This window comes from Cyrtonyx montezumae, unplaced genomic scaffold (assembly GCF_038088225.1).
Source record: "Cyrtonyx montezumae isolate F1298 unplaced genomic scaffold, pur_monq_1.0 scaffold_8, whole genome shotgun sequence".
NCBI classification, from domain to species: Eukaryota; Metazoa; Chordata; class Aves; order Galliformes; family Odontophoridae; genus Cyrtonyx; species Cyrtonyx montezumae.
Window position 1 is genome coordinate 103,818,000 of NW_027072089.1, and position 143,606 is coordinate 103,961,605.

Below are 143,606 nucleotides of genomic sequence, written 5' to 3' on the forward strand. Positions count from 1 at the left end.
TCAAGGACAAACATGTTAAGCTGACTGGAGTCACAAACACTTTCAGAGATTTCCAGCCCTCGCCGACTCTGTTGTGGATGCTGGGTGCCATCATGTAAGCCTGCAAATCAAACTCACTTTGCTCATTCAGAAGGGCTATTGCAAACCTCTTCTCATTATTTAAGAGTCACGTTGTGTAGCCAGAACTCGTGAGCAGAATTTTCATTCTGAGGAGTTATATTTTAACCACGTGCCCAGTTCTTACTGTCTCGACAATGACCAGAGGGTATTGTTAAGCAGAGCTGCAAGTCAAAATGGGCTGCGTTTATCTCCTCACTTTGTCTTTCTCAATATAACATCGGAAGATAAGGAACACTCTTTGATCACGTAATCTCCGTCTCCTGAGTGGTGGCCACAAAGGATAAGAGTGCATTGAACAGAAGTTCTAATGGGTGGCAGGGCACATGGTCACAGTTTCAAGGAAGGAGGAAATTAAAAAAGAAAGCGAAAACCCAAAACATGGGGGAAACTGGAAAGGAAGGAAAAGAGCCAGTGTAAAAACTGCAAACATCTTCAGCAGAGCGGAAACGTAAGACAAACAGAAGTATTTGTGGATGGGAATTGGCATGCGCTCGCTTTAGCTCCATCCTCTCCTACTTAAAGACAATTTATTGAGAAAATCACAGTAACGGGGATCAAATTACTGGGACAAGGTTCATCTCTGTGGTACATGGCACATGGTGCAGAGAGCTCTTGGCTCCTAGTGCTGCTATCATGTGAATGTTAAATAAAAACAGGATTGGGAGGAGTGGCAGGAGGTTGTGCGACTGCAGCAATGGTGGCAAGGCTGGCTGCAGCAGTGTGGGCTGCAACATGCTGCAGCAATGGCTGTGCCTGTTCTCACACCACTTTTCTCACACTGTGCTGGCCACCTCTTGTCCCCCCATGTCCCCAGGATGCCCAACAAGCCACAGCTGCCCTCAGGTTTTTTGAAAGACTTGTGATTTTCTAGGCTGAGTTGCCATCCAAATGGTAAGTAATAAACACTTTAATAATTCATAGCCAGTCAGCAATACCTTAAATAATTGAACGAACAATTTGTCATCTTTCCTTGTGATGGAAGATGCTGGCTGAGAAGCAACTGCAAACAGCTTCGTGTCCACCTCACCCCTCCCCCAAGAGCGTGCTCTGCCCCAGTGTGGTCAGCAACCTTCTGCCATCTGTTGCTCAGCACACTCACAGCTTTGCTGCTGGAGCCATCCTCCTTCTCACCAGCCTCAGTGATGAAACCCTGATGTCCCAGCTCCCTCACAGCCACCTGGCTCCAGTGACAGATTTCACCTCTGCAGGCCAAGCAGACCCAGACACCTCTGCTCCTACCTTGAGACCTGAGGGGTGGAGGCAGCCTGGAGGAGTTCTGGTGAGCCAGGTGGCCTTTCATTCCCACACTGCCCAACAAGTCCCAGCATGATGGATCTTATCTTCCAAAGGCACGGAGAAGTCCTCAGAGCAATGCTCAGTTCAGAGAGACAAATCAGAAGATAAAAACCAAGAGAAGTGCCTTTTAGCTAAGGAATTTGCTAGGTCTAAGTGCATTTTTTCAGCCAAGAGGCGAGCAGTAAGCTGCCTGCTGGGGCTGCAGCTCCATGTGTCCTCATACTCCTCCAACTGTCAGATGTCCCTAGCACGCTTTGAGGGGGACAGCTCGGTCGTGCTGCAGGAAGCTGTCCAGACCAGGGAAGCAGGTGAAACTCCATCAGTGTCCTTCTTGCCCTAAAAACACATCTGTGCCTAATCGGTGTGGCAGAGCACTTTCACAAGCAGCAAAGAGAGACTTAGGAGCTTTACCCATCCCACAAACAGGTGTAAACTTCAAATCACTTTGAAAATTCCCTCTTGCATTAGAAGTCACTTCAGTGCTTTGGAGAATCTGACTCGTGGAAGGAAGGCTCCGTTCCTTTGTTCTCCTCTGTTCCTCTGTTCTGCCCTTTGGTGGCAGTGCAGGCAGCAGGGAGGGCACAGGGAACAGGCCCAGGAGGGTGCCCATCTGTGTCCCCTCAATAATCTCAGAATGTTTTTCAGTGAGATATGAGTGGACACGCCAGGTTAATGTCAGGAAAACTGTCAATTGTTGTACGGGCAGCAAACAGCCTTCTGGGAGATGCAATACATTATTCATCATCTTCCGAAGATCATCGGAAGGTCAGGCTATTTTGGCCTCAAGGTGGATGAGATGTGCACTCAGCCTCACGGGCTAGCTGTGCTCCTGTACCTGAAAGCCAGCGGTGTTACACAAGTTGCCTTCATCGGAAACCTGTACAGCAGAAAAGGCTGCATAGCCACATGGAGCACTCTTGTTGGGACCAATCAGGGTGGGCAGAAACTCTCAGCTGCCACTACTAGATCTGGGAGTCTTCATTTTCCTGACTGCATGATTTCCTAGGGGAGCCCAGTGTTGTTTTTACAGCCATACAGTCAGGCAGCCCCTGGCCAGGGCTTGACCAGTATTTAAAGTATCTTTCAGAGGTGCCTAGCATTCAAGATTAAAAATTTCCAACTTGAAAACCAAAGGTAATTTCCCATTAGGTGGAATCTTTCAGGGTAGTGTGCCAAGCAGCATTGAGACGATAAAAAAATGAATTTAAAAAGATTTTAATTTATCTTATCTGGCATATAGAATGAGAATGACTGAAATAAGTTTAATTCTGGTATTGCTATGACCGTGCAGAAATCCTGCTTGTATCCAGGATATAAAATGCACTCCTTCATACCTCCAGAAACACCACAGTGCTCATTGTCTGCTGTGATGTTGCCTTTATTTGGGCAGTAAAGGAGTCCACATCCAAAGGACTTAAGCTACCTCAGGCTCCCATAGCCAGATTTGCCTCTGACCAAAATGTACAAGCAAATGGAAGCACTAACAAGCAGAAACAGAATCACATAAGCTACTAACTGGCAACGGCAGAGGATAGTGTGTCTTTTTCTTCCTCTTGAGGAACATCTGTAAATCATTGGTGATTTTCTCAAGTGTTTGTTTGAAAAACAGACGATGACACCATGGGTTGGAACTAGAGAGTTCCCTGCAAAGTTTTGCAGTTTTGTTTGCAGTCACTGACTGTAGTTGTCCCGTGCTGTTCCCTGGAGCAACATCAGGAGCTCTGCCATGCTGCCATTCTCTAGCTGTGATGCCATGAGTGGCTACTGTGCTGCACAGGGTCCGTTCCTTGCTCCTTTTATTTCACGTGAAGGCTGCTTTGGACATCCAGCAGTTTTAACCAGGCTCGTGTTTGAGCCATCAATTGGTGAGATTTGTCATGAGCGTCAGCCCACATATGGCCGTTTGGATTTGGTTTGTGAGATGTAAAACATGATGTTGGTTCAGCACTCAACTGGAACATGCGCAGAGCAAACCTGGCCATGACGGAAAATACAACTCACACCACTGCTGGTGAAGGGCATTTGTCTCTTTCCCTCTTGGGAAGTTGGCCAACATTGCTGTGAGGTCACTCTCTCATCTCTGGAAGGTCATGGCAACCTGGAGAAGTCCCTGTTGACTGAAGAAAGATGCCTGCCTTCAGGAAAAGGCTGAAAGGAGAATCTGAGGAAGGAGCAGCTGGTGAACCTCAACCCAGTGCTTGATAAAACTATGAAGCAAGTCCTGAGGGATGCTGTTTCCTAGTCATGGAAGACAGGAGAATGGCTGGGAACAGCCATCACGGATTCTCCAAGCACAAGATATGCAGGACCAGCCCTCTGCTCTTACAGTGGAGCAAGTGACCAATCTGAAGGGGAGAGGAGGTAGTGGATGTAGCTCTCCTCATCTTCAGCAAGGCTTCCACCATAGTCTCTGTCTCCCATAGCTTCCCTATAGCCACACCAAGGTGGTATGGGCTGCATGGAGGGACTACAAGTTGAGTGAGGAACCAGCTGGATGCTCAGGCTCCAGAGGGAGTTGTCAGGGTTCATCAACAGCCAGTTATGAGTAGTGAACCCAGAACTAATTTATACTGCCATCACCAACAACCAGCACAATAGTAGATAACATATCTTCAGCATGTTTGCAGACAGTATCAAACCAGGAGGAGGTAATCTCCATGGAGGGAGATTTCCCAAACTGCTTTTCTGAAGGACCTGGTCAGGCTGGAGAAATGAGACAGTTAGGACCTCCATAGCAGATTTGCAGAACAGCCCTTGTAGCCTTTTTCTGTCTACTCCCAGTGTAGCAGCTGCTCTTCCAGAATTTACAAGGAACAAACATTTTTTAGCTGGCTTGCTCCTAAACACTTAGCAAGAGCCAGAGGAGCAAAACATGCCATTTATGGAGCGAGGAGCTGAATGCCATGACTGGCCCCAGGACAGTGTGAGGGCAGGAAGGTGAATGCCTAGGGCTGAAGCAACTCTTGGTCTCATCACCTTGGTATGGGCTTTATGAAAGGATCGAGAAAGCTGCTAGTGGCCACAGTTTAGCTGGAATTTGGCCTGGAGTGAAGACAAGAAAGAAGGAAAAGAAGAGGAAGAAAAAAGAACTCACATCAAAGCTTTTCTTTCAGGGTCAATTTACACCTTCCCATAGTCCCTTGGCTGTGTCAATCTAGCAGCTGGCTGCTGCAGAAGGAGGGGCTGCTCACCTCTAGCACCCCACACCTGCCTGCCCAGTCCTGCTCTCTGCTGCCTGAAGTGTGTGGCCATGGGCAGCAAAAGTAGGAGCCGAAGGAAGGAGCACAATGAGACCCTCTCCAAAGCAGTGAGCTGCCAGATGGGCTTGGACACCTCCTGTCACCTTCTGCCAAAGGGATGGGAGGAGAAAGAACCTGACGGGGCTGTCTCACAGCAAAATGAAGTCCTGCAATTGAGAGGGCACGAGACCAAAGTTCCCCAACCCACATACCCAGCATGGAGGGACTACTAATCAACTACTTATTCTTACTTAAACCAAAGCAGCAAAGCACACAGCTCAGATCATCTTTCTGCTTTGCGGACCACAACCCAGAAGACTATTTCCCTATCACCTTAGAGCAGACCTTCAAAAGTTTCCTGGAGCAGCCTCCAAGGCACTTATGTTTGATTATTTCTAGTTGCGCTGTGCAGTCCATCATGTCTCGAGGCCACAGGACAAAAGCCAGGAGTCCTACAGAGCAGCCACTGCTCAGTGTCTTGGGTGTCTTCCCCGCTGATACACAGCAGAGATTGGCAACTAATCTATATATAGTACAGCACCGCAGCCCAGACACAATGGCAGCATTCAGCATGCATACATGATGATGTCAGCAATGGATGTTTAATTGCATCATGGGAAGTGAGGGGAGAAAAGAATTGGAAGAAAAAAAAGAAAGGGGGCCCCTTGCCCCTCCACTTTACATAATTTCCTTCGCCGCCAGATGGGAACGCATGGGAATGCCGCCCCACATCTCAGCAGCTCCCTTCCCTAAGCCTGGCACGGCCACATCTGTTTCCCCGATTTCCTACGCTTCTGATCTCCTTCACCTGCCCTGCACCCCACCATCTTGGGAGAGCTTCCTGAGATGCTGTGGCCGCATTTGATTTGGTTTCCTGAGCCTCGCTCCCTCCTTCCTTGTTTTTCTTTCTCCACTTGTGGCAGCATCCAGGGACTGCTGGCCCTGAAGGGCTGAGGAAGGGAAGGGTCTGCACTGCAGGGACCATGCGAGCTGCTTTTATTTCAGCAAACAGACTCTGTAGCACAAGACAGTGGCTTAGGCAAGGAGCAGTGGCTTACACTCCCATCTGAGGCCTGCAGCACCAGCTAGATCCTTGTGTGTAGGGTTGTATACATTGGAGCCAGTGCTGGCTAGTGACAGCAATTGCAATATACAGACTAGCACAGGAGTTAGTTTCCAGATAAGGGCACTGCAACAGCACCTCTGCATTTCTCTCTCAGTTCACACCTCTGCAAAGTCAGTGCCTCACGGACCACACGCGGCACAAAGTCACCTGAGGCCACGTTCCACTTTCTCGGGGTCCTGGCAGGCTGGTGTTCCTGGAGCGGCACCTGTGGCCCCACAGGAGCAGTGGACCCCAGGAGGCAGGGATGTGTAGCAGCAGGCTGCAGCCGGCCTGCATCAGGAGACGTGCACTTTCCTCATCGGGGCTGCTACCGAGGAGCCGCGGTGCCGGCAGCCGGCTCGGGGAACAGCTGCCTGCTCCCCGCGTTTACACAGCTGCGTGGAAGCATTATCAGCTGACAGGTCCTCTCCCTGCAGCAGCCGTGTGTGCTGCCTTGTGGCTCAACGTGAGGAAATGGATCTGTGGACGTGGAGGGAAGCACGGACAGGGCTGGCTCACGGGCCATGGTCGGGTTGGCTGCAGGGGTGAGATGACAAGAGTTGGACTCAAAGATCCTTACAGGTGCCTTCCGACTCGAGATATCCCATGATTCTATGACTCCATTAGCTTGTAGAGATGGCATCTACCGTCTACCTCTAGCCGCAAAAAAACCTGCATTTCTTGTCCTGCAGAGTGTGTTCACTAGACTTGTATCCTCTGCTAAGCTTTCCTAAAGGGATTTGGTCGGACATCTTTCTGAGGGCGAGTTGCAGTGCCTTTTTCATGCCACTCCAGCATCGATTTTCATATGTGTTTTATAAAGTCCAACATCCAGTCACTTCCAGACCTGGATTCAGACCTTTCCTCATGGCAAGCATCCCCTTTGGAAACCATTATGAGATTAGGTGAGAACATCTTCTGGCCTCCAGCCCATTCCGGAGAACAAAGGCTGTGGGTTGTGCCCTCAGCATCAGCGACTGCAGACAATGCAGGTACTTGGTCCAACAAAGGATCTGGTGGAGCAGAGAGAGTCGAGGGGTCTTGAATTGGGCACTCATTTCTGAGGTAGTTATCGGGAGAAAGAGGTGCTAAAAGTCCTTGTGGGGTAAATCCCACCTAGTAAGTGCAAATACCTGATTTTCGGCTGAAAAGGAAGAAGTAATGAATCAGAAAGCACAGAAAAAAGAAACTACCCTCATACGAAGTTGCATACTCACCAACAGATCTAGAGGTTCGACTTGCACAGGTGTACAGGGGGAGGCCACCTCTGATCCCTTCTGGATCCCACCAGATCCCCATGAGCACATCTTTAAACTCCAGGTGACCCCACTGGAGGGGAGATGGATGGGCAGTAGAGGGGGCTTGAATTAATGTGTTACTTGAGCCAGTTCTCCTGATTTATACCACAGGGACAACACTCAGCACTGCTTTGCTCCCCAACCCTCCTCGAGACCCAGCATAGCATGCAGGAAGCTCGGCAACGCATGCAGAGAGCTGAACTCAACTACTGTACTTACTAATGGATCCAATGACAGATATATGGCTGAGCCAGAGTCAGTGTGCAAGAGCAGGCATGGCAAATGTGGAATCTGAGGCAAATTTAGCAGTTTATGTTCTTGGGAGGAAAAAATGAGGAAAGGGGGAAAAAGCACAAATCAGCGCTAAAGTGGCACAGTTGTCCGTGGAGTGCAGTCGTGGTGAAAGACAAAAAAAAAAAAAAAGATAGATGGATATTCCTCAGAGTGTAATGAATAAATCACTAACAGTGAATTAAGAAACAACAGCAAAACCTTCATCTTATATTTATTTGGGACTATTTGACAAAAGAGAAATTCCCAAAGGTAAAGGTGACATCAAAGTCTTGCTGAAGCTTTTATCATGGTGAGATCTGGAGAGATATTGCCCAGGTCCTTATGTGCAGAGCAGTCATGATGCCATGAGCTCACTGCCGTTTGTTCACCATTATGTGTGCATGCTAAGGGATGTGCACCAGGTCCTCAGCCTCATCAGCTCTCAACCACACTGAGCTTTGAGCTCACACACTGCCATCGTGCTCAGCTCAGGGGAGGAAAGCTGTCTGGCTGATGGGCCACTGCACACAGGTGGTGCAGGGGAGAGCTACTCGTGTGTGTTTGCCTCTAAAACTACGGTAAAATAACCCCAAACTCACAGTCACTGTACCTGGTTCTACTTAACAAAGCTTTTAACCTCCAGACCCCGGACTTTTCCAGCTGTACTGATGTTGGCAGAACACCTCTCTGTTCATCCTGTCGTGCTCCTGGCAGAAAGCAGGTGCTTTCCTTCAAGCAAACGAAGTTTCCGAGTACAGGAGGTGGAAAGCACAACCCAGCCCCTGCAGCAGATGCCAGACAGCTGATCAGGTGCAGCCCTCCTCCTCAGCATCCTACTTTCCTCTGCGATAAAAGGGGAAAAAAGGAAAAAAAAAAAAGTATTTCCAATGCAGAGTTCAGCTGCAGTGGCTGGGGAGTCATTCAAACATTGCCAAGTAATGATGTTCCGAAAAAGTGTCAGTTGGGCCAAAAATTCAGAGCTATCCTGAGGAGAAGTGAGTTTCTCAGGAGACCTGCCTAAGCCCAGCTCCTCACGTGGTTGGGACACTTTAATATTTCAACACAGATGTGATGTGGTCGTGGTACAGCTGTGGTTTCACCGCAGTGGAAGCAATGGGCTCGTCCTGTGGACATGCTACACCGTCTCAAATTGAGACCAGCAGCGGTGTGTGAGATGGGAACAAAGGAAAGATGAGAGAAACGGGTGTGAAAATTTTGGGAGAGAGGGGAATAAATGTGAGAAAACTCCACAGAACAACACAAAGGAGAAGGCACAGAATGCCGAGAAACACCTCAGCCACCCGCGGAAGCAGTGAGATTTCATTTATTTGGTGCAGAGGAACAATGGCCGCTAACCAGGATAGACATTGTTCTTTTGTTTTTGGAAACAAAAAGCATATATGTGCAGCACGAGCTTCCCAGGGAAAGATCACCCAATCAAGTTCTCATCCTGCTGTCTGCGAGGAACCCGCGATCTCACACCTCACCCATAGCCCTCGTGCTGCTACTCGCCCGGTGTTGTTGGCTTAGAAAATGAGTGAGGTACATCACTCTGCCTGCAGAGAGCCGAGGAACTGACAGATGAAGGTAGTGCACTGAGCAGCACTGAGTCACTGCACTGAGCAGAACAGTGCTCAGCACTGCACTGCGTGCTCCAGCAGCTGCTGCTGCAAAACTGAGTGCAGGAGTGGTGTGTCCTGTCAGCTTTATTCTGGGGTTCTTTGTAAGGAAAACAGAAATCCCCTCAAAATCAGCAGAAACCTCAGAATGCTGCATTCCCTCCAGGGGGGTGGAGGGAGAAGGACAGAGGTACTTGGACATAGCAAGATGGAGGTGCTCCAGCCTGAGAACAACTGTCAGGGAATATGGACCCATCAGAGTGACAGTGTTACTGTGCTTGGGGATGTGCATCCGGGAGCTTCTGCCTGGTTCAAGTACTTCTGAATGCAGAAGATAAGCGTTCCAACCAACCTTATGAGGAAAGGCTGAGAGGCTGTTTCTGCTCAGCCTTGAGAAAAGAAGACTTGGAGGGGATCTGATCCATGTCTATAAATACCTAAGGAGCAGGAGGCAAAGGAACAGGGCTGGACTCTTCTCAGCAGTGTGTGGTGATAGGATGAGGAGAAATGGACAGAAACTGAAGCACAGGAAGTTCACAGTGCAGTGATGGAGCACTGGCACAGCTGCACAGAGAGGTGGTGGATTCTTCTCTGCAGATGTTCAAGACCTGCCTGGACGCCTACGTGTGCAACCTGGGCTAGGAAGCTGCTTTGGCAGGGGGTTGGACTCCATGATCTCTAGAGGTCCCTTCCAACCCCTACAGTTCTGTGGTTCTGTGAATGGGGAGGCACGCAGAAAGCATTCTCTGGGAACTAAAACAGCCTAACCAGCTCCTTGGAGTTGTGATTCCACACCACTGCTTCCTCTGGAGAAAGACAGCTCCATAACACCATAGACCTCCACCATGGCCACAGTGCAGATCTGAGTTGGGACTCAGTTGTTTTTTACCCTCTGCAAGTCAGAGCTGTGATGGGCTTCACCAGCACTCTCTGATGTGAACACATGGATGTGTAATACAGAGAACACAGCCCATTGAGCCCAAACTTTTACCAGTACATCACACCCATTCCCAGCTGCACGCACTGCTGAGGGCTGTGACAGCCGTTTGTGTGACTCCATGCACACGAGCAGCCCTGTGGACTTCTCCAGTGATACCTCCAGACCGTGTCACCAGGACGCGGTGCTGAGGAGCTTGGGCAACAAGCTTTTGCATGGGAGCACAGATCCTCGCTGCTGCCTTCCGTACTGTCAGCAGGGGATAAAAGACGCTTTTTTTGTGTGTGGAGAGTTTCGCTGAGCACCCAAATATTTGTGCGCTCGAGGCCTGACCAGAGCAGCAGAACCACTCGGTACGTTCTAACAGCACCATTTCCCTTTCCCTACTTCTTACCCATCACCACCACTCCGCACGCGTTCGCTGTGAGCGCGTTGTGCTTTCCCCACACACGCAGGCCCCCCCCTCCACGCTGCCCGCACCCCGCACGCTCGGGCCGCCGCAGAGAGGGAAGCGAAGAGAACCGAGAGGTTCGAGGGGACGGAGGCGAATCGCTGCCAATTTCTCCGCGTCGGAGGAAGGGCAGCGCCCGCCCCCGGCCCGACGCTTTCAAAGAGCGGCCCCGGCGCCGCATCTCCGAGCGAAACGGGGAAGAGAGCGGCTCGAAGCGCGTGCAGAAAGGGTGGGGGTGGGGGGGCGGATGGGGGCAGGTCGAGCGAGAGGAGGGCGAATGTTTCCTGCCGCCGCCCCCCGGCCGCCCCCCGGGGCCGGGCGGAAGTCAGCCCGCGCCGTCGGAGCTTAAAAGGCTCCCGCACGCCGCGCCTCCCCAGTGCCGCGGCCGCAGCCGAGGCGGGCCCAGCGCTGCCCCGCGCCCCTCGCAGCCCGGGCCGGGCGGCACGGCCCGCACCTCCCCGCAGCGATGGCTCTGCCCGGATCCCGCGCCGCACGGGACGCCGCCGCATCGGTGAGTGATGGCCGCGATTCGGCCGGGCTGGGCGGTGGGCTGAGGGCTGCTGGGGGGGGGGGCAGGGCGGTGTGGAGGTCGCCGCGTCGCTCCCCTCCTCCTCCTTCGGTTTTTCTGTTAATTTTGTTTTCTCAATAAAACACCACGCGAGGAGGCGCGATGACAAAGGAAATGTGATCCCGGGCGCTGCAGGGGCTCGGAGCGAGGAAGAACCGGAGAGGAGGAGGAGGAGGGGGCGATCGCGGCGCTCTCGGATAGCATTGCACAGCAGCTCCAATTTGTGCGAGTGAATATAATCCACCCTCCATGAATAATACAGGGCGGCCGGCGGGGACCTGCCGCCGTTCCTCTGCGCCGGGCACCGCGTGCGGGGAGCCTAGCTCGCCGGGAGGGAGGGACGGAGCGTCCGGGGCTCCGACCCCGGAGCCGCTTTCCCCCCCACACCCCCGCGGCGTCCCCCCCCACACCCCCGCGTGCCGCCGCGTGGGTCTCCGCCGCGGGCTGGGCGCCGCCCCCAGCCCCGGTCAGGCGGCGTCGGAGGGGGGGTTGGGGTCGGGTAGTTTCGGTGGCTCGATGCCTCTCCTAGAGTTGCTCTGCTCCGCACAAGCAGAGGTGGGGGAGTGGTGCGGGGGGGGGTGGGGGGGTGGAACTGAAACGAAATTTCCCTTTTTCCCCCGCCAAGCACAGGTTTAAAGGAAAAGAGGACACCACGCAACGCCCCGCGAAGAGAGAGAGCACCGGGAGGTAAAGCTGCGCCGCCGCCGTCCGGCACACAAGCGACCCGCGCAGCCCCGCACGGACGGAGCCGCTCCCCGCGCCGGGGGGCCCCGGGCCGCCGAGCCCATGCGCTGGGCACCGGGAGGAGGACGCGCGCCCGCAGCACGCCGTGAGCCCGCGGCCCCGAGGGGGAGATGAGAGCACGGCGCTCGGAACGGAGCGCTCCGGGCACCAGCACCGTTCGTCTCACGCCGCGGGGAGCGGGCGCCGGGCGCTGAGCGCCGCGACACCGAAGCGCGGCCGGGCCGGGCGGCGGCCCCGGCTCCCGCAGCGCCGGATCGATGACGCCGCGTGCACGGAGCCGGCCCCGCGCTCCCGCCGGGCGGAGCGCCTGAGCGATGCCCGCGAGCCGTCGCTGACCCCCATCCCCCCTCTCCCCGCTCCGCTCTGAGCGCCGCTCTCTCCGCGCCGCCGCTGCCCGTCCGGGCGGGGCCGCGCCGCCCTCTTCTCTTCCCCCCCCCCCCCTCCCCCCCGCCAATGGCTTCGTTCCCGGAGGCCGACTTCCAGGTGTGCCCGCTGTGCAAGGAGATGTGCGGCTCGCCCGCCCCGCTCTCCTCCAACTCGTCCACCTCGTCGTCATCCTCGCAGACCTCGGGCTCCTCGGGGGGCGGCGGCTCGTCGTGCGGGGGCGCGGCGCGGCGGCTGCACGTCCTGCCCTGCCTGCACGCCTTCTGCCGCCAGTGCCTGGAGGCGCGCCGGCACCCCGCCGCGGGGGACGCGCTCAAGCTGCGCTGCCCCATCTGCGACCAGAAGGTGGTGATCTCGGAGCCCTCGGGCATGGACGCGCTGCCCTCCTCCAACTTCCTCCTCAGCAACCTGCTGGACGTCGTGGTGGTGGCGGCCGCCGCCGACGAGCAGAAGAACGGCCGCGCTGCCGGCTCCGGGCCCGCCGCCGGCTCCGGCGCGGGGGGCGGCGGCGCCAACAATCGCCACCACGGCCGCCCTCCGCCGCACCGCGCCGCCGCCGCCGCCGCCGCGTCCTCCTCGCCCGCCGCCGGCTCCGCCGCGCCCTCCTCCGCCTCCTCGTCCTCCTCGTCGGGCGGCGGCCCGGCGGCGCTGCTGCTGCGGCGGCCGCACAGCCGGCAGGGCGAGCCGCGCTGCAGCTCCTGCGACGAGGGCAACGCGGCCAGCTCGCGCTGCCTGGACTGCCAGGAGCACCTGTGCGACAACTGCGTGCGGGCGCACCAGCGCGTCCGCCTCACCAAGGACCATTTCATCGAGCGCTTCGCCGCCGGCCCCGCCGCCGCCTCGGCCGGCCCTGCCGCACCGCTCGCCCTCAGTCCGCCCTACCCCGCCTCGCCCTACAACATCCTCTCCGTGTTCCCCGAGCGGGCCAGCTACTGCCAGCACCACGACGACGAGGTGAGCGAGCGCGGGGAGGGGAAGGCTGCGGGCTGTATGCGGGGACTGCTATGCGGGGCGTGCTGCGCGCCCGAGAGGGGAGTCTGGTCAGTAGGATAGCTGCGTGAGGAGGAGAGCGGCCGTTTTTGGAGCCGGAAAGTTGTGGGAAGCGCTCGCCGGTCGGGTAGCTGCGGCGGCCACGCACGCGTTGCGGTGGCCGTGCTGGCAGAGCGTTCCCCCGCGCGGTCCCATGCGCTGGTTCGCCCGAGGGCACTGCCGCGCAGCGAGTGTTGTGAGTTTCGTTGGGACGTGGCTTCTCGCTGGGGTAATTTGAGACTTGGTTTTCTTCGGAAAGTGGGAAATGGCTGTTCGCTGTCCCGCACGTCTGGTCTGGGAGGTCCGGACAGGGCATTTTGCTGGAACTTTCCGCGCCTTTAGCCCTAAAAGCAGCGTCCTTTCGGCAGAGAACGGGCTGGGGCAGCCGCACAGCTTTCTGTGGGACGCCCGCGGTTATCTAACCTGGGGAAACGTGGTGATGCGCTCCGTTTGCACGGGCACTGCCCAACTCCTCCGATGTTGTGCATCCTCGAACTTTCTGGAAAGTCAGGAGGAGCTTTTCCTCTTAAGAGTTGTTAGTGGCCAAGGAGAGAAAGTAAGTGATCAGCAGATGCTGAGTTGCCTACCACTCGTGAAAAGGAGCAGCTGGGCCAGGAGCCCCACGATGTTTCGTTGTGGACTTGTGGAAAGCTTAAAAACCTAGACGTTCTGTGGGCTAAAGTCTGGGCTAAAGTGCACAGCTTCCCTAGAAGTTGAAGATATCTAAAGGAGACTCTAGACTTCTTAAAGAAAAGAAAAAGAAAAGAAAGCTAGCTTGTTTTTATGTGGCCAACGCTTTCTATTTTCAAAAGCGTGCTTGGAGAAAAGAGGTACGTGTCTCTTAGGATTGGTCTTGGATGTCCTTGTGTCCCATAGACCGAGAAATTGTTTTAAAACAAGTGAGCGCTTTCAAGCCTTCAGACCCTGTTGAGAAAAGCTTTTATTCTGCAAATTAATGATCCGCTGCTGTTCTTGATTGGTGAGTTTTGGTGGTTCCTTAATGTGGGTGCGCTTGATTAGTGTTTGCAAGTATTTATTATTAACTTGAGGGGAAACATTTGGGTGAGAATATGACTGTAGAGAACAGTTCGTGCTGTAAATCTTTCTTGGTGTTGCTGAAAGTGTGGGACAAGATGTACAATTTTTGAGAAAGAATGGCTGCAAAACAGTGAGGGTTATTGCTTGTTTAATTCGAAGAATGCTATTTACAGCCTCATAAAAGGCATGATAATAGAAAGGCAGCCTTCCAGGAGAGTACTTAAGTGATACCCTAAACGCACTATTAGACAGCCAAACAAAGTGAAGTCTAACCTAAAATGCGCGCTTGGAATGGCAGCTTGAGACTTTAAGTCCTTGTAGTTACTAATTGTGGCTCACACTCAGGGAGCAACTGGAGAAGCTGGCGTCGGAGCGGCATGTTTCGTCACAGTGCAGTGTCCCGCTGGTAAGTTTAGGCACAGGCAGTGTCATGTGCAAGCTTATAGAGCAGTCATTCTTGGCTGTGGGGGTCCGCTTCCTTAGGATGCATCCTCCTCACCCTATGTGAGATAAGTTGTGAAGAAGTTGACCTTGATACTGCTGTTTCTCTTGGCCAGAGCAGCTTTTTCCCTTATCTTCCTCCTCTCAATGTGACCTTCCAACATCACTGTTGCTTACCACCTTTTGGTTTTAGTTGTGTCTGGTCTTTTTCCAAGTTATGTGTAGTTTCCTCCTACCACATCCCCATTTTGGGATGCCTGCAAGTGAAATGGGGAAACAGCACTGTAGATGGCTGCTTCCTGGTTGTTCCAACTCTCAGAGCTAGACAACAGACATTTGTGGGACAAGATCAATATAGTTGTTTATCCTATCGGTGTATAAAAATGAGCATTTTGACTCTTTAGTGGGATATCAGGAGTGATCTCTGGCTTGATTGTGCTCCTGTCTGAGCTGTTGACCTATTGCTCTTTGCAGTCACTGGCAGTTTGGCAGAATCACAAAATTGTAGGGGTTGGAAGGGACCTCTGGAGATGGAGTCCAACCCCCCTGCCAAAGCAGGCTCCCTAGACCAAGGGTTGCACAGAGATTGACTTACTGTAAGAGCAGTATTACAGAAAATGTAACTCTAGCCACCAGTTTTAGGGTGGATAGTTCTACAAATACTATGGTGATGCACGGAAGGAAAGGAAGTAAACTGTGTTCCTGCAAAGAAGCAAAAGCCAAACTTTCTATCTTTGTCATAGAGTTGTTGTTGAAACCCAGCCTAGTTGCTTATTGTTTGGAAACCTCCCTGTCTGGTATAAAATGCTTTTGGGACAGCATGGAAAAGACTTTATTTCAGTTGGATGTTACAAAGCATTCTACAAAGGTAGCAATACTTGTGCAGTGACTCTGGAGGCTTCTTCCATGTGACCATGTTTGTTGCGTGCATAGACTTCCCAGTGTTGCAGTGGTGATAGAAGCCAGCAGAACTTCACCTTGAAGATCCTGCTTTAGTCTAATCCGTAAGTGAATCAAATATGCTGACTCTTGTCAGCATGCCTGATTGTCTCATGCCTTGGAATGAAAGGTCACCTCTTTCTTATGTTGTCGATAAGACTACAAGCTGAATTAGATGCTTAGAAAATATTGGGATTGCTGTGGAATTGTTGAGGTGAAACTACCTAGATTCAAAGGACTTCATTGCTGCAGAGAGCAGAAACAGAAGTCAAAAGTCTCAAGTTGAATAACGTGGGGGTTTCCTTGGTATTGCTTGGTAATACAAAACAGTGGTGGTTGGTCCATCAGAGTGCTTCACTAGCAGACTTCCAATGCTTGGGAGGGAAAGTGCAGAGCTGCCAGATCCAGTCAACTTAATGGTCTGTGACCCCATAGTGTTCATATTGCTTTACAAGTTCCAGTTTGGAAGTGGTTTAGAGACCGCATGGTGAAACACTGTAGCCATGGCTTACTTCCACTTCAAGAAAGAAAAGGAGGAAAATAATGTCAAAATCCTTTGGGCATGCTTTTCTTTCCTTTTGCTTGCATCAGTTACAGCTTTGGGTCAGGTTCTTTAATGATCAGCTTAATTCACAAACTCATTAGTGGTTTCTTATCGGATCAGTGATTTGAAATAGTTTCATGGGGATATCTGTGCACTTGAGCAAGGCTGGCTGAGATTAGATAGCTATTTTGAATTCTAGAGTTGCATATATTCCTAATTTGACCCTTTAGATTACCAGGAGAAATTACATTTATTGCCTTACACACTGTAAAATGTAGATAATTTTCGGAAGTTTGTATGGCTAGAAGGAGGAATTCAAACTGCCGGTGCAGCTGAAAGGTACTAGTCCTGGCTCATTGAATTTACACCTTAGCTCTTCTCAGCAGCTCTGGTAGCACAACAGGAGCAAGCTGTCTTAATGTTTCATGGCTGCTCAAGGGAGGGCACCTGTCCTGTTCTCACCGGACTTGGTTGTATGCGTTCGGCAGATGACTCCATGAGCTGATTTAACCAAATAATGAGGTAAATAAACAATTCTTTCTTCAAGTAGTGTTAGTGTACATTTATGTGAATCACAGGACCTTGGCTAGAACTGAATTTTTGTAAGGGAAAAGGAAGAAGAGTTTCTAGGGAGGAAGAGTAGGCTGGATGTGGTTCCCTTCTCTGGTCTGCCATCACGGCCAAATGCTGAGCTTTCTGTATGGCAGTCTCTATGTTGCTCGCCCTCACCCACCAGTTGTAATGTGTAATAGTTCACAATAGTGCAGCTGCTACGGCTGCTTTAGCATTATAGGAGAACTTGCATATCAAGAGAATCTAGATGTAGTGTCCAGTGTATATATAAGAAATTGTGCAGGGTCTTAACCTGCCTTGTCTCTTCAGATATCAAATACATGTGCAAGCATCCAATCTTAAGATGATATTTTGGATTTCTTGGATGACACTTGTTTTCCTGTTGAGTTTTTATCCCCAGTGAAGAAAATGCAATACTCTTGAGTTAATCAATTCGTATATGGTCTATATAATGTGGACTTGATACCTTCTTAAATTACTCTGCCTTGCTTTCCTTCAAGTTGCACTTTCTCTCAGCAAGTGTTTAACTCCTGGCTCTTCACTGTATGAAAGATTATTCTTAAGCTGTTATAAGAGGATGTTAACTTTACTGGTTGTGAAACAGGACTTAGAATACCATTCTATATGGAATCAAACTCTGTCCTCTTTTGCTCTACTCTGGTATAGCAGACATTCAAATCTCCTCAACATTTAGGAAAAAAAAATACAGTGAAGCTTTTCCTGGTGATAATCTGATATCATTATACTCCTGGCCTAATTAAATACAACTTCAGACAGTTTCCAGTGAGTAAACTGGAAGAAATAAAAATGCCTTGTCTGTCAAAGGGCGTTTCATGGACCATTTTTACTTGGAAAAAACTTTTCAGAAATCAACAATATGAGTTCAGTAGAAGCTTGCATGCAGACTGCTGCATACTGAAAGAAAGAAAACTCCCTTAACTTCACTTTTACACTTGGAGACTTCATTGTTTCAGTAATTGGGGGAGGTCTGGCTGAGTTTTATATCATTTTAGAAAATGAGTCTTGTAGTACCATGTGTGGAATTTATCATTTCAACTGTCTTTAGAGCACGTAAACATGAGCACATAAACATGCCTGCTAGATCACGCTTCCTTAGAGGAAAACTACCTAGTTCCTCTGTTTTAAAGTTAAGAAGGTACCGTTCCTCTTTCAGTACCATCTTGACCCTGTCCCTTCCTAGTTTTCCTACCATGATCCCTTCCCTTCCTGCAGAGCTGTTGGTGTCTTTCCATCAGATGAAGAATCATGTGTTGAGAGCACAGAGGCTATATTAACAATACACTGAATCTGAGAGTAATGTTACCAGAGAGAAGAATTCGTAGAAGAGGTTTGTCTTTACCTGAATCCATTTTCAACAGACAAGTTAAAAATATAATCTTGGATTGTAAAGATCATGATTTTGTATTGCATAATTTTTAGAAATGCATTTACATTGTCATTAATTAATTAATGTCCCTGATTCCAAACCTCTCAGGGTGTATGTCCTTGTTTGACATGTTTTTGTATGATGTGGACCTGTGCAGCCTTCCTCCTATTGGAAGGCTGTGAGGCTGTGATGAGTATTTTCCTCTCACCTAATGAATTGTTTGTGCATCCCAAGTCAACATCAGAATTCACAGGGTTGGAGCAAAGGTGTAGTACAGAACCAGTGTCACTATGGCTGTCTTCTAAGCTTCTTTACAGTACAGTATCATTTACAGCTGTTTTAGCTCTTTTCATTTTCTTATCCCTCCCACTTTAACAAGTGTCAGGCATGTGACTGACATGGCAGTAGCCCTTCTTTCCTGAATTTGAGTCTAAGCTCCTTTTTCTTTTTTTTACCAGTCCTCAACAAAATAACGGTTAATGATAGTTTCTGTAGCTGATAAATCTCATTCATGTATTATGAATGCTGAACAGCTTTGAATGCTCTCGTTCTTCAGAATGAAAAGGAGTGTAGTACCCACAGATGAGGCTTGTTAATGTGTTCTGTGTTCTGCTGTGCTGCATTTTATCTGTGTGTACAGTACTCACGTGTGATAAGAATTCATTTGTAATTGCGTGTTCAGCAGCAAGAAATGAGAGCTCCACTGCTGTTTCACTTGAATGTATAGCATGCATTTCCAAAACCTCAGGGGGTGAGCAGTGGTAGGATGATGTCCTGTCAGCAGCTTTCCTACTTATGTAGGTGATTATTTTTTTTTTTAATTGAGGACGCTAAGTCTTTGCGTGGAGACTTTAAATGAGAAACTTCTCGTTTAATTATTCTGCTTACTTAGCACCAGTGGAACACAGTTGTGCTAACTTGGAGAAAAGGGCATATGTTCCAGCGGTAGGTATGCATCCTGAGGCAGTCTTGTATCGCTAGCAGTGGCTGAAAGTCACTTTCCAGTGTTGAATATTGAAAGTCTGGGGGCTAGTGAGGTATGCCTTTGTGGTCAAAATAATCGGTATTGACCAAGCAAATAAGAAAGATCTTACTTATGGTTGAAATTAACATTTTAATACAGGTAAAGGCTTCTGTCTTCCTGTAGAAGCATCAGTAGTTAAGTCTTGTGTCAGTGGCTGTGGTATAGTCCTCATTAGCTAAGGTGACACAGGTAACCACTAGTGCTGGTCTCCCTGCCATTGACTGTCAGATAGCAACTGCTGCCCTTGGATCTCTGTACTCTGGGGGGAGGAGAGGAGTGCATCCTTTTCAGTGAGCGAAAGGTAATAGCTAAACTTGAGTTGCATCATCTTCCCTTTAATGTTGATTTCCATGCATAAGCAAAATATTCAAGGGCATTTTGTCAAGTTTGCTAAGCCTTGTCTCTTTCTAGTTGTTTGCTGGTATTATGTACTCATCTCTACCACACATTCTGTGGATGGGCAATGCTATAAATCACCATATACTGTAAATGTTGCCTTTCCCTAGGTAAGGTGCTGTAAATCTATGTAACGACTAAATGACATGCTCAGATGGGGTAAAATGCTACCTGGGACTTCTCATTTGGAAATCAATCTTCGGTGGAGCTATCAGATGTTTTTTACAGCTTGTTGCTGTATTTTCCCCTTGTCCCATGCTGTCTTGGGTTTGGTTTGTATACTTCAATATCCACTGCCCAGAGTGGCAGGCCTGTGTGGAAGACAAAAGGCAAACTGCTTTTGAAGGAAAAATGTCAGCTATCAAACTTGAAATCACCCTCTTTACCCTTCGTTTCAGTGATTCTTATTATGCATGCCATTCATACTGTAGGTTAATTGACTTAAACTTTTGTAAGCAAAGCTTGAAAGCAGTCTGCATCCTAGATGCCTTGAAGCTTTGTAATCCAACCTGGAGCTGCACCAAGGAGCTATAGGATGCTGTAGATCTCCAGTAGGAGGGCTGGTAGTATGTGGGTAGTGAATAGTTAGCCAGAACTAGTTGGTACTGGTCCTGACACCTGACAAGGTTACTACTTCTGTTCTGTAACCTTGACGAGTGTCATGTTGGGTGGTTGAAGGGGTAAGATAAATATCAGAAAGTTTCTAGTTTTTTTCTGTTGCTGTTTCTTTGTTGTTCAGAAGTCAGCTACAAAACTCAAAAAAATGCTTTGTGTGCATGTGAGAAGGGCAGTCCATTACTTTGAGAAAATAAAAAAGGTTCACATCCCGTCGTCTCTTTTTTCCTTTAAAAAGGCATGCTGGTAAAGGGTTAAACCCCCCCTCCCGCCCCCACTGCTATATATGGTGTGCCCAAAGGCGCTGGAGATTTAATACATTGAAGTTGGAGCGTGAAGGGGGTCTGCGGGCTGCTAGACAAAGTCACTCAAATTTCAGGAATACTTGATCCATACAAGGATGTTACTTGAGAAAGGCATGACTTCTCTGGAAGAAACTGGTTGCCAAATGAGCCAGCTGAGTGTGTCCCTGAGCACAAAGTTTCTCTGGCGACATAAGCAAACTGAAAACCAGTGTTCTTTAATTGATGACTGATAACTAACACAACTGAAGTTACTGTGAGAACTATCTCTCTGCCAACAACAATGCCTATCTGTAGGGGTAATGAAAATCGTGCTTCTCGCTGAAGTGTTCTCAGGCTTTGGGAACTGTTATGCAGATAACTAAATTCTCTATTGAGTTATACTTGAATTAACTGAATAAAAGGCTGAACAAATGGCAGATATCATCCCCTGCACACAGTTATCACTGTAGAAACAGCTGCAGTGTGACAAAGGTATCCCAGCACATTGCATTTGATGTTAACTTGTGCTAAAGGGCTTTGGGTGTGTGGAGAAACACTTCCTTAGAGAGAAGGGGCTACTTATTTATTAAAAACATAACTTTTTGAAGCAGAACGAGAGATATCAGTCAGCATTCTGGAATAGCTAGGTTATTCTCTGAGAGAATTAAATGACAACAAAAGAGTTGCAAGAAAAGAGATCATAACTACTAGAACAGTGGGATCCCAGTCTTCCCAGTGCTGTTCATGCTCAATGCAACAGCAACTGGGAATGAACTGTACCTGTTTCCTTTCCCCTCCCCCCTTTGGAGTACTGTGGAAGTAAATAGGGCTTGGTATTAGCTCAAGATTACAAGTGGTGCTGAGTGACCATTTCCAAAGAGATAGTAGCATGGCCTCCCATGGAGTAAAATCTACTGCTTTCTCAGTTGTGGACAATGTGTGCATTAATTGACAGTACTGTTTCATGGTAGCTCCTGCTTTCAGCATCACCTGTTTTCTCAAGGAGTCTGAGCCTCTTAGCAGATCAGAAATAACATCTGACCCTTGAGCTTTCTGTTGCTGAAGCATGACTCCTTTACTTGAATTACACTGTATGGCTGTAGGTGGTGGAATGGCTAGTACAGAGGTTAGTTAGTGGGCAGTCTGAGCAGGCTGCTGTGAATAGAAACAGCCTGGAGGGTCTTGAGCTGATTTTCTGCATATCTGGCATGCTGCTGGAAGGCCATCCACTCCAAACCTCAAGCCACTTGAGATGTGGTTTTGTCAGTAAGAAGCTGCATACAAATTTGATATACTTGCTGAATATGTTTTGGAGAGTTGTCACTTGTCAAAATAAACATGATTTGTGTTCACGTTGTTGCCTTTCTAGCAAAAAGGATGTTATCTCATCTTTGTATCTTGTCAAGTAGTAGTTCACTACGTACCTCTGAATCTGAACTATTACTCTGAGAAGTAGCAGTTGAGTCAAGCCAGTGTAAGGAAACATACCTGCTCTAGTAAGTTACGTCTTCGTGCCAAGAGTAGAAAACCTCAATCATGTGGGCTTGCAAGGAAGGCAGAGAGCAGCCCCTCTTTGGGGAGATTGCTGCAATCTTAGGCAAAACAAGGTGACTGAATTATTGGGGTTGGTTGGCACAGCACATAGTCAACTAATGACTGTAGCCCCATACGTTTCTCCTTACTTAGTTCTCGTTAACTTTTCTTAGTTAAAAGATAAAACAGTTTCCACCAAAGCAATTGCCAGCTTAACAGTTATCAGTTTTGCCATCTTCTGTTATTGTCCTTAAAACAGCTGTTTTTTTTACAAATAATAATTTATGAAGACTTGAGGAGTAGCTGGGTTTGCTTAAGCTTGTAGTGTCATTGTATATATTGTTGAGCATGGATAAGATCCAAAGGCTTTTCTTTTACTTGACTGCTTCCGTATCAGTTCTTTCATTACTTTTTTTATGTCTCTGAGCCAGTGAAGTGAGTTCAAGTAATATATAATTACTGACAAGTTTACTGGTGTTCCTGTCTTACTTTCTTGTCAGTAATGCCAAACAACTTCCTACATTGAGAGTAGAAATAGGAGAATTGTAGCCTTGTAAGTGCAAGTGTTGACATTTTGTACTGGAACATAAATTCACCTTGAACCATTCTTCTGCGTAGTGGGTTCATTCTGAAATATCAGCCCTTATATACCATGTACTGATGACATTTCATCTATCTACAGAAAGGACAATTTTTTTAGTTGTTTAACAACTTAATAGCTTCATTTTTGTTGTAAAAACAGTCCCTGTTTAGCGTCTCTGTAGATAGTTTGCATTCAGCAAAGAAGGTTGCTGAGAAGCTCAAGCTGATGAAGCCACTCAGCAGTGTGGAGTCTGGGCAGAAGCTGCATTCATTGCAGAGATGCAATGAGATGGGGTTTGGTATGCAGTTAAACCAAGAAACAGGCAGTTCTCTCATTTGGCACAGGTATCTCTCATGATCTAAATCACTGTTTCCTCTGCTTCAGCCACCTCCTGTCGGTCTGTATATTCTATATCTGACCTCTATGCCAAAAAGCAGCAGTGTGAACTGACTCAAACCTAGACATAAAGAAGCAAATGGCAGGCTGACTGAACACTGGACAACGGATGTAAGAAAACACCAGCTCAAAGTGTGATACAGAAGCAGGACAAAAAGTACCACCCAAAGTTCCTTGTCTCTTGCCCACATTTGCTGTCTTTGCCTTCTTCCAGAAATTCCTTTCTCTTCCACAAACGTAGCCACCCAAACACTGAAACTGAATTAAGGGATGCAGATGCTTTAAGCAATTATTTTTATTCAAAGGCTGTGATTTGCTTTTCTTTGTAAAGCGTTCTTGTGACTTAGTATTTCTTATTTCTAGTTCTGGTCATTGTCTAAATATGGTACACACATTCACTTCTATTTAGTGATATGCTTTTGTGAATTTGCCTTGATTTTATGTATTATCAGTATACTTACATAAATAAAACTTTGTAGTATTTAGGAGTATTTGGCTAGCAGAGTAAGATTCTTATTTTCCTTAAATGAAAGGTACATTTGATAGTTAATCTAAGAGTAATATAATGAGACAGTGTCCTGACAGAATTGTTCAGTCTTCAATGTGGATGTTCCAGGAGAGAATAACAGAAAGCTGTGCAATATACAGTTACAGAATAAATGGCTCACATGGTGTTCTTTCTAGTTAATTTGTGTACTAAATGAGCATGGGAAAACCTAAAGTGTGCCTTCCTCCTTAATACCTATTTTCAACCGTAATAGCAAAAACATGGTCTCAACAGAATGCCATCTTCTATGTGAAATTTTATCTTCTAGAAGAAACAGCATTTTCATCTGTTTTTACTTTGAAGATTAAATTCCTTGTAATGTCCTCAAAAGTGGAAATACAAAAGGAAACATTTCTCATAAGCTAGGGGGGGTAGATTAGAAAAAGGAAGTGTTTTATGTAAAAACAAACACCAAAACAAAGAATGAGTGTAGTGATACTTCCCAGCTGAGATGACTGTGCTATCCAAATATGCTATCAGCAGCTGAGAGAGATTCAGTGAAATGCTATGCTGTCTTGGAAATGTTTACTCTTCCAGGTATTCTCTGGCATGAGAAAGAATGGTTACTGTCCTCCAGAAATGAATGTACATTTATATGTAGCTTACCTTAGAATGAAAATGTGCTGTACAAGTGAGGATGTACATGTTACAGTTCTGCTCTGGTTGTTGGTTGTTGGTTCGGGGAAGTTTTGTGAGTTTTGACCAACTAGTTTATTCCCTGCTTTGAGGAGAAAATAAAAATCTCATTCTAAATTGTGGCTTATGGTCTTTGTAAGGAAATTCTAGGGTGGATAGGTGTAACTTTTTAAGTTGCCACCTCTATTTGGGGATTCTTGTGTTAGAAATACTGTCAATTTTTCTCTTGGCTTGTGCAGCATAGACTGGACTTGACTGACAGCTATATAGCCTCATAGAAGGGGAAATACTCAAGGAGGCTTTCACAGCTGTAGATCTAGTTACTTGTTCTGGGTGCATATATTCTAGTGAAGCAGCTCATGCATTTTGGGTGATACTGTGTAAAAAGATAGAAAATAGTACACACTTGATGTAAGAAAGGAAAATCCTTTCTTCAGAGACCTATCTAACCTGGGCAAACTGCTGCCGACAGCTCACCAAGAGTGAATGGCTGTTGGTGTATTGTACTTCCTACTAAACCAGCCAGAGTCAGAATATCGTGGTGTGGGTTGTTTTTCCCCATTTATGTATCTGTTTCTCTCTGAACAGGGAATAAATTCTTGCCAAATATGTATGGCATATCCTTTTTTTACTTCTTATTAGATAAGTCTAAATGCTTTTGGAAAGGAAGGTCTTCATAAATCGAAGTTTAAACAAATAAAAATAATAAAAAAGAACCAAAACTAACAAAGGAATTCTCAAAATACTCAACTCTCATGTGGTCAAAGAAGCTACTTCTTGAAGTAAGCAGAGTTGTTTCATGTTTGATCCCATATGGAGTTACGGAGAGAAACCATTCCTTGAGTGCTTTTGTTAAATAAAGCTGTTGCCATGAATTAAGCAACACTGCCCTGGAATGTTTCTGATCATGGTCTTGCAGAGCTTGTGACCTTTGCACTGAACATGTGAACTGAAACTTCATCTTCCAGTGTTCAATAACCATGTTAAAAATTCAGAGGTGAGGCAGTCTTGGGATTTCCTTAGGCTAGCTTAAATTCTGAGTGAAATTTAAGTACTGATTTATGCCGTTCCTTTTTTGTAACTAAGTCAAAAATGGAAAAGCTAAAATCTGAATTCTTTAAAACTGAGAATTCTTTGTCAAGTTAAAACTGCCACGACAACCTGTTAATTTAACAGCAGCTACTAAAACATCAAATATTGCCACCTTGTCTAGAAGCAAGCATCCAATTACTATAAACATGGGCATTTGCAGCAATACACTACTACTGATACTTAAAAATTACTTAAATTGGATAGCCTCTTCAGGCATTACATCCCATTCTTGGTTAACTGCAGTGAGGGAGAAGAGCAGTTGAGAATCTGCATCCTCCTCTTCTGTCACAGCCTTATGTAGCTGGATTTCCTGCCCTGCTAGAATGCAACCATTTTTATTTTTCTTGTTTGCCGTATAGAAACACTGCTCTCTTAGTTATCTTTGCCTTCAACTTTTACAAATAAGATATTTTCTCGTGTGTTGGTATTTTGAGATTACTTCGAGTAATTGGGTGGCCATGTTGTCAAAGTCTTAATTTTGTATGGAAATATTATTCATTTACTAATCTTACCCTGGAATAAAAGGACAAGGGAGTGGAACTTGGTTCTAGCAACTCAACTTTCTGACCTACCTCTGTGTGCATCTCTTAAAAACATAGGGCTAAGACAGACTTGTGTTCTTTCTAAAATTAGATGACCAAATAACTTTGGCAGTAGTATTGGCATTTGGGAGTAATGATGTCTAGCACAAGGGGATTCGTTCTTTATTTTCCCTAAAAAGGAATTGACATAGTATTTCCCACTGTTGTTTCCAGTAAAGAATGTTGATCAATTCTTTATTGTTTGAAGCTGGAGAAAGAGGGTCACGTTCTAATTATATTTCTGATAATGTTTTCAGTGAAGCTGGCTTGAATTTCTAAATACGATACATCTCCAGTATTGCCTGTGTTGTGTGAGATTATTATTTATCCCTAATTCATGAACACTTCCCACGTAAGAGTGAAGTTGCACTTTTACCCCAATTATTTGATCGTTGTTAAGCAGCCTTGTCTCTTACCATATGCGTATTGTGTTACGCTGATAGAAGTGTTTGGCTGTGGTGAAAATCCTTAAAAACGCATAGAGAAGGCTGACTTTGGGCCAGTCTTATCAAAACTGAAACCAGCCTTGAGGATCATCCAATGCTTATTCTTAGTTGGATTGGCTTGTTAGGACTGAGTGCTGGGAATGCTTTGCACTTGACAAAGTGAGGAAGTCTGACTGACATGCCACTTCTCTGAGGACTTATTTACACATAACTAACTAACTGGTGCAGAGCAATAACACTCATATCCCAGTGTTTTTGTGCTGTAATATCAGTTACTGCAATCCTCACTTCATAAAGAAAGTTTTAGAGGGATGGAGAAATTTAAGAAAGAGACAAGGTGCTAAGCAGAGAACATGAGAAGACATCAGTAGTAGAGTGGGACTGTCAGGTTGCTAAACATCCTGACTTCTGTATTAGCAAATGGAATTAATTTCATGATGAGCTCTATGACGGGGTCAGTGGTGGGTATGTATTTGCAGCATCTGTTCAGAAATCACATCTCAAAGCCCTCTCCCAAATGTATTCAGTCTCCCTACTCTCCCACCCACATCGAGTCTGGAACTTAGGGGTGGGAGGTCATGGTGGAGAAATGGCTTTGCTCTGTTGTATTGCTATTGTATATAGTTAACAAAGATGAGATAGGAATAACTCCATGTTTCTGTTTTGTTAGTGAACTTTCAGGGCTAACTTCGTGTTGGGATCTCTTCAGCTTTATAGAGCAGAACCTCAATAACTGGCCTGAGAGAGAGCAAGGATGAGCCTGGTTTTCTCTTCAGTAGGGGGTGAGGGTCTAGGCTGCCAGACTGTGTTCCAGTGGCCCTTATTTGATGTCACTATATTTTATATCTTGGGTTAAAAAAAAAAAAAAGATCTTGTATCACTACAGTACAAGCTAGAAAAGAAGTTGGCCACTAATACTGTAGCCATATAAAATATAGTTTCACTGTGCAAGTTTACAGATTTCAGAGTAAGGAAACAACAAAGAGTATAAGTTAATAAATTTTTACAAAGCCTTTCCTCACATCTTGACTTTCTGTAAATACTCAGTAGTGTTCTTTGTGAATCTTTAGGAGTAAATTTTAGGAGTAAAAAGCTTTAGGAGTAAATTTCATTCTTAAATGGCAAAAGTCATCTGCCAGTCCCCAAGGTCCCTAAAATGCTTGCGGTTTTTGATAGCGAAAAGGCATGATACCATGCTTTGTTTAGATAAACTGTTTATTGTGTATTTCCCAGCATCTTTAATATTGCTGAGATAATAATTCTATATAAGCAGTATTAATTTTAAAATGGAGTCTTGTTGAAGAGAGGATTGGCAAATACGATGCTTAAAAAGTAGTTCCCTGACAATGTTTTTGTAGTGGAAAATTCTTGAGGATAAAATCTTTACTGAATTATTCTAGGTCGTTTTTGTTGGGCAAAAATACCACAGAAACCGACAGGATTGCTTGCAGCTATTATGATGGCTAACAATTCTGAGAAGAACAAAAACCTACCTTAAGATTTTTTTTCAGTCTTTTCTGACAGAGCTTAAGAGTTTTTTAACATCTCAAAACATGTTTGACCTCCCCACCCTTAAGCCATTTTGACACTCTTTACCGTTGCATTTCAACAGGAAAGAAAGATCCTTTTTATAGCCAAATGGCTTCCTCTTCTCTTCTCCCTCTTTTTCCTTCCACCCCCCACTCCTGAGTGCCTTCCAGTGTTCAGGCTTCAGCTGCTGCCTCAATAGTGGCTGCATCTGTCTTGTTTAGATGGTCCTAAGGAAAAGCAGCACAGAATGTGACCCCAGAGGGTCAATAGGAAGATATGTTTCTTTTTATATTTGAAAGTAAGCCGTGTACTTACTTCTGCCTACTTCCCTGAACTGTTTTAAACCAGTCTTACTTAGGGCTGCAAAGTATGCCTTCTCTTCCCTCCCTCCACAAAATACTCACTGCAAAACAATTAACTGAGTGGTGGTGTTCACAGGGCTGTTTCCTCTTCTACTACTTCCAATTTGATGAAATAAACTCTTTTTATAGGCACTGTCTTTGAGACAACCATTGGGGAAAGCTTCATAGAGGAGAGTGGGATAGAATTTGAAAGTGTAGAATACTTGCACTAGCAGTAGTGCTTGTACCTGTATTAAAAAGGACAAGATTTGAGGTCCGAGTTCTGCTTGTTTTATGGGAATTGTGGAGTAAGAAAGGCCGTGAGTGTCAAAAAAGTTAAAGTGGGGATATGATATAGGGCAACATAGTTACCTGTTTCTTCCTTTCTGTATTTTTTTTTTTCAGGATGAAGGCTGGGGCAGTAATGAACTGGCTTTCAGGAATGGGATTATAATCTTGGGGTTTGCAGGGGCTCTGTTTTTACGCTGTAATAAACGGAGGCTCAGTCGGCAACATAGTTTGATCCTGTTAAAATTCAGCTGTAGCTGAAATGTATTTCTTGGGAGAGCATCTTCTTACCTAAAAAGAAGGTAAATAGAAGGCGATTAGTTATAACAACTCATGGTTAGCTTGGCCCTTCTGAGCATTTGATTAGTGGTCATTTATTAGTCATGGAATAAGAGCAAAGCATTTAGGATTAGGGGATGCAGCTAATTAGTGTTGTCACTGAGTTGCTGCATAATAGCTTTGGTGCTCTAAATTTTTGGGAAAGCACTGCTTATGGGGAGAGTCTCTTCTGGATTTCATTTCTGCATTTCCTCTAGTAAGTGCTTGAACTTTGGAATCTACTTTTCATGCTTTTGTGTGGGGAGGCGTAGTAAAATGGATGTTTGCACTGAACTCAGCACATGTGCCAAGCTTCAGATAGCAATTATTTGTCTCTTTAACATCCTTGTATTTGGCTTGTTGAACCAGCCGTACAGGGCTATCCAATGTATTGGCACACTAGGTGCAACATGTCACCTGGTCAGCTCACAGGTGCTTTACCTTTCATCAGCCATATGTGTCTGAAAAACAGCTTGTGATTCTGCGCACACATGTAACCTAACCTCACTCTCAGGCTTCTTTCTTCAGCTTGCTTTTGTCAACAGACTCCCAACACTTGACCAGGAAGTGTTTACAGAGGCAGCCTCTCTTAACACGTGGTGCAGAATTTGTTGTAAATTAGTAGCTTGGGCCTGAACATAAAAAGAATGTTTTCAACATGTGAATAGGGAATCAGATTCAGAAACAGTATATTTAATAAAGGAGTGCGTATCCTCTTGGCTTGGAAGAAATAAATTTCAACTTTATTCACCACTTTGATGAGTGACCTAGTATGTGATGCTCAGCAGTGCAGAGGTCACCAACTGGAGTAGGCTGTGCCTGTGGAACTGGGGGGATTCAAGTGCTGGGTTTGGTCAGAACCAGGAGAGCGAAAATATAATAGGATTGGGTAGAAGGGTGTAGATTAAAATGTTGAATACATTACAATGCCTAGCCTTGGCTTTCATTTTCAATTTAGTAAAATGTGAGGTTTTTTGAGTGTGATTTACCAAGATTGCAGGCACCCTGTGCTCCATGCCCCTCAGCTATGTGCACAGCTCCTGTTCTGGGGGTGGGAGGAAGCGCTCAGCATCCTGGCTGCTAGGGAAGCAGGCCCGCAGGGTAAGCGTGCCCTCTGCACACAAGTGTGCTGGCACTAATGGTGGCCTGTGTTGGAAAGCACTAGTCATTGAAGGCTGAGGTTTGGCATCCCCAGGCTGACCTGAAACCCTCAGTTCCTCAAAATGGAGGCTGTTTGCTGATTGCCTTTGTATCAGCAGTGCTGCTGGAGGGCGTTCCCTCCCCACCGCTTGGCTCCTTCGGGCTGTGGTTGTGTAGTGGCCAGAGCGAAGTGCATGCTGCGGGGAGGAGGGGTGGGCCGGCCCCTCTTCCTCCTCGGCTGGCTGCTCACACACTGACACTGCTTCAGGTGCAAAAGACCGTGTTCCCTGTTAACTCCCCAGCAAGCCACACCACTGAGCTGACTTTGTGAACAGCTTTTCGATTCAGGGTAGTTTTCGGCCCATCGGTTCTCCAATGGCACCAAGATGATGCTGAGGCTCAGGTGAGGGAGTTTACAAAGAGCTGAAAGACTGCAAATGGAGGTGGTTGTTCCTTAATAGGAGGGTCGTGACATGAAGCAGTTGTGAAACCTCAGCTATATATTGCAAGCTTAAACCTGTGGGGCCATGCTGTGTGCAGCATCATGGAGTAGAAAACGCTTCTTGTATAAAGCTCACTTCTTCTGCCTGCTTCCCCATGACAGCCCTAGGACCTTGCAACACTGATGTTGCTAGAGGGGAGAAACAGGGTGGGATTGGGATAATTATCGGGGGATGAGAATCTCTCAGGATTGCACTGTATCTAACCACAATACATAACTGTTCCTCAGAATAAACCTTGAACCACGTGCACCTTCACATGCAGAGCTCTGCCTGCAGTGAAATTGCTTAGCCTCTTCCACATTAAACATAGTTAACACAAGAGCAGTCTTTATCCAGGAGCAACATTGGTCACAGCATGAGCTGAACACTGTGTTACAACTGAAATCTGTAATGGTGGGTCTTCCCCCATTACTGTTTACTGTGGCCTCCTATAAATACTGTCTTATAATGCAGCTATTATCACTTAGACGTGTTAAGTTGTGGTTCTTTGTCTTGCAGATTTGATGCTTGTGTCTGGCACCACAGCTTTTCACCTGCCTACTAATTCAACACTAGTTTTGCTTTCTGATTCAGACTTTAATGAACAAATGTAACCTTGGGGGTAAGGGAAGAATATTCATGTACAGTGTAACTGAAACTTCTGTTCACTGTAAGGGTCTTTTGACCTGCTTATTAGTGGGGGCATTGTTCTGGTAAGCCATTCCAGGACCCATCCTGCCAGTCTTCTGCACAGGATTAATCATTTCCTCTTGACCTCCTGCTCTCTTTTCCTAACATGTTGCATTGATCAGAATCCTTAACTCGCAAGTTTGCTCCTGTTTTTTAAAAATGGGAGGAAAGGGGGGGGGGGGGGAGGGGAAGGAATGCAAAGAAATTAGATATAATGTCTGCTGTTAACATTCTCAGTAAGGTTTTTTTTTTCTTTTCCTTCTTGACTCCTCCCTTCTTCCCCCAAGAAAAGAAATCCCTTCCTGGTCTGTATTAGCTCCAGATCTCAAGCATCTTGAGTGCCTGTTTCACTGGAGTTACTTTGTTTAAGCGTGCAGCTTCCTGCAAGATCAGTTTTGCTTCTAAAGGTCACAGTTAAGCTTTACCTAACAGGGGCTTTCTGCTACTGATCTACCAGATTAGAGCACTGTATTCAACTTTTCCATCATAGGTAAGGCAGCATCAGTAATACTGCATATAACTTTTTTTTGTCAGTAGGGAAAGGTATTAATGAGGTCATATAGGGTACCTCCTAAGAGAACTCCATGTTTGTTTTTGCTGACATATGTTAGACCTTTAAGGGAGCTGTTGACTTTTAGATACAAGAGTCTGCTGCCAGCCAGCCTTGATTATGTCAGGAAGGAATACTTTGTTCACATCATCCAAGGATCCTTTGGATGTCTCCACTACTGCCTGTTACTGGTGGCTGAATCAGACTTCCCCGGAGCAATCTCTTTAGGGTTCAAACTTCACTTCCAGCATAGAGGGTTGTTTTGACTCACTGTCCAAAGTGTTAATGGCAGCCCTCAGGAGGGAACTAGGTTGAGAAAAGCCAATCAGGTTGAAACAAAGGCCTGCTTCTCATCAAACCTTTCTGAGCAGCTGTAGCCTTCCAGATAGTTTCTACTCTTAGCTCTTGAGGTGAAGGTCTCGCCTCTGCTTTTCTCTAAGCGAGAGAGGTGAGGTAGGATTTAGCATTTCCTGGATGTAAATCACTTAACTTGTGCTGTTTCTGTGAATAACTATGCCAGCTGATAAGTTGCTTTTTATGTTCGTGGTCTTGCAGATCAGAGGAGTACTAGGTGCCAGAGCCACTCCCAGGAGCGCTTTGTGCTGCTCTCTGCTGGCTGGCGGTTGGTTCAGCCTTGGTCACCTCGTCTTCACTAGGGGAATGGCTCTAGAAAGCTGGTTCATGGAACATGCAAACCTGAGCACACATTTCTGAATGTTAGAAAGGACAGTGCTAGAAGTAGATTGTGAGCTTAAAGTAACTTGATGTGGTTTTCCTATCAAAAACGGACTGGTCTTTGCTCTTAATGAAACTGGAACTCTGATGGAGCAAGAGGGGCTTTCAGCTATGCCCAAGACTTTGCATTAAATAGTTGTTTTTGGCTGCTGTTGGCCACCACACCCAAATGTGCAGGCTATTGTCCCTGACTTCTGCTGCCTGTTGTTCTGCTGCTGCCTGTCTCCAGCATGTGGCTCTAGTGATAAGAAGCATGGTAATGAAGAGGAATATGCAATTGCAGAAAAGGGACCTCTGGTCTAACTCCTCATGCAGGCTGGTCGTCCTTCTTCCTGTGCTCCCTGAAAGAGACTACAAGGTCCCCTACTGTAATTAGATGATACTGAGCAGACTGCTTCAGTTGAGGAGTGCATGGGGATAAGTGCATGACATTGTCCTTCTCATGTATAATCTCCATTGACTGTATTGGCAGTCATTATGGTCATCAGTCAATCTAAGAATATACTGCTAGCTTCTACGTGTTTTCGGGTTCAACTTGTGCATGGATATTCATAGATAATCTTCATCCTTGACGGGATGTTTGAGAAGAATCAATGTATTAGTTAATCTCTGGTAATTCCTCGTAAATGCTTTTGTTTTTGTTTTTTAGGGTGTCTTCTACTGTAGACTTAAGCACTGGTAGTGTTTCATTCAGAGATGAGACTGGAGGTCCAATGGAAATTTTTCTAATATAAGCAGAGAAAGTATTTTTCACATAGCAGCCAGGAGAGGGCTAGTCAGTCGATGACCGTACTGTCACATCTATATTGTGCTCTGTTTAAGAGCAAATTACTTGTCTGTAGTGCTGGTGAGTATTAAGCTGCTGCTTAGAGGGTAAAATCTATAGCTTAATTAGTGGAATGACCATCTCAGGAGGCCAAATAGCTATCCAAATAGATGGATTCCACATTTTTGAGGCAGAAGCTATATGTTTGGTACTCACTTTCAGAATTCCAGTTCTAGAAATATCCTCAATTACCCAGTCCTAAAAAATACCGTCGTTCAATCGCCTCTTTCTGTGTGAAACCATGACTGCAATTGGAAAGCTAGAAACGTAGACAAAGAGGTACATGTAAAAGAGTTACTTTTTCTATTTTAGCATGTCTTGCACCTATTTCATGACCCTATGGCGAAGGCAGCCCAGCAACAGCCGTAAGAGTTAATTCTCATTTTAAGTTGTAGCTTGTGCAAAATGCAAGCCTTGGCCTTTTCCTCTTAAGGAAAGCTGTAGTGGCAGAACCTGTCCTCCCTGTAGGAAATTGTGGGCACATGTGGGCTGCTCAGAGTGAATGCAACTCGTAAATGGTAGTTAGAACTGATTTTGAGCTTGTGCTGAGCATTCTGGTTTAGCCACGTTGTCGCAAGGAAAACTGATCTGGCCTTTCTTTGAAAGGTCTTGATGCAGTCTTGAAGCATCTATGGCAGAAAGCATCTGGCTTGTTCTTCAGTGCTGCTGCAGCTGAGTACCTGCAGAAAAGTTTAAAAGACCAAACAGTTCATCTGTAGCTCTTTAATTGGCCAACTGGCTGAGCTGTGCAGTTCCTGGTCCCTGAGAAGTCACTGTTATTGTCTTCCCTTGTTCTGCTTCAGGTAGTGTTTGTTACTAATCCAGACTTGAGTGTGTTTTCACTGCTTTGAGCATTACAGCAGTAGGCTCTTTGGAGAGGGGTCTCATTTCCTATGGTGAGTCTGTGTTCAGGGCTTTTGTTACTTTCTACTGGCTGAATTTGAACCCTTCCTAGAGGTTGACCTGCCCATCCCTAATCAGTAAGGTACTTAAGAGTGATGTGCATTTCCCCATTGGTGGTGAAAATACTGATTGTAAGAACAGCAAGAGCATGGTTTTTTTCACTCACCATCAACGGCTGATTTCAGTTCTCAGAAAATGCTTTTCCTTCCTTGCACTCCTGCCCATGTGGCTCAGTCTGCCTAAGGCACTGCTGTGGCTCTTGGTGTCTCTGGGAAGAGCTGGCAGTGGTTAATCCGCTAGCACTGGGGCACAGGGTGGGGAGAGGGGGCTCTTCTGTTTGGACAACTTGCTGCTCCCTGAAACAGAGGAGCGCAGTGGCTTTTACTTTTTTTACAGCCATGACAATAAGGTATCTGCTTGGGTGACCATTTAATACTAAATGAATTGATGGAAAATGCTTTAAAAATATGCACACTTATTAAATACACAGGAATCTCTTAACAGCTGATCACAAACAAGCTGGTGTGTTATGTGTGTGTGTGCTCAGCTGCTAATGGAGAATCAGTTACGCTTTTCAAGTACACCTTGGATGCATCAGAAAGCACTTTGATACCTGTGCTGCTCTTTGCCATGCAGCAATAAAACCAACCCCTTTCTAGGAACTTGAAAGCAGCCAGACCAGAACTCTGTATATGAAGCTTGGCATTCAGCAGGGCTGTGCATAAGAACTGGGCTGGGAATTAGTGCCAGAGGGCAGCAGTAGATACAATATTCTGGAGACTAGAGAAAGAAAAAAAGCAAAGGGCAGTTTACTGCATTTTGTCTTTGCTACCTTAACTGCGTTAAATGAAGTGTTTAGATTGTTCCATCTGAGGAATCATGACCTCTTTTCTCAAATATATTGCTTAAAAATACATAGATTTAAAAAAAAGGTCTTTCCAGCACAATTTCTGAACTGAAATCATTCAAGAAAATAAATACAATATTCTAGTGTTCTCTGAGAACATAATGAATATATTCTAAATTTCTCTTGTTTTAAATTTCTTCTAAATCTCCCTACTAAAGGAATAGAAGAAGTTACTTGAATTATTCAAATGCTTGAGTCTCTTTTCTTTACTGTTCAGTAATTTCATATTCACTAACTGCACTTACAGCTTAGCAGGGTAAACTTCATTTGGAGGGACTGAAAGGTTAGTTTAATCTCTTGCCTCTAAGACCTAAACTCCTTTCCACCCCCACCCCTCTCAAGGATAATATTCCAGTGTGCCAGATTGCCCATATTGCCACCAGAAAATTGCTTGGGCCACTTCTTAAAAAAAATCAAAGGTCAACTCCATGCCTTGGTGGCAGCTGGGAAACTAATGATTTAATGCTGCTTTGACCTTTGGCTTCCTAGTCCGTTGGAGTCTGACCCAATGTTTTAATTTTCCAATACTGCTGGGCAGTTGGCTTTTGTCTGTTTCCAGATGTAACTTGCATATTGAGGCCCGTTACCAAAGTGAGAACAAAACAACAAAACATCTCAGCCTGAAAAGGGAGGGAGAAAGAACACCACCTAAGTTCTTTTAAAATACAAAATACAGCTGTCCAGTGACTTGACACGAGCAATGTCAGGTTTGTCATAACAAAGTGTGAAATGCTTTAAGTCTAGATGCAAACGTTGGACAACTGTTCACAGTTGTTTTTTTTTTTTTAACTCCAGTCTCTGAGATGCCACTTCTTTCAGGTCTGTAAAAGGTAACTAAGGAAAACCAGTAGCTCTTTCCTATTATGCTGCTAAATCTTTTCGAACCAATGTATTTTCTTGTATTTTCCTCGCGGAAGAAGAGTCGATAATGTTTGATCTGATACCAGGAAATGTGAGAAACATAACCAATTGGTTCATGAAAATGTGCCTGCTAGCTGTCGATGGGGGAAAGAGAAGTGTAAATTGAGATATGGAAGGCAGTGATGACCTCAGTGCAATTAGGAATTTCCTTTTTTCCCTCTAATTCACTGTGGGGTTTGATCAAGGATCAGTGCTTTGTCATGGACTGTAGGTGTATGGGCAATTGAATTACATTTCTTTATAGCCATTGCACTAGGTACCGTTTGAATTTGCTATTAATGGTGTGATAATGCTGGGGGAAGTACCCTGAGGTGACTGGTCTTTCCTTAATGAAAAGGCTGTTGATTGTTTGGAAAGATTCTCTCTGGTGCATATGGAAATTCCTCTTTGCCCAAAAGCCAGTCTCTTGTTTTGTCTGCCCGTTCTGCCCATCAGCTACCAATTGGATTTGATTCTTGCCTAAGTAAGCTACAGTGCAGCTTTCAAAGGTCAGTTCATACCCAGCGTGTGAGAGGTTAGTTTTGCAGAGCAGATGGGCTCCTAAAACTTTTATGGTCTCCAGTCAAATCACCTCAAGCTGTAATCTCATTAAATCCTAAGTGAATCAGTGGTCTGGTTATTACTTGAAAGGGGAGTTGCAGGAAGCGATGTTCCTGAAGCAGTAGGTCTGTCTTGGTACTAAGCTACCAGAGGTACATGCCTGTGTGTGGCTCTTGAAGTTGCTCCATTAGTTTGATTGCGGTGAAGGTGGTATGCAGGGGGCAGCCAGCTAACGTTTTAAATGGTAGGGGACTGAGGTAGAGCTGCAGCTTTCCCAGAAACCCCTATCACGGGGAAATGTTTGCTTACAGAGTTTAATTCTCCCCAGCAGTTTTGATCACACACACCCATTATGTTATCCCAGTAAGTCATTCATGTCTTAAAACAAATAAACCTAATAACTGACTAATGAATGCTGAGAGAGTGATGTTAATCAGCATACAGTTGCTGAAATAACCGTATGAGGACACCACTCAAAAAAGCTTCGTTGCCTTTGGGAGTTCCTTTGCCAGATTTGAGATAAACAGATGAATGGGCTAAAGCAGAGGAAGACAGGTAGCTTCGACCCAGGCAGACTTCATTCAGTAGGTTAATTCTGTTCTATTCTCCTGCTTGGAAATGTGGTTAAACATGTTCTTTTGCCTGGATTGCAGAAAATCTTTGGCTGTCCAAAATCCTATCTATGACCTCATCAAACTTTAGCAGGCAGGGAACATGTAGAGCTAGCTTCACAGTACCTAAAAAATAAAATTAGTTAACTTGTTTTATCTTGTGTTTTACAGATAGCTGCGTTTGTCAAAACTTATACCTGGCTCTAGAGCACAGTGTGTGTATGTGGGAATATTCATAAAGACTTCCTGCTGATTGTGCTGTGATAGTATTTACAAAAAAAGCAAATTCTCCTGCGCTGCCTACCTGGGCAAACCACACTTTGTGTAAATGCAACGTGGAAAGACATACTCAAAATGCAAATGTCTGCTGGTGCTTGTCAGAAATACTGTATTTTTAATGCGGGTGCCCATGCTTCATTTCATACATCTTTGCTCTGCAGAAAAGATTTCTTCCTTAACAGTGTGTTCTATAACAAGGCCATGCCATTTCCATCATGAAAGTTGCTTTTTCATAGACTGCTACATCTGTTTTTCCCAGACTCGAGCAAGGAGCTGAGTGTCTTAGCTCTCCTTTCTCCCCACTGTTCTTCCTTAAGGTGTCCCATCAGACACTCCTGCCTAGTTATGCTGCTGTAGGTTTTCTTCTGTCTTTACCGTTGACTGCTGAACAAACCTGTATGTGCTTTTATCCCAATTTAAAGCTCAAACAAGGATGCAGCGGATGTTTAGATGAGGTCAATGTGCCTGCACAGTATAAAAGCAGATTAAAGCTAAAAAGTGTTAGAAGAAACAGCTGATGCTGTTGAGAAGGCCCAGTATTTTCACTGAAGGTTTGTAATTATTAGAAATGTAAAATGCTCTCAGATTCTTAAAAAGAGCCTGTGATGTATATTGCTGAACTGTGCAAGGGTGGCATGAAACTGGTTTAAGTTTGATTAAAAGCCAAAAGTATAATGCTCTATAGCAAATCATTTGGCAGTGTGAACGTACTACAAGCTTGACCTATGGGATCCCCGTGGAATGGGTTAAAAGTAGTGTGAATCAAAGCTTAAACCTTGACTAGGATGGAGGGTTGTCCTTAGTCTTCTCAAACAGAACCTACTTTTCTGTAACAGCATCTATGACACAGTGACAAAGTATAATTAGTTGCTCATTTTAAGTTCTTCAAATCTGCTGTGCAGTTTGAGGGAATATTCTGCTCACCTTCAGTTGATAATTGTTTTGTTACCTCTTTCCTCTTCGCCCAGATTCAAAAGCTTTCTTAAATCCTTCCATGAGGAAAACGGCTCATAGTAGGACGCTTAAAAAAACAAAAACAAATTGCAGTACTTACTTTCTGCTCTCCTGTCATGGTGCTATCTCTTGGCCTTAACAGAACAAACAAAAACAAACAGAGAAACTTGAAGAGGGGGGAGGGTAACCAAACCATAGGGTTTGAATTTGTTTGTTCCTGTATTTCATCAGTTTGGAAAGAAGAGTGGGGCAGTTACGTGATTAATGTATAGTATTGAGACTTCTGAGGACTTGCGTGTGCTGTGTCACTGGAGAGACAGCTAGGGGTGTATAAAGACATACTTCAATCCTTGCCTTAAAATCTTCAGAAAGAAATATACATGTCTGATTCTATGTTAACAGCTTGTAAACAAAGGTTTATCTGTTCTTACTGTTCTTTAATGATAGAGATAAAATTATTCAGAGTAAACACATCTGCCTTCTAGGAACAGATCTCCTTATTCTTAGATCTGTTTTTTTCTTTTATGATTTACAGTGCCTTTTTGGCAGCAACTGCAGAGCTGTGTCATAATATGATAGATGGACAAGAACTTACTCATTCACTCACAAGGGATTAAAGAGTAACCTGCGGTAATGTTTGTTATATGATTATTGAAATGCCCTGTGGCTGTTAAGACAGCTAGGCCTTCCAAAACAAACATCAGATAGTAGAGTTCATTTGGAAGTAACAGTGCGCTTGCACCCAAAGGATAACACTTTCATAAGACATGACTGTGTAATCCTCTTTAAAATTGAGCAGAATTGTAGCAAGCGTATTAATCTGATAAATTTGCTTTTGGCATTCTACCATTAGCAGTGAAGCTTTGATCCTCATCTTCAGCGTCATTTCTCTGGATGAGATGCTCAGACATACACACCAAATTGTGTGCTGAGAGCAAATAATGATTATTTTGACATGGATGGTACAATAAGATGGTATTATCTGAGAAACCCTGATATGATATGTATATAATATGTTGTTAGAAGCTACTGCCTGGCTCTGGGTCTTAACCACTTTTTTCCCTTCTTTTAGTGCAGTCCAAATTTGGCTTTGCCTAATTAAGCTTCCTCATTTATGAGGAATCCCAAGCAAAACCTCAACATGTTGTAATTTTCTTCCTGCTCTGAAACATGTGTACTTAAGCTAGTAAAGTTTTTACACTTGTGTATTTTCGGTGTGCAAGCATTTGAGAGGATGATGGTATAGAAAAAGATGAAAATTTTTTTGAAGTTTTTTCCTAAATGTTTGTGTTAGCCATTTGGGGTTTCAGCAAAGAAAAACAAGTTTCTTCAAAGATCTTATCCGATACAGACTTCTTATGTGGCTGTATAGTTATAAAAGCAGCAACTGGGACAATGCAAGAGGAGCAGAGAAGGTAAAGAACAGAAGAGAGGGGCAATTCAGTGCTGCCTTTGTGCTTTCAAAAAGAACTGTTGCACATAATCAGTAACTGAAAACATTGCAGTATAAAACACTTGGAGTGGGTTTATATGTCACTTTTCCCAGACAAGTCTTGCCTGTATTTCCTAATAAAAGGCTGTAGTTAGCCATATTTGCTTTGACCTGAGTTTGATGTGCATATGGCATTTGGTGGTAACTGGACTTGTTTAATAGGCATGGATTGTTTCACAATTAAAGAAAAAAGATTAGCAGCTCCTGCTGTGGGTGTTCAGTACCGACGTAGTTCTTGTTGCAGCTTTAAAGACAGAAGAACTGAGAGGCAGAAGTGGGAGGAGTAGCCAAATTGGTGTTCTCTATCAGACAATCCAGCCTGCAGTAGCAGACAGTGCCTAATGCTGAGGGGAGAAGGATAGCACTTCCCTGTGTCCATCTCAGAACGTGTGCGCACTTGGCCAACCAGGCCATTTCTCACTTGGAATGTGATACACAGGAGGAATTCTTCCCTAATATCCCAGGTGATCAGCTTATGCCCTAAAGCATGAATTGATATTGCTGTTTTTACTGAGCTTAGTTGTCAAAGGGTCACATTAAAGTCCTGTTTCTAAATTTAAACCAATGGAGGTTTTTTGTTTGTTTGTTTTTTATATGCAAGCCTTACCACAAGACATCATTGCAAGCAGCCAGTAATTGCAATCTCTGATACTAGCTTGCTTAACACTAAGCAAATCTGTTGGTGAGTTGACAGGGGAAAATGGGGAAGGGACAGTGTCTTGGACAGGTATGTGTACTGAGACAGCCTACAAGGCTGTTACTTAAACTAATATTAGCCGTCTAGTAGTGATGGTGTTAGCCAAATTGCTTAGTTCTCCTAAAGGTATATTAGCAGTTGTCTTTGTTAAAAGGCTTTGAGGTTAGTTAACCTAAAACTTGATATTCTTTCTCCCTCCAAGTTAACACAAATCTTTTTTTAAGAGGTACAAAGAAACGCTTTTTTAATTTTGTAGAAATTACATTATGTTACTAAAATTAATTTAAACAAACCTGAACAAAGACATCTCCCTCAAACAGTGTTTTCTTTCAAACATGAAGTAAAAATGAGCTTAGATTTTTTTTTAAACTAAAGCAGTTATCATATATAAATGTATTTTATCTCTGAAATTTGTTACTTTTGATCAGTATTTTGTACTAGCTGTGGCTCTGTTCTTGTGTTTGTTATTGCCACATAAGCAAGGACGAACAACTAGACTATAAATAGGAGAATCATAGAATGAATTAGTTTGGAAGGGAACTTTAAAATCACCTAGTTCTAATTTCCCCTGCTATGGGTAGGGTTGAACCTACTAGATCAGGCTGCCCAGGGCCCCATCCAACCTGGCCTTGAATGCCTCCAAGTGGCTGCTCTGAGCAGTCTGTGCCAGTGTCTCATCAACCTTTGAGTAAATAATTTCTTCCTAGCATCTTGTTTAACTCTCTCCTATTTTAGTTCAAAGCCACCTTCCTCTTGGTCCCCCTCCTGTTTATAATCTCCCTTTAAGTACTGAAGGGCTGCAATGAGGTCTCCCTGTAGCCTTTTCTTCAGATGGTGCAAGCCCAGCTTCTTCAGCCTTTCTTCAGGAAAGAGATACTCCAGACCTGGATGCAGTACTCCATGTGAAACCTCACAAGAGCCGAGCCGAGCAAGATGATCACCTTCCTTTCTCTGTTGGCCACCCCTCTGTTGATGCAGCCCAGTATCCTGTTGGCCTTCTGGGCTGCAAGCACACACTGCTGGCTTATGTCCAGCTTTTCATCACCAGGACTCCCCAACTCCTTGGCAGGGCTACTCTTAATGAGCTCTTCCAGTCTGTACATGATCCCTGGTCCAATTATAGTATCTTGTGGTTGGCCTTGTTGAACTTCATTAGGTTCACATGGACCCACTTTTCAGGCCTCTCCAAGGTCCCTCTGTATGGCATCCCTTCTTTCTGTTGCATCAGCCGCTTAGATTGGTGTCATCAGCAAACTTGCTGAGGGCACACTTGACCCCACTCTCTGTGTCATTGATAAAGATGTTGAATAGCATTGGTTTCAAGATGGATACGGAGGAGACGATGCTTATGACCAGCCTCTATCTACACATAGAGTCACTGACCATGACCTTCTGGCTGTGACCATCCAACCTATTAGGCTAAACGTTCAGCTGTTGATGGGAGTTCATGGTTGCTTAGTTTTCTAGTATTTGTTTAGCTGCTGTGTTCTGTCTTAGAGATTAAATTCATGTAATGATGAAGCAGTTGGTTTTCTCAGATATGCGCTTCAATATTCTTTCTTGCAGTGAGTATTAAATGCTGCAGCTGCAGCATTATGGTGTAAAAGGGTAAGCAGAAAATTCATGCTCTAAACATTTTTCCAAACCAGTATACCTAGTACTCACTGCTTGTTTAAAAACAAACCCTGCACAGTAACACTGGTGTGGGACCTGTATGCCTATACATACATATAAACTGCAAATACAAGGTTTCTCTGGATAAATGTGTTCTTTCTCCTCAGTCAAGTTTTTCCTCCCTAACAATTAAGCATTATGAATTTAAGATGTCTAGCCTGGTAGGTTCTCTGCCCTCCCAGTGAAGCCCACTAAAAATATTAATAGGAATCTGCTGCATAAATAGGACTTATTTCACCAAAGAAATTTCTTAGGGAGCAGTGGTTTGACTACAGGCTTGCTCTATAAGAAAATTGAACCTACAAAAGCCCTGTTTGTGCTGGGATCAGGAAACTGCTCTGGCAAGCTGCACAGTCCTTCAGCTTAAGATGTGTTCCACAACTGGCTTGTCTTCTACACGAGAGTTAGCTTGCCCTTGAAGGAAAGCTGGGAACTCTGGAGTAGTTTTATTTCCCATTCTCCTTCCCACACCCCCATCAAATCAAAGTTTTGTAGATATTTGTTTGCAAAGCATATGATAGCAGCCTTGCATATGAAGGTCAACGCTTGCCAAGGGGCAGAATGAAAATAGTGTTCTCTGCAAGGCTGTAGGGATAGGGTAAAACTGGGGAATAGAGCTGTTGAGATGAGGCCTCTAGCTCTTATTAGTTGTAGGTGAGGGAGCGTACTTCAGGCATACCTTGACACCTATTTCTAATTCTTCTTGGAAGAGAATTTGAAAAGCTCTAATGTTGAGCTGTGCGTGAAAGGAAAAAGTGTGTTAAAGGTGTTTGTAGGGATATTTAAATTAGTTGAATTTCTCTAAAACAAGCAGACATACAAGCTCCATATGTGTGATAGCAAAGCAGCAATTGTCAATCCTTTACAGAGTCACTGCAACGGTGGGCAAGCTTTGTCTAGACACCCGGGCTTTTAGAGAGCTGAAGAGTCAGGCAAGCTCTGTGAATGACTTGCAGTGACTTATGATAGTGGCTTGGACAAAACTTGGCTTGACAGTGGAACTGGGTCCTGACCCGCTCCAGTATCTGCTTCCACAGCAGGCTATTAACTTGCTTTCTTGAACTGTTGAATATTTAGATCCGCCCACTGTCCCCTTTGCCAAGACCACCCTGCTGCTACTCGTGTCATGCAGATTTGGCATACAAGCTGCATTTAAACAGCTAATGAGTTGCATGCTGAAGCACAGGCTGGTCTCCCCTATTGAAAGCTCTAAAAGACCTGACTTATCACTGGCTGCATAATCTACTAGCTAATGATACTATTGCATCTGCCTGTAGACGGGCTCCTTTACTTGCCTTTGTGCTGAAGGAGATGCTTTGACTTTTATGTGGACTTACAGATGGTTCATTGTGAAAATCATACCTGTACCTCATCAATATTATAATTAGAAGAATATTTAGTCTTAATTTGGAAAAAAAAAAAAAGAGAAATCAGTTTATAAGGTGGACATGAAATATTCTATCAATAACCAGTCTATGAGTAACTTGAGGCAGTATGATAGATTGATGGGCCCAGTTAACTGCACCCAAGAACCTTAAGAAAGCTAGCTGATAAGTTGTTAACCTTAAATTCCAGGTAAGTGGTGTAGGGCTTTCTCTGTGTTTGGAGCAGATGCACAGCAGGTGGAGGTGCTGCTGGGATACATGGCATCCTCCAGTATCAGGTCTCTGGGTTGCTGTAACCAGCAGCTACAGTCTGCATGGATCTCTAGTTATAAGACTGCAATCCAAAACAGATTAAATTCTGTAGTACACTAGAGCTACCAAAATCTTTAAACTAGCTCTGCCTGTGATGTCTTCACATCTCTTAGGCGCAGTTTACAAACTTTGTTGCACCATTACTGAGGATGTGGCCTTCAAAGTGGATCTTGCTTGTCACAGAATTAGTAAATACTGTTTTCCTCCACTAAAAGGACCTAGGTGTCTTTGCTCCACTACCACCTAATGCTAGTGTATTTTCTGACCTTGATTAGTGGAACTACACATCTTCCAAAAAGTGTTTGATTTTTAATTGAGGTGGTCTGACTGACCAGCACTGGGACATTACTGTTCTCTAAAATTTTTTGTGACCCCACAGCAGGACTGGAGAAGGCGAAAAGTCATGAATTGTAGAGGTGGCACATTCATCTGTTTTAAAATCCCGTTTTAACAGTTTTAATTCTTGTTAATAGTGTCTCCTTAGAACTTGAGATGAACACTACCTAGCCAGATTCAAGATGCAGATTTCCAGCTGTGAGGCTGGTTAAATATGGAACTGAACTATGTGGCTTAGATAGCTTAGGTATCTTAAATAAATAATATAATAATCATAGAATCACCAAAGCTGGAAAAGACCTCCAAGGTCATCTAGTCCAACTGTCTACCTACCACCAGTCTTGCCCTCTAAACCATGTCCCTTAGTACAACATCTTGGACACCTCCAGGGACAGTAACTCAACAACTTACTGGGGCAGCCCATTCCAGCATCTGACCTCTCTGACCACAGAAATGTTTTATAATTTCCAACCTGGACCTCACCCGGTGCAATTTGAGGCCATTTCCTCTCTTCCTATCGCTGTTATCTGGAAGATGAAGCTGACCCCCACCTCGCCACAGCCTCCTTTCAGGCAGCTGTAGAGAGCGATCAGGTCTCCCCTGAGCCTCATCACCATACTGAACAATCCCAGCTCCCTCAGCTGCTCCCCATCAGACTTGTGCTTCAGACCCCTCCCAGCTCCATTGCCCTTCTCTTGGATATGCTCCATGCCCTCAATGTCCTTGTAGTGAGGATCCCAAAACTGAACACAGCACTCAAGGCGTGGCCTCACCAATGTCGAGTACAGAGGGGTAGATCGCCTGATTGAATAAAGTATTTTTTTAACTCTTTATGTTTGCAAAGGTCCCTGGATATCTTAACTGAGATGGGAGGGAAGTAAAGGAGAGGGACAAAGGAGGTGCAAGACTTCCTCTTGCAGTGGTGCCAGCAACCAGGTCAGTTTAGTTGTAGGGTGAAATCACAGCCATGAGCATAGGTTCCACATTAGGAGCAGTGCTGGTTAGATGGGTACTCTCATTTCCTCCTTATGTGTTGGGTCAGGAGAGCTATGTGAGTATTTGTTGATTAATTATTAATTTGTTCCTTAGCTGGTACTCACAGAAGTTTTTAAAGCATCTGTGGAAGTTTATGATCCAAATACGAGACATTAAATATGTGTCATACAGCTTACTTGTATCTTCAGTACTTGTATGCGGTATTTAAATTTTAAGAGTTACCTGGAGAAGTGTTAAGTGCTTTTTCTTATCAAGGTATGAAACAAGTTAATAATCACATGGTAGTTCTCACAGGTTGCCATTAAAGTGGAAGCTAAGGACCAGGTTCTTACAGAGTAGAAGCAATCCAAAAAAGACCCCCAGCAAACCACCACCACCACCAACAACCCGAAAAACCATAACTTTTTCTGCTTAAACTCCACAACAGTTATCTACATCAGACTCTGACCCAATTGCATTTATATGCTGTTTAAAATATATTGCTGCATAAATGATGCAGGGAAGCAGCTTCCCCCCCCCCCCAGTCTTCTGAAAGAACAACAATAACAGAAACAAAAAACAGTGCTGGAAGAGAAGGACTGACATTCATTGGAAAATGATTTTGTACTAAATCCATAATGCCCTGAGCCTCACACGCAGCCTAACAAAGCCACCGGTGTTTGAGTTGCTGACAAGGGAATGAAATAATAAAACACCTTTAGTAATGGAAAATTTCAGACTGACTATACTGTGTGTGATTTTTCTGTCATAAACTCAAAGTACGTTAATGCACAAATGCCAGACTGAGGTTTTTCCAAAGGGGAAAACCAAGAGGCTGCAGTTAGTTTGTAAAAGTTTGTTGTTGTTAAAGGTTACAGGGCAGCGTTCAGGGCATCAGACTTCATCTGTATTTTAAAATGTGGCCTTATGCATTGCTGCCTTGTACAATGGCTTAAGGCTGCAGGCTTAAATAAAACGTGGTCATGACACTGAAACGTCGTGACACAAAGCAAAATGCTGGAACAGATTCCACGAGCTTTATTGATAACTATGTGCATACATGCTCTTAAGCGTGCTCTGATGTGAGAGTAATCAAGCGTTTGTGAGCCAGGAAATGCAGGTTAAGGATAAACCCCATCAAACTGCTGGTTTTGCTGAATTTCCTTCTGTCTTGGTTGCCTACTACATTCCATTGCTTTTGTCTGCCCTTGGTATTTGGGAAATTTTGGTGAGGGCTGGAAGGTGGAGGGGGGGTTGGAGGGGGGAGGACGCTGGAAGCTGGTCAGCGAGGAGAGGAGCTCTGGTGTGGGAATTGTGGAGTGGGGTCAGGGTTTAACTTCAGCGGCCATTCATCAGATGATGATTGATTGCTGTGCAGTCCCGGGGGACGTTTAACAACATCTCCGCCCATCCCCCTGCCCCCTTTGAAAGCAGATGGACCAAAAAATGGGGAGAGCGACACCCAGGAATTCCTGCTGTTGTAAAATGTTTTTACGGTGCACTGTACAGCCTTTCCTGAAGCAATCACATTTATGGCCTTGCTGTTGTATTTCTTGGGCTGCTGTGGCTGTAAAAGATGAATAGCCCTGTAATATGGTTCACTGATTCTGTTTAAATTGAAGTAGGCTCCCTTTATTGTTTTGTGTCTAAAATTGTATGCCACCAATTCAGGAAATATTTCCTGTTTGGGAAATAATCAACCCATAGCTGATTTATTTTAAAATAAATCACTTCTAACTATCTCTGAAACTGTTCTGCTCTCACTTCTGACTTTTATCTCTTCATTTGATTTTGATGGAAACTCTAAGGTGATACTTAGTGAAACAAAACAGTTATTTAAAAAATACACTCAACTCAAAGATCTTTTCTTACTGGAAATAATTTTGCCAAAAGGAATGTTGAAAAGGGTTAAATGATAAAATGTTTTCTTTTTTTTCCTCTTAAAACCATTGTAGGGTTTTTTTTCTGTATTTGTATGATGCTAAGAAAAAAACAACCCTGCAATATTGTTCAAAACACATCTACTGCTGGTATCTTCTGATTTCTGTTTCCTTCCTATCAGAACACTCGTGCGAGGAAAAATAAAGCGTTTGGAGGTTTTGTTCAAAAAAACTGCTGGGAAATAGTGAAACAGGCCAATAGCTAGATTAGTTGGTGGATACTTTTACTTAGCATTGTCTCCTCCTCTTCAGAAGAAGGGGGGCAGCTTTAAGACCTTTTTTTTTCCTTTTTCTTGAAAGTAGTTTGTTAGACTGTGTACCGTAAGCCTCTCTTTTCCAGAGGACTTAGCCTTGCTCTTTCCTTCCACTCCCCACCTCCCACTGCAGCTCAAGACAGGGCTTGTTGTTCTTAAGGCAGTGATATGGGCATAGAAGGAGCAGTATGTTGCTGTATTAACGGCACAACTGAAATTCAGGGTGGCCTTTCCTTGTTGCTAAGATTAGCAGAAGAGGGAGGCCCTGCCAGCTTTTAGGTGCCCTGCAAATGCATCACATCCGAATAGAGAGCAGACCCTTGTGTTGTCCTTGTTCAAAAAATAAGAAATCAATGTATTGTTGGTGTGAAGATTTTTTTGGATTGGGTGGCCGGGTTGTTATGGTAGTCGGTGTGGTGGTGGTTGGTTGGTTGTTGCTTCTCTTCTCCCCTTCAACATAGCAGGCATGGAAACTTCACCTAACAGTACCTGACCTTTGAGGCCATGACCTAGGGACTGGGATGTGAAAAGGCTGGAGCGTAATAAATGGCCAGCTGTGGATACAAGCACAGAGGAGCTGGATGCTGCGCTCCCATCTCAGTCAGTCTGACTGGCACAGATCTCCCCTACCCCCCTGCACAGCTGGGTACTTCCCAGTTCAAACCCTGGGAGGGCGGCCTGCTGCGGGCCCCACTGCTTGGTAAAGCCAGAGTACATCCTGGGGGGTGCTCCTGTTTTTCTTTTCTCAATTAGTCAGCATGCCCAGAAGGGAGTTTCTAGGTGGTTCCCTCATCTGGAAGCTGTCCCACTCTCCCTCGCAGTTTACTTTTGGTGACCAGCTCCCTTCCCTACCGAGTGCAGAAGTGATACTATGCATTTTTGTTTTCTTGTGTGTGTATTTAAGATAACTATTAAATAGCAACAATGTAGTGTAACGATAGAGATCTGTCCATTGCTGCTTATTCACCTTCTCTTTGCCCAAGCCTGTTAACTCTTTTTGCTCTCAAATTTAAATCTAGGTGATTTTCACAGCCCTCTATTTACCTAAGGAATGAATGGGAGGCTTTATAGATGCCTTAATAGCATTTACCCCAAATACTTGCCACCCACATCCTACATAATCTGCACATTTTTGAAATGAAATTACAGCTCTTGTCTCTCTCCATTCTAAATTGAGCGGGATTTTCTACCATATTTTGTTGCGTGGCAAGAGGCAACTGAACAGCTTCAATTTAGTTTCCCTTTGGCTCAGGCCACCAGATGACCCTTGCCTGCAGATGCTGTAGTGTCACAGCAGGAACGAACTGGTAACAGGGCAGTTCCGTGGCATTCAGTTTTTGCTTCTGGTATTGACTATTTTGGAGGACTAACAACAGATTTAACTTGCTTCTAGACTTCTGTTCATATGGTCACCATTTTCCTTTCAGCTGCTCTGCTTGATTGAGGCCCTAAATCCCTCCTGTATGTTTTTAAAGTATATCGGATTCATATGACTTAACTTGATACCCTCCCTTGGTTTTCATTTTCTCTCAACTTCTCAGTTGCTTATGTGGAGCCATTCAGCAACATGTAATAAACATTCCCTGTAATTTCAAGAGCAAAATTACAGAACTGCATGGGCACATGAACGTTGCCTACAGATTTAGACAACCACAGTGTAAAGATGAGGAACATTGAAACTAAGGGAGATAATGTATATTGGAAAATGGATTTCAGAAAGACAGCGTCTACATTCTTAAAGAAGAGTAAGAATCTGATGAGGATAGCGCTTGAAAGGTTAGGATTAGAACAGACGCAAAACAACCTGTTCCAACTTCCCTTCAGCAAAACTTAACTTGAAAGAAAGGGGTTTTATTAAAATTTAATGAGCACAAACACATACATTCCTTTGAGAAATTAATCCATACACCACTTCAGCTGTTGCACTTACAGGAGAGCTTAAAATAGCGCTTCATGCAATGCAGGAAATCTGAAGGAATCACCTGTCCTCCCTGTCCCCCCTTCCTCTGCGGGAGAAGGGAAATGGGGACTGCATGCACCATATCACAAACGTTTAGCTGGACCCGGGAGTGTGGTTGGGTGACAGCTGTGAGGAGACAGGCGTATCAAATACTTCCCCAGCCTTTGTTCTGCTCTTGCTGCTTTCTCCGAGGTAGAATTTAAAAAGCTGGTGATGGAAAAATTATTTGTACTCCGCAATGGCAGGCAGGGCTTTGTGGTGGTTTTCCTGACTCTTCTATGGTAAGCTAGGTTTTTCTAACACTGCTCTAAAAAAATCGTGTATGTTGCTAGGAGTGAAACCGAACGTGGAATTTCTTGTTTAGTGGTTTTGTACTCCTTCACTTACATCTTTGAAAACAACACAGCTCATCTGTTTTCTTCTAAGAAAGCATAATTCTGTGGAAAATACTATTTTTGTGTGCTACCTCCCTCTACTGGATGGAATGGAAATAGTTGTGACTGATGAATGGATCCTGCTTTCTAGGCTAATGTCTTGTTGCATGAGACATCCATTGTGAGTTGGGAAGTACTTTTTAAGTGCTTTGTGAAGAGAATAGGCTTTAGTTGTTACTCAGAGTTCTCTGTCAAACTGAAACACTGTGATGGACATGCTGCTGTCTTGTCTTGCTCTGCATCTCAAGTATTTCCAGATATTACCAGCATGGGAACACTGTGGCATAGAAAAGGGTTTTGGTTTTTTTGCTTCGCTGTTGGGAGTTGACAGAGAGGGGTTCTGCCTAATACTGTGCTGTCCTGAGTAAGCTTAGAGGGTTTACATGTTTTGAGGAAACAGGATGGTTCTCAGAATGCATAATGGTTTTCCATTCCTGGGGCATGGGGATGTTCTCCAGCACAGTCACTATTAAATAACCCATTTCATGGAACGTGGTCTGGTGTATGCAGGAAAAGTCTTCGTCTGAAATTTACCGTGGATGACATCTCCAATCCATAAGTGTTGGCAGATGGCTTCCGTTCTTAAGAGGAGCTGATGTGGGCATTCTTCCTAGTATTGTATTTCAAAGAAAACAGTGACACTTCTATCTAACTTCTAGAGCACAATTTGGACCTTACTGAGAAGGAAGGTTTGCTTTTCCTCTGAGGAGAAAGTATTGTGAAGTCTTCGCAGAGTACTACTGCCTGCAGCCAGCTCCTTTTTTTGTTATCCATTAATTTTTTTGTTGGTTTTTTTGTCCATTCTCGCATTTCTTTTTCCCTCCTCAGTTTTCCATCAGATGGTAATGCAGGCTTTTCTCTTCTAGGTACTGCATTTCTACTGTGATACCTGCTCTGTCCCCATATGTCGTGAATGTACCATGGGGCGACATGTGGGTCACAGTTTTATCTACCTCCAAGATGCCCTCCAGGACTCCAGGACGCTTACCATCCAGCTCCTGGCAGATGCTCAGCAAGGACGACAGGCTATTCAGGTAAGATACTCATAACTCAAGTACTTTTTATTTTTTATTTCTTTTCTACCCCTCACAGCTTGTCTGGTACAGGGCAGGGTGTCAGGCAAAAAACTCTCTGCTGCTTCTGTCAGCTTTCTCACCCCTTCTGTTCTCCAAGATCTGACAGAAGTGGCTGTGTAGCTGAAAACAAAGTGCTGTTAAGATTTTTGCATTCCTGCAGCATAGTCCTGTCATGTAAATAATATATATGAAGCTGTGTCCAAGTGCAGTTGAGCTTGGAGCATTTTGAGCAAAGTTCTGATCTTGGACAGCAGTGCCAAGCAGGTTTCTGTTTCTACAGCTGAGACTTCTATTCTCAGATGTCTTTTAAGTCTGTGCAGCATCTACACTGTAATTACTTATAGGTCTGGTTGTGTCTTCAGCGTTGCCACCACACGTAAAATGCTAGTTATCTGTTTGGATTGGCGTGGATCTTCTAATCTGCTTATGCAAAGGATCAAAGTTACCTCCATACAAGGATTGCTCTGCCTACACAGGTGCATACTGCTGCTGCCTATTGCATTGTACCTCAGCTACTTCACAGCACACATATAAATACTAAGTGAGATCTGGAAGGAAGGTAATGAAGTTTTTCCTTCTGTAGAAGGAAAATCAGCATAGAAAATTAATTTACAAGGGTATGTTGGTAGTTACCTTCTGCTGAGTAGGATCTAGTAGTGACTATTACGATTTTAGCAGTAGCTTTCCCTTTATAAAGAGGCTTTGGACAGGGAAGACATAGTACAAAGCTACTCTCTCTGTACTACTATGGTCTAGTTTTGTCAGCCTCAAATGCTTAGAGCTGGATACTCAACATGTCTGTGTTAGATTTAACCAATCAGATTTTATTTTTTGTAGTTAAACACTGACAAAAGTAATCTTTCTCAATTGAATGTGCTTTTCTCTCAAATATGTGGTCTGTGAAAAGAGCTGTCCCCTCATCATTTCTAATTGATGACTATTTTAAATTTTCTTGTTAAGTCTGTTAAATGTCATCCTTTGAAGGGGTGGTCACAATCAGCAGCGATGTCTGCAAACTGTTTTCTTGCAGTGGTACAGAATTTCTGCGTACTCTAGGCATGTTTTAAGGTGTAGAGTTTGCGTGTCTCAGAGACTGGCTGTTTTGGAGTTTGGAATCCCTCTCTGTGATGTGACAACTTCCTGCCTCTGAATCTGACAGCTATAACTGTTTTTTAAGGTGAGCTTTTTAAGCTGGAAAAGGAGCAGCTAATTTTCCTCTCCTGGTGTCTTTGCACCTGTGGAAGGAATAAAGTATTGAGATGGTATAGACACTAAATTATTTTACATACCTCCCTTTGGCTTATGATGTTGTTACATATGTCAGAATATAACACCAACATTTTGGAGCTGGACAGCCATTTTAAAACCTCATGTTAACCCCAAACCCTGCAAAACAGCTTCCAAGGTGTGTTCTAAATAAAGTTATAAAGCTCTTCATCAGTATCCATACAGAAACATTTAATATGGCCCCAGCATGAGCAAGAATGAAGGGATTATTCTAGTCTTGAGAACCTCAGTAGTGCAGTGTTATGAATTTCTCTAGTGTCTGTTAGTAATTGAATTACTGGTTTTGGCCTTTAGGGCTCTTAATCATGGAACTGGTATGGATAAATCATCTCAATAGTGACTGTCTTTTGGAGTAGAAACCAGAATAATAACATAATGTTGAGTATCACTGTATTAGTACTGCATGCATGCTTTCATGCTTGCTTGCTCCTGGGTTTGCTATGGTCGTTTTTCCTTCCCCTGTTCTCTTTTGGTTTTTCTGTTGGAGGCTCCTGCTCTTGTGAAGAGTTGACTACGTAATGATGGACAGACAGGATGTGGGTGGCCTGGCAGCATTCATGTAACTTAAACAAATAGCTCTATTGAATTTTATTGGTCCAATTTCACCCTGGTTCAGCTACTACCCACCCACGAGAAGAGGGAAGTGCATCTGGGATGTTAGTGAGAAAAAAATGTGTAAAATGAAGGAGGATTTTCAAGAACTGACTTTCATCAGGACCTTTTAATCTAGACCACTCTACAGAAAAGAGTTGGTGAGCAAGCAGATCTGTGATAAAACTGAGGAGTTAGTAGTCTTTGTTTGTGTATGTGGAAATGGGGAATACTATAGCTCGGGGCAGCTACTGCCTGAGTGTCATCAGCAACAAGAAGAAGAAACACGGCAGTTAAAAAAAAGGCTCTTGAGTCAAAGGTTGATGCAGTTAGTCTGCTACACACGGAAATTCTTATACAGCAGAGTGTGTGTTGGAACAACAGGGCTGTAAAGATGTGTGTTTATCCTAGGGAGGAGACAGCATGCCAGCATGCATTTGGGACAAACTCTGAAGAAACTATACTGAAATAAAATAAATGGCTTGAGTGCTTTTTTTAAAGTTGGAAGCAGTCTAGAGAACCAAATGCCAATACAGGCTGCAGTATGAGGAATATAGACTTGAGCTCTAAGGCGATTGGAAAGTAAGATGGTGCATTAACACTTCTCCATGCAACTTTTCACACTTCTGTAATAGTAACCTTCTTAATAGGCTAGGGAGGGGATACCTCGACATGAAAACTTGAGGATGAGTGAGGAAGGGTAGCTAAGAGTAAAGGGAAAGCGGTGGGCTCTGAAGGGCCTTACAGGAGAGAGGAAATCAAACAGTGAGTCATTTGGATGGAGAATATCTGGTTAACCGAAGCCGAAGGCTTTTAGGAATAAATGTTTATTTAAACTCTTCCTGTGGCTTTGGGAGAAAGATTGTTTTTTTCGCTGTGATAATTGCCATACATTAAAATACGTTTCAGGAGTGACAGACCAGATGAGGAGGTAAATTAAGATGCTGAAAAGTACAAACCTCACTCCTCAAAGGATTTGGACTCCTCTAAACAAATAGTAAGCCTAGCAATATGAGGCTTCTTGATCAATATTCTTGATTATACAGCGATGGAGAGCTTCTGTTCACCAGTGCTGCTTTGGTCGTGGCCTGAATCACGCATTTCTAAGACTGTCCCTAACATAAGGACTTGCACTTGTGTAACTGAGTGGTGAACTGGTCAGGCTAAAGAGACAACATCTCTGTGGGATTGCTTTTTTTGGCTGAACCAGTTCCCTAGGCTGGCTCACTGCAGTCTTAGAGGGACTGATGGTGCCAGGCAGTGGAACAGAAACACGCAGTTTTGTTGCTTGTAGGACCTCTTTCTGAACAGACTTATCTCATTAGGAAGCTGTCCTTTTTTGCTCAGATACTTTCACATTTTCAGTGCCTTGAAGTGATCACACGAGGATCTGACTAAAAGCTGAAGTTAATGAGTTGGAGTGAGACAGAACTGTTGCCTCTTGATAGTGGCAGCTTGTACTGCTGGCTTGTTTGTACCTTATGAAAGTGCACACTTAGCTGTCTTCTTTAAATTTTTTTTTCCAAGGAGTGGGCCACAAACTGGACATAAATCTGTTACGATGAAAGATATATGGCATCTTCAAAATGTCATGTTCTTAAAATACATCTATACGTGTGTAATTGTATATATGTATGTATGTGTATGTAATCTAATGCACTTGGATAACAGTAAAGCAGTGAGCGATTGCTCTCGTTTGGGGTTAATTTGCAGGTGAAAGTGTTAAAATACAGACTGATCTATGTAGGTCTGTTGTGTCGTTCCCTCCCCCTTTTTTTTTTAATAAAAGGGTTTTAATCTGAGCCTATATCTGTGTTCTCTGGGTGGGGTATTTGGCAGTGCTGTAATTGAAACATGGAAGCCTGCCGAGAGACTTGTCATTAGTTGAACATGGGAGAAGCAGCTTATCAAAGGCTTAAGCTTTGGTGGTAAGGAGGGCCATCCATTAAGGCAGTGCCCCTTTTCTCATAGAAATTGTGAGGGGTGTTGTTATGAAGCAGATGAGTTGGACCTTGAACACCATTCATGCTAGAGAAGGCTGGAGGGAGGTGTAGCTGAGCAATTTTTCTCCAGTGGAGGAAGCTGCTAAGTGGTCCTGAGCCTCTGTGCCCTTCAGTGTGAGCTTCCCTGTGGGTTTCAGTATGGGATCTGTGCTTTTGGGAGGTCAGTCCCTGAGAAGGGTGGCTCTGCTGTGCTGCAAGGCATCCTGGTGTTATCAAACTAAGCTCAAAGACCCTTGGTGCATGGCTTTAAAGCCAGGCTTGCTGTTTGGAGAGCCCAAACTGAAACCTAGTAAACAAAAATGGAAGTTCAGTGAATTGCACTTTTCTAACAGTGGAGACAAGAGGAAATAGTATTCAACATTACAAATGATCAGATAAGCCCTTAATGTAAATCATAGAATTCATATCAAGTGAGCGTACTGAATTTTTTTTGGCACTTCTTTCTTTAGATACTTCTGCTTTGTGACTTGCTATAATGAGTTCCTTAGCTTAATATAAAAGCAGATAGTTACTGGGGAAGATGTCACTGTCCATACTACTGCTTTACCTTAAAGTTTAGTCAAAAAACGCTGTTCTGCCACACATGCCAAAGGGATTTTGTTTGTCTGACAAGAGCTAACCTCTCATTTAGCCCTCCCTGTGCCAAAGCACTGTTAAATTCTTAAACCACCAGAAGTGAGAATATTTCAGCTTGTTTCCCGTGTTTAGGCTGACCTTTTAAATTGACACAGCTACTGTGGTCTGTGCAGTATCCACACCAATATTGCAATCACTGAGACTATTGATCCTAATATTCATACTGTACCTATACTTTGTAAAACGTTTGTGGTTTATTTCTCTAGTAGAGGAACTGTAGGAAGCTTATATGATGGAGAAAACTGGCTGTCATGGCTGAGTTGCTCTGAAGTTGCTCTGAAGCGAGTAATTGGAAGAATCCTGAGAAACCAGCCCTCTATCATTTTAACACAACAGAAAACAAACAATGTGTATGGGTGGAACACCTTCAGAATGTTGTGGAGAGGGCTAACCTGAGATGCAGAAAGTTCATTTAATTTACTTCTAAAGTCTAGAGAGGGTTTGCCTGGGAATATGTTTCTCAAAGGTTTTTCCCCTGTCCCCCCTTGATATCCATTAAGAAGGTAAGCTGATTGATGCTCCATGGTACACTCAAGCAGCCTTTGCTCTCATGGTGCATTCCACACAGTACTGTGGTGTACAGCAGTGTGCTCAAACAAATAGTACACTGAACGGAGCTGTTTCAACCTAATATTCTGCCTCTGCATTTGGAATAACAGGCTCTTACGTTTGAGACCTAAGTTGGCCTTTTTCATTAACTGTGTTATGTAGATATAATTGTGGACATACTCATTTAATTTGGGTAGCAGACTACAGAAACCACACAATACTACCAGCATCTTTACAGCAGCTCTACTTTTATTTGTAGTCCATCTTTCCCCTTGAGTGTTGCACTTTTCTGACCATAATTTTCATTAATAACAACTGGCACTAATGAAATGAAGTAGTGAAAATGCACTTAAATATTTCATAGGCACATTATAATTAAGCCAGGATGTTTTTTGGTTAACTGAAGGTTCAAGTTGATAATGCCCATTAGAAGATGGGAAATCTGGAAAACTGATGAAAATTGAAAGTGACAAGTCCTGCTTTGGGTCCCTCCATAGTCAGCCCGGGTATCGAGGAACAAAACCAAATATTCACACTGCTTTGTTACTTCTGGCTCTTACAGTCAGCTCTTTACTTTGTGTTACAGCTTCAGTTGCTGTGTCAGAACCACCGTAGCACGATAATTACTGTGAGTTTGATGCAGTAACTATAAGCAGCTACAAAAAAAGCCTGCAGAGGTGTCCTGAGGAACACTGGGAGTCCAATACAACCTCACTTCTCACCTTTTACTCAGAAGTAGCTGGAGCATATAGGAACTAGCCAGGCATGTCTGGGTCATGTTCTTACCCTGGAAAGAAATGTTGCAATTGGCATTTTGTTGGCAGGCACTGACACCCTGGCCGCCAGTGACAGTTCACATGTTTATGCAGAGCTAGAGCTAATAAGCTGTAAAATGTTGTATGACTTAGTAGGTGTAACTACCTTAAGGCTTCAACAGACTGTCTTTCAGTTTGTATAAAATGCCCAGAGACCATGAGACTTAGTAATCTTCATTACATACTTTGCACTCTGAGAGTTCGGATAATGCTGCATGCTGTAGTCCTCTTCTGCTAATGTGTTTGTGTTGATATGTTGCTTTTTTGAGTGCATATGTAGAGAAGAACAAGGAATTCTGAAGTGGGCTGGTAACTGTAGCTAGTGATAGATGTCTGCTGAACTTAATTGCATTCCATCATGAGAAAACACTTGTTTGCCCCATGGAAGCTTTGATTTGCAGGGTTTCCATTTGTTGTGGCTCTCATCAAGAGCACACACTTCATTACTTAAATTTAACTATGGCCGAGTACTGGTTTCAGTCCTGAAGTTGGTAAGATACATTACAAAGTCCTTTCATTTTTGGCATCCCAAGGTACTGGTGACATCCATAATAGAATGAAGAGTGTCTTGTCTTGTCTTCTGGCTCCTGGATAGTCATGAATGCATAGGTACAAGCTGCAAATCGACAAGTACACCTGCCAAAAGCAAGAGCCACAATAGTTGCTACTGGATTGGTGATGGATAACTGAATCATATGGTCTTCCTAAATGGAGCCCTTGTCTCCAGTTTCTCAAGCAAGTGAGCTAGCTAACCATTTCATTCACAAGCATGGGAATGACGAAGCTAGAATTTGACTGTGTTGAATGGTGCCTTTCTTTAAAAGGATTTGTGGTAAAGAAACCATGTAGTGCCTGACCAGAACAAGGAATGCTGCTTCTCAACATTGTTCCAGACAAACTGACTTCTTGGAGGACAACTTCTGTGCAGGAAACACCTGCTGAACAACAGCAAATTTATAGTGGCAGAGCTGTGATACCCTACAGTAATTGGAAAGTACACGAGACTTTCATGCTCCCAGAAGTTGTCCTTTAAACCCCTGTACTGGTGCGTGGTACGGTGAAGTCATAAGCTCTGTTCAGTAGATTTATTTAAAAAATTTATACATACATATATGCCGGTATTTAGACTCTGCTGTATGAAGTGGGTGAAGGTGTGGTAAAATCTGAGAAGCGTTACTTTATGCCTTTTCCTAAAGATGTTGTTAAATGTAAGTAAGCTCTTACAGGTTTGGTTGAGCCCTAAGTGTGTTATTTTTCCCTCCAGTTGAGTATTGAGCAGGCCCAGGCTGTGGCAGAGCAAGTTGAGATGAAAGCGAAGGTGGTACAGTCTGAAGTCAAAGCAGTGACTACTAGACATAAGAAGGCCTTGGAAGAGCGAGAGTGCGAGCTGCTCTGGAAGGTATGCAACTAACACTTGTGCTTGGTACATTTCATATTGGAAACACTCTTTAACTTGTACGCTAAGCAGAAACACCGCCACTTATTGTGAACTCCGTTGTTTTTAAGGGAGCGGGTTGCTGGGTTCTACCTCTAGTTGGTTTTCTTTTGAACGTATCTTTTAGCCTTAGGATTAAGCATTTTTATGGTTAGGGAATGCTGTGTCCTCAGCCACACAAGTAAGGTCTGTGCTCCCCCTGCTGGCTCAGCAGCAATGCATCACATCTGTAGTACTGAGGCACGAGATGTCAAGGGATAGTGCCATCCTTTAGCATCCATTTAGCAATTACTTCTCCCCTGCCTCCTCCTGTTCTGGTTGAAATTGTAATTCTCTGATGTACCTGTTGCCAGCAAAATGAACATTTTATTGGTAAGGGTAATTTCAGGGAACTATGCTAGCTAAGTGAGATTAATCTTCTAAAGGAGATGTTTGTGTTTATGTTGTTTTCTTAGTACTGACATTTTTATAAAAATTAAAGTTTCTATACTTCCAAGGCTGCTTTTCTGAGCTACTTGCATTGAGAGAAGTGAGTTCACTTTCCACTCCAGGCCTTCTCCAGGTAGCTTGACAACCTTTTCTTTTGAGTTATTATTATATATAGTACAGGAGAAGTAAGATCTGTTCCTAAGCTGTTTGTATCTCAAGAGGCTGAGTATGTGCATTTTAAAGGAACGCCTGAGAGCAAGTTCTCTTTGGGTTATAAAACATTTTAAGAAGGAAAAGTAGTTCTTGTTAGCACACTCCGTGGTGCTGTGTGAAATCATTCTAAGGAAGCTGAATGTATATTAAAAGTATCTTGTGAGGAGTGCTAGTGAGTTATTGTGTGTAACAAAGCTAACTAAGGTCCAGAAAGTACCAGTGATTGGTAGTCCTTTGGAAACCGGTGATCTTAATGAGCTCTACTGGAAGAAGCTTCTCTATTTTTTTCAGAAGCAGTCTTGTTTAAAAAGAAAAAAAAAAGCCATTATGCTTTATATGAAATGACATTCTTCTACGTCTGTTAGCTAGTCAGTGTTTAACCAGGGACTCTTCAGAAAGTGAGTAGTCCCTCACTGAAATACACTGGTGGTATTGTTCTGCAGTCAAGTATTCAGACATGTGGAAATACATTTTTCACAACAAAGCAATTACATGTTTCATTAATTTTGCAAGCAAAGTGTAGTTGCTAAAGGATCCATAGTGATTTTTCACAAGTAAAGACAAATGCAGTCACATAAAAACAAGCAAACAAATGCCAAACAAACAAACAAACAAGAAAAACCTGAAAGCAAACAAAAACAACCAACCATTTTTGCTTGAACTACAATTACCCAAGAAAGGACTGGCAGCTGCCATCTCTGTCTGTGTCTTTTGAAGTAGCATTATATGGCATCCTATTTTAAAGCAGTAGTTTAGTGTGGCTGCTGGTATTTGTAAGAAAATATTAAATTGATTGGACCATAAAAATCACAGGAGATATCTGGTATTATCCAATCTCACAGAAAAAGTTTGGACAGGCAAGGAGTGAGGAGAGCCTGTATCCATTAGCTGATGCCAACTCTTAGGAGGCTTCTGAAATTGGTCTCTGTTTTCCTTCTATAGCAGCCTTGTCCCCTGCTCTTTTCTGAGAGCTGGCTCTATCTTCTCCAACGTCTTATTTAATAAGATGCACCTTCTGATGATCTGTCAAGTATTCTGCAAGTAGAAGGCAGAACAGCTTTTAAGGAAGCTTTTTATTATTAGCTACTAAAAAAGCAGATCTTTTTTTCAAACAGAATACTGATACATGGAGCAAGAACGTATGATTTTTAACTGAAGGACTGGAGAAAATAATCATCTGAATTTGGATAAATGAATTGCTTTTTCTCATTTCTGCTACTCTGCCTCATGGTTTCTAAAGACTTATTGGACAGTTCTTGTTCTCAGCCCATTCCATGTCAGCATGCTACAACAACTATATGACTGTTTATGTAGAAGTGACGCTGGGACGTGTTTTGGTGTTAAAGGTTGTCTTTCCTGATGTGTTTTTCCCCCCACCCCTCATCCTCTCTCAGGTGGAAAAGATTCGTCAAGTCAAGGCTAAGTCGCTCTACTTGCAAGTTGAAAAGTTACGTCAGAACCTAAATAAGCTGGACAACACTATTAGTGCTGTTCAGCAGGTCCTGGAGGAAGGTCGTACCATAGATATTCTTCTGGCCCGGGACCGCATGCTGGCTCAGGTGCAGGAGCTCAAGAATGTGAGAGGCCTTCTGCAGCCGCAGGAGGACGACAGGATCATGTTCACACCCCCTGACCAGGCGTTGTATATGGCCATTAAATCAATGGGCTTTGTTAGTAGTGGGGCTTTCGCTCCCCTGACCAAAGCCACTGGGGAAGGCCTCAAGCGTGCCCTGCAGGGCAAAGTAGCCTCTTTCACAGTTATAGGCTATGACCATGACGGTGAGCCTCGCCTTTCAGGAGGTGACATGATCTCTGCAGTGGTAATGGGCCCAGATGGAAATCTGTTTGGGGCAGATGTCAGTGATCAGCAGAACGGAACCTACCTGGTCAGCTACCGTCCGCAGCTAGAGGGAGAGCACCTGGTGTCCGTGATGATGTGCAACCAACACATTGAGAACAGCCCCTTCAAAGTTGTGGTGAAATCTGGGCGCAGCTACATAGGTATTGGGCTACCCGGGCTCTCATTTGGCAGTGAAGGAGACAGCGATGGGAAACTCTGCCGCCCCTGGGGGGTTAGTGTAGACAAAGAAGGCTACATCATCGTGGCTGACCGCAGCAATAACCGTATCCAGGTGTTCAAACCATGTGGGACTTTCCATCACAAGTTTGGCACGCTAGGATCCCGGCCTGGCCAGTTCGATCGTCCCGCTGGCGTGGCCTGTGACATCTCTCGCCGGATCGTCGTGGCTGACAAGGACAATCATCGCATCCAGATTTTCACGTTCGAGGGGCAGTTCATTCTGAAGTTTGGGGAGAAAGGAACGAAGAATGGGCAATTCAATTACCCGTGGGATGTGGCTGTCAACGCAGAGGGCAAAATCCTGGTCTCCGACACAAGGAACCATCGCGTTCAGTTGTTTGGGCCCGATGGTGTGTTTCTTAACAAGTACGGCTTTGAAGGGGCACTCTGGAAGCACTTTGATTCCCCCAGAGGTGTGACTTTCAATCACGAGGGCCACTTGGTAGTGACGGACTTCAACAACCATCGCCTGCTGGTCATCCACGCAGATTGCCAGTCAGCACGCTTCCTGGGCTCGGAGGGGAGCGGGAACGGGCAGTTCCTGCGCCCTCAGGGAGTGGCGGTGGATCAAGAGGGGCGCATCATTGTGGCCGATTCCAGGAACCACCGGGTGCAGATATTCGAGTCCAATGGAAGCTTTTTATGCAAGTTCGGCACTCAGGGAAGCGGCTTTGGTCAGATGGACCGTCCTTCAGGTATAGCTGTCACCCCTGATGGCATGATTGTTGTGGTCGACTTTGGAAACAATCGAATTCTCGTCTTCTAATCTGTGTTTGAATTTGGAAGAAACTGTCTCAGGGAAAATCTTCTAAGAGAAAATGAAAAAAAAATACAACGTTGATTCAAACCTACCTCATCTTTAATTTTTTATAGATGAATGTACTTATCTTTTCTGCAGGGAGTGAGCCTGTAAAGTTAAATTCTATCTACCTCATTGTCCTCCCTTCCCTCCCTGGTTTCTCTCCCCCCTCCCCATCCCAACACACTCGCAGTTCAGAACATTTTACCTCTTCCCCTGATGGGGTTTCATGCACAAACATGTGTTGCTGTGCACATTAGGTGGTTTGTGTGGTGAATTCTGTAGGCTAAGCCAAAAAGGCTCTTATATCACTTTTTTTTTTTTTTAATGGAGAAAATGATAGTAGATGTTTGTACAGAACTTGTGTTCCTGACCATACTGCATTTCTGTGGGTGGGGACATGGGAGGGGGGATATTGTTGGGTTTTTTTTGGTTCTTTTTTTTTTTTTTTTGAATTGCTGCTGCAGCAGAGAACTTTTTCCTGTTCTCCTTTTTATACCTCAGTGTGTTTGATTTACTGGTGAGCACAGCGTTTTGTTCCCAGAAGACTTTGAACGTTTTTGTGGAAGTGAGTGGGATTCACTCGCCAGGAAGAGTGAGTTTGCATCTTTTTTGGCATTTCTGTGTATTTTTTTCTGAAACACAGTAATCCAACAGCACAAAGAGAAACTGATGAAAATGCACAATTTATTATTATTATTTTTTTTTTAGTTGAAACCAAACCGTTCATTTTAGTGGCTTAGTACAGTTGTTGTAAAGTTTAGACAAAAAAAGTAATGCTTTCTTTAATGCAACCTGTTTTTGAGGCTTTTTGTTGTTGGCTTAGTTTTTTTAACCCTTTCACCCGAAAGCTAAATTAGTTTAACAAAAAAAAAGGTTAGTTTCTTTTATCAATATGTGCGCCTGATCTGGGTAACAGAGGTTACAGGGGGGCATTGGAACAAGGAAAAATCAACCCTTGGTTTCTGTTCTTGTGGAATGACTAGGTTTTTTCCTTCCTCCCCATGAAGTCTAAGAAAAAAAAAGTTAAGTGGATTTGTTAGAACGGAAGTGGTACCTTTTTCCAAAATTAAGAAATAAGCACAGCTTTGGAGATGCAGGGTGAGTTTTGGAGAATTCACGTCTCTTGTGTTTAGAGGATTGCAATAACATTATCAGTGACAAATAAGACTTTTTTTTTTTTTCATCTTCTGGCTTCCCCAGAGAGCTGGACTGGAGAAGTCCAGAAGCTCAGCTTTAGTTTTTAGTGTGGGGTGAGCCTGTGGCTCCATGTAGTTCTCGCTACAGATCAAAGTGAAAAGCTACGAGTTCCAGCCTAAGGCAAACTGCATCAAGATGATCTTTTTTTTCTTTTTCTTTTCTTTTTTTTTCTTTTCCAGGGCAGTACCAAAGAATTCTGTGTAAAATAACCGAATATGATCCTTAAAAGCTTGGAGACAAGGGGGAAATGAGCCCTTTCAGGGATATAAAAATTTCTTTTTTTGAGAAACAGAAACTTTCTGGGAGAATAGAGATCATTCTTAATGGACTATGGACTTTGAGTCACTTGGAAGTTCTAGTTTTATTGTTTTATATTTTCCAGTTCCCATTTGGCTGTTAGTCCAGGTATGCTTTTTCTCTTTATGAGACTCTCTGTATGAGTTGTCTCTTTACCCTCTGGATGAGGCATTTAGTGGCAGTGATTAAAGTACAGAACGAGGCTTTTCTGTCACTCATTGATGGAAAGATTATCCAGTCTTTGCCACAGAAATGCTTTGGGATTTACATTACTGCTTGCAAGGAAAGATCTCTGATACCTAAGTACTGTCACTATCCGAAGTCTGAAGGGCCTTAACCAGCCTGAGGAAAGGGTTCACCCCACTTCCAGTTACCATGCATAAAAGTGTCCTGAGATTGAAAGGCTTTTTACAGATTCGTGAGAAATCACAAGGTGCACTTTCCTTCTTGCTGCTTTTTCCCTCTAAGGAGTGTTTGACTTTCTGAGTCTTGTAGAAATCCTGATTTGTTGCGTACAGGCATCCTTCACATAAAGGAGGCTTAAACTAAAGGACCAGAAAGAAACAGACAGATTCAATGAGATGGCAAAACCTCATTTAAAAGAAGGGTAAGGAAAAACACCTAAATTAAATAAAGTAACTGTGCTGCCTTTCAGCCAAAGCCTCGAGGAAGCAAACTCTTCAAAGCAGTGTGTTTCAGCTGGGCTTAATCTTAGGATAGCATGGTTTAAAAATAGTCTTCAAAAGGATAATCTTTTATACAGATGTCTGTCATTAAACTTGTGTGGCCACTCAACATATGGGTATGAGAGAAACCTAATTTACCTTCAGCTTCAAGTTCTACTTGTGTCCATGCCTTCCTCCTTGGGGGTGGCCAACATTTGTGGCAGATGTCCTTGTTTGTTTTGTATTATTCAGTCCGAGAATTATTTGAAGTTTGGGCTGTGAAAATGAATACCCTGCAAGATCCAGATACCAAAGAAAAAAGTTGATTTATAAAGCTTTAATACTTAGTTTGCAGTGTCCTTGTGTTTATCCTGTCATGTCTTAATAAAAAGCCAGGTCTGTTAATATCTTGACCTGAGTGGCTGTCAGTGTTTAGAGCATTCTAGAAATGCTCTTGTGCTTTAATGCTTGTTGGGTTCCCCCCTTCTCTGGGGCTGGGAGAAGGGAATTGTTTTCCAGGCATTAAAAAAAAAAAAAAAAAAAGTAAAAAAGGCCGTGTGTGTGTGTGTTCACCCTTGTGTTGAACAGGAGGAGCATTCTTGCCTCTCTTCGGCCTGCACTGTGTAGAAGGTGACCGTAGAGTTGCCCTCTGCTATTTTGTATGGAGCCATTGCACAAACCACAGTCCAGCTCCCTCAGGAAGAGGAGTGGCTTCAACTTCCTAAGTTGCTGTCTGCTTAATCAGTGGGTTTGCTTACAAACAAAACCATTAGGCCTCACGTGTTGAGGAGCCTTTTTGTTTGTTTGTTTTAAAAACACTACTGTTTAGCTACCCAGAATAATTCCAAATCTTTGTCATGGTGCTAAGCACGCTTGGTCTCATTGAAAAGCAGTAGTGTAGCTTATAAAATGGAGTGTTTTATATGCAATGAAAATAAGCAACGGTAATACACAAGTTCAATGCCAACAGCAGATGCCCCGTATGAGCTTTTAAAAAGTAATATATAATTAATTAACGAGACTCAAACCTTGCTTTTTTTCCTTGCATGTTCTTGGGCTGTGTGTGTTCTGAGGTTTAGGCCTCAGTATCGTAACACACACGGCGAAAGGGTATGGGGGGAGAAAGAGAAAACAAGGCTTTGATGCTGGATTGCAAACCAAACTAGCCGAAGAAATCTTCTGAACCAGTGGAGGTGTGGAGAAGGCCAAGCTTGTGCCTCTTTCTCTTAGGTCTAACGAATGAGATCTAGGCCTATGGAGTAGATCTCCCAGTGGAATCCCACCTTGCCAGGTGAAACCGGTGGCTCTCGGTAAACTTGCTTGACAATGTTATCAGCAGTCAGTAGGGCTGCTCCAGGGTCGGTCTGTGTAGCAATCTTGTTCCTTCCCAGTTAAGCAGCGCCAAGCTGAAGCAGATAGAGTACTTGATAATGCGGGTCCTTCATATAGTTCACTCCTTTCGTTTAATACCTTTTAAACAGCTTAAAGGAAGCCCGTAACTATTAAGTGAGCAAAGGAGGACAACACCTGAGAAACTGATGCATATTGGGGCCAGACATAACTAAGGTGAGGGAAGGAAGAACAGGACGCTTGGGTGAAGCGTTCCCTTGGAATTGCAGGAAAATGGGCCCCGTCTGTTTTGTTGCAGCGAAACCAAAATCATTTCTGATGAGTGCAGGTTGATAGGCTTATCTGGCCATATCTTTGATCCTAATCTTTCTTTATTCAGTTCTGGTTTAAAAGAAATTGTGCCAAAGTGTTTTGTTTATTATTTTTTTTAAAGGAGTGTAAGCCAAACGGTGCCAAAAGGTAAGAGGTATTTAAAATAGAGATATTTAGACACAGTTTGGAACTGTATAAAAATGAACACTGGTACTTGTGTTAGACAAATATTGTACCTTTTGGTCTTCGAGTCCTCGGGAGTTTGAAACCCAGTTTGATGTGGTACAAAATGCACAACGAGAGATGCCACTATCTTTTTTCTTGAAGTTCTACCTCACTTTGCAGAAGTTAATCATCATCTACCTCAGTGTAGCATCAGACAGGTTTGAGAAATAGCTGAGAAATCTGCCTTGGGAAAGGATGCATCCTGCCTTTTGGGCAGGCGTTGAATCGAAACAGAAACAGATGATAGTGCATACAATATGATGACTTCTTGCTCTTGTTGGTGTTTTTCTGCCTGCCCGTGGAAATACTAAGCTGCCCTTGCTAGAGGATCTGTAAACGAAACCAAAGGTTCATATACTCTGGCAAAACAGGACTGAGATACCTGAAACACTTGAGTTTGTTCTGTTTTTCACTACTCAGTATGGAGACTTCGTTCAGTATTATGACACTACTGGCTGACATACTCCTTGTCCATTTGCAGTGTTCTTACGTCTAAAGACCTTTAGGTCTTCTCTCTACAAGAGAAACTTTTATGCACACCTCCAACTATGTCCTGTTCCTGTTTGTAAAGACTGATGTTACGATTGCTGTAAGCGCAATGCTGTACCAAATGCTCAAAGGGAATGAGATACTGATTTTTTTCTTAAGACTTGGTGATGATATTAGTAGGTTTCTTGACACAATGGGATTTTTTCCACCATGACAAAGCAACCAAGTTCCTGATCCTGGAGGGCAATTTCAGTTCAGATATTGTCAGGAGAGGCAGTTGAAAACCAGTATGTTGGGTTCTTACGCAACTTTAATAGTGACATGCAGCATGCCCCTTGCTTTACCTGTGGAGTGAAGGTGCAGAAGCACATTTTCAGATCACTGTATTGGAAGATCTCTTTTCTTCCCCCACTCACGTGGGGGCTGGAGGGGTGGGAGGCGACAGAAGCGGGTACGGAAACTCCCCAGTATTGATGGGCTGTGTTGGGTTTGGTAAATGTGATGGTGGAAAACGTACATTGATGTCTCTAAGTGATCTTACGGGTTGACAAGCCAGAGTGGCATCTTTTCCATCATTGTTTAACCAATAATGGTTCTAAAAATGCTTTGTGTACCTGCATGGTCTTAGACCTTCTATTAATGATTGTATCAACTTACAAACTCAGGTAGATATAATTTTTTAAGCTCTTTTCATAGAGCCTTACTGACTGAATGTTAAGTGTCTGTGTAGTGACGTAGCTGAGTAACTTCCTTTTGAGCTACCAGACTAGTTAAAAAAAAAATAAAGTCCTTTTATAGGTTTGTAGAGAGTCCTTTACAGGCAGCGTAGTATTTTTTTTTCCTTCTGAGGGAGAGATGTCAGTTTCTGGGTTTTGTTTTTAGTTTCTTCTCTAAAACGACCGAAAAGTTTTTAACTAGGTTGTAAGGCGTGGTTAGTCACCGGCGTTGGTGGGGGGTTCTTACTGTATGTGACCTGTTGTGCTGTGTGTCACCTGTCACGTGCTGCCTGCCTTGCTCCGCTAGAAATGGGAAGCCCAGAATGATATGGAGGTCTCTCGCTTGGAGCTCATGTGTGACAGATTGCATTTTCTCTCCTCGTTTAACTGACTGTAGGGTGCAGCCCCATCTGATGAAACTTCATTACTGGTGTGTAACGTTGCCTGGACGCAGGCTTCTGTTGGGGTCTGGAATGGGTTTGTCAGCCCTTGGATGTTGGGCATCTTGAGACAATTGGGTTTGTAGTTTCCTGTTCTGCTGCAGTTGTTTTCCTTCTACTTTAGTGATTAATCATGCTGCTCTCCTAATAATAATACAAATGTCTCAGCAGGACAGACAGTGCTTGGCTTTTAATGAGCTGCTCAGAGCTTTTATATCTAACGGATAATGAAACAGGCTGTGACAAGAACCTCTGTGCTCCAAACAGGGCATCACATTTCTACTCGGACCAAGGGCAGCGTTTTGGGATGTGGGGCGTTGAGTACTGCGGCATGGAAAGCGTGGCAGGTTACGTGCACACTTTTACGTAGGATAAGTGAGCGAAACGTTAGAACTTTTTGTGTTAATGGAGGCTTCTGAATGTATCTCTGTGGTCCATAGGGAAGGCTGAAGGATGTAGCAAGGAGATGATGTATCAGCTACTGGCAGCCTTAAAACAAAGTCAGTGTCTCTCTGGACTTTAAAATGTTCCTATGCAGTTTATTTTATTTTTGTTTAATCAAATAAATGTGAGGTTTTTTTTCATGGCAAATCTGTGTGTGTTTTTCTGTATCAATCAGTAAAGTCTCTTAAAAAGAAGTAAGCGAGCAGTGTCCTGGCCGTGGGCCTGCCTGCCTGCAGCTGGTCGTGCTGCTGCCGTGCTCCTGAGATAACTACCGCCAACCTGAACTGGAGGAGGAATGCGAGGTGCTATGGAGAGGCGTAAGCCAACGATGTCCTTCTCTCGCGGTGGGGTCGGGGTCCCGCGTGGGGACTGCTGGGCACGGTCGCTCCCTTGGGCCGCTCTTCCCGCCCACCCAGAGGTGCAGCCGTTGTCCCTTAGCGGGGCTGGACGGCGCTGAGAGCTCCGTGCTGGGGGGGGACGCGGGCTGCAGCCCCGGCCGGGTCAGTGCTGCATGCCTGCGGGCGTCGCGCTGCGGTTTTGCATGTGAATGCACCGCATTCCTTGGGGGGCTGGGAAGGGCCGGGAAGAATCCTCTCCATTGAGGACGCGGGACCACACAGCGAGCGGCTCGGACCTTTCTGTGCTGAATCGGGCAATCTGCTTTGACGTGAACCATGCACCGCCACTGGGCCCCCTCCCCCTTTATAAAAGGTGATACTGATGCACGCAGACTGCTCCCTATTACCTGGGGACAGGGTCGGTGTCACTCCTACACCGACAGATGCGGCAGACCCGTTGGCTCAGCACTCCGACGGCCTCACGAAGACCCAGGGCTGCCCACTATTACCCAGAGATGCACGTAGCCACGCTGCACCTTGTGTAACAGAATTATACAGTGCCATTTCCAGCAGCTGTGGCTTTTTTTTTCCTCGTTCAACATCTTGGGGGCAAATGTGGAGCAGCCGAGCGCAGCCAGCTCACATGCACATTCCTATGAGCAGGACTTTCAGGCTCCCCCTCCCCAGCAGCCACACGGCTCCGGGACCTTCCCTGGGAGGGAGCTGGTGTGTGCGCCCCAGGGGCTGGAGGCAAAGTACAGTGCCCTCAGCGAGCACACCACGAGATGAGATAAGGTGAGAGCTCAGAAGGGCTGAAACAGCACAAACCAGGCAAGAGAAGTAAAACGGCTACGTGCCATGCTGAGCTCTGGTTTACTTCCCTCTGGGTTAAGGCCTAAGGTTGGATGCCGACACTCTTACTGTGGAAAAGGTGGGAGAAAAAAACCCATCAGAAATACAGAAATGCGCACTGGTTGCGGGACTGGGTACAAATTCCCCTTCGTGCTCAGGCTCTGTCATACCCATACCTTTGAGCCTTCCCATGGTATACATCCACCACTGCACCCAGACTGCACAACTGCTGCGTCAGCAGAACTACAGCTAAACAGCGTTTCCCTCACACCCACTGCCCTGCCATCTCATCCCAGGGGGCAGAGATTACAGTTATTTAACCACACCCTTGGCCACATTAAAGGCCATTCGTGTTTCAAATGGATCCCAACCTCTGCTCCCTGATGAACCTTTAACCAGAAGACAGGAATGGAGACATTTGTTTTATTAAAAATTTACATAAAGGGACACACTCCAGCAATCCGGGTATGCAGATGTCCAAGGTTAAAAAAATATACAAAATCCCCAGCCCTCCCAGGAAGGGCAGCAGCGAGCTCAACAGACCCTCACTTCCTCTGCACAGCGGTGAAAGTTGGCATCTGAATGGGCTGGAGTGAGTGGACAGGCTGGAAAACAGGCTTCTTCCGCATGTCCGAGAGCGTCTTCACAGAAGGGAGAAGCTGGTTTCTCTTGATGATCTGCAATGCCAGCTGAGTGTTACCTGCAATTGAAAAAAGCAGTAACAGCTCTGTCATGAGAGCAGCGATTCCTGAGTGCTTCATTAAAGTTTTGTTTTCAGAAGAGAAGTGCCTCTCTGTTGCCACTTAGAGAACAAAATGTCTCTGTAGCCCCTTTTGGTTATACTTAAAGAGGGGTGAGAGGTAAACCTGACTGGGTGCGCTCTTCTGCTTCTTTGTTACAGAAGGAAACATTTCCAGAACTCCAACTTGGAAACATCTTTGTAAGGAGAACTTTGTCAGCCTCAGTTCAGAAAGGAATGCTGAAGTCCCCTGCAACCCTGTGATGTGAGACACCTGGGGGAACCCGAAAGAGGGAACCGAGGGCACTGAGTCAGCTCACACTGCACAAGTGCAAGAATTCCTGCTTCCTATTACACAGATTATTTTTTTTTTAATGTTTCCAAGGAAAGGATGGATTTAGAGAGCTATCAAAGATTTCAGCTCAGAAGATGCATGGTTAGGAAGTCAATGGCATGTAAGAGCAGGAAGGTTCTGCAGGCTGAGCAGCAGGAACTGCCAGCCAAGTACCAACATCCCTGCCTTCTGCCAAAGCACAAACTGTTATGAAGCCAAAAAACAATCACAAACAGAAGAAAACCCCACGTGTTGGTAAGCAATTGCTCCGCGGAGACGAGGGTACAGATCCACGGGTAGATCTGTGGCAGTGTACAATGGAGACAGCACCTGAAGGGTCTGCCAGAATCCTGGCAAAACTGCTGTCAGCTCTGCTCCTCCTCATAAACCCCAAATCTGGGCAGACAGAACGTTTTATAATGTTATGGATGTGTTCTACAGTTTTGCCCATGTTAGTTGTAAGGAGAGATAATAAAAACACCAAAAGTTGCATGTAACGCTGCAGCTTACACATTTGGTTAGTGGTCTTAATGTCAGGAAAAGAATAAAGTTCTTTACCATTCTGTAGCTCCAGGTACACAGCCAGCAGGATGGCCTCCGGAGGGATCTCCTTGGGGTGGATCAGTGAAGCAGCCTTATTGAAAAAGAAGAGGGGGGAGAAGGGCTTCAGAGAAAGGCCCAGCTCCAAGTGCCCCGTGAGCAGACCCTGCCCATCACCTTGCCTAAACAAAACTCAATGCAAGATTTTTCCAACTAACATGCTCTGTTTGGTTTATTCCTGTAAGGAGAGACTGAAAGGTTGCCTGCCTTGCAAGATTGCATTGTGCTAATTGGTGGCACCATCTGCTGTACGCTTCTGTCAATATGAGTGTCAATCTTAGGCCAACCTGCAGCTTCCTGCTGAGAGGTGAAGGTAACCTCCTCCACTGCTCTGAAGCTCAGAATACAAAGATAACAAGGATCACCATAAGCTTTCCATATACTAATATTTTTCACCTGCAAACTTAACGATGCTGTCTTCTACGCAGACACCACATCTGACATCCTACTCTCTGATGTCTGCACTGGCACACCCCTTATTTCAGCTGGCTTGTGGGTACGTCCCTGTGCTCCCTCCGAGGCAAGTCCTGAGCTAAGCTTCAGAACAGCACACCCAGCAGCCCCTAAACTCCTCCCTACACATGGATTCAAAGCCCTTGAGAAATTTCTTCTCTAGAATACAACAGTCACATTAAACCATGAAACAAAACCTTAGGAAAAGTGAAACGGCTTCCTTGTATTCTGCAGTTCTGACATAATCTAGGAAAAAAAACAGTACTGAACTGTTCACACAAGTTTATGTTACTTATAGATTAGTTCATGAGGGCAGCTACCATCTCAGCCAAGTCAACAGATACACCCAAGCTATGAAACCATCAGGATTTGCTATGACCTGAATGGCAGTTTGAAGGAAGCACATCTGTCCCTCAGGCCACCTCGAGGTGCCATACCTGATGGAGACACTTCCGAGCTTTGTCATATTCACTCCGCAAGCAGTAAGCACTCCCAAGGTTAAAAAGCATCATTGTTCGTGCAGATGTGACTGAGCTGGGATAACACTGGGGGGTCTGCTTGCCAGCTGCAAGTAAAATCAATCTTTATTATTAAGACTTTTATCCCGAGCCACCCGCATTAGTTCCTTTACTCTGCTGAATATGCTGGCTGGTACTTACAGGGCTCCATCGCCTCATTCTCTCCTTTGTCAGACCCTAAAAAAAAAAGAAAGCCATAAAATGTATCATTTTCTGTCAATTTTTTCAAGATCATTACAAAAATTGTCACAGATCAGCAGATACAAATTTGCTTCTTCTTTCATGGTCTGACATTGAAAAGGAAAACATCATTCTGCTCTAGAGTAGAAGGGAGCAGTGAAGTTCAACTGCCACACATTACTGAGATAGAGTTGTACTCTTAACCATACAGATGGGCCCTTGACATATCTGTCTGCTCCAGAACACGAGTACTAGTACCAACTGGTATGAGTACTACCAGCCGAGCAGCCCCAAATAATCTACTGTCTTGAAATAAGGTGTCTTCATCATCATTGTATTTACATAAAAGTTACAGCTGGAAGACAAGTGATAGCACAACTGGTTCCAATCAAGTGTGGATTCATTAACCTTGATCCTGTTCATTTGAAGAGACCCCGAGGGAAACATCGGTGACGTTCTCAGGGTTCAAGTGAGTGATGGCATCAGATATTCGGTCAAGAGAGATGAGAGCTTCTGCTGCATATAAGTGCCCAAGAAACCTACAACAGCAAGGAGTCAGGTGTAAGTGTCAGCATGACAGCCCTCAAAGTTCACTACTCACTTAACATAACTGAACCGAATTCAGACTGAAAAGTACTACTTAATACCCATACATAAAGTTGCCTGCTTCTAAAATATTGCCATAATGCTCCATTCTGACACGTGCTGTTTAGACTTTAGTGCTGTGAAAAATTCCAAACCTAAGTAATGAGAGCCAATTCTTACTCAGGAACTACAGTCTGGACAGACCCTCACAGAGCAACAGAACTGTAGGGGTTGGAAGGGACCTCTAGAGATCATCAAGTCCAACCCCCTGCCAAAGCAGCTCCCTAGACCACAATGCTTGGGCTTGGCTTTACTTCCAGGAATAAAAAAAATAAATGCTTACATGAACACCCGTTGGATACCAAGACACCTACAATTAATAACACCATTACTACAGACGTGAGAAGCTTCAGCTCAGAGCTCTCCAGCAAAAAGAAGAACAATGATGCCAGACTTACTTCAGAGACCCTGACAGCTTTGGTTGCTGGAGAAGCTTATCCGCATGGTTCAGTGCCATAAGGTTATCTCCCAGAGCCAGAGCCACGTAAGCACTACAGGCAAGTATTGAGCACCTGGAGGAAAAAGAAAGGGAAAAGGCAAAGGAGGAAAAAGAAAGGGAAAAGGCAAAAAGTGTTAAATATTCTGTGCTTTCAAGTGCAGCTGTGAAATTTCTTCTTTAACAAATGTCTAGCAAATCTAGATAAAGACACACTAGCATTACTTACACAGAGTACAAAAAGAACTGGAAACAGAAGCAAAGAGTACACAGTCCATTACTACATTTTTAGTATGACCTAAGTAATTCTAGAGATTTACTTTCATTTTTCACACAGCAACATTTCAGATTTGATTTACACACGATAAAAGCAATAAAAACTATTTCTGTTATTATATGAAGACGTCAAATAAATGCTTACATACAAATGTGTGCCTACATATATGCTTTAAAAGCCATACAGCACCACTACATTAATATTTAGTTCTCAGTTGAAGTTACTGTACATTCAAGGGAAAATATTTGGAATTACTGAATTACTACATGTACCTAAAAATACCAAAACCAAAATAATCACTAGATAGTAACTAGTGCTCTCTGTAAATTAGCAACAACAATAAAAAAAAAAAGCCATGAAAAAGATTTTGTTAGGTTTAGTACATTTTATTCTAAAAGTGGGTATTCTAAAAATACCTGAAGGGAATAAAGCTGTCCACTAGCATAAAATACGAAGACCTCAGCTTATCAGTGTCAGTCCAGAAACTAAACTCCAGTTTGATTTCACAAAAACATGACAGCTTTTAAGTGATAAAGAAATAAATTGTAAGCCTTCAATATCATCCTCACATAAAAGTGTGAAGTCAGGGAGCTGGTCTTTATCTATGGCCTCAATCATGTTCTCTGAAGCAGGAGATACAAACATTGTATTCCACCATGTAACTCAAGAATCACCACTGTATGCCAGCAAGACTGTGCCCATTCATAGAATCATTATGGTTGGAAAAGATCTCTAAGGTCACCTTGTCTAACTACTAACCCACCCCCACCTGCCCACTGACCACATCCCTCAGTGCCACATCCACATGGTTCCAGGGACGGTGACTGCACCACCTCCCTGTGCAGCCTGTGCCACTGCCTCATCACTCCTCTAAGAAATTCCCCCTCATATCCAACCTGAACCTCCCCAGGCGTGACTTGAGGCCATCCCCTCTCATCCTATCGCTGTTAGCAGGGAGAAGAGGCCAACCCCATCTCACCACAGCCTCCTCTCAGGCAGCTGTAGAGAGCAATCAGGTCTCCCCTGAGCCTTCTCTTCTCCAGTCTGAACAATCCCAGCTCCCTCAGTTAAATTATAACGTAGTTCACTCCTGGTTTTTTACAACATCTGTATGCAGGAAGACAATAATACTGCAGAGAATTCTGCACTTCCAGCTCTGTGTAGCACTGAGAGCTGTAATCCTCTGCCAGGAGTCTGATTTCAGATGTGGCATTTTGTGGCTGTCACAGGCTTCCTTGTTTCCAAAGAGCACAAAACCCGACAATCTGTGCAACAAAAATTACTCCCATTTTCCACCCTCATGTAACAGTGCCACATCGGGATGCCTCCATTCAGCCAAGCTTCCTGTTGCACTGGCTGGCCCTGCTTCCCTGGCACTGCCACAGCACTGCAAGGCAGGGGTAGCCCCGTCCTGGGGCACAGCCCCCTCTCTGCTGGGCCCCATTCTGCTCCCGGTCCTCTCGCCCCACTCCCAGCCCAGGGCAGCCTGCCCTGCTGCCTGGAGGTGGCTGCTACCCGCCGACCTTCTGGCAACTGTCAAGCCCACTTTGAGTCCTGCAGTAAGTCATGTAATTCGTGGCAGGGCCTGGGGTGCCTTTATTCCTCGTTCCCAGGAGGCATGCTCCTTAATTATGCACAAGCAGGGAAAGAAACTTCTCCAGTGTTTCTCCCTACCCCCCACTTCCTCTTAGCGTGCCCAGATGTCACATCAAATCTGAACATATACAAAAGCTTTCAAGAAAGAGGGGAAAGCTTCCCCAGCTCAAGTCCCAAACCTAAAATATTTCTGAAAGGTTGTGACTGTGGGGAAGGGGGGGATCCCAAAATAATGGCCTGCCTCTAAGCAGTCTCTTTCTTCTCTGCCCCAAGGAAGCCTAACTTAAACAAGCAGAGATGCTGTCCCACCAGCCAAGTACTGCTGCTCCCACCCGTACAGGCAATACAGATCTTCTGCTCACCACAACTTCTAAACTGTTTTTATTTTTGAAAGTCTATACTTCAGAAAGAGCCCGCTCTGGCCATACAACAATAAGCTCACCAAGCTGGAAACCTACCCCTCTGCTCTAAGGGCTCCTCCCCATCTAATCCCTTTAAGATCTCTTCAGCAACAGCCATCTAAAGAGGAAAACATTCAACGTTTTTCTCCTCGCAACACTGTCCTTGCGCGCTCGGACTCATTGTTGAAGCAGACAAACCGAACAGAACACTCAGGAGATCTGACAGCTAATCAGAGCAGAAGAATTGCACCACAAGGGAAAAGACAAACTAGTTTTTCACCCCAGTCAGGATTCTGACAAAACTCTGCAGGTCGTCTTTAAGCTCTGGAGACTTCCAGCATTACTGAGCCCCTGCATTCCCTAAATAAAACTGCCTTTGCACTAGGAAAAAGAAAAATGTTTTTTTAAACCGCCAGATTATGTCAAACAACCTCTTGTGTAGGTCTAGGCAACAAGATTTGTCAGCCCACACTGGCTGCAAGTTTACAGAACCTGAGCGATACATTCAGCTGAGCTCATTTTGCAGGGCAGGGGCAAAGCAGAGATCACCCAGTCCTTCCCAGCTTACCAGGAAGACATAAAAATGGCCTCTGTCAACCATTTAGGGAACATCACCGATCTGAAATAATTTCAAATAGCTAATTAAGCCCAGTGGTGGATATATACCGTGTGTTTCTTTGTTGTGTTGTTTCAATGCTAACAACACAAACTGAAACGAGAAGTACGGAATGTAGATGGTGCTTTCTGTAGATGGAGCAGACCAAACTCTTCCTTCATCGCTACTTTTGAAGGGGTAAGTTATTATGTTCACATTCACCCAAAGCTGAGGATTCACAGTCTGTTACCACCCATCTCACTTTTACAAGAAAATACACAAGAGTCTCCAAGTCATGGTCTACCACAACTCCATGTGCTCCCCAGTAGCACTGGGTAGTTCTGGTCCACTGACACATACTAGAGGCTGGAAGCAAAGCTTCTCAGAGAATGAGCCAAACTAACAAGACACTCTGAAGGAAATTCTGGAGTTTCTCCTTCTCTCTGTAGTCTTAGCAACATTTGGTGTCCTCAGACTTCTGCTTGTTAACTTTAAAACCTTACTATTGAAGTACTGCCAACTATGAGAAAAACCTGTTCAACCAATTTGTACACAACTACCAAACAATACACGTGACACTGAAAAGTTCTTCAGAGGACGTTTGTAAAAACTAGTTAAACTCTCATTAGGACGTACAAAATCATGTTAAAAAACTGAAATATTTAAGTTCCCCACGTCAATACCAGAAACAATGGAGATGTTTCAATCCAGTGACTGTCAGCAGAAGGGAAAAACTGAAGTGTGCAGATACCAATTCCTCAGGACAATCCTTGCCAACATTCAGTACTTTAACCTTCCCCAAATGGACAAGGATTTCAGCTCCCTCACTCAGCTCCTCAGTGAGCAAAGCTCAAGTAACTTACTCTTGCACCACTTCAGAATAAATAATAAAGCTCTCGGTTATGCTTCCTCACAGATTACTGTGAAATTGCCTTGAAATGACCCCAAGAAGTTTTCCTAAACACAATGCAGTAAAGGTTGAGCTGGCCATTATAAAACACAGGTTACGTGTGGTTAGGCTGGAACAGTGTTTACCCAAGAATTTAAGTGGGAAATTACTGTACACTGTGTCCACAGTGGAAACTTAAAACGGACTTTTTTAACAGTTGGTGCAAGTATTATAATAAGGGATTTGCAACAAGTTAGCAGCCTCCTCTAACAATTAACATCATTAGCTACGACAGTTTTATTGGGGAAAAGTGGTCCCAGATAACACCATACTCATGTGAATACATGGGAGTTGCTCTACTCAGAAGGCACTTAGACTGATGAACAAACAGCACAAGGATCTTTGGGAACACAAGAACATCACAGTCAAGTTTTACTTCTGTTCTTCTGTGGTACGGAAGACAAATGGGAGGACAAAGGTGATCTCGCTATTCTGTGTGAACTGTGGATTTGTTGTAGTGGAAAAGCTAACTGCCAAAAGGGATTTCTCTGTTTTGCCATCACTGTCTCATATGTAATATCATCTGTACCAAGTGACATAACAAAGAACATCAGCTTAAATGTCAAAAATTAAATCATATATTGGATGTTTGCATTACTACAATGCTAAGAAATTTAAGGCTCAGAGGTGCAATCAAAGCAAAGTCAAACACATTAGCTTAGATTTATGTTGCCTAATTAGCACTGTAATATGTTGGCACCTTCACATTTGTCTTTAAACTTTAACATACTTAGTGCAAACTTCCTTGCTCTAAGTATCCCTTTTGAAAAGAGAAATCAAAACCAATACAGAGAGAAAGAACATATGAGATTTGACAAGCAACGTATTTCTAGCAAGTTTTCATTACAGATAATAGAAAAACTGTTTAGAACCAAAACATATACAGGCTTATAAACAACATAAAAGCTGCCATTACTATTCATTAACTGGGATGGTGTTAAAGTTATTTGTAGAGCATTTATTATTGTAATAGCTAAGTACCATAAAAGTGATAACAGTTAAATTTATTAAAAAAATAATAAAGCAAGACTTGTAAAACATGATGGGAGGAAGGAAAAAAAGAAACTGATGGACAAGGTAATTATTGAAGATTGTGTTTCTAGTCCAGATGAGAACTGAGTAGAGAAGATAAAAAAAACATCAAAACAAGCATCATCATACATAAGCCCTACTCTAAACAAGACTGTGGCCCTCATCTGAAGTAAACATGCATACTAATCATAGAAACAACATAGTCACCAGCTGGATTATTGTAGTAGATCTTAGTTAAACCTATCTTCAACAGAGTGTGCATTTTTGTTTAATATCATCGTCACTAACTACAACAAAACGTCAGATTTTGATTCAGCTTCTTTGTGAACACTGCTCTATTTGAAATCCAGCAAGAATGTAACAGTGCCAGCTGACTTCCAAACCAGGCCTTAAGAGGTAAAGGTACCATACCACAACTTCCTTCTCATCCACCAATCATGAAAGCCATTGTCAGGTTTTTAGTCTTGTAATTTACAGGTACCAACTCCAGAAACACAGCAAAGTTTAAGAGGGGGGTTGTTTAGTTGTGAATTTGTGAGCATTTTCTTATTTACTTGCCTTAGATTTTCTAATTCCTGTTTCTTCAAAGGCGAAGAAGGTGGAGCTGCAATGAATTTATCCCCTTCATGACTTTTATTGCTAGAATAAAAACAATATATTAATTATAAGCAGTGACTATAAATCATTTAAAATTTTCAGTACGATATGCATCAGTATTTACTCACTCCATTTAAAAAGACTGCAAAAAACTCTATCACCAAGAAATCATGGATATGAAGCTAAGCAAAAACTGAGGCTCTTACTCTACCCATTCTGTTAGGGAAGGAAGAATGGGGGCATTTGCTGGGAAGGATGTGACTGACAGACCAAACAAACCATGCCACTTTCCACAGCCTAAAGCTATTTTTGAAGTTCCATGTGGTATAAGAAATTTAAACTCCAGAGATGCAGAAAAATCTCTGCATTTGTGGCCTCTTTTCATTCAGCCAGTAAGAAAATCAGCAGGGCAGCTATTCCCAGTAATTACATACATATTTTATAAAAGATAAAACCTATGATGTGCTACAGCCTTTATTAGACTTACAGCTACCCTTTAGTTTTATTATGTCAAAACGACTGCCTTGCAATCTCTCTAAAAACAAGCAAACAAAAAAAAACCCCTCACTCTTTTTTAAATCATTGGCAACTTCACTCCTCAGAAAGTGGAAAGAAAACCTCCTTCCAAATGTAGAGATGGGAAAAGAAGTCAACAGCAGCACCTTGGCAGAGAAACATTGTAGTTTACAAAGAGATAAAGAAAAAATTTGAATTGAAACTAAGCTGTGTCCATGTACCAAGCACAGAACTTTTCCACTTAGCACTGCTGTAGTGCAGATACCTCATGACTTTGCCAGAAAGAATATTTTAAAATACCTGTAACCACTGAAAGTATTCGCAGTTTTCCTGCAAATAACAAAGGAAATGCCCAAGAGCAGCCCATTCAATTAGTGGGATTTGCTTCAAAATCACCCTGCTCAATTAGCGTGATTTTCTTCAAATGCCCTCTATCTTTTACTGCTCTCTCACAGAGGGTCCCTTGTCAGAGGGAACAAATCCTGTTAGAGCCTTTCAGAATGCAACACGCAAATTCAAGAACAGCCGGCCTAGTTCCTGGGCATTCTGAAGAGAGCTATGATCATGGAGATATCAGAGATTTTTTATGCTGAAGAAGCATCTAGTTTTAGCAGAAGGTATTAAAGGTCTTTCCTGTACAGGGCATGATTCCCTTTCCTCACCCCTACAGAAACAAAGTGAAGCAAAACAAGCAGTAGGCCTCAGCTGAGTAAGGGCTGCCATTTTGTTTTCATCGCTGCCCCTCATGGGGCCCCATAAACTTAATTTGAACTCTCACTTAAATCAGAGGAGCATCATCCCAGTAGGCTGCATACAGCTCACCAGGGGAAGTTGGGCAGCTCACGATGCCCACCCCTGACAAACAACACTAACAAAAAAAAAAAGCAACAAGCAAACAAAGAACAAATCAGCCCAGGCCCACAGAAGCAGCCCGGATTTATAGATCATTTGATCACTTGACAGGAAGGACTGTCCTTGAGAAGAAAGGGTTACAGGGCTGATGGATGCCAAACCTTATCGCAGGCAAATCTTTATAATTGAGCTGCTAGTCATCTATATATTGAATTGTATATGGCACACGTGTACACACACAAAATCACTGTAATGTGAAACTTCACTTATAATTAGAGAAATATCAATAGGCACTGCAGGGATGTGTGGGAAAACAAAACGTTTCCAGCACAGACAAAAAAAAAAAAAAAAAGATGGGCAGTGATAAAAAAAAAAGTGTCATTCATTAGAGTGGTTTCATGACAGGAATCAACTCTGATTTTTGTTCTTAAATTAGCATACTAGCAGTTAAAACAACAGGCAGCTCAACTACTTCCTTAAGTACCTCAACTGCTAAGAGAGTTTATACATGCTATCTCTTCTGCTGGCCAAAACAGGTCAGGTGGCAGGCAAAGGCTGCCAGCCTGAAGTTACTTTGGCAAAAAGAAAGGTTTATTGGCAATTCAAAGCATAATATTCTGATTACCTGCATGCTTCACTGCTTTCATTATTTTCTGTATTTCCCACCAGCTGATTATTAGTTTTAGAACCATTTTCCTGCTTTGGCTCCTGCTGGTCTTCTGGAAGTAACAGCAAGGCATTTCTTAGACAAATGGCTGCAAACTCCATGCTGGCTACAGGTATTGCTGAGGACTGCCCATCACTGGAAGAAACAAAGTTAGCTGGTGAGTACCAATCCTATTAACTTGGAAAGGAAAAGCAGAGATCCAGAGAGACCTGGATGCAAGTCAAATTAACTAGAGTCTACCTGCAATTTTCTAGAGTGGATTAACAAAAAATACGTATTTTAATGTGAGAGAAAGGGGGCTGATTTAGCTGTCTGGAAACACAAGTTTCAGTTAGATAAGTAAATTTCAAGCTTTAAGGGCTCTCTTAGTTACAACGAGCGCACAATTAAGCCCTCTGGTGGCCGCTAGAGGGGAGGCACTCAAATGATTAAGTAGGACTTGAGCTTTTAAAAACACATCTCTCCTGCTACACGAGTACTCCAAAACGAACAGTTATTCCATGACAGCTTTGAAGACTCCTGATAAACAAATACGCATTCTTAACAAAGCTATGATAACATAATAAAGGCCCATGGAAAACATACTTACTTATAAACAACATTCTGTATGGACTGGGATGCTAGGACTATCTTACGGTGGTAGCCTTGACCTACTATAGATTGCACAATCCCCTTTTTGCTGGGAAGACCTTTAGTCTCTTGCTCTGAGGTCTGGAAAGAAAAAAAAAAAGAAAAAAATAAAGTAAAGGAAGACTAAAATATCAAGGCTGTTGAATTGTTGAGAGCCTTGCAAGACAAGTGAGAACTGTTAGTCTTCAAATCCAGCTATAATGTAAATGTTAATGGTTTGTACGAGTATAGTTTTAAGTTTAAGTATCATGAAGGATCAGATCCCTTCTATTGTTTTTCTGTTGCACAGGGATTTTACTGCTCACGCTGCTCTCACAGATCCCTTCCAACAGCTTGTCTGATAGCCCACTGACCTAGTTTCTCCTTTGTTTGGAAAGCAGAGAACAATGAATCAAGTCACATTAAAAGAACTGCTAGGTTATCAAGAAAATAATTTATATGGTCTGCCAAATAGAAGATATAATGACAATTCGGATGCTATCTTGTCTCCTGCTTACATAGAATTCAAGATGTTCTCTGACAAACTGATCTCCAGGTGTTCTGAGGGGAACACAAAGCTGAACTACAATGAATGCACAGATACACAATTCACTTGTTAAAAGTACAGTTGAGTATGCAGCCATTCTGGAGATCAAACTTAATGCATACTAATTATCAGTCCCAAGACTGATAAATCTGCACTGTATTCACTAACATTAACAACAAGAGCCAGCCCACCACCATAAGCCATTTTAACAACTTTGTTGATAATAACAGTTAGTGAAGAAAAAAAATTATGCTATCTTTCACCTATCCCTTATAAACTAGAATACTAAAGCAAATGTGAATTTGCTTTAGTGAAATTACTTTTCTGTATGATGTTCAGGACATCAATATTAATGCATAGTGAGAAATCAAGGAAAATAATTGCATGAGGAGTTAAAAGGTCAAATTAAACACATTTGATTTCATGGCTTCACTTGTCTTGTTACAAGTCTGTTACCATTTAAAAACACTTCCCTTTTGACTTTAACGTTAGCAGTGTTCATTCTCCCTCAATAAGATTATGAATTCAGGCAACACCAAGCTACATTTGAGACCCATGTTTATACTCCCTGGCATCCCCACACAACATTACCCACAGTGCAGTGACGGAGCAGTGGCACAGCTGCACAGAGAGGTGGTGGAGTCTCCTTCTCTGGAGACGTTCCAGACCCACCTGGACACCTACCTGTGCAACCTGGGCTAGGGAGCTGCTTTGGCAGGGGTTGGACTCCATGATCTCTGGAGGTCCCTTCCAACCCCTACAGTTCTGTGTTTCCATGATTACAACTGTGGGAGGAAGAAAGCCAAGCTTCTGGAACCTGACATGAATGACTGGCTTTAGCTGGTTTGCAATAAATGAAGAAGTGCACCATTAACTGTCTTTCTTTCCCTTTCCCAGACTTCTCAACACTGTCCTTGTAAACAGGATCCTAGCTCTGTTTTTTCTGTGCCACAAAATCTATGCTCAGCAAGCCTACCATGTCCATTCTTCCACTAAAGGTGATCGGTGGTACACTCTTTGTTATCAATAAGGTAGGCACAAAAACTGGAAAAATCACTGTGAAGAAAGCTGTCCTTCCTGCAGTCACTCTGTTAAAACTAAGCACCCAGAACTATGGGATAACAGCAAACACATACATGAGGGCTGCTCCAAAAGTAATGCCTCCTGCTTTATTATGTTGGCCTGCGTCAGAGGTGGATGTTGGTGGTATGGCAGTAGAGGCTGAAGCTTCCCACCAATATTCCATTACACATTGCTGTGTGACAGATGGCAGCACAGAGGCAGCCTGACACAATGGTGTCTGACACAGAAGCACATCTGAAGCAAAGGTGGAGAACTGAATTCCTCCATGAGACAAAAATGGCACTCAGTGCATTTATCAACACTTGCTGAATGTCTATGGAGGCCAAATGGTGGATGTGAGCACAGTGAGGTGATGAGTGGTGCATTTCAGCAGTGGTGATGACAGTTCACCTCTGCTGATGCAGAATTTTTTTTTTTTACAAGCACAACACGCAGGCTCTTGTTCATCCCTGGTGAAAATACACAGCTAATGGCAGTGGCAAGTTGAAGAATACCATTTAGTAGTACTCATGTAGTACTATCGTGCTCCTCATACCTGTTGTAGTTTTCATGGAAATCAGGAGGAGGCATTGCTTTCAGAGCAACCAACATACAACTGCAATCAGTGCATTTATGACCTAGAATTCTTGAAAATTCAATTTTGAGCCTGTGAAATGGGGGTGTAAGGAAACCTCATCCATAAAGCTGATGTGAAATGCCTTTATAAAGTACTGGAAAGAAAGATACAAAAATAATGTGAAAATTCCAAGCAAAACTTATGAATTTTGTATTAGAAGGATTTGGATGGGACTCAATAAAGGCACAAAGAGAAAGCAGAATTCAGGATGAAAAAGACTGAATATTGCTGTTCAGTGCATTACAGCCATCCTTTGTACTAAAGAAAACGGGCATACTGTCCAAATAACTGCATGGGATCATGTAATTACAGATTACATCATCACATGCACACGGGATGAACTACAGTTTCACAGGGAACCAATTATGTTATCTCAGTTTCACAGGCTTACTATTTGGGGCAGTTTTGTGTTCAGAAGAATAAGTGATCACTGTACCACACCCCTTTGAATTTTAACAGCATGAAGCTGTGTCGGGGGAAGGTCAGCTTGGGGGTTAAGGACAGGGTCTGTACCACAGAGTGGTGGGCATGGAACAGGATGCCCAGGGCAGTGGGCATGGCCCCAAGGGCTGGAGTTCAGGGAGCATTTGGACAGTGCAATCAGACACTGAGATGATGATCATTCTATAATTAGGATGGCATTCGTTTTGTGTGATCCTGTGTGGAGCCAGGACATGGATTCCACAATCCTTGCAGGTCCCTTCCAACTCAGGATACCCTATGATTCTATTGTACATGCTTATCATCCTATTAAGAATGACAGTGATCAACAAGTTGAAGCCAACATGTCCAATGGGACAAACTTCACTACCAAAGGAATGACAAGTGTCAGCAATTAGGGATTCAGTTCCCAGTGGCTGTGAATCCCTATTTGGGTGGAAGAACATGGACCTCAACCTCCACCCTTTCTAGGCTAATCACACTAGTCTCACCCCTTTCAATCTTCAGCAGAAACAGTAAGGAAGTTTAGAGTTCTGCCTGCATTCCAACCAAAGTGGGTCAGAGAATTTATTAATTCCTCTGTTCACGCAAAGACAATTTAGTTGAGAAATCTATATATTTATGTAAATATAAACATGTAAAAACTTATACAGATTTTGCTACCTATATGAAATGAGCATAGGAAGCTCAGGCATCAGAAGACATCTACCAGTAGTAGGTCAAACTATTAGTGCTAGTATCTACATACTATGTAGATAGCATTCTCTACAGAAAGAGCACATCACTTCCCATTAGAAAGGGGTGCCTCACTAATAATAGCATAAGTTTATCTCCAAATAATACCTGTATTTTTATTTCTAAAATTACTTCAAGCAAGAGTACAAGAAACCAACAGATGACCTGGAGAAATCTAAAGTGTTTCAAACCAATGCAGGATTATGAGTTAGAATGTCTTAGGGATGAGAAAAATAGTATTTATCCAGCTTCACCAGCAAAAGACTTGTAGGATACTATAGCTCTTCTTCAGTAATTCACTTGCAGGTATTTGTTCATCTCATGCACCTTTATAATACTTCACTCAAATTTTTCTGATCTTAGAAAAGTTGATTTAACACTGAGTCTCAAGACACTGTTTCTACAGAACAAACAGACATTGGTTTTCTTCCATTTGTTGCAGCTTCAGGTTAAACACACAAACACATGCACATATAAGAAGAACTAACCTGGACCTAGAGGCATTGCAAGCTCAGGCCTTTAAAATACCTTGATTTGGACTAAATATTATTTCTTCCTTTCTATGATCACACTCATTTCATGATGCCAATCAGTAGAAGGAACTTGCAGATGTACTTACCCCTTTATTGGCAGCAATGCAACATTCTGCTATTCTCAGCCAAAGACGAGGGTTCGAGTGATAAACCTGGACGGCCTCAATCAGGCATTCAAAGGCAGCTAAGGGTCTCCCAATGTGCAGGAGCTGAATTCCACAATTGTAAAGCAACTCATACCGTTTGTTAGTCAGCAGCGTACACATGGGTCTCCCTGAAAATTTCTTGCCTGCACAAAAGGATACATCATATTGGATGTGCAGCTTGGGGGAGCTGAAAACATAATGGGGCAAGGGGACAAGTAGAAAAGGGGCTGTAGGAAACATCCAAAAACTGAAAAGCAACCTAACCAAAACACAAAAAACAACTTTTATTACAGAAATCCGCTAAACTCTCTCTTTAAACAATTTCTTTCCATACTAAAGCTGATATTCAAGACAAATTAATCACATTTTCAATAAAGGTTGAAGTAAATTAAATGTTAGCCACTTATGTACTTTGTCATCTGAGTTAAGTGTCATGTAGTATTACTGAAATCCAGATTTATGAGAATGCCTATCTTTCTCAGTCTTAGAAACTCCAGAAGAAATCTACTTTGCTGTTAACAAGTATAAAACATTTTCTGCCTTTACACTAGTACTGTAGGACAACAAAAGCAGGGAGAAACAGCAAAAATAAAATATGTGATAAGAACAAGTTTCTAAAGAAAACAAGAAATGAGCAAGTTATTGCTTCACCATGAAACAGTTTGGAAGAAAAAAACGAGCATTTCTACTCAAAACAAGAAAACTTTTTATAATGTAGTTCTGCTGACAGCAGACAGAAAATAAACAAGTAACGTAGTCTTTAATAATTCACACCTAAGTCACAGAAACTTTGTTTTTGTCACATCTCTGTTAACTGATGGTTAAAGACTAAAAACAAGATAGAAATAATCGCTCATCCATCACATGCCAAAGAAAATAAGAAATAGGAAGACATTTCAAAACAAATGGAACAGGAATTTCATTGGTAGTTACTGAAAGTTTATAAGATCTACTTATTTGCCCATCCCTTTTCCACCACCTGTTTTCATTGCTTACAAATCTTACCTGGATCTGAGCTACCTGCTCCTAGCTGTGCACATGCATTATCGTTTTCTTGTAAGGCCTTCTTAAAGTAAAAAATTCCTAAATTGTGCTTCCCCATTGCAAAGTGGATGCAGCCAAGGTTGTTCCAGAACATGCACCGTAAGCATTCACCTGAGAGAACAGAAAAGACTACTCTTTATAAATTGAAAAAAGTCACTAAGCCAACAAAACATTCCCACCATTCTCATGGGTTGACAAGATCTTGTTTAAGGATCATGAAGTTATGTCACTGTCTCCAGTATTTTAACAACCTGCCTTTCTGTTTAGCATTCTGTTCCTCTTGGACGCTTTGCCCAAAGTGATCCATGGGTAAAGACCAAAGGCTTTCAGATCTTACGTGTCATCTTCCAAGACACCCAGGAAGAAAGCCAATTTGACATATTGCAACTTGAAGCAAGTTTATCTGTAATTTTTCATAGTATTTAGCATATATAAACATTTCCAGTTTTCCAACAGATGGCTCTTGTAAAAAGGAAATTCTTTAGTGACATTATCTACCTAAGTCGTATAAAATAAACAAACTTGTTAACCTAACTATTCAAGCAGGAAACATACTCTCCTTTTGAAACATATAACGTTCAGATTAACACTGCAAGAAGCTTCTTCCACACAATGGCAGAAAAATAAATGTTTAACTTATCTGCTGATAACTGAAGCTTTACAGTGTTACCACTGTTTAAACAATCATTAATAAAGTCATATCACTAAAAAAATAATTTTAAAAATTAAAATAAAATCTAAGCAACCAAAAACCTGAACATTTCCAAACAAACAAGTTAACCTGACGTTATTTTAACCATAAGCTAGGAAGACTATTACATGAACATTCTACTGTTACTCATGTGAAAAATGTAAGTTGAAAATAAATCTTCTTATGAATGGTTCAGGAAGAACTTTCAGAAATCCATTTTCTTAGTCACTGTGATGTTTAAATGACCATCCAAATAAAAGCAACAGCTTTGTTAACTGAAGGAGTGCACCAATAAAGCTGAACACATACCCAGGATATAAATCCATGACACTTAGGGACTGCTGCTTTAAGTAATCAATGATGCATTTAAAGTTAATATCAATGAATAGTCCTACTTGCACCATGTATTTAAGTACTTACAGAATGAGGGCTTTCTATTTTATTTTACCTGTTTTCATGAAGCCTGGATGCTCAGCAATGTTTGCACTGTTTAAAAGTTTGACTGCTTTACGGTAATTGCCCCTCAGATATTCAAAATTGCTCTTAAGAAAGAGAGAAGGAGCTGACTGTGAAGAAGAAAACAACAGTTAATGATTTTTAAAGTGAACTCCAATGCTAGATCAGCTTGCCCCTGCTGTTATTTTAAGAATACATAGCCCCTAATGATTTCATGAAGTAACATCTCTTCATTGAACACTCAACCTCTCCTGAAATGCAGAACTATTTTTTGGTTTTGTTTCTGCTTCAAAACCAAATGTTATGCTAAAGAACTGTCATGGCAGCGGCCAAGTGCAGAGGATCTCCCTTTTGTTTTAAGAGGATCTTCCTCCAACCTGCCTTCCAATACACTCCCTCCATGTTTCCCTCCCTGCAGAGCTCAACAGCTTCCTCTTGAGCTGTGATTTTCCTGGACTGACGAAAGTCACATCGAGACCCAGAAAGATTTCTGTCAAACCAGCACCTGTTGAGACTGGCAACAAAAGGCAAGTGCTCTCCTACTCCCTGATCCTCAGTTAATGCAGAATATACATGGCATGGTGGATGCAATTCTGAGTTGATAACTCCTACACAAAAGAAGAAACTGCTTTCTAGCAAGAGATGAGCCTCCAAAAAACTTCGACTCCCAAAAAGACAATGCACAAACCCAAAATATTGAAAAACCCCAAATTAATCTCTCTAAAGTAGTTAAAATCAGCAATGACATCAGGAAAATTCTACTTCCCAGAGCTTTGCACTGCTCAAACTATAAAACAGTTTATTATACAAACATTTTGTTGTTTTTTATATCATTAACCACGAAGTGCAACTTTCTGAGTGATTCAAAAGTCCTATATTAATGACACTTAGAGAAAAGAGATTACAAACCCAACTGATTGTATACAGCACTATTCAGACATCCATCCTCAGGAAGACCTTTCCTTGTAAAGTAAGTTACCAAATCCAGTTTTAAGATAGGGAACAGACCTAGATTACAAAAACAATAGCTTTAAGAATACTTACATTTCCAGCTGTATTCATAACAGACTTGATCTCCCTTTTGCATGCTTTTAGTGACTTCATCTGGATATAGGCTCTCACCTTATACTGTTTAAAATTAAATTTGTTATATTAGAAACAGTAACTTGCACAGGTTTGCAAGATGGACCATACATAGAGACCTATTACAAAATTTCCTACGTACATCATAAAATAGGTAGTAAAAAGCTGTTCAAGAAGTCATTCTAAGGAAGAATTTCTATTCAGAGTATCAACAAGTTTACACAGTTCATATTTACAAGAGGCAAATATGCATTTTGTTCAATGGCCAACATTCAACAGCTCTACATTTAAACACCAAAATGTCAGCACATAAAACAACAATAATTTAACTTGTAAATTCCAGATATTTACCTGCTCGATTGATGTAATCAGTAAGTGAAAGGTAATAGTGAAGCATTTTGTTTCTTCACCTATTTTTCCAGAGAACAGTACTGTGAAATAAAACCTCACTGATTCAGACTGTCTTGCAGTCAAACAGATGTAAGATTACCAGAGCTAAATGCAATTTAACAAAATTATTGTAAGATGGAGGGAGTGAAATTTGGATTTTTTTTAGGTCAGTTTCTTCTGCACATGGATCTTACAAAAAGGAAAACGTCAGTTAAATCCATTTTTTGGTTGTATAAAATGAAATTTAAGATGATAATGTAACAGCTCATGTTGAGATAGATTCGAAGCAGGTGGCACTCAGTTTTAAGAAACACTGAACTGATATTCTTATAAAGTCACATGCATACACCCACCTGATGTATCTTAGATTTAGCAGCTTCTATTAAAGCTCCACTTTCAGCTTTTTGATTGGAGGAATCCTTGTTTGTATTATTACCTGACTGTCAAAAAAAATAAAGTTAATAGCTTAAGAAGGAAACTGCAAACCGTATTTAAAAGGTAATTTTCTTCCTCAAAAGAGACTGGTAATCAAGTATTTAATAATGTTAAAGAAAACACAAACACATCCATATATTCATAAAAAAATTGTAACTTGAGCTTTGCAATCAAAATCAAAAAACAAACACATCAGATTATGAAGAAGGAGCTCTACACGAAGGTTAGTGTTACACTAATCTGCTCTAGCACTGGGGTATTTTAAGAATTCAGAAAGATAACTTGCATGCTCCCAATTTTCTTTTCCATATTTCCTCCAGTAATACTATTATATACTCAAAAAATGCTTCATCTTAAGCATGACATTTCATCAAGAGGAAAAGACAAAAGTGTCCACTTTTCATTTCCAAGCCACTACTCATTCTATTGTATTTTCCAAAAGGTACATAGCAAAGATTGCATTTGAAAGTCTGCCTCATACTTCCAGGTACTAAATTAAAGGAATGCCTGACTTCTCACAATAATTGCACTTCCTCTCTGATGCTGATATTTCAAACTTAATTGTATCACACATCATCGGTCAAGACACACAAAGAAAACCAAGTACATTTGGCTGAAGACAAGTGACTTCCTAATATAAGTCTGACTTCAGATTCTTCTTAGCTCCCTGGCAGAAAAAGGGTGGAAGGAGAGAACACACAACTGCTGCACACAGTTAACCTGGTTTCTAAAACGTGTCAGTTGTCTGAAGTTACAGACATTCTAACAGTTTTAAAATTTTGATGTATTTTAAAAGATTAATTTTGGATTTAATAAAAGCATACCTTTGGTAAAGACACCAGCGTTCACATGATTTTGAGCTTACCTCATTTTTTCCATTCTTGCTGTTATTGTTGCCCTGTGAAATCATTTTTTCCAGAACAGCAAGGAGATGCAAGGCCTTCTCAGCCTGGTAAGTCAGCAGGTATAAGTCCACAAGCAAGAAGCACACAGCCTGGGCAAACTTCTCTTCTGCATAAAAGGGGCAAAAAAGATCTTACAGTTCTAACACTAATCCATGAAAACATGACCACAGAACAAAAAAAACAACAAAAAACCCCACCCAATAAGAACAATAGCTGCAAAGTACATCTACACAGCATCATGAGAAAAATAAAAAATATTACATAAGAAAATAAAAATGCAGACACCTACACAACACAGATAAGTATATTAACACAAAGAGGTAGTTCCTTCAAATGACATAAGTATGAAAGCAAAGACCAGAGACAGCTTAAAATGCCTTTCACATCAACTGATTTTGAGAATTAGTCTAAGCACATCAGCACCAAAGATCCAGTGTCTAAAGAGACCAATGGGCTACATGCCTACACAGAATCCCAGAACTTCAGGATTCCACACAAACACATCTCTGCACGGCTGGTTTCACACAGTAAGCTCCACATACTGGGAACTGAGGGAGAAACAGTGTAACACTTACAGGATTTGTTGAGACTCACACACACACAAACACTCCATCCTTGTTGCTTAAGAAATACCTCTTGCAGTTGTCAAATACTGTTTTGGTTCTGTTATACCTATCTGCTAAATGTCTCTGAAGCACCTTCCCACCCAAATTCAAATGCTGTCCTTGTAAGTAAAGATTACTCTTCATTCCTAGGCCTATCTTTTTTTATTATTACGTACATTTACGAATCACTTTCTGATAAACAGAGAAAGATCATTTACTCTGCCTCACTACTGCACAAACAAAACTTTTCTGCCTACACACCGAAAGGCTCTATAAACTGGTACAGCTTCTCTCCAACTGATATAGCTTCAGTATACTGACGCAGATGATATAAAATAACAGCTTGATTGTAGTAAAGCATACTATTTTCAACATCATCTAAACCATCCATTTCTTCAACAGCAGAGTGAACCTGAAAAAAAAAACACCACAAAACAGAATCTTGTTTATCCTCAAACTTTCCATACTTAGGGTTTTTAAAAAGCATCAATTGTTTATTTTAGAAAAATAATTGCAAGGCACCAATTAGACTAAAGGTAGGTCAGTAACAGTTATAAGCTAACAAAGGGAAGAAGCAAAACTTGTACTGCTTCGAGAGAAGATCCCATCACCATTAATAATGCTTAAATATCAAACTTGCAACGCTTTTTACATTACCTGGTTCTTCAGCTGGTTCAGAGTTTGTCTCAAATTGTCTGTTGTGGTCTGGTTACTTTTACAGAACTCTGCAACTGCAGTGTTCAAAGTTATTTTGTAGTCATCTTTGTTTATGTCTTGAAGGGTATTTAGGTGTTGCAAACAGGCATCATAATTTCCAGCCTGGAAACAGCAAGTATCAGAAAGGTATTAGAAGATTCAAAGTTTAAACTAACAAGTCAATAATTTTCAAGGGTAGTCTCCTCCTCCCTCCGAGTCCAGAGAGCGATGGTAGGATTTCATAGAGTCACAGAACTGTAGGGGTTGGAAGGGACCTCCAGAGATCATGGAGTCCAACCCCCTGCCAAAGCAGCTCCCTAGCCCAGGTTGCACAGGTAGGCGTCCAGGTGGGTCTGGAACGTCTCCAGAGAAGGAGACTCCACCACCTCTCTGTGCAGCTGTGCCACTGCTCCGTCACTGCACTGGGAAGAAGTTCCCACGCACATTTGTGCAGAACTTCCTCTGCCCCAGTTTGTGGCCATTTCCCCTCATCCTATCACCACACACTGCTGAGAAGAGTCCAGCCTCATCCCTTCGCCTCCCGCTCCTTAGATATTTATGGACGTGGATCAGATCCCTTCTGAGTCTTCTTTTCTGAAGGCTGAACAGCCCCAGGCCTCTCAGCCTTTCCTCATAAGGGAGGTGTACCATGTCCTTTATCATCTTTGTGGCCCTCTGCTGGACTCTTTCGAAGAGATCCCTGTCTTTTTTGTGCCAGGAGCCCACAACTGGATCTTTGATCAATAGGAAGTGAGCTAAACAGCTCCAAACAAACTTAATTTGTTACGCAGATTGGTATGTATGGAAAGCAAGTCAGAAAGTTAAGGTCCTAACTAAAATTGAAAAAGAATTGGTGGAGGAAGAACAAATGGAATAGTTAACTGTTACAAACACATTTCTATGAAAACTCGTTCTGTTGCCTTCATCATATTAAGTTTCAAGATTCTTTATTTCCTCTGTTTTCATAATCTATCTCCATCACATGTACATTGAGCGGCTGCTTGTCTAAGTCCTGGCCCATTTTTTTTTTAATGTTCATCCCCCACTTCATCTTGAGAGACTGAGTTACAGTTCAGCCCCTGGAAGTCCGTTTAACATAGGCTGGCAGAAGAGAGGGTTTATTCTTCTTTCCTAACTTTCCTAAGATGGGCTTAATTTGTACTGTCAAATGAATTATTCAAGAATATTGCCTAATAAAAAATATGGCCAAAGGACAATGATCCTCTGAAAAGTGATTTAATGAAGAAATCCCTCTCTCTGACCTTAGGAACAAGAGAATTATCTTTAAGGACTTCAAAGCATCTCGTCTCTTTCAGTTTTTGTCTTTTCTGTCTTTGTGCAGGAGGAATTTAGCACTGAGTAACGAAAGAACTCTATAATTACAGAGTTTCTCAACTAAGTGAAACCTAAAATAATTCTTTGCTTTCTACTGTTCAACTCACTTACATGAATAATCATCTTCACCTCTGCCAGATCAGGGTATTTTGCAGTTACACATAGAATCATTCCCACTGGTCAACATTTCACATCCAAAAAGCATTCACTTGAGTACCATCAACACTCCCCACTCTCTACTCCTTTTCTAAGCATGGTACCACTGAGACTCTCCTGAACTCCTGTTTGAGGAAAGCACTGCAGTGAAGAAACACTCTGTGTCCTTCAGCAGAAACCCAAACTTCTGCTTTTCCTGAGAAAGCAGCCATTCTGCAGCTACTCCCAACAGAATCATCCCAGACTCCTCACTCTGCTACAACAGCAGTTGTGCAGTTTGTGGAGAGATGCTGCATGCTGATGCACTGCTACGTGTCCACAACACTACTAGATGGCTACTGAGAATGTACAGAAGTACCTAGCTCCTTTAAATCCTTTATCACAACATTATTAGCTTTTAGTGATCAGTTCCTCAGAGAGATCAGGTTTTTCCAATGTTGACTCAGAGTACCAACCCATTTCTAATTGCCTCATCATGCCACTACTAATTTTGAGAATCAAGAGTAAGAGTGTTCTTAAACACTTTGTTCAAACAATGTAACAGACCAAAAACAGTATCCTGGGTTCTTTTGGAAGAGGGCTGGCCAACAGGCTGAGGGAGGGGACTGTCCCCCTCTGCTCTGCCCTCGTGAGGCCCCATCTGGAGTACTGCATCCAAGCCTGGGGCCCCCAGCACAGGAAAGACACAGATCTCTTGGGGAGGGCCCAGAGAAGGCCCATGAAGATGATTACAGGGCTGGAACACCTCCCCTGTGAAGATAGGCTGACAGAAATGGGCTTGTTCAGCCTGGAAAAGAGAAGGCTACAGGGAGACCTCACTGCAACCTTACAATATTTAAAGGCATTTATAAAAATGAGGGAAATCAACTTTCTACACAGGTAGATAAGAAAAGGAGGAATGGATTTAAACTAAAGGAGGGGAGATAAAATTAGATGTATGGGGAAAGTTTTCTGTTGAGAGTGGTAAGGAGCTGGAACAGGTTGCCCAGAGAGGCTGTGGACGCCCCAACCCTGGACATGTTTAAGGCCAGGCTGGACAGGGCCCTGGGCAATCTGACCTACTACTTGACTGAGCAGCTGGCAACCCTGCCAGTGGCAGGAGAGTTGGAATCTGATGATCCTTGAAATCCTGTCCAACCCCACCCATTCTACGATACAATTCTAAGATTCTATGAAAACATACGTGCTGGCTTTGTAACACAAGCCCTGCTTTTGGTATAATAACTTGCCAATACATTCTCAGCCATAATAAGAAAACTGGAAAAATAGAAATTGCTATAAGCCAGTTTAGCAGTTATGTGGTAGATGAGAAGCTGGGGCTTGGCTGCCTCTTACCAGAAAAGCTTGTAATGCACTGCTCGACAACTCCTTCTCCTGATCAGTGATCCCTGAAGTACCCGCTCCTTCATGCTTCTCAGCACCTTGGTCTGACAAAGGATGACAGAAAAAAGGTTTGTAAACACAATAAAAAGCAATTGAGCCCAAAAACATTGTTTGTGACAGTTCTGAGGATCCTCCTGCCAGCAGAAGTAGCTCCCCACATCACTGCACTGCTGCCCTATTACATGACAACATCTCCAGCTACTCAACAATCCTCACTATCCTACTGTGCTCTCAGTCGATAATCCACGTCCTGCAAGTCTGCTGAAAATGAACACATCTTAAATTTCTCCTTAGAGTCACAACCAGACAGCAGGAATAGATTTTTATTTGCACAAGGATTACAGTGAAGATCACAAACTATAAGTATCCCACCCCACTGGATCAAAACCCATGCTTGCTGTATGCTGCTTCCTGAGCAGCAAGCAAGGGATGCTTTTAAGGAACACATGAAAAATACAGAGAAAATGCTGAAACCATAGTTTTGCTATGTTTTGTTCTAGATGAAGACAAGTTCAGCACGTAGCTTTTTTATGTTGGTTTGTTTCAATGGTTTGAGCACTTACACAGTAATCTAACAAAGTTTTAATTATCTTCAGTTTCTTTGATATAAAAATTGTAACATTTTACCCTTTGGTCACTGCCGAGTTTTACATTTCAGTAAAGAGTGTCACCCAGCCCTTCTGACCTTATGCAGCTGAGAACTCAAGAGGCTGAACTCAGCTACAGCACAGAGCCCACATTAAAGCGGCTGAAAATAACACCAACCTGTCTCCCATTGAACAAAGACGACTGGAGGGAAAACCAGAACAACTAGCACCACATCAGACCAGCTTCTATCTAGTAGAAACACCAGCTCACATGCTCATACAGTGTTTTTGAAACAAAGATTATATACCAGCAAAGGTTTCCACTGCTGCAGATAATCAATTCTCCAACTCCTCAACAGGGGCTTCGCTCAAACCCACATTTTGCCACGCCAATGGGTATGGTGGGCACTGCATATTCAATGTCTTTCTCTTCCTATTATTAAAGGATGCAATGCAAACTCTGCTAACTTTGTTTTCACAACAAACGAATAGAAACGCTTCCCTATGAGCTCTGCCACAAAATCCATTCTGTGTCGGCACCCACATACCTGAATCAACTGCTACTCATTGGGGCTACAAAAACTTTATTTATGAAGATGGACAATAATAATAACCAGGCCTTGGGATATTCCTGGGGCAACATCCACAGCAGGATCAGAAATCAGTCACTAACCCATTCCTGGCTTGTGCTTGTTGCAGAGAAACCCTTTCCACCACCCTACGCATGAATACATTTCAGCAAAAACATATTTGTTGCTTGCTGCTTTCATCCTGCATCGAGATGCCCACAGAGTTACTAAACTTCAACCACCTCACTAAAGGAACCTTTTCCATAACAAGAGAGAAAACCAATGTCAGAAAAGTTCAGAAAGCTTTGATATGTCATAGTTTTCTCATAGAGGGAGAGGAAAGGAACAAGAAGCATCTCTCCTCATGCTAGAAACTCCTTAATATTTGTGGTACAGAACCCACTGCTTTTCAAGGACCTTTTTAACAGCAGTGAAGAAATAAAACACATTTTCCCTCCAAGTTTCATGCTAATAGATACATTATCTGCTTTACTTGCACAGCAGACCTCCAAGATTACACCAGCAAAAGGAATAACAACGCAGAGCCGTGAGAACCCAAACCTTGGGAATTTTCTAATGCTTTGCCTGGCCAAGAGACCCTCACATACAGGTTTAGCTCTGGGGAGGGCCACCCAAAGTTACAGTACTGGGTACCGCCTCTGTCTGCAAGCAGATCAAACAAGCAATCTGGTGCTCGTGGAGGTCTGAATCTTGGAAGTAACATGTATTCAGTTAAGGAAATGGTAAATAAAAAAGACTTTTAGCTGTCTAGGAAACGTGCCACTTACACAGCTGTACGGTGTATTTCCTAGAGAAGCATCAGGGAAGGTCTACAGACTTCACTATGCCTCTACATCATATGTTAAAAGACAAAAATGAAACCTAGGACTGTTTTAAACAAAGAAGGGCTGTTCTTTCTCCTACAAAGTCACTTTTATGGCTGTAAACTGAAGAGCTGCATCTAACTCCACAAATCACCAAAGACAGTGAGTCTGTAAATGTGAACTGGGAGCTCTTAAGAACAAACCCAAAGTTCAGCTGAAGTAGGTGACTCTTTCCAGTGATAAAACTACTCTGGCTGCTCCTCACCCCTTTTGGCCAAATATGCTTGAAACCTGTTAAAGAGCTGGAGGTCCCTCTAACCTACTGCAATTCCACCACTCTTGTTTAAAGGAGGATCTATCACTTCAGATCTTCATCATTGAGATATCCCTGCAGGGCAAACAGGTCAACCAAGGAAAACACGTAAAAATCAGCTGATTGGGTTTTCATCTGGAGAACCCACAGCTGCGTCCGGGCGCTACTTCCTCGGCGGAAGGACACGCAGCAGCACGCCCAGTGCCGTACAGCACTCACACCCGACCGCGTATCCCTCCGCCCGGGCCCGCGGCGGCTCCCCCGCTCACCCGCAGCCTTGTCCGCCGCCATCTCTGCCGCCGTCGCCGTGCGATCCGAGCACACCAAGCAGGACAAGGCTCTCCCCCGCCCTGCCGAGCGCCGCGCCGCCTGCGGGACTACTTTTCCGCCGGTCCCCTCCGCGCTCTCCGTCCCTATTCGCCCGCCGCTTCCGGGTTGCCGGCGCCCGCCGACGTGCGGCCGTTGCTGGGAACCGCGTCTGACGTCACGACGCCGCTGCGTCCGCCCCCCCCCCCCCGGGAGGGGCGTTGTGCGCATGCGCGACGCTGCGCCGCGGTGAGCCGCCATGTTGCTGGCTTTGGCTGGCGTGAAGGAATACTTCCTTGTATTGTTTCTCCAAAACTTCCCCTCCTTCCTCATTTACTCCTGTTAAGCATGAAGTTGTTTTTTTTTTGCTCGTGATTGCAAGTGTAGCTCACCTTAAATGATTTTGACGTTGCCAGCTTTAGACATTAGCAAAGACAGACCAGGCAATCTGAAGCAAACTGCACCTGTCATATGCCTATTACACATACAGTGAAGATTTGAGGATGGAATTTATCCTAGGGAATTTATCATAGGGAAGTGGACAACAGAGCTGGTTTCATGGAATTTCCTGCCACTCTTCTTAGAATCATGGAATTACAGAATCTAACACTGGAAACACCACTAAGATCACTTCATCCAACTTCCAGCCCATCCCACCATCCCCACTGGCCCCTCAGTGCCACAGCTTGAGGCCGTTCCCTCTCATCCTATTGCTGTTACCTGGGAGAAGAGGCTGACCCCCACCTCGCCACAGCCTCCTTTAAGGCAGCTGTAGAGAGCAATCAGGTCTCCTGAGCCTCCTCCAGTCAACAATCCCAGCTCCTTCAGCCGCTCCCCATCACACTCGCACTCCAGGCCCCTTGCAGCTCCATTGTCCTTTTCTGGACACACTCCAGGGCCTCAGTGTCCTTCCTGCAGTGGGGGGCCCAAAACTGAACACAGTTCAGTTCAGGGCTGAGTACAGAGGGGCGATCACCTCCATGCTCCTGCTGGCTGGCTATTTCTGATACAGGCATCCAGCTACCCTCTTTTCCCTACTGCTACTCTCTGACACAACACAGAGGAAGGTCTGCAAGGAAAGGCTGTTTAACAAAGGGATACAGTTGGAAAGAAATTAACGTACATGCAGCTTCACCCACTCTGAATGTCTTTAAACCATCCCAGCTTTAATGAGCCACACTGTGTAAAATGACACATTTTTTGAAAAGAATAGTTGAATTTCAAAAGTATGGTAATTTTTTAATTTTGTAATTAAAATTCTGAATATTCCAATGTGTGTTTAATGACTTCAATTAATCAAAACTTCTGCAGTTCCTATTCAGTTTACCTGGATAGTCAGGCTTTCTTTTGGACATATACGCATATAGATGAGAAAATCCTGCAATCTTTATACATAAATATTTTATTATAAGCCTCTGAATTTGTATTTCTTTTGTGAGAAACAGCTGCTGGCCCAGGCTGTCAGACCATGTCTGTGTTAGAGAACATCTGCCAGTGAAGGTGTAATAGCAATCCCTCCGAATGTGCATATGTATTTACTAGTGTTATTAGTGATTTATGATGGCGTGTTGTGGTTTGGTAAGCAATAGAACCTATAAAACCAAAAGCACTTTACTTACCAGTGCACCTGTATTCTCACTGACTTTTACCAAAGCAGTAAAGCTCCCCCAAATCTACCCTGAGAGGAGAAATGTCTGATGTGGAGAGAAGATCCTGCCTCTCTCAGGTTGGGTGTAGTGTTTGTTGCTAGTTCCAAACCAGCAACCTGCTTACAGAGCATTCTGCACTGACATAAAGAAGACACTGCTGAGAATTTACTGCTCCCTGTTATACCTTTGCTTTGACAGTCCTGTCAGAGCTCATTCAGCTTAAAGTATGGCAGCACTGGTACCCAGCTTCCCATCTTTTCTCCATCGTGACATCAGGAGGACAGTCATGGTAGAATGCTTAATCCTTCATGCTATCAAAGTACTGCAGGGCTTGTTTACCTGGGGGATACTTACAGCAATTAATTGTGGCTTGTATTTCCAAAATGAAAATGTTTATTCCCTTTCTAAGGGAGTAACTATTTTCTTGGCTAGATTTTTTCTTTCTCCTTTTTCTTTTTTCTTTTTTTCCTGCAGTATGTATTATTAAAAAAAAAAAAAAAACTTGACATGAATAAAATACTTTTTTCTCCTTCTTATTAATAATAAACTCTTATGGTTATGTGTGTGAGAGGTAATTAAGAGACACATGCCTTTAGAGCAGTCCAAGCATATGGTCATGAGACCAAAAATGTTGTTGATATTTTTCCTTCAGAAATTCATGTAGTGATGATATCAGCACCTCCCTCCAAGGACAGGAGAAAAAGGTTCTTGAGTACAGGTACATACCGTCTGCATTCTGCCTGAGGATCTTGGCAAGTGAGCAGACAACACAATGTGCGTCTGGTTCCAGCGACGCAGGTACGCCACCTGCTGAAGAAGATACAAAATAAAATCAAATGTCCTTTGAGAGAACAAAAAAACGTGTGAAAAACAAAAATCTTTTAAAACTCCTGTTTTGCTGTTCTAGTTTTTCAGGAAATAAATCGTCACAATTCATTCAAGGCCTTCTTTTAAGTCCTTGCGTACTCAAAACCAGCCAGCCAGCTGGCTAATCCCATCCTTGTGGCAGCAGATAACCTTCCTGCTGATCACATACAAGCAAAACCTGGCTCACAGGGGAGAAAATCAGGACCTACAACATCCCTCATCACCGCTGGGCTGGTAAGAAAGGGAAGAGTTGAGCCAGCTCCAAAGGGAACTGTAAATGCTACAATTCTATGCCAAGATACAACAGCACGGAAATCTTGGCAGCACTTTATTTTTTCCTGCTAAGTTCCAAATCACAGGTGATTTAGTGTAGCACCCACCCAGCTACTAACAGGGCTTCCTATCTCTTGCCCCTCTAAACCTTGCAAATGTCCAACCCCAAGGTGGCACTACGCAATGAAACAAGGCACATTTCAGGACTGCATTTCCTCCTGCAGATGGAGTTCTTACTTAAAATGTAAACTAGGGTAAGTATGTTGAATGCAGTTATTAGTCTCAGTTTGGTAATCCTCTTTTTCTGTCCATCAAAGCCAATAAAATGTGTCTCATTTCAATACACTATTTGTGCCTTCAGAGTGCTATGGAATATATTTTCCTGGAAAATGATGGTGCCATGCAGACTATTGCTGTTTTTGCCCTGCCTGCAAGCAGCTAATTAGCCAGCATGGGCTGTGTCTACTTCAGCGACTCCCTTGGAGCAATAGGAGCAGGCTGGTGGCTGTAAGCAGCCGTGCTGAGGTCATTCACACCCCTGGAACCCCCTCACACGGGTTGAGTGGGGACTGGCCCAGTATCATTTTACATTTTGAAGCTCTCCGGGGCAAAGCCCTCTCACCAGACACCACATCCCCAGCTGTGGGACTGCTGGGAAGCAGCATGTTCTGCTTGGATCTGCGTCACACAGGTCTGTTCCACAGCAGGCTGCAATGTCCTCTCAGGTGGAAGCCAGCTAACTTTTCTCACTCCTGTCGTCTGTGACAGACACCAGTCATTATTTTTCCTCACTGATGCTGGAACTTGCTTTGGTGGTGCTGTGGGGGAGAAACTGCTTTATGCCCTTCCACACTGCAGAGTACTTTGATCTCAAGACACAGAAAGCAAAGGTACTCTGAGTTGACTCAGAAGTGTGGAACAAACGCTGGCTCTTTGGTCCAGTCTTAAGCACTCTTCCTGTGCCACCCAAGCTAATACACAGACTGCAGGAAGCCCAACACTCAATGCCCTTTGTACTTCAACCATTAAGAAGCCAGTGTTTGGTGAGAAATGGTTGACTCCAGGCAGGAAAAACGTATACATCAGAAAAGATATGTAAATTCTTACTAATTGCATGTTCCTCATAGTTACTATTCTCAACATTTTCTCCAGACATTAGGAAGAGATGGCTTCTTTCCTGAGACATTTCAGGCAGTTCTTTTTCTCTTTAAAGATACAAATGAAGCATTCTGTTGATCAGCACTATGAGATTTTGACAAAGCCAAAGAATGGGTTTGGTACAGTTTTCCTGCATTCACACAGTACAGTAATACCTTTTGTATGTTCTCATTACACTTCATTTAATTTTAAAGTTTTCAGGGGCACTTAAGTAAGTTTGAAGTATTTTTTCCACCCAAAGCCTTTTGAATTGAAGAATGAGTATATTTCACAGTTTGCACAGTTTTCCTAAAGATGTTAGACTGCTCTGGTGGAGTTACCTTTTGAAGAGACACTAGGTTCGCTTATCCATTATTTGCCTAAAATAGCAAATCTCTGTGCAACTCACATCTCAGTGCTTTCTTACTGCACATCTGCAGATCACATGAATGAAGATGCTCTTTTTTGTGGTTGTTGTGAAAACCAACAGGAAACACTGTCGGCAGCTCCCATGGTTCTCTTGTTAAACTCTGTGTGAGATGGTACCGCTCAGGCTGCCTCCAGTTCAAAATGAAACTTCAGGATTTGATGATATACTATTAAATACAAAAGCTTTAATTTTTTTATATTCAATTTTAACTTGCTGAGTAAATTAATCAACATTGAATAATCAATCAAAAACTGATTAAATTTAACTTCCAAGTAAAATACTGTATTGTGACCCCGGATAAATTCAGGACTAAAATCTCAGTCCATGTAACGCTTTATTTACTTACTAATATTAATGCAGGTTTTATTTTATTTCAACAGTTCACATCAGCCTTTCAAGCTCCAGATATATTTGGCTTTAGTAGAAATCTCTGACAACCGTTTTATCTTTTTTCTATCAGTCCTTCCTGCCTAATCCAAGTCACTTATAAATGAGTGTGGCCTTAAAGGAAGGAAGAAAAAAACATAATGAAAATAGAAAAATGGTCCAAACTGTTAAAAGGATGGAAAGCTATTTAAAGAACAGAACAGACTCAGGAGCTGTAGAACCTCTGTGGACTGACATATGGGAGTCATATGTCAGCATATGCCTGCACTGCACATACCATCTATATCCATTTGCTGAATTTTCTGTCCAAAGTTGTAGCAAGAAGATCAAGTTTCAGAGCAGTCAGTAAAATGCAAGAGCATGACAAAATGTTTAATTTTTAATTATCTGTAGAAGCCATCTTGCACATGAGTTTTTTTCCTTGCTCTTTTTTTTGACCTCTGAGACCATTCTGACAACTAAAATAAATGTATCCATTCACCCCATATTAAATTCTCAGTGTCAGGAAAGATGGGACCAACAATTATCCAGGAATCAGGCACTACGGCATGACAGATTTATGGAAGTTTTGACTCTCTCTGGCCTCTATGTGGGAATAAAACTCAGATCCTTACAAGTTGCAAAGGAAAAGTTTCAAAAGATGCAATGCATACAACTGTATACCGTATGGGCAAGAAGCATGGAATCAGGACACAGGGGGAACAATTTCAGCTTCCTATTCCAAATCTAATGCTAGAATAATCTGACCACTGCATTGTACTTGTTCCTTATTTCCAGACAAGAAATTCCATTTTAAGCCTGATCTCCCTTTGAAAAAAAAAAAAAAAGCTGAAATTAATATAATTTAAATGCAAATCAAATAGAAATATAAGAAAAATACTGTGAAATTTCCAACTCAGCTGCGGAGTGACTGCAAGATGTGAGCTAACCTCACTTAGCACACTGCTTCTAAAAGATTCTTTCTGACATCCCAAAGTTGAAGTAGCTCTGTGTGACAGTTTTAGGGCCCGTATTGATGCTGAGAAACCATATGTTTGACTATTCTGGCAACTACAAAAGTAGGTTATTACGAGCTGCAAGTATCAACAGTTAACAGTAATAATTGTGAATGTTGCATTATACTTGATGGGTCTTTATTATTTGTTCCATTACTCAATTATATATGGGAAGAAAGCATTTTAGTTGTGCGTGCTGCATGACTGTGAATTAGGTTTGAGTGAGAAAGCTGCAGAACTTCCAGTATAATACATATAATAATACAGCACTGACTAATTTCCATAAATGAAGTAAATGATGTATATAGTTTGCTTCTATGTGGAAACAATGAAGACTTTAGATTTCTAGTCAGGAAGTCAGGGAATGGATTCTTGTCTCAGGTAAAATCGAAAGTAATTTGGCCAGCATCAAAGGAGTATCACCAGACTGACACCATTACACTCAAGATGAAAAATTCACCTATGTTTTTAAATCTCAACCAGGAATGAGTGCAGCAGACCAGTGGAGTGCTTGCTTAACTGTTCAGTTTCACTAAATGGGACAAAACTATGTGTCAATAACTAGAATAAGGAAAGTTGCATTTAACATGCATAGACCCTGGGATTAGAAAATAGCCAGAATTTCATCAGAATTTCTATCTGAAGATTGCTGCACTGAAACGAGGGTATTACCATACCCAGACATGGTGGTGGCAGTGAGGAGGAGAGCCTATGTGATGTTTGATGTGGTTTCTGCTTCACTGCATTACCTTGCGATGACATTAGCACATATTTAACATTCTGTGAGGGGAATGCTTCTGTCCTCCTCCCTGCTCCTTAGAAACATTGAAGAGATGAGTTCTGACACTTGAAAATGCTACAGTGCTTGTGATCTCGCCAGGCTATAAGTTGGTATTCTTGGATGCAGAAAATGTGTGTGCCTGGAGTGTTTTTTGCTTTGTCCAGCTGGTGTCCTCCCATCTCCAGTATGATCTGAAATACAAAGCTGCTTCTAGACTTGTTATTGACTTGACTTTACTGGCCTTGTCAGAGCTAATTGGATTTGTGACATGGTCAGATGTTTATTTCTTGATTCTGTTGTCCCTTGCCTTACAGGACACATATGTCAGGAGAAACCACAGTACATTCAGTGAATACTAGAAATGTATAGATAAAATATAAAAGTGTACAGAAGAGATATGTGGTCATTCTGTCAACTCTCTTAGGAAACAAAGCTTAAAAATATATAATTAAAAAGTACATATTATTCTAATCTATCCTAGTATTATCAATTAGAACTTTGATTTGTCAAGGTAACTAGAGCATTTATGAATCTTTTTATTTAAATACATCCATGACTCTCTAGACAGCCTAATAACACACTTGTTCATTTGGTCAGGCATGAATGCCCAGCTATTAGTGTAGATTAATGCTATTTTGCAGAAGGCAAATACACCACAAGAATATGAGGTTATATTTCCAGTAAAATCTCTTAGTTTTAAGCAGAGCTGTCCTGTTTATTAAAGCCACAGCCTACAGCCATAATTTCAGTATACCTTTGTGCAATGATGTTTATGTTTTGTAAAGGAGATGACACATAGTCTCAGGCTATTAAACAGCTCTCACGTAATTAACTTTTAAAACCTTTATTACAACTAGTAATATTTACTGTAAGCTTCTTAAAACATAATGAAAAACAGGTATCCATACCTGTTATAAACATTAAGAGGTTTAAAATGAAAGCTGCAAACGAAGAGGACTTTGTTTACATCTGAGACTGGGGGTAGATTCACTAGGAAGGATTTATTCTGAAACGCAGCTCATTTAGCTAGCTCAGAGGTCCACACATTGCCTTTGAGAATGGATAAATATATGTGGATACATACATGATATGAAGAGGAAGAAGAGAGGGAGAGACAAATTAATGAAGCACTTAAACCTATGTTTAAGTTTGTATCTAAATCCTTGTGAAGTCAATAGCTTCGCAATTGGAGCTATGCCAGCATGTAGCTGAAAATATGGCTGTCATGACAATCTGATATGGTATTGAGTCTGCAGGCAGAAAACAATCATACATCCACTTTCAGGATGTAAATGTTCAGTCGTGCAGGTTTGTGAGAAACATACTAGCAACATTTTGATACTAATGAGTGCAAAATAAATTAAATCAATGAGAAACTTCTTATCCATTCAGCAAGAATTTTGTCCTGATTTTATGATTAGCATAGTTCCAATGTTTTCAATACACATCAGGCTGGTATAGCACAGATATAAATCAATTGAGCTTGCTTTCATTTTGGACAGCTCACTGAAAGCATCTGCTAAATGCACAACAAGGTCAGCCCTCTCCAATCCACCATATCACATTAGCTGAGAAGCAGAAGAGCTAATGATATCTTTTTCAAATTGTAGTGCTTCCACCCTTCATACTGCATTGGTTTAGATAAGCTGTTGACCCAACCAGTGAAGGCAGTGTTTGGTCCTTCAGCTCTTTTACTGTGGATAACACTGTGAAAGCAGAAAGATTATTCACCTAGATCCCAAACCCATTATTCTACCTGTTGACTAATTTTGGGAGTGAAGCTATGCTAACCTTAGAGACAAGCCATGAAGTAAATTATTGTCAAACTGGAGTATCATTGTTTCTATTTCACAAATTAATTATTTTAAGCATCAGTTATCTTATGGTCTAGCATATTATGTTATGGTTCCATTCAGTTTGTATCTTTTTCAGTATAATTATTGAACTTCAGTAAAATGGAGGGGCTTTATATTTATACGGCATCTGGTAGCACTCTACACATAATATCTGGAGCAGAAGAAAGTTCTTTTCTAATTACCCCTACTACTGTGGTATTGATCTATTTGTGGAGCACAGTTCTATTAAGAAAGACATACTGTGTAACATTCTAATGCAGTGAATCATTAAAGAATAAACAGGAAAAAAAAAAGAAAAACTGTTTTGTGTGTTTTTATTATTAACCTGGTTTAGCAATGGTTAGTGCTTTTACACAAACATGAAGAGTCACAATCACAATTTCTCTAACACTGCTCTGTGCTATTAAATTGCCTTCTCTCAGCCCTGGAAAGGTAGGAAAAAATCTATTAAGATCTATTTTTATTTATTATTACAGTTCTTCCACAGTAGATCATTAATACTGAGGATGTATCAACTACCATGAATCACTAACTGGTTAAAAAGTGCATGCTACTCCATATGACACTGCTGAAGTCTGGCTGCAACTAAATAAAGATTTGTAGGAGGAACAAGAATGTCTGTTAGAATGCAAAGAAAACCCAAAACCCAGGTAAAATCTAACGCTCTGTCAGAAGCCATGTTCTGATTTTAAAAGTAACATTTCTCTACACATATTTGACACAATTGCATTTTGTGTCATTTCTACCTGTTCCTTTGAAGCAGAATCGCTAGAAAGCAAGGTGTTAAATGCATACATCCCTCCTTTCAGATACAAAAATCATCCTGACTGACAGGACAGAATGTCTGCTGATAAAAGAATTTCTCAGAAAACTACTAAAAGCTGGCACAAGGTAAGACATTTCCAGATTTGAAAGCTCCTTGGCCCAGCAGCGTGCCTGGAGGCTGTCTGTGCAGTACAGCACATCACACTGCCCTTTGGGGGCCCTTTGGGTGGTACCAGAGAGGCAGTCCTTCTGGCCTCCTGCCACACAGCTCCAGCCCTGGCAGTGCTGCTGTCCCTGACATGGAGGCAGCCACAATGTTTGTGAGGACAACAGCCTGCCAGGCAGATGGGTAGGCGAGCTGGCAGGGAACCAGGAAGCTTCTGATGGAAGCCTGACAGGCTTGGGTTCCTCAGTGTTGCTTATTTAAATCATGGAAATGTGTGTTTCTATTCATACTACAGTACCAAGTAATTTATATTAGTGAATGGGTTGCATAAAAGTTAATTTTCTCCCTCTACATTGAGTAAAATTTAATCTGACAAGTTCAAATAAAAATATACATTAAGCAACAAATGCCTAATTAGAAAAATTGGCATCAAAATAGGTAGAACCACATAATCTACCTGATAGCTCAGTGTCAATTCTGCAGCTACTCCTAAGAGACACTGGTGAAATCCCACAAGCAAAGTATTTGCTTAACATGGTACTTCAGGAAGGCAAAGGCCATTGGCACACAATGGCAGCTAAAATGGATTTCAAACGTTATCACAGAATCATGAAGGTTGGAAAAGACTTCTAATATCACCTCACCCAACTGCCAACCCTCCCTCACCATGCCCACTGACCATGACCCTCAGTGCCACATCCACATGGTTCTTGAACACCTCCAGGGGTGGTGACTGCACCACCTCCATGAGCAGCCTGTGCCACTGCCTCACTGCTCTTCTGAGAATAATATCCGACCTGATATCCCTCCCTAATATCCAACCTGAACCTCCTCTGGTGCAACTTAAAACCGTTACCTCTCATCCACTATCACTATCCCAAGCTTTGTTGATTTCCATGGGCTAGTACAAGTTTAAAGGATAACATGACTCAGTTTAGTATGAAGTTGCCTAAGTACAAACTTTGTTCAGTCTCCAGAACTATTTTAGTCATAAAGTAGCACATACTAATTTTAATAGAGTTATATTGTTTATTGTGTCTGAGCTAGATCCTTGTACCAGTACAAGACATAAGAGAGAAAATATCTGGCAAAAGACGGTGAGCGAGGTGAGCAGGAGATCTTAGGGATCTACTGTTAGCACAAGGAAGCAAGTGTTCTGGTTCAAGAATGCGACTCATCCTGTCTTTGGTAGGAATGCTTAAACTAAAGTAGAGTAGCAGGCTGGCAGTTTTTCAAGAGCAAGTTCAAACTCTCATCACAGATCAGCATGTCTCATTTCATTTTGGCAACAAAAGATGCTTCCACTACTACCTGAGTTAAAACTTCTCATGCAGTTTGAGTTCATCGCTTTTCAAAAGGAGAAATCTCATCTTCTGTGAAAAGCAACCTTTTAGTTTTGTTGGTGTATACCTACCAAGTCAAGCTAAGGAGCTGTTTGGTTTATGTGTCTCTGTCATGTGACAGTGCTAGCTGTGGTTCCAAGGGATGAAGAGAAGGATATCTGAGCTAGGCCTCAGGCAGCCACCCAAAGAAACAGAAGTGGCACAAACATTGCTTTCCTCTAACACTTTCCTGGAAAGCCTTGTCTCAGTGTTTCCGTAGTCACGTATTTCACGGTTTAACATTTCTGATCTCTGAAGGAGGTGATTCTCCCAGATGATCCATAGGAATAACAGGGCACAGAGGCAGAAAGTACACACTGCAATGTACTGCTTTGCCATGCACTCTCCAGAGTACCCAGAGAAACTGCCTTCCTTGCAAGTGTTCCATTATAGTGGATGCTGTCTACTTGGCTCCATTCCTAACACCTAGCAGCATCCAGAATGTATACACTCATGCTGCATTAGAATATGACAGTAACTACAAATATGAAAAAGGTCCACATCTGAGGACAGTGATAACTAGCAAAAGTCACAATACAGGCAAAGGACTGCACTGCAGTTACTGGCTACACCTTGAGTAAGTCCTGGACTATTGCACAGAACAGGGCACTTTTGTTTCATGCGTGGGTATAAAACCAAATTTCTTTTTCTACTTTGTATGTCCTTGGCCACTGGCATTTTTCATGAGGCAAGCAAACACTCCTCTACAGGCTGTAACAGAAAACGACTGCTAGTTTCAGTGACCGTTTCAGGAGCACTTGGTCAACTCAAACCTCCCTAGTCAGCTCCAGACAGTATTTCACCTGGCAAAGCACCACCAAACAGCATAAGGTGAAGAGCAGGTCCAATTTTTACTGTGTCAGTAGCATCAGTTTGAAGTTATTTTTAACTGCCTTGAAAGCTTAGCAGCCAGATACAGTTAATCCTTTAAAGGATTTGCAGGTATTCATAGCTTAATAAGTAAGCATACTGGATTAAGCCAATAGGAGATTGTAGTCAGACAACCAAAGAGAATTTTACATGCCAGCATTCAAAAAAATAAAGTTTTTTATATACTTACACCTGACAATCACTCTCAACTATCTATATGTGCCAGAATCTCATACTGAGATGAAATAAAATGTTAATTAGTGATATTAAAATCAACATGTGATAACTAAATCATCAAATACTGGTGAATTTCTGTTGTCTTGTTTTCCCATTATCCTGTGTCCTTTGAAAAGCAGAACTACACCCTGAAATGGAATTAAAAAGTCATCTACTTTGGCAATAAATAAAAAAATTAAACTATAACAGTAAAAATTTATTTTGAAAAGAACTAAAAAATGAAAAGCCCAATGATAGGTAATAGGTGAGATTTTATATTCCCTGTACTCTTTTCCTCACAGAGAAATATTTATATTAGGAAAGTATCAGGATTCACTGATACTGGCCCTGCTGTGAGATATCTGGGCTCTCATATGTATTCATAAATGACAAGTAGACAGATAATAAGAAAAAGACTAATTCAGATAAGACTAAACTATTAGGCTGAGGAAATCTAAAGCTGGCTATGAAAAGCTTCAGAGGATGGTTCAATACCAAATGGTGATAAAAGGCCAGAGGCTATTTAGTGTCAATAACTGAACACATGAAGGGAGGGGAAAACACAGCTATATGCATATACATACGATGTTAGTCAGCATCACCAGAAAAGAAATCTGGAAATATTCCAGTGCTTAAAAAGGCAAACAGGAATTTAGGATTTATTAAAAAGAAGAAGTTTGTATACATCCCAGCCATGGTCTTATTATGAATAATGTATGCAGTTTGAGACCTTCCATTACAAAAGTTATGGTAGAATTAGAAAGACATCTGAAGGCAGATGTAATAAAGATGTATTAAACCATGAATTTTATGGAAAAGGTGAGGTGGGAACAATTATTCTCTAGCTTTCACAATAAAAGTATTGGAAGGCGTGAAATTTTTTTTTTTTTTTTTGTAATAATAAACTGAGCTCACTTTCATTAGATATTGAAAAGGACCAAACCATATGTGAATCAAAAAATGCATGACTTCAATGCTAGAACATGATGGGAAAAAAAAATCACAGCGAGCATGACAGCCTCCTTACAATTTTTAACTCATTTTACAAAATAAGATTCCACTTATTCAAACAGGATACTAGCTTAGATTGACTTTTCATCTGGTTGAATTTATTGTTGACTGTCATTTGAACGGGACTGTGGAATTTGGGGACATAGGGACAGAAGGGAACTCCAGAACACTGCAAAAGATCCACTCTCATGCATGCAGTTGTATCACTTAACCCTTTTCAGAAATGGACCAAATCCCCTTTACTAACTACTCAATTAGCTGGCAGTCCCAAAGCATCCCTGCCCTTGTAGAAAATGCTTTCTGATTTCTAGACTCAGTCCATTCCTAGCCAGTCAATCACTTACACTCTTTTACCAGAACTGTTCCTTAGATTAAATAGAGCTTTTATCTTGCTCATGGTGCACTGGAAGAAAATTGTTTATTCTGTTAAAATTCATTTTGCCTGGCTAGTCAAATTAACTCTTCTATGGCACATCTGTCCTATAGCACAGTAGGCAATGTGAAGAGGTTCAAGACTGGGATGGCCTGCCAGGATGCCCCTGGGTCCAGGCGCCACATAGATGTGCTGGCACATTCCTCTCAAGCTGATAAGCCCCATCACCAAGGCAGCCAGTTTTCCTCAACATTCAACACCAAGCAAATGTCACTGTACTGATTCACTTCTGGATCAGCTCAGTGGCAGTTACCTCAGCTATTTCTGTACTGTACTTCACTGTGTGGCATAACTACACTCCTCATTGTGTGCTGTACTTTTCCAGTCCTGCGGATCATCACACTGTCTTTCTCTTCACTGCCCCTGTTCTCATTTGTCCCTCTGGAACACAGAATTTCCACAGAACAGAACCCGATTTTTTCTTATATTTCAAATTCTTCACGTTTCTATATTAATCTCTGGCACACAAACTGAGACAATCATGGAGCTATTTGCCTGGGTCTTTGCTGAGTCTGAGCTGACAGCTTTGCTGGAACACTTTGCCCTGAGTCACCACAAATTCTAAAGCTCAGTGGCAATTCTATTATGAGAATGACATCACTTCTTATCATTTTGGAAGAAACACCTCCTTAATATAGTGATGGCAGATAGTGGTATCGTCATCATGCTGTTCCTATGAGATACATAACAAGAGAAGAAGTGCAATTAAAGCAGTAGGAAATGAAGACTGACTCAATGCCTGACAGTAGTTATACATATCCACCAGTCTATCTTTCCCCTATACAGTTCACTTTGCCAAGCTAGCTGGGACATCTTTCTGTCTCTGGCTTTGTTCCACGGTGCAGATTTGTTACTGCGAGTCATTCTCAATAACAGGTACTGCACATAAGCTCTGGGAAGCTAACCACTTGTCTGAATGAATGCTTCACTTTCTATTGAGCTAAGACTTCCTTCAAAATCAGGAAGGACAGTGGTCTTGGATTTGGGAATGAGAGCAATTGCTTGAACAGCAGACTCTATCTGACATAAGCATGAAGGGAAGAACAGCATGGTGATCTGCACAAATGTTAAGAAAAGGATTTGAGGGCAGAAAGGAGCACCAAAACGTAGGGAAGTAGAAAGAACTTTATCACAATGCAAAGATGGTATGAGAAACCCCAAGACACCACTGACTCAGTGACTCTGTGGATGAGAAAATTAGGGACACCCATGTGTTTTATAGATTAATTAGAATGATGAGAGAAAAAGAGTTATGAAAGACATAGTAGATTAGAAGAAAGGATATACTGAAAAAATTAAAATGGAGATTTACAACAAAAAAGTGACCTTTGAATAAATTTCAATTTAGTTATTGGATATAACCACATAACAACACTATATGTTAATGGTTATTCCTATGAAAGCAAGATAAAAACATTATTGATGTCCTTCATGCAGACTATATGTATTTGCCACAACATGAAACCACAAAATGTTTATTTTTAAAGCTGCTTACTATGGTTACAACTTGCAGCCTTTAACATAGGGAAATATGGAAATCCATAATGCATACCTGAAATAAGACTACATACCAGGAGATCTGAATTTACTTGGCAGAGCAAATGCCCAGGGCAGTCCTTCCCTGCTTCCCTTTCTGCTGTCATGACAGATGTCCCACTGGCACTGCACCTGGCATCTGTGTTCCTCACACACTGAAGAAATGAACAAGAGGAAACAGCCTGTAGAAAGTCTCTGCACTTAGTCCTACTTTTGTGCTTATTTTGCATTGCTGCAATATGTTTGCCATAAGAGAGGTTTCACTTTATTTAGTTCAGGAGAGGAATCAACCTCACAACATGTCTCACAGCCACTGAATCCACCTACCAGTGCACAAACCCCTAATGTTCCTGACTTGCATTTCAAATGTCTGTTCAAGGGCAAAATATTTGCTTCAGAGCCCTCAGAACATGTGGCTAAAATACTTTTACTTTATTTCTACAGTGATGGGTCTTCAAGTTTTCATTATAGATCATCATCTGTAAGGGAAGGAAGGGGGCAAAGGGAAGGAAGGGGGCAAGATTCTTGCCAAAATATGAGAAATTACTTTAATAAGCCATGAGATGCTGGATTTCTTATTTTACTGTGTGAATAAATCCGTAAAATATTCTGTTTTGAGGTTCTTTTGTTTGTTTTTTGAGGGTACATTGTTTGACATAAAAATGTAAGTCACATACCTCCAAAAACATTTGAATGCAGACAAATAATGTTTTAGAAGAACTACTATTTCTCAGCTCCATCCCCAGAGCTGCTGCCATCATATAGAGATTAAGAACCAAACACAGCCTTCCCCTCGAGTAGAGCTTCCCTGAGAGAAGGGCAGGGAGAAGAAACTGGCAGGCACTGTGAAAGGCACAAGGGTGGAGCATCTGCTCCTGCGTAGATTTTCCAGTCCTCCCACCCATTACAGGGAGAGATGCATATGAAGTGTGCACACTGCTTATTTTTAGCCAGCCAGGCAGAGGGCCATCACATGGCCTTGTCCCATCACTCCATTTATCTCAGGGGTGGCTACAAATGCCTGCTGCTGAGACAGGATTTTTTCCATTCGCTGTGTGATTTCTTCCTTTTACTTTGTGTTAACATATATATTAAAAATATGCCGGGATAATATATCTTCTTGGTAGTCTCAGTGGAATTCTACCGATCTGTTTCGCACATAGCATCTCTCGATACAACCTAATATATTTCTTCAGGATTTAAATCCCAAAAATGCAGGCCTCCTTCCACTCTGAAGAAGTAGAAATATAGTCCTGCTTTCTGAAAATATATATATTTTTGCATTTGGGGGTGGGGGGATTGCTTTCAAGTGAGAACTCCTACTATTACTCCTATCATCAAATTAAAATCAATCAATCAATCAGAAGAAATGTGAGGCAATTCTGAGACAGGTATTATTTCCCTCCTCATATGGTCTATTTTATTTTCTATTTGAGCCCTATTTTTTCTATCAGTTATCAGATTACAATCATAATGTCCACATACAAGCCAAAGTAATCCATTTATGCAGTTCAGAGGAAGAGGATTTTAACAGGCAGCTCTATTGAAAAGGGCACATCATCCTCACTCAATATATTATTCACAGAAACACAGGAAAGAGTATCTTACTCCAGCACACAACGCAACACACTGGTTAGCTATAATAGCAACCCAGGAATGTAGGTAGATGAATACTTCTGCGCTCTGTCAACCTTCAATGACTGGACTTTTAAAGGGAAAAACAGAGAGAATTGCAAAAGTTTGTGTATATAAAAGAACCATATTTCAATTTTTTTTTCTTTTGAAGGCATATCAAACTGAAACACAGAGCTGCCTTATAGAAAGTAACAAAACAGAGCTTCCTGCAAAGAGGTAGGATAGAATGGTGGTAGGCCTCAAGATCATTAAGCCAGTGAGATGATGAAAACATAAACCCAATGTACTTAATACAGCGCTCACACAACTAGATTATTTCTTTCCAAGGTAAGCTGTGTAGAATGGTTGCTCTAGTGGCAGCTAAAATGGAGCTCACTACCCCCTAACGAGGGCTAAGGATTTTCCAGCATTGAATGGTTGTGGAAATACTAGCCAAGGACTGAAACCAGCCACAGGTTGAGGACAGATCAGGTACCAAGTCCTAAGAGTGAGTGGCTCTCAAAGCACACAGTGGAGCAATGGAGTAACATCTTGGCAGCCCCTATCTAGAAGAGCATGTCTGAATTCATTATTGCAAGTTAGTCAGAGTACAGTTTACACTTATTTAGCTACTCAGTGGTAACTGTCTCTATGAGCATTCTTATTCTGCAGTAAATGGAAGGCACCTCACATTTTTCCTACTAAAGACAGAGCAAATACAAATGTCTTCAGAGATACCTAGAGACAACATACACAAACTAGCTATGACATCACTCAGAAACATCCTTTCTTGCTTTATGGTAGCCCATCTGCAGCCATGCTTCCTGAGAACCAATCAGCCAGCATAAAGCAAACCACCTACTTGAGAAGCGGTCGCTCAGCTGCTCTGCATAAAGAGCCAATTGAAGGTAGAGCAGAATTGTGAATAATGCACAAGGAAGTGCTGCTGCTGACCATCTCCACACTAGGCTGAGAAATTAGATACTACACATTTATGTGCAATACTGTTTATCCAGAATAAAATATGACTAAGATATTTCTCTCCTTCAAGGATCAATCCTGCTCAAACCAAAGGAGCAAACTGCTCATACCTTGTGTCTCTCAGAGAGCTGAGCATGCCCGGAGGGTGACATACCTGCCATCCAGCTCCTTTCCATTACACCCTGCACAGCTGCCTTCTGCACACACACAGCAAGTACATATTAAGGGCTGGAGTACCTCTCCTATGAAGAAAGGTTGAGGGAGTTGAGCTTGTTCAGCCTAGAGAAGGCTCTAGGGAGGCCATGCGGCATCCTTCAAGTACTTGAAGGAAGCTTATAAACAGGAGGAGAACTGATTTTTTTACATGTTCTGATAATAACAGGAGAAGGGGTAATGGCTTTAAACTTAAAGAGGGGAGATTTAGATTAGATTTTTGTCAGAAAGTCTTTACTCAGAAGGCAGTGAGGCCCTGGCACAGCTGCCCAGTGAAGCTGTGGGTGCCCCATCCCTGGAGGTACCCAAGGCCAGGTTGGATGGGGCCCTGGGCAGCCTGAGCTGGTAGGAGGCAGCCCTGCCTACTGCAGGGGGTTGGAGCTCAATGATCATGAAAGGTCTCTTCCAGCCCAAGCCATTCTATAATTTGTCAACCAGACAAGTACAGCACATTTTAAATCCTACAGATTCCAAGTAAATTTAAGGGTCTACTTAAACATATGTTGAAGATGCTCTGCTACATCAGCTGCAGAATGCTAACCAGTTCAGATTAAAGAAATAAAACTGCCTCTGTGCAAGGAAACTCCTTTGTCTCCTTTGCAGCAGATCGTAATACTCTGCTTCATAAAACTACACTTAGCCCTGCACATATTTAAAAATGTACAATGAAGTATGTAGTAAACAAATGCAGAAGTCAGTGGTCACAGTGCTGCACATCTCTGCAGAAGCTGCTATCAACAACCAACAGAAAACATCAGAGGATGGATAACAGAACCTGCATTTGGTCTAAAACTAAACAGGAATGTGCCAGAATACCTGGTCGTAGTTTAATATTTCTTAAGGATTCATTCCAGTAAATCTCTGGAGACATGCTTGTTCTTCCCAACTATTATCCCTACTTTAAGAAATGTCAGCATTCAGGCTGAATAGTCAATCTGAGTTGATGTCATCTGCTTGCAATTTGCACTACTGTCAGTCATTCAGCCCAGTCAAATAATTTTTTTTGTTTCCTGAAAGAACAACAGAGCACTGTAAACAAGAAAATAATCAGCGATTCACTTTCAAGATTCACTTCAGATGACTGCTGTTAAAACTACCAAAAAAAGCACTTTCAAAAATCATTAACGTCTTCATGAGTGCTCTCTGAATATTATTACCTACACACAAATTCACATCAATAAATAATGACAAATCACACTTGTCTTTCTCTTTTCAAGGTTTAGTTTTGTAGTTTTTAATAAACTGTAGCCAAAGGCAACAAAATACCTTGTGGAAATTCTACTTAGCTCCTCCACCGCTGACTCTTCAGAGAGATGCTTTCTGCACAGTGAACCACAGCATGTATAGAGCACTGCGACCTTTGCAATTTTGGTTTCAACAACAAGGTCAACAATGCTGAGAAGAACAGCTTTGCCTTAAAGGTAAAATCTCTCCAACAATCTAAAATGGATCTTTTTAACTGTAATTGAACTATAATAATTCATTTCCATAGGCCTATGAACAAAATGCCTTCTTCATTCGCAACAAATTTTACAGTATTTGGTCACTGACAATACACACAGGCAGAGAAGCTGGACCATTACTTCTCAGATTTCACGCGATGTTAATTCAGACAAAACTTTTTAGGTGAAGACTGACAGCCAATAAGGAGCCCTGCATGAAGAACAAGCAGAATGATCTGAGCTTGTCAGAAGGAGAAGGCATGGAACTTTGGGGAAACCAACAACACACTCCTGCAGTCACCAACTGCTGCACCCAAGAGGTGCCTTTCCCTACTGCCTACTTAGCTGGTTGCTCCACAACTGGCTGGCCCAGAGCAGCTCAGAAGGATGCTGATTTTGTCCTTAAACCATGGACAGCCCCTTTCCAGGTTAAAACTGTTGCTAACAACCAACAGCAGAAATAAAGTTATTTGACATCATAACTGAAGAACCTAATTCTTCATTATTGTTGCATGCCTTGTACAACAGACCTATCTCTGCAAGCATAATGGTGCCTGGGTATCAGAATGGAACATAGTTTTGGTGTGGATATGTCAACAGCACAATATTTTAAGATAACATATTTTAAACATGTAAGTTTAATTTTACAGTTTCAAACTGGGGAAGGCTCTTCTATTTAATATGCTTGGATAAATCCCTACAGGTTGGGTGAGGAGGCAGAAAGAGAGGTTTTTGTGTTTGCAGAGTGCCAGTCCATCACCACCAGCTCCTGTCTACAGTTCCCATCAGGTACAGGCTGCACTGAACTGCGGCTCCCATACATCCCCGTAACTGTCTTTGCCAGGCAGAAGATTGCCTTACCGAAGGGGAAAGAAAGTAATGTTTTATAGATTTTCACTCCTTTCTACGGCTGCTTCATCTTCATTACAGGCTTTTCTAAACATCGTCCTTCATCACGCACACAGCTGAGTAATGCTCACTGTACAGCATGCGTACCAACGTACTGCATAGCTGATGAAGGCTCGTTCTATCCATCTCGGCTTCAATCTTGCTGTTTAATCCCCGTAACTGAGCTCGAAGAGCACGATGACCAAGCACTTTTCACCTCTTCTCCGCATTTCCTGAGAGAGGAATGAAAGGAGAGGAGTGAGGGGCCGCTCCTGGTGAAGGCATGGGATGCGCAGCATCGCCGGAGATGTCAGGTGTGAAAACGTGGCACGCGAGTCCCCAGGGAGCCCGGACCGCACGCCTCTCATCTCGTGCAAAGGCACACGGTTGCAGGACGAGGCAGGGAACGCCGCCTTAAAGAGGGAACAGCTGAGGGGAGCAGGAGGGCTCCTTCTGCAGTGGCACCTTACAACACCGACCCCCGTGAGAGCAGGCGGGAAGGGCTCCCTCCCACAGCTATAGGGCTCTGCCCGCGGAACGAATCCCCCACACACCCCCACGCGCGGACCCCGCTCCGCCTCAGCGGGGCGGGGAGCGGCGTACCTCCCGTCACCCCGCTCCGCCCCCGGCTCCCCACATCCGGGTTCCTGTCATCCACCGCCGCCGCCCGCTCCGCGTCTCGGGGAGGCGGCGGGGCGGGGAAGGGAAGGGAAGGGAGGAGGCAGCGAAGATGGCGGCGGTGGGGAGAGCCGGTTCCTTCGGTTCCTCCTCGGCATCCGGAGCCGCGAACAACGCCAGCGCGGAGCTGCGGGCGGGCGGAGAGGAGGACGATGGGCAGAACCTCTGGTAACAGCCCGCCCCGCCCCGCCGCCGGTCTGCGGGCCGGAGCGGCAGGGCGGGCGGTGGCCGCCGGCCCCGCGGGTGGGCGGGAAGGGAAGGGGAGCAGAGCGCTGCGCCCCGCAGCCCCGGCTCAGCCGTGCCTCTCTCCGCCGCAGGTCCTGCATCCTCAGCGAGGTGTCCACGCGCTCCCGCTCCAAGCTGCCCTCGGGGAAGAGCGTCCTGCTGCTGGGTGAGCACCGCGGCCCATCCCGCGTGCACCGCCACGAGGAACTGAATGGCTGTGGGCGGTTGGATGTGATCTGCCAGCTCGACCGCCGCTACCCTTCGGCCAGCCCTCCTGTCTGGGATTGCTGCGCAGGCGGCGTGCGGGAGCGTCGCGTGGGCTCTGGGTGCTCTCTGTAGCCCTCTGGTCCATCCCGTTGTGGAGGCTTTTTCTCTTCAAGTTTCATCCCAGAGCTGTCTGATCCTTTTCTTCCCGCTCTGAGTGGTGGGTTAGAACTTCCCAGCGAGGAGAATATTGTGTAGGGATTACGGGGCTGTCTGGTGGACCTGTTACAGAACTTCTTGCCCTCTGATTTGTTGCTTTTTGCGTGATGTAACCGAGTAGGCTTTTGAGATTGGAGGTTCTGTTGATGTTAAAGAAAGGTTGTGTAATAATTGAGGGCTTTTTGTACGGTCCTGTGGAATTCAATTGCATGGCTGTTCTTGGTGGAGTTGGAAGGTTTCTTCCTTCCAGTTGTGATCCTTGCCAAGAAGATTATGCTCCTATCTTTCCCTCTTTGTAGTGTAGCGTATGGGATACTGCTAATCTTTAGTGCTCAATAGTGTGAGTCTGCTTCCTTCAGAGCCTGAGGGCATCGTGGAATGGATTGAAACACTCATTCTGTTGTTTAATTTCTTGTATAGAAATGTGCCATTCATTTCTTTTTGTAGAGCTTATAGGATGACTAAATCATAGACCCATTCAGGTTGGAAAAGACCATCTAGTCCAACCTCCAGCCCACCCCCACCATGCCCCATGACCACGTTCCCCAGTGCAACATCCACATAGTTCTTGAACGCCTCCTAAATGTAACACTTGTTTTTAACCGATACTCCTTCTTTTGTTTGCATTATATATATATATCATTTATATAATATATATATATATCTTCTAAGAATTCTGCACAATCTCTGTATTCAGTTGACTGTTCCTTTGCAAGCCAGGGGGCTGTTCCTGAAGTACCCTGCCAATGGGAAAGAAGAGGTCATGTGTGTGCTGTACTGGACAGACTGAGGTTGGAGTAGGTGAAGCCTCATTTCTTCAGGCAGTTTCCCAGTTGTCCCAGGTTTCCTCTGTTTTTAAGCTTCCTATAAGTAGTTCTTAGACTAGCATTTTAATGTTAATAAGGATCACTTCTTGTCATGGCTATTTCCAGTTTCTTTACTTTTGGAATACTTCTAAGCAGGAGCTGTGAAGTACATTTTCATGTACTTTGTGTTAGAGGAGTTATAACGTTGGCATGCTAATTCTGCTATTTCAGCATTTATTTTAAACTGTGTTAACATTTCCTTTTTAAGATCCTTGAAAACATTTCAAAACACCACAGAAATAAGAAAAGTGAGATATCGGATGTCAGTTTCTGGATATGATGTGCTGTTTTGTAAACTGAAAGTTAACATAAAATGCTGGTAATTCTTTACTCAAAATTAGCAAAATCCAGACTTAATTTATAGTTTTCTTTCTCCAGTTGTTTCATTCTTAATGTGAGACTTCAGACTTTGATTGACACCGCATGTAGTATGAAAGCATTTTTCTATGGTTGTATGAACTAATAATAGAAATACAAGCTTTCCTGAACACTTCTATACAGCAAGCATGCTCTGATCCCTAAGCAGTTCTGTCAGAGCAGCCATAGCCACCTCATTTAGCACATCGTATCAGTAAAAAACCATGCTATCTCTGTTTTCTTAAGGAAATGGCCTTGTCTTGCTGCCAATTCTAGGTTGTATTTTGGAGACAGCTGAAGAAGGTATGTGGCTTTTGTTGCTGGAATTTTTCATTCTTTTTTTTTTCCCCAAACTCTTCCTTCGAGATTGGTGCTTTTTGTTGTGTGATGATGAAGGTGATGCTTACTGAGAACCCTCTTGTTCATTCCTTCCTGCAATAATTATACCTGAACCAGCAAGTGGGATAGATGAAGCAGCTGAAATGTCACCGTTGCGGGTTATGGATGGAATCCATAGCAGCACAGAATGTGTGAATTCAGAGGCCTGAACTAATCATTTATCCAATACATGGCAGCATGTATTCAGGCAGTAATGTGCAGAGTCATTCTGTGATGCATGAGGAAACAGGCTCCCTAGCTTGCAAACCAACTGAATTGATGCTTTCGAGCAGGCTTTGTGTTTCACGCGTTCCGATCTCTGAAGCATGGCACAATTCTTTGCCTGCAATTTTCAGGATGTCAAATCATCCAGTGACATTGCACCTGACTGCAAGTGTCTGTGGTGCATGCTTACGCTGCCATTGAATCATTAACATTTTGTCTTTCTCTCTGCTTTACTCCACTCTGTAATAAAGGCTCTGAGCTCAGTGGGCAGTCAGGGCTCAGCTGCCTTGTGTGCACATTTTCTCAATTTGCAGGGCCAGGCCTGTCTGTTTGAATCGTTGAGCTCTGCTCCTGTCTATTGGCTGTCAGGGTTCTTGAGAAGAAGTTCCTGTAGCCTGTACAGTTAATTTGTAGGTGTGCTTTGCTGTGTGTACGTGTTTTGGGAATGACTTAGTGTAGAGAACTGGTATATCCCAAGGAGTTTTTTCGGCTTGTTGCTTTCCATTAGTGGATCCTTGAACTATAGCAAGCTTCAGCGTTACATTTTTGAGACAGCAGAGTGTAATGAAGCTGCAAAAAATAATAGGGAATCTTCTTACTTAATCTTGTTACTTAATTTTTGGTGTTGAACACAACTTTAATTTTCCATTTGCTTTTCTTTTTTCCTATTGAAATGGCTGTCAGCTTTTCCACGATCACTCCATCATTGCAGCTGATGAAATGTTGCTTGTTGATGGTATCTTGTTCATCTGGAATGATTCTTAATTCTTTAGTCTTGCAGGAGTTGCCAGATAACTTCTTTTCTTCCTCTCCAAATCTAAACTTGAACTTCTTCACCTTCTGTGTGATAAGAACCTTCCAAATGTAAGCCAAGTTCTGTTTCAGTCAACAGTTAGAGTGCTAAAGTGTTTGTTGTTTTGATGGGACATTTACCCAGCAGCAAAACAATTAGGTTACTGTTTTAGAATGAAGGTGAATTTTGGGAATGTTCTTCCTGTTCTAACACATTTCCAAGAGGCCAGAATTAAACAGAAATTGTGTAGTAAGCCTTATTTAGTTACAACAGCCCAGGAAACTGGAGTTCTTGAACTGCATTTATTTAATTTGTCTCTGCTTTGCTAATGGTGCTGCTGCTGTCTTAATCTGTCTCAGAAATAGCTGTGAAGGTGATAACATGGGAGGAATTGTGTTTCTGTTACTCTCCAGGTAGGCTAGTGATGGGAATGCTAATAAAGGCATCCCTTTGATAGTAGCATAGGATTATTCTGTTTTAGTAGTGAACCTTGTTTTAAATGCAGTGGATGACTTACTGCTGTGTTACAGGGACTTAGTGTTTGCCTTAGAAGTGTGCTGCCTGCATTCACTGTAGAAATAAGTAATGCTGTTACTGCTGTACCTGTTTCCTTGGTCAGACCATCTATTGTGTTGCAGGACTTGACAAAATGATACTGAAACACTTGTTCATGCTCTGCTTTCTGTGCTGCTGTTATGCAGAAGTACAGTTACTGTGCTCCTCAGAAAAGCTATTTAATTTTTTAGTGCCACAATAAAGCCATGCGAATGATGTGTGAGGAGAAAGATGTGCTCAGTGGGGTAAAACAAAGCTTTTTGTCTTAACGATTGATGTCTCACTTGGTGGTGAGTTATTTGAAGACTTGATACAACTTACTGATTGTGGTCTTGCACGTTGTTTCGAGGAATTCTGGAGAAGAATCTCATCAGCATAATTAATTTTGTTCTTCCTTTCTCTGAAAGCAAACTAAACCTGGCTTACTCTGATTGTTTTGGTCTTGCTCTGCAGAAGGCATTCTTCAGCTAGTATAGTACGTGTAAGCAAGTCTCTTTCACTGATTGATGTGAGGCTGTGGAGAAGGCAGCTATTAGCCTGTGCTTGAGAGAAGTGTTTTATGTGGAAAATAGCTCTAGTACACATGCCCTTGACTGTAGTGGGAAGGCTGTTGGGCCTCCACTCTGCTGGATTAGGGCTCAGAGGTTCCACATTGAGTACAATAGAGATCACTCTGATTCTAGGAAAGCTTCTTTGCCCTGCTTGATAAGTCAGTTTCACATTCCATCAAGGAACCTCTGGCATTAAGATTACACATGCAGCTTTTCAGCAAATCCGTGGCTTTTCAAACTATTGCCGGGGAAAAAAAAATCAGAGCTCCTAATGGAAGAGGGGTAAACCAACAGTACTGATAGAACAAACATTTTGCTTTGTTGATTTCATGTATTTTGGTATCCAAGCAGTGGAGAGCAGGGCAGGGTTTTGTAGCATGCTGCCTTGGTGCTGGTGGCCAGGAGCTCGTGCCCTGCCTGGTGGCGGTGGCACCTCCTGCAGAGGGACTGCTGCATGCATGGAGCCCATCTTGAGCTGCTCATCAGGGAGCTAAGGAGCAGCATGGGCATAGAAGTGAAATAGCTTTTGTTCAGCTGAATGCAAGGCTCTTCTTTTGGTTAACAAGATGGTGAAATACTGTGTAAGCAGATTGCTTTGACTGCTTCCTAGCTGAGCTTCCGGAAAAATTAAATCTATTGTCTCTCGTTTGTATTCAGCTTCAGTGTACAGCACTGCTTGCTGGCAAGCATGGCTTCTGTTTCCTCACTGTATGATTAATGTACAAGTGCAGCTTGATGTACTGAAGAGTTCTAGTTCTTTAAGATTTATCTTAGGAAAGGAGAGGTTTTGGTTGCTTACAAAAGCAGGATGCAGTCTTACATTTGCATCTAGAGTTTTATTCTCCCTTGCAGTTTTAGAGCAAGATTTGTGTGTCTGAAATGTTTTGCTCCGTGAGCTTATGTATGGGAATTTGATTATCGTATCTTTTGAAATAAAGAAGCCAAAGGATTTTCGGTCTCAAAAATTTAGAGGGAATAGGATTATGATGATTCCTCTTTCTGGAGGTGCATAATAGTACTCTGTCTTACGTGGTGTTTCAGTAGAGCTTCAAATAAAATGAAGCACCTCACTTCATAATGTGGACAGGCAGGGAAGTTTAAGACCCAGGGGTATGAACTGTCCCTTTTGTTTGAAACTAAGCAGCATTGCTTTCTCGTGTACTTCAGGGTTATGCAGAGACAGCAACATAAAATATTCTTAAGTATGTTAGGGTTCATAATGTCAAACACCACAGATGTCTTCTTATTTAGAAGTAAACGAGTTTATGCATGCTTTTATATATGTGCCTGGGAGTACCTACACTAATTGCATCACGGTGCTGTCTGTTACCCATCAGACTTAAAATATCCAATTGACTCCCATTTCCACACCAGTATTTTCCTTGTCCTCTGGAGGAAGGCTTCTTCACGTACTAAACACGTTACAATGAAAGGTTTGAGTTTTGGGAGGTCTTAGAGGTTAGAATTGCATGCAAATAGAATTTGCTAATGAGATTTCTTATTACAATTCAGGAGTTTCAGATCAGCAGTGTTTTAAGATTCTTTTTTTTTTTTTTGGTGCTTTTTTTTTGTATGTGTATGGTGGGCAGGAGAGGGTTGGTGTGTTGTCTTTTTAATGCTGAAAAGTATTTGGAAAGCAGAATTAATACTGCTGCTGTTTCCCAGAAGAACTTGGGTTATTTTGTAATAACAAATTCAATATTTGTTGAGTTGTCAGGAGTTTTATTTTGAAGGCTTTAGGATGAGGAAAAAATACATGAATGACAAGGATACAAATGTATTTGTAGTTATCCCAACTGTAAAAGGTGTGTCCAACATGCTTAAGGAATGGAGGTAGAATGGAATATCAGGACTTTGTTCTCTTGTTAAAGGTAATCTTTTTTTCTTTTGATGAATGGCACGGGCAAGGAGGATAAAGTCTATTACGTTATACACAATTTTTACTTTCTGGCAACTTTTTCCAGACATTGACTCCAATTTGGCTTATGAATCTTTTGAGAACTCAGGATCAGCTGTGGGATGGGGCACATCTGGCTAGGCTGCTGTCCTGCACCCCATGAGTAGTTCTGTTTGTAGACCTCTTAGCTCACGAGTTGCATGTTTTGGGCCACTTGCCTGTGTTTAATCCCCGACATGTGGATATATACATATATAATAATATGGTGTATGGTGGGCAGCAGTAATGGCAACTTCACTCAGCTTACCTTGCCAGTGCAACAGCTCAGTAGAGTCCCCTCAGTTATTTGTGGAAGACAAGTTTAAGAAGTTTGAGTACTTTGGTGAAGGTAGGGAAGACACTGTAATTCATCTGTGGTGAAGAGATTATTCAAAGAGATTATTATTGAATTATTCACTTTCCAGGCAGAATTTCTTATTTAAGAGAATATTCATACTAGAAGAGGAAAACCTTGTGTGAATAGAAACTCGCTGTGCTTTCCAGCATTTAGTTAAAATTACCTATAATTGTGTTTTCTTAGGTGCCCAGACTTAATAAAGTTGAGGGCCTTGCAGATTAATTTTTTCAAACAAATTTAAAGTTTAACTGACATAACTTCATTTTTTTCAGTTTTTATTTCTCTTCACTTAACCGGATCTTAAACGTCAGTTCTGGTCATATTTTCACTTTGCTTTAAATGCCTTTTCATTCTGTCTTCTGGGGTACTTAGACTAAATGGAATTATGCTTTCTGGTAGCTTCTAGACTATTGGTCAAACCTCAAGCTGAAGTCTGCATTATTTCTTACAGCAGTCTCAGGCATTTTATGTTGGGAAGATTCCACATCAGTCTGTCAGGATGATTTTTCTGCTCTCCTCTGTGGCTGTTTCTGTGGTCTTATTAATGTAGGGGTCATACTCATCTACAGGATGATAGCCAAGGCCTTCTAAAGGGAAAATTATTGTCCTCGCAGGTTTTTTTTTCTATTTTATGTACTGCTTATACTTCCACTGGAGTGGAGAGACTTGAAAAAAATGTTCTTTTTGGATAAAGGAACCTATTAATATTGATTTTATAACCTGTGAGTGAGCTCTGGGAAGTTACTAATCTCCGTTTTCACTAACTCTTATCATAGCATCAGAATCCTTAAGAATTGGAAAGGATCTTTAAAGGCCATCTAGTCCAACTCCCCTGCAGTGAACAGTGACATTGCAGATACATCTATGGTTGTGCAGGGCCTGATCCAGCCTTGCCCTGAAAGTCTCCAACGATGGGGCATCATCCACATTTCTGGGCAGCCTGTTCCAGTACCTCTCCACCCTCACTGTAAAAGACTTCTTCCTTATATTTAACCTAAATCTCCTCCCTTTAAGCTTGAAACCATTTCCCCTTGTCCTATCACCACAGACCCTGCTGAAGCGTCTGCCCCCTTCTTTCCTGTAGATACTGAAAGGCCGCTCTCAGGTCACCTCTCAGCCTTCTCTTCTCCAGGCTGAACAGCCCCAGCTCTCAGCCTGTCATATATGCCCATCACTCTATCAAAATAGCGAAGCAAACCCCTGATCTATGTCCAGATGTACTCAGGTTACTCTTTCAGACATAAAAAATGGCACATGAGGTTTTCCAGCTCTAGGACTGTGTACTAAGAAGGTATTCAAGAAGAGTCTTTGGCAGCAGATGAGCAGTTATAGTGTGCTTCTGGTGTAGCATTCACTGCAATCTGAGGTCCCTTTTGAGGGGAGGGAATAAGTGGACATTAAGAGTGGGATCAATGGATCTGGATTGCAGGCAGCATCAGAACGTAAGACAATAGTTTCCTGGTTTTCATCTCCTTTAAAGCTTCTTCAGAACTGTAGAAAAAATTCAAAGAAACCAGCTCATAAAATTATAAGGAAACGGATTTGCCCTATTGAGCGTGGTGTTCTGTCCTGTTTGACTGGGGAGAATTGTTGATGGTGTTCTTTTGATTTTGTGATGAATTTCCTGTCACTGGAACCTCTACTAAAGAAAGATTCTGTAATTCATTTCTTTCTAAGTGAAAGACTGAAATGATACTGAGTGTGAAACAAGTCAGCTTGTGAAATATGTATGAAAACTTCATTTGAAAAGGATAGGTACTGTCATAACGGCCTTTATGACTAATTAGAAATGAGATTTGAAGATGAAGCACGCACTTTAAACAAATGGTTGAGTTGGGCAAAGCCCTCTATATTTTGAAAATGTAATGAGCTCAGTCGTCTTGTTAAAGGTTTCCTTCTTGCCACAAATGATTTTAAAATGTAGCTGAGTTTAAAGATTGAGTGTCTTAACTTCTGTCTCTCCAGGTGAAGATGGAGCGGGTAAAACCAGCTTAATAGGAAAAATTCAAGGAATTGAAGAGTACAAAAAAGGAAGAGGCATGGAGTATTTGTACTTAAATGTGCACGATGAAGATCGAGATGGTAAGTTTCTAATAATGTCTTCAACCAAAGTACTGGTTCAGTATTGTGGTATTTGGAATGAGAATGGGATGGTTATCTTTCTCTCAGTAGGAGGTCAGTTCAGTCCACAAGCAGTTTGTATAATAAGCTTTCTCATTCTAATCTCTTTTATGTATATCATGAATGACCAGGCATGAGGAGGAGAGGATACAGTGAAAGGACCAGAAAGAAAGTGGTCTTTTGCAACATTCTGAATGGATGGTAGGCAAAAGCACATTTATCAGACCTGGAGGAAAAAGTGTTTAAGGCCCACACTCCAGATATCTGCACTTGTGGAATGCTTAATTCCACACTGATGCATAAATTGAAGGGGAGAAGGCAAGGGAAGGAGTCTGTAGACAGTTTATGCATTCTGTTGTAGAATAGTTTGGATTGGAAGGGACCTTAAATACCAGTGAGTTCCAACCCCCTGGCATGGGCAGGGACACCTCCCACTAGAACAGGCTGCCCAAAGCTCCATCCAGCCTCTCCCTGAACACCTCCAGGGATGGGGCAACTTCTCCCAGTGCCTTACCACACTCTGAGTGAAGGATTTTGTCCTAAAATGTGACCCAATTCTCTCCTCTTTCAGTTTAAAGCCATTACTCCTTGTCCTATTATTGCATGCCCATATAACAAGTCCCTTCCTAGCTTTCCTGTAGGACCCCTTTAGGTACTATAAGTCTTCTCTTCTTCAGAATGAACAATCCTGGCCTTCTGTGGACTCACTCTACCTGGTCCAGATACTTTGTGTGTTGAGGTCCAGAGCTGAACGCAGTACTGAAAGTGGGGTCTCGCCACTAACCAGCAAAGTGTAATGAATTATCTAGAGGCAATGCTTAGAGGCAGTTGTGTGAATAAGAACATAGTAGGGTACTTGTGGGTAAATGACTTCTCCATGCTATGAAAACAAATATGGGTTGAGGGAGAAACAGAAGTTAGTTCCTTCTGCCTTCTGAAATCACCTCCTTTACTGACATCCTCCTCTGGCTATTGGTCTCAACGATGACTTGACATCACAGTGTGAATGTCTTCCTCAGAGCTTTTGTATCAAGTAAAGAAAATTTATCCAGAAGACAGAATGTAATTACGCTGTCTGGTTTTGGATCACTAGTTCTTCATTTACTTCAGAAGTTAAATGTTGCTGAGTGTAGGAGTATACTGTTTAGGTGGAAGAAGCAGTAGGATGGCCTGTTTGCATTGCGATTGTCCTTGCTGATCTGAAGAATAACTTTCTCTCCTGACCACTCTCCATCTAAATCATTAAAGCTTGTGACAGAAGCTTGCAGTTCTGCTTCAATTTTCTGAAGGTGCAGTTGTACAGGTGATTATATAGGTGTTTAAGATCTTCACTTATGGCCATTAAACCTCTTCAAACCTCAATGTTTCTGAGGAGCAGGAGCTCTTCACGAGCTGCACGTTGCTGTTATGTATTTGTGTGTTAAGCTGACTGATTAAAACATGCCTCTTTCTTTTTTTGACTTTTATTTTACATAGCTAATGAAAATGGAATGGCTATTACGGAGTGCACTGTTTCAAGTAAATTTCAAAATGTTTCTTCTCTTGTTATAGACCAAACAAGATGCAATGTACGGATTTTGGATGGTGACCTGTATCACAAAGGTCTTCTTAAGTTTGCGATGGAGTCAAACTCACTAAAGGACACTCTAATTATGTTGGTAGTAGACATGTCAAGGCCTTGGACTGCAATGGATTCTTTGCAAAAATGGGCTAGTGTTGTAAGAGAACACATTGACAAGTTAAAAATTCCTCCTGAAGAAATGAAAGAAATGGAACAAAAGTGTGAGTATTCTGCAGGTGTTTAGGAATCCACTTATATGCTTAATGCTTTCTGCACAACTTAATCTCTCCATTGCAGTCTTTTTCTCTATTGTAAAGGTAGCTTAAAATCAGGGGTTCCAGATCAAGCAAGCTAGGTTGAATTTAGTCTCGTTTCCTAGAGATTTTTATGAATAAGATTTATCAAATGGAAAAAAAAACTTGATGGCTTTCTATTTAATGGTTAATTATTTTAAAGGCACATCTTGGCCTTTTACACTGCACCCGCCTTACTTGTTCCTGTAATCAGTCAGATTAGAGAACTTGGGATCTTCTCTCCACTTCACAAAAGCGTAAATGTTGAAAACATTCAGGATGCTTTCATGCACGGGAACGTTTGGGCCCTTTGTGCTCGAGGAGCTATTGCTGACACGAATGCAGCTATGTGTTTTGGTTTGTTTTTTGGCGTTCTATCACTTTCATGTCTTTTTAAATATGGAGAACACGACATTGCTGCAGCATTCCTTAAACTATCTGACTGACCTTACTGGTGTCATTACACCTGCTGGTTGTGGGCAGCTGTTGTATTTCACTTGGGGTACTCAGTTGTGAACCTTCCTTTTCCCCTCTCTGAATTTCTACAGGAAGCAAGAATTTGGGAAAGCTGTGTGTCGAGATAAGTAGTGTGATTAAAACTTTGTTTATAAAGTTGTTGGTCTCTGGAACTGTTAAGTTCTTAAGGATTTGTTGGATAGTTTTTTTGTTTTTTGGTTTTTTTTTAGTTGGAAATCCACATTGTAGCTGTGCTGCGATGTAATGGGCAGTAAGGCAGTAGCTTACTGCAGGGTAATACCCACTCTGCAGTGGGTGAGGAGAGAGCAGGACACTTCTAAGAGAGTATTCGAAGGGGAGCATTATTCTTGAGAGTCATCTTTAATTCCTATTGGAGAAGATTAGGAAGGGGAGAAGAGGGCTTTAGAGTGTTGGTCATTTTGTTGGAGGGAAAGGGTGACCATGTAATAAAATGACTACCAGTTTCAGGATATGTTTTCACTGGATGAAAGTAGGGATGCGGTATCTTTGCTGACAAAGCTGTGCAGATGGTAGCTTTGCTTCTTGACCCTGAACGGAATAGCAAAATCGTACAAAATCTGGAAAGTGATTGAGTCAAGAAACGCAGCTCCTCATTAAAAGTTTTGTTTGCTGACTTGTTCCCTTAGTATCTGGTCAGATATGTTAGAAATGATAATGTATGTGTGCAAGGAATAGAAGCCCTGGATATAATCCAGATGTGAGTTGGAGCCTCCTGTGATGTGGCTTTGTGCATTGCTTGGTGGCAGCAGCCCGATGCTGCTGGAAGGAGGGGAGAGAGGAGTCCTGCCAGAGGGTTAGCTGCATTGTTCTGTTCTGTTCTTGAATCAGCTTCATTGCTCAGGAGAGGCTCCTGTGAGCTGATCTGAGTTGCTAGTGGGACTGAAAACTACCGTGTGTGGAGTCTTCTGGAGGTGCCTTGCTGTGTCTTCTAGTTTAAGCAGCTGAACTCTACTCAGAGATGGAGTTTATGGGAATGAAGACTGGTTTGAGAAGGCACTGACGGGGATGTGGAAGCTGTGTGTGAAGGGTTGTGGCAGCTCTTCCTGTTACTGAATTCAGCTGTGTCTAATGCAGCCTCAGCCTGATCAGTGTAACTGTGCCTCTAAGGAAGACCTGAGATTATATTCCATGATCTCTGAGTTGATACAGTATGTTAATCTTTTTTCTTTCCTTGAATTGCTGGCATGTCTTGGTGAGAGCTCTGGATTAAAAACACAATCAGCCTGGGAGGCACTCAGGCCAGACTGAAGGAGCAGCTTTGCCTCAGTAAGAGCCTCAGTCAGCTGTTGAAGTAGAGATGATAATCTGTATGTGTGCTTTTTTGATTCCAAATTTTGGGTAGAAGAGCTGAATAATTTCAGCCTAATGCATCTTTATCCCGGGTGTTGGGTAACACTGTTCTGTTAATTCACCCAATGCTCTTCTAGGTATGAACTCAGGGCTTGCATCAGTTTAGAAAAGGTAGGGGTGGATGAAGGCAAATCAGAACAAAGCAGTGAGGAAGTACTGGAGCAGTGAGCTGCTGGTGTGTGTGATTCAGCAAGTCATCTTGCTGCCTGGATTTTTAGCTGAATCAGGCAGAGCTACTCATGGGAGTGGTTTGAGATAGAGTCATTTTTCTGCTGGGTGAAACGAGACACTTGATGTGAAAGGTACAAACATCTGACGCCTGATACTGCATCCCTGGTGGGAAGAGCATTAAGTGACCTTGTAATTAGAGCTTGGGTGTTTGCATCAGAACTTGACAAAAGTTACATGTATAACCTTGTCTTTTCTTCTAATTCTTGTTGGATTTTGACTTAACATTCCTTGCTAAATTCTAAAGTAGTATCTGGTGTTGAATCATGCCAAATATTTAACATACTACTACTTAATAATAAATCTAGTTAATAACTAATGTTTTTTTTTGTTGTTGTTGTTTATTACTAATAAATAAAAATGGGTTAATGTTGTCCTTGTGGACACTTAGAACGGGGTGTGTTCTTCTGCCTGTCCATAAAGCAGCTCTCTTGTGCTGCACAGAGCAAAGAAACGAGTGGCACTTGCTGCGTGTTCAATTCTTTCAACTTCAAGAAGCAGGAGTACTATAGTGTCAGCAGTACAGAGTGGAAATCAATGTTGAAATACTAAAGTAAACGATTTTTTTTAACATAACCTTTTTTACTTTCAGTGGTAAGAGACTTCCAGGAATATGTAGAACCAGGCGAGGACTTTCCAGCTTCTCCACAGAGAAGAAATACTTCATTACAGGAAGACAAAGATGACAGTGTGATTTTACCCCTGGGTGCAGACACACTAACGTGTAACTTAGGCATTCCAGTAGTAGTAGTTTGTACAAAGGTTTGTTTCGTATTTTAGGCTTTTTGCATGTTTTATTTAAGGAATGCTGTGAATTGTGGATTTGGGGTGGGAAACTCGTGCTTCTAAATTCATTCTGAATACCTTGGATAAGAAGTTTAATGTTAAGTGTAATGTTGAAAGTTGGGAATCTTCTGGGAGCCCCAATTGCATGTTAATTTAGGTGCAGTTTTTCCTGTGGTTTTACTGGCTTTCAGGGAATTGAGAAATACCTCAGACCTGGTTTTGCTAGTGAGCTAGTCAGTAAGTAACTAAAATTCCCTCTAATTTACACAGTCATTCTATATTCTGCAAACAGTGGCTTGGACTTTTAAGTACTTCTGCTTTTTTCATATGAAGGAAAAGAAGTTTCGGTGTTCTAGCTAGTAGAGTGCTGCTCTGCTAACGTTGCCCAGTTCTTAGGGTGCTGCTGAGATCTGATTTGATTTGTATTAAATACTTGACAGTTAGTCTAGAGAGAAAGAAGCCTGGTTTTCATGCTTTGGTTTCCCCCCCACAGCTTTTCAGTTCTCATAGGCATTAAGCATACTGCCTCTGCAGCCTCTGCTGGCCCACAGTGAAAGAATGAACCTTTTGATGCACCTTCTAGATAAACCTCTTGTTTTTTTTTTTTTTGCTTCACCTCTTACGACCCAGTTGTGAACAGGAGGTGAAGCAGCACTGCTATTTCAACAGATAACTGAAAGTGGTGTATTAATTTTGTGCTTATTTTAACAGTGTGATGCCATCAGTGTTCTGGAAAAAGAGCATGACTACAGAGATGAACACTTTGACTTCATTCAGTCACATATCAGACGGTTTTGCTTACAGTGTATCCTTAAACACATCACAGACAATAAGGACTCCGAGCTTTACCAAAATTATGACTAGCTTAAAAGAATATTTGTGTCTTTACCAAAATTGTAGACAACTCCTTCTTTGTGGCTGGACTTCTGCTTTGGTTATTCCCTACATACAATGCTGAGTTAAATATTACTTTGTTCTGTTGAATAATTTTAATTAATTCATTACAGATATACAAGAGTCTGGCATGTCCCCTTTCTTTAAATGTCTTTACTTGCTTTCATTTCCATACAGAGGTATCAGTTCCTAATCAGCAAGTCTTAGCCAACGAGCTTCCTAAACCAACAAGAAGATAATTCATTTAAGCATTAAATCATTTCAGATGCCCATAAGATGTTGTTCTTTTTGACTGAATATGTGGTGTCTTTGGTATTCAGTAATCCCACACAATAAAGGTGACAAGGGAAGAAGGGAAATACAAATTGCTGTGGGAAAGATCCCTGGCTTTTCTGTTAATAGGTACAACATACATAAACTGTCACTGTGGTGTCACTATGCTATATATAAAATGCTTAGATAGCTAGGCATGCTCAGATCTAGATTTTAGATGCCAGTAACATGCCTTCATTGTGTCATCATAATATGTGCTGTAGGAAGTGGAAGTCTTAAGTACTACTGGAGAGACAACGATTAACAGATGGGAAGTTAGCTCAAAACCCTGAGGTCTCATTAGAGTACTGTGATGGCACCTTGTTTGGATCTAGTTTTTCAAAGTGGAATTATAGATAATCGCAGTAAGTTCTGCAGATGAAGAAAAGGAATATGAAAGATGAGTAGGAATTACTCCATGTAATTGCCATGTGCAACTTAGAATTCTATTCTTAATGGCTTAAGGTCTTGTTAGATTACTTACCTCCTCTAGAATTTGAATTTCATCTATGTAGAAACTGGTTAGGGTTTGGGGTGTTTTTGTGATATCAGAGTGAGAACTACTTGAAACTTCCCTTGCTGCTTTTACTAACCATTCATGTAAATATTCTTACTTTGATACTGAACCATACTGGAATAAGAAGCACTCTCTTTTTAGTACTAACATAGAGCACAACTCATTTAAACTCATTTACTTTCCTTTGAAAGGAGATCACTCTGTAATGTAAGAGCTCAGTCCCCAAATCTGAAAACCCAGCTGGGAAAGTGAAAGATCTTTTGTACTCTTGAAGCTACTGTTGTTAATGCTATAGTATCTGTGTCACATCTCTGTGTGGTCCTGCAGGATGGGATAATGATGAGATAAAGATATGGCATGAAAGCTTTCATACGCTGAAAGCAAAAGGTGTTTAAAAGACATCACAGTGAAGCTATTGGTACTGTGGGCTTTGAAAGCAAGATGAGCCTCTGCTCACAAAGCAACAGATGAGTTGCCATATAATACATGCAGAAAGAGAGACTTAAATTTGTAAATAGCTTATTTCAAAAAATAGCATTGGAAGTTGTTTGACCTATTTGATTTTTTTATTCCTCTTTAATGTTTGAGTGGGGATAACCTTTAAAACATCAAAAATGGGACACTTTCCTATTTCTTACTAACTGCTAAAATTGAGTTTTCTTTAACAAGCGTACTCAGATGGGGCAGCACTTATTTACACTTCAGTGAAGGAGAACAAAAACATTGATTTAGTGTATAAATATATAGTCCAGAAGTTGTACGGGTTTCCTTTCAATGTTCCAGCTGTTGTCGTGGAAAAAGATGCAGTATTTATGTAAGTTATCTGCATTATTGTGTGTTATGCTTTTGAAAGATGAGTATAGCAGTCTGATAAGCTGTGGGATTTGGAGAGGCAAGTAGACTGAGGTAACAAATGCTCACTGCCCCCAAAGAGGAGTGTTAAACCAAGGGACGTTTCCTTTCTGTTATGGCGAACCAGTCCCAGTGTGCAGCTGCCTGTCCTGGTCAATAACCATGTTGTGCAGGAGAAAGGAAATGATGACAGCTTTCTGGCTTTCACTTCCATATATTTGAGAATGACCTGAAGTAATGAGGGAATTTGAAGCCAGATGATCCTTTTCTCTAGTCCTGCAGGTTGGGATAATGACAAAAAGATTGGCATCTTGCATGAGAACTTTCAAACACTGAAAGCAGAAGACAGTTTTGAAGATAGCATAAGAAAACCACCGGTCAGAAAGGTAAAATGAGATGCTTTAAATATGGAACACGTTTTGCTAACATTTTTTGGCAGCTGTTCATTTGCTTATTTCCCTGTCAGCTTTTGGAGCTTTGCTTCCGAGACTACGATAAACTTATTTATGCTTATTTTATCTTTTCATTTTGTTCTCAGCATTTTCTTAGCTGCAAAAAATAATTTAAAAAATGGTGTTTTCTATAGCTCCTCTCCAGTACGTTCAGAACTTCTCAACTTCCTCTCTCATATCATTTAAGAATAAGGCTGAACTGTATGGAAAATGTGGAGAGATGGAACAAAATGCCAGCAGAAATGGGCCCCATGTATATATAGAAGTTATTGTGTCACAGAAATATTTGCCTTTTTTCTATCAAAGTTAAGAATTTGGAAGCGATTGTTTTCCAAGCATGAATTATTTCAGCTGAGAGAATACTGTGTCCTTTCTGTGATCTTCAGGGGAGAAGCTAAGATATACACTCATGTGCTGAGTACTTAGAGTCCAAGGGAAATACAACAGGCAAACGTTTTGCATGCTCATGTACTGTGGATGCAAGTTTTGGTATTTGCCATGCTCGCTTCAGCAAAGCTTGTTTTTGGTGACTTGATGTGTAGACCTGGGATCTGAGATGTTTCTGTCTATTTCTTATACCACTTAATCCTAGTGTAAAAGGTCCTGGAAGTAATGCCAAGCTTAGGCAAGGATAAGGTAACAAGCAACAGAATGTGCATCTGTGATCAGACGCTGTATTTTATGCTTTGTTATATTCATACACATTTATTACTGTGGGGTTTTTTGTATTGCAGTTTGTTCATGAGAAAGAAATTGTCGCAGAAGATGACCAAGTATTTCTTATGAAGCAGCAGGTAACGTTCTGTGTTTAAAACAAACAGCCAATGTTTCATCTAACAAGATTCTTCAGGGAAAAAAAGGTCTTGCAGTAGTATCTAATAATACTTTTTTTTTTTTTGCAGTCACAGTTGGCAAAGCAGCCCCCTACAGCTGCAGGAAGGCCAGTGGTTAGTAGTAACAAGTACTTTAAATACCTTCATATGTATTTGAGGGCTCTTGGTTTCTTAACTGCATGATCAAATAGCAATTTTCATCCATTTATTTGTGTAAGCTACATAGTGTTTGAAGTCCATTTCTTACGCTGCTCTAAAATGATGACACTCTTCACAGCTAGGCATGACAGCTTGTGTTGGCAGCAAGGGCTAAATGCTGTGGCTTTACTTGTTATGTTAGAGTGCATCTAACCTTTTCCATCCCAAGAGTGTGCCAGGGAGCAAACTGTATGTCAGTTGAGTTGCTTTGGTGAGTTTTATATCTAAAGTTTGGTGCTGTCTCTAGGAATACTGAAACTCGGGGGGGGGGGGGGGGGGGGAATATGGTCAAGTGAGAATTATGATGTCTAAATTCAGAATAACTAAGAAATAAGTTTAATATGTACATGAGTACATATTAAACATACATACATGAGTATGTATATTTTTAAAGATGACTGCAACATTTTTTAGATGAAGTACAGCTTTACAAAAGCATGTTATCTTTGAAGAACTGAGTAATGTTTTTGGGAGTTTATTTTGTCAGGGGTTTTTTTTTGTTCATTTGTTTGATTTTTTTTTTTTTCCTTGGACTGCCTCTAATCCTTTCCACATCATTGGTGGCATGTGGTGCTGTCTTTCCAAGAAGCTGGTTTCAGTTCCTCTGCAATCTCATCAGTGCAGTTTTCACTATGCTCAGAGGAACAGCTTCACCATTCTCACTGAGGTGTCTGAGGGGAAGCTTTAGCAGTGCTTCAGTTGCGCTGAAGTTAATATTTGTAATGATGTCATAAGTGTGGAGGAAAAAAAATGAACAAAATCCAATCCTACCTCATTTCAGTTGTGAGGGGAAACTGCATTATTAAAAAAGTAGTACTGAGAAGCAGGTGCTTAATTTCATGTGCAGTTACGCTGCATGGTTTCATAAGTTCATAAGTTCATAAGGTTGGAAAGGACCTATAAGATCATCTAGTCCAACCATCCTCCTATCACTATCTCTACCCAACTACTAAATTAAGTCCTTTAGCACCTCATCTAAACGCTTCTTGAACAGCGCTAGGGATGGTGCCTCAACCACCTCCCTAGGCAGGCCATTCCAGTGCCTGACCACTCTTTCAGAAAAGAAATGCTTCCTCAGGTCTAATCTCAATCTTCCCCGGCGTAACTTGTGGCCATTCCCTCTCGTCCTGTCGTTATTTATCAGGGAGAAAAAATAAAGTTTGAACCTGTAGGAGGTTTTTTAAGATTCTCTCCTCTTCCTTTGCACAGGATGCCTCTCCGAGAGTTCCTGGAGGATCTCCTAGGACACCAAATAGATCTGTAACATCTAATGTTGCCAGTGTTACACCTATCCCTACTGGGTCCAAAAAAATTGATCCCAACATGAAAGGTACCTTTTATTTTGGGGGAAGTACCTTTCTTTAATAAGCTTATTTAGCATAACTGAAGTATTGAATTGCTATTTATCTGGACAGTGTTTAGTTTTATTTTTTTCTGTCTTTTCCCCACTCCTGTCTTCTTGTAGCTGGAGCTACCAGCGAGGGAGTCCTGGCTAACTTCTTCAATAGTCTGTTGAGTAAGAAAACTGGTTCCCCTGGTGGCCCTGGTGGTGTTGGTGGCAGTCCTGGTGGTGGCAACGCTGGAGGTACTGGCAGCAATCTTCCACCATCAGCAAAAAAGTCAGGTATGCTAAAAAGATCAGCTCACAGTTCATGCTGAGTGGTGTGTCATCACGTGTAGCTAACTGGAAGTACAAACACTACTACCTTTAAATGCATGTTTCATTGGATATGGCTTTTTATTCTCACAGCAATTCACTATTGCCTGCCCTTCTTATGGCTCAGATAAGGTTTTGATTGATTGACTTCAGCAGTCAATTAATTTAGTATTTTCTTTTGACAGCTTGTTTAGTATTCATCAGAAACGTCTGCTAGTGATTCCTTTAAAGCTAGGTGTGTGCAAGACTGGGGAATAAGAGTTAAGAGTGACCTGGTGCGGGGGGGGGGAAAAAAAGAAAAGGTGTATTTCACACTAGGGTCAGGTTTAATTGTGATTGTGTAAATATTTGTGTCCCCATGTAAATGTCTCCAAGTTACGGGGGGCATAAGCAGGTGAGGGTAGTGAGGGATTTTCCACCTGAGAGTGTGCAGAAACTTTGAGCAGCAGCATCAACTTAAGCTGACCAAATCTGTGGAGCAGGCTCTGGTCTGTAGTAAAACTCCTGATTTCTATTCAGAATTACTTCCAAATACAGCTGATACAGCAAATCAATCAGAAGTATTCATAATTTATAGAATACAGAAAAGTATATTTTCTAGATCGTACACTAACTCTTCATACGTCCATGACTTTATGTATAGTTATGGAAGTTGCTCAGAGAAATGTGAAATACAGGACGTGATGTCTCCCTTTTGTTCCTTTGCTGTTGATTTCTGGCCTTAGGCCCTTACTGCACGCTTTGTGTTGCACAGTTACGTTTCTAGGATTTGCCTGGAGCAATAACATGTTAGGTTTTTTGGCTTTTTTTGTTCGGCAGATTTGCAGACGATTCTTGAGAATTAAAGATACACAGGCTTTCCCAAACGGTTTCATAAACATCACTGAGTGGTGTGCATTGCTTTTGTAGGTCAGAAGCCAGTTTTAACAGATGTTCAGGCAGAACTGGACAGAATTTCACGAAAACCTGAAATGGTCTCTCCTACATCACCTGCGTCTCCCACAGAAGGTGAAGCATCTTGAAGACACCAAATAAAACCAATTGTTAAGTTTTCTGGGGTAATTCAAACTTGCCTCTGCCTCTTCCTTCAGTGACTGGAACTAAAGAACTGAAACATCGTTTCAGAACACAGTTTGTCTGTTTTTCTTTCATGTGTTGCCCAACTTTACAAAAAGGGAGCTGTACAGGTGAAAAACGGTATCACATCATGTAGGACCACTGTTCACACTGCAAGAATAGTAGATAAATTTCTGGGTTTTGTTGATAAGTGAGTGTAATTCTGTGATACTGGCAAGTATGTCCGCTTACAGATAAAGGTTGCTTAGGGAAGGAAGCTGATATGCACCACAGGCACTTAATTTATATTGAATTCCCAACTTATTAGGTGATTTTAATACCCTCTTAAGTAGAGAGTAAACTTCTACAGGAGAGAGCTACTACTGGTTGTTGGAAAATAAAAATACTTGCACAAGAGTGTAACAGCAAACTCCAAATATACTTGAATGCTTGATTTGGAACATGTCTGCGAATCTGATCTCCCCTGAGATCTGTATTGCATTCAAAAACCCACACAGAAATTTCATTCCAGACTAAGACCTTAAATTAGTGGCCAGTTTTTTTTTGGTTTGTTTTCACTGATTAATTTCAGGCACTGAATAAAAGATGTATAAAGAAAAAGCAGAGGTTAAATGTACAGATTATCAGTATCCAGATTTGTCTATATATATATGGCTCAGCCTTAATGTCCCCCACTGTTTCCCATATTAATTATGGTTTAAGATTGGTCATCAAAACTGTAATCAGTTAATAAAGTGTTCTCTGCATTCAAATTTCAGTAATTTTCATTGAAGCCATGGTGTTCTTTGTTTACAGCTAAATTTGAGGATGTGCTGTAAAACATCTTACAGTACACTTTATTTTTTTATCTCTATGAATAGTATCGCTGGTAGAGATTTAAACTTCCTTACAGCACTGTTTCTGGAGGAACTGGATAAAAGTCTGCTGTATTTGCTGCTAGGAGTAAAACTAGTTTCTCAGACTTGTGTGGATTCTGCTGCAAGCACACTAGTTGCACCAAGAATCCTGCTGATGACTCCAGTGTGTTGTATTAGATAGCTGACCAAGGCCAGGGCTTCAGCTTCAGTACACAAATGCTGAGCATCCCTTTGCTGTTCTGCTTCAAGGTCTTCTCCCACTGATAGCCCCAGAATATCGAGTGCAAAAAGTATATCCTGATATAATAATTAAAATTACCAAGTAACTTGAATGAGTTTAGGGCTTTGTGTTTGGTGGAGTTTTGATTTTTGTTTAATGCTGTTACTAGTTTGGGGTTTTTTAAATAAAGCCTTAACCAGCTTATTTAGGAGACCTGTAAAGGCTCCTGATGAAGGAATAGGTCTTCTGTATTTCGAATGTGATGCTATTCTTCTTAAATTCCAAATTAAGATTGCTCCCCATGGAATAGACTGCGACCCATTGGGCTGATACTTACATTTCAGGTGTATAACTAGAAATTTGAAGTGAGTGTGGCATCTAGTCCATGTAAGTCAGAAGTCATATTCGCATCTCAGAGGCTGCCATGTTTTCAGCTGAAATGTAAGAACTGTCTGGAAATAGCGATCTTTTTACCCCAAATTTTCAAGCTTAAAGTTTGCAGAGCAGGTTTATTACAACCACTCTACTCAAAGAACTGATAGAAGAACACAGAGGAAAGGAAATCCCCTAAAGGAGTTTATTTTGTTGATAATGGGTTCCTTAACTGCACAGGTCTAGCTCTGAAAGCACAAGGCAATGAAAGAACAGTAACGAATAAGGAAGAGGTATCCTTTCCAAGCATCCTTTCGTTGTTTCCACCAACAGGTGGCTTTGGTGCCTGAAAGAAGTGGAAACAGCCCTCTGCTGCAGAGCCTGGCTTTGCAGCTACTTCTGCTAAATTCCACGTTCTTCATCTGCTGCTGTTGGAGCTGCCCAACCAGCATGAATCTAGCTGGACAGCTGCTAATACATTGTCTGGCTTTCCCAGTGATCTGACTGCGATGCGTGCCCTGCATCCGCGATTGGATGCTTCTCCCGCCGCGCCTTCCAGGTCAGTTCACTCCGTGCAGGTGTTCAGCAGCAGGTCACACGTTTCTCTGTGTGTCACCTTTGCTGAATCACCACCACAGGCAAAATTGGAAGTGCTGTGGTTTGAGCAGTTGTTTGAACACTGTTCAGTACCGTGAGTGAATTGTATTAAGTACGGCTAACTCTTTAATGGGAAAGTATGTTGTCCTTACGTAAATTAAAATATAACACTTGCTGTGTGATTCCTGTTGGCAGCTGGTCATCTCACACAGAGTGCTTGTAGCACACAGGGCTAGGCTGTGAAGGAGCACTGCCAGCTGCCTGCATGGGAACCAAACCCAGGGGAGAGCCGTGCCTCTGACTGGATGACTGCTGTGGACTTTCCCAACTTGTTCTGTGGTGATCTACCTCACCACCCTTCCAGTGAAATAGGACCTGTCTCCTTCAGTGGTTTGGGTCTTTTAAATTACTTTCCACTTCTTATACTTCCATCTCTTTTGCCCTCCTTGAAGGTAAGTAAAAAGACAGAACTGTATTTCTGAACGTGGGAAAATGAGAATTCATTTGTGACGAGTCGGGTCAGTGGAGGGAGCCCTGCTCTGATCTCGATTGTGAAGGATTTATGTTTCAGCTTCATCTGGGTAATTCTGTAACACGGCACGAAGCTACTTCCAAAGCTCCACTGGGGCTTCACTTCATAAAAGGAGGGATGATACCAGGCCTGTACCCACCACATCCCAGGGACGGACATTTACTCAACTGCTCTGTCACTCCAGTCACATTTCTCTTGTAATTTTTTTCAGTGTGGCAAGGAGAAATAACCGTGTCATAAAGCTGTACTGTAACCTCCCCTAATGACGTAGCTCTCTCCATTTAATAGGTACTGCTTTATGGTCACTGTGGTGGTTATCTTTGGAGAAGATGCAATGCTGGAGAAAACTAGGTCACTCATCACTAATCTGCTCCCACCAACCTCCCACTCTCTGGCTGAGCAGAGACGTTACGGCAGTTTACGATCTAATTCCAGGACTGCTTTCTGCTGCAGTGTCCTGCTTGCAGCTCTGGCACTGCCATTCTGGTAGAGGTTGTATGAGGAAGAAAGACTTGATTTTTGGAAAACTCTTTTGGCACACAGAGAAGGGAATGAATGGATGCCCACCTGGAATGGGATTTCTGTTACATCACAGCCAGCTAATTGCAGTTGTTTGCATTAAACAGGCATGTTATGTGTCACAACTCCTGTTTCACAGAAATCACAGGAACCACAGGAATTCCTGAATCACAGGACTTGCCAACTTACTTGCCTCTAAAGCCAGCTCCTGCAGCAGGCACTGTTTGTGGCACAAACACACCTGCCCTGCCCTGCCCGGGGCTCCTGCAGCGCTGTTTTCGTACAGGGAGGGATCCCACTTACTGCCTGCTGGCAAACAGTAGCCCAGAGCACGCCCAGGTGCCTCTACCCGCTCTGTGCTGTGTTACCTGTCCGGGTGAGGTGACTCCCAGCAGGAACAGATGTTGCCTGAGCTCCCGGTGCTGCACACGTGTCCTGTGCTGCTGGGCTGAGCCGGGCAGTGTCTGCCACCCGCTCGGGTCTTGGAGCACGTGTTGCACTTCAACAAAACGCGTAAAACTAAGGCCGAGAAGGCAAACTGCCATTTGTCTGTATCAGTAGATGATGCCTGACACAACTTTGCAAAGTATATCTGAACTTGACTGTGATGGTCCATAATAGTTCTGTGGACAATACGCTAATAAAGGTGAATGCATTGTGCCTGCGAAAGGCTACGTCATCTCCACGCGGCACCAAGAGCTGTAGCTCCCTGTGAAACAAGGTGCGGGCAGTGTACGGCAGCGCTTTACAATCAGAGCACCCCGAGCTGGAAGGGACCCACAGGGACCATCGAGCCCAACCCCGGAGCGCGCGAACCCCAAACCCAATGCGTGAGGGCGCTGTCCAAACGCTCCTTAAGCTCCGGCACTGGAAGTGAAAGTCCTTAGGGCTGCCCCAAAGTCCCCGCGTAAAGGACAACCGAGGGCCGCCGGGCTCGCCCTCCTCTCGGGCACGGGCCCTGCAGGAAACGCCTTTGTTTCAGCGCTGCCGGGCGGGGCGGTGCCGCCGCCTTCCCCTTCCCGTTCCCGTTCCGTGCCCCTCCCGCCGCCGCCCTTTTGCTTTCGCTTCCCCCCCCCCATCACGGCGGCGCGGCCATGGAGAACGGCGGCGTGTACAACGAGACCACCGAGCCGCGGGCCAAGCCGCCCCTCCGCCGCCGCTGCGGCTGCACCCTGCGGCACCTGCGGGGCTGGCGGCTGGTGCACAAAGCCCTCCAGCCGGTGAGTGCCCTCGGGGCGTGCTCCTTCCCCGTGCCCTGGCTGAGGTGGAAGGCCGCCGGCGGCACGGCTGTGCTGCTCGGTGCCGCGCGTTACGTGTGAGCGAGGGGCGCTGCAGGGCTGGAAGCCCTCGGCTGAAGCTCGGGGTACGGCCGCGCAGTTGTACTTGCCCTACAGTGAGAGGAAAAACAAAACTGAATTGGGATCGTTCACTCTCCCAGTTTCCGACAATTTTTCCCACCCTTTCCATTTTCAATTACCAATTGGAAATTGTGCTTGGAAATTCCAGTTACGTGGTTCTGGAGTTCTTGGTCAATGCACTTAAAACAGGCAGCAGGAATTGTTGAGGGTGGAAGCTTCACTACCCCCAGTAAGAGAAGTGTTTCTGTTTTAGGAAGGATTTCTGGAAGTCCCTGTGATTTAGCTAATGTTAGCATCTATTAGATGTCTGTTAAAATAGAGATTGTGTTTTATTTTTGGGAGTACACACTAATTATTACTGGGATGGACTGCTAAACAGGGTGCTCGTTTAAAAAAATCTCCTGTCTTTGTTATAGAATAGAATCACAGAATCCTTAGAGTTGGAAGGGATCTTTAAAGGCCATCTAATCTGACTCCCCTGAAATGAACAGGAACACCACAGCTACATCAGGGTGCCCAGGGCCTGGTCCATCCTCGCTTTGGAAGTCTCCAGGGACACATCCTTGGGAAACCCGTTCCGGTGCTTCAACATCCTCACTGTGAAAGACTTTTTCCTTATATCCAACCTGAATCTCCCCTCTTTAAGCATGAAGCCATTACCCTGCTAAAACGTCTGTCCCCTTCTTTCCTGTAGCTCCCCTTCTTTCCTGTAGCACCCCTTCAGACACTGAAAGGCCGCTCTCAGGTCATCTCGCAGCCTTCTCTTCTCCAGGCTGAACAGCCCCAGCTCTCCTGTCCTTGCAGTAGAGGTGTTCCTTCCCTCGGGTCATTTCTGTGGCCCTCCTCTGAACACGCTCCAACAGGTCCATGTCTCTCCTGTACTGAGGACTCCACATCTGGATGCAGTACTCCAGGTGAGGCCTCACCAGCACAGAGCAGAGGGGCAGGATCACCTCCCTCACTCTGCTGGACACACTGCATTTGATGCAGTCCAAAATACGCTTGGCTTTCTGGGCTGTGAGGGCACACTGCTGGCTCACGTGCAGCTTGCCATCTACCAGCAGCCCAGGTCCCTTTTGGCAGGGCTGCGCTCAATCCTTTCATCTCGCAGCTTGTATTGGTAATGGGAGTTGCCTTGACCCAGGACTTGCACTTGGATTTGTTGAACCTCACAAGGTTCTCCTGGGGCCACTGTTCAAGCCTATCTTGGTCCCTCTGGATGGCATTTGTCCATCTGACGTGACATCAGCAAACTTGGTGAGGGTGCACTCAACCCTGCTTTCAGCGTCACTGATGAAGATACTGAAGAGTGTCAGTCCCAGCAGTGACCCCTGGGGGACACCACTCATCACTGATCTCCATCCAGGCGTTGAGCCATTGGCTACCACTGCAGTGTTTGTCCATTGAACATGAAGATCAAGTATTATACCGTGAAACCATGTGCAGAAAACTGCTTTCTAGACATCCTTATTGCACGGGTTTCTAAATTGCTGTTTTGTTTTACCTTTGCTATAGCTGAATTGTTCTATCGTTTTTGTTTGGTTTTTTGGTTATTTTTACTCCATGATGGGTTCAAA

The 143,606-nt window shown here is 42.8% G+C and overlaps 4 protein-coding genes across 4 annotated transcripts in view; 3 read left to right on the forward strand and 1 right to left on the reverse strand.

Annotated features, from left to right (window-relative positions):
- Positions 1–12,103: 12,103 nt before the first annotated feature.
- On the forward strand, positions 12,104–61,600 carry TRIM71 (tripartite motif containing 71). The gene is made up of 4 exons (XM_065752827.1): positions 12,104–12,988; positions 50,459–50,626; positions 57,814–57,948; positions 60,021–61,600. The coding sequence occupies exons 1-4, from the start codon at positions 12,104–12,106 to the stop codon at positions 61,470–61,472; spliced, it is 2,640 nt and encodes an 879-aa protein (XP_065608899.1). The 3' UTR covers positions 61,473–61,600.
- Positions 61,601–69,258: 7,658 nt separating this feature from the next.
- Positions 69,259–96,864, reverse strand: CNOT10 (CCR4-NOT transcription complex subunit 10). Its single transcript, XM_065753197.1, has 19 exons — positions 96,672–96,864; positions 94,062–94,153; positions 91,197–91,358; positions 90,801–90,951; positions 89,895–90,040; positions 88,948–89,034; positions 88,166–88,249; positions 87,114–87,231; positions 85,936–86,085; positions 84,871–85,073; positions 80,810–80,931; positions 80,179–80,355; positions 78,147–78,227; positions 72,701–72,814; positions 72,066–72,196; positions 71,619–71,654; positions 71,397–71,524; positions 70,465–70,540; positions 69,259–69,533 (listed from the first exon to the last, which is right to left on the reverse strand). Exons 1-19 carry the CDS (start codon positions 96,691–96,693, stop codon positions 69,379–69,381), a joined length of 2,235 nt encoding a protein of 744 aa, XP_065609269.1. The 5' UTR covers positions 96,694–96,864; the 3' UTR covers positions 69,259–69,378.
- A 20,381-nt stretch (positions 96,865–117,245) lies between these two features.
- DYNC1LI1 (dynein cytoplasmic 1 light intermediate chain 1) lies at positions 117,246–138,335 on the forward strand. Its single transcript, XM_065753177.1, has 13 exons — positions 117,246–117,446; positions 117,596–117,669; positions 125,911–126,027; positions 127,618–127,848; positions 130,589–130,758; positions 131,494–131,587; positions 133,184–133,319; positions 133,632–133,743; positions 134,544–134,603; positions 134,712–134,756; positions 136,050–136,170; positions 136,306–136,464; positions 137,407–138,335. Exons 1-13 carry the CDS (start codon positions 117,331–117,333, stop codon positions 137,517–137,519), a joined length of 1,548 nt encoding a protein of 515 aa, XP_065609249.1. The 5' UTR covers positions 117,246–117,330; the 3' UTR covers positions 137,520–138,335.
- A 3,396-nt stretch (positions 138,336–141,731) lies between these two features.
- The window catches only part of CMTM6 (CKLF like MARVEL transmembrane domain containing 6), a 7,861-nt gene continuing 5,986 nt past the window's right edge, over positions 141,732–143,606 (forward strand). Inside the window, exon 1 of the mRNA XM_065751850.1 lies at positions 141,732–141,891. Coding sequence (XP_065607922.1) covers positions 141,766–141,891 — 126 coding nt within the window. The 5' untranslated portion in view covers positions 141,732–141,765. The remainder of the gene's footprint in view (positions 141,892–143,606) is intronic.

What these genes read in the sequence shown, in the direction of transcription:
- DYNC1LI1 (XM_065753177.1), top strand. Translation starts at nt 117,331, where the DNA reads ATGGCGGCGGTGGGGAGAGCCGGTTCCTTCGGTTCCTCCTCGGCATCC. An exon ending in GACGATGGGCAGAACCTCTG is followed by an intron (nt 117,447 to 117,595) that starts GTAACAGCCCGC and finishes TCTCCGCCGCAG; the next exon opens with GTCCTGCATCCTCAGCGAGG. An exon ending in GAAAAAGATGCAGTATTTAT is followed by an intron (nt 133,320 to 133,631) that starts GTAAGTTATCTG and finishes CCTTTTCTCTAG; the next exon opens with TCCTGCAGGTTGGGATAATG.
- CNOT10 (XM_065753197.1), bottom strand. Translation starts at nt 96,693, where the DNA reads ATGGCGGCGGACAAGGCTGCGG. An exon ending in AAGCTGTCAGGGTCTCTGAA is followed by an intron (nt 72,197 to 72,700) that starts GTAAGTCTGGCA and finishes TTGCTGTTGTAG; the next exon opens with GTTTCTTGGGCACTTATATG. An exon ending in GAATGAGGCGATGGAGCCCT is followed by an intron (nt 71,525 to 71,618) that starts GTAAGTACCAGC and finishes TTTTACTTGCAG; the next exon opens with CTGGCAAGCAGACCCCCCAG.
- TRIM71 (XM_065752827.1), top strand. Translation starts at nt 12,104, where the DNA reads ATGGCTTCGTTCCCGGAGGCCGACTTCCAGGTGTGCCCGCTGTGCAAG. An exon ending in AAGGACGACAGGCTATTCAG is followed by an intron (nt 50,627 to 57,813) that starts GTAAGATACTCA and finishes TTTTCCCTCCAG; the next exon opens with TTGAGTATTGAGCAGGCCCA. An exon ending in AGTGCGAGCTGCTCTGGAAG is followed by an intron (nt 57,949 to 60,020) that starts GTATGCAACTAA and finishes ATCCTCTCTCAG; the next exon opens with GTGGAAAAGATTCGTCAAGT.